This window comes from Sander lucioperca, chromosome 18 (genome assembly GCF_008315115.2).
Source record: "Sander lucioperca isolate FBNREF2018 chromosome 18, SLUC_FBN_1.2, whole genome shotgun sequence".
NCBI classification, from domain to species: domain Eukaryota; kingdom Metazoa; phylum Chordata; class Actinopteri; order Perciformes; family Percidae; genus Sander; species Sander lucioperca.
In genome coordinates, this window is record NC_050190.1 from 24,204,557 (window position 1) to 24,326,452 (window position 121,896).

At 39.5% G+C, this 121,896-nt stretch overlaps 10 protein-coding genes, 1 long non-coding RNA gene and 1 other non-coding gene across 25 annotated transcripts in view; 5 read left to right on the plus strand and 7 right to left on the minus strand.

The window, feature by feature from the left end:
- Positions 1 to 6,285, minus strand: part of LOC116057473 — a 6,469-nt gene extending 184 nt beyond the window's left edge. The window contains exons 1-2 of the long non-coding RNA XR_004895710.1: positions 6,124 to 6,285; positions 2,653 to 2,815 (exon numbers count right to left, since the gene is read on the minus strand). This is a non-coding gene — a long non-coding RNA (uncharacterized LOC116057473). The remainder of the gene's footprint in view (positions 1 to 2,652; positions 2,816 to 6,123) is intronic.
- Positions 1 to 11,191, plus strand: part of LOC116057472 (DNA (cytosine-5)-methyltransferase 3A-like) — a 47,765-nt gene extending 36,574 nt beyond the window's left edge. For 3 of the 5 annotated variants that reach the window (XM_031309943.2, XM_031309945.2, XM_031309948.2), the window contains 6 exons: positions 1,755 to 1,845; positions 2,007 to 2,155; positions 2,698 to 2,798; positions 7,092 to 7,161; positions 7,688 to 7,806; positions 7,966 to 11,191. In XM_031309943.2, the coding sequence (XP_031165803.1) occupies positions 1,755 to 1,845; positions 2,007 to 2,155; positions 2,698 to 2,798; positions 7,092 to 7,161; positions 7,688 to 7,806; positions 7,966 to 8,107 (672 nt within the window). In that variant the 3' untranslated portion in view covers positions 8,108 to 11,191. The remainder of the gene's footprint in view (positions 1 to 1,754; positions 1,846 to 2,006; positions 2,156 to 2,697; positions 2,799 to 7,091; positions 7,162 to 7,687; positions 7,807 to 7,965) is intronic. The other 2 variants (XM_031309944.2, XM_031309947.2) reach the window with 1 other exon arrangement.
- A 1,869-nt stretch (positions 11,192 to 13,060) lies between these two features.
- dpysl5a (dihydropyrimidinase like 5a) lies at positions 13,061 to 26,939 on the plus strand. 2 transcript variants are annotated; one of them, XM_035994816.1, is made up of 13 exons: positions 13,061 to 13,249; positions 15,691 to 15,961; positions 18,239 to 18,397; positions 19,032 to 19,211; positions 19,355 to 19,423; positions 19,599 to 19,643; positions 19,750 to 19,825; positions 21,889 to 22,045; positions 22,162 to 22,303; positions 22,552 to 22,694; positions 22,828 to 23,035; positions 23,877 to 24,045; positions 25,209 to 26,939. In XM_035994816.1, exons 2-13 carry the CDS (start codon positions 15,701 to 15,703, stop codon positions 25,292 to 25,294), a joined length of 1,695 nt encoding a protein of 564 aa, XP_035850709.1. In that variant the 5' UTR covers positions 13,061 to 13,249; positions 15,691 to 15,700; the 3' UTR covers positions 25,295 to 26,939. The 2 variants fall into 2 exon arrangements, with proteins under 2 accessions (XP_035850709.1, XP_031165964.1); XM_031310104.2 differs by lacking the exon at positions 13,061 to 13,249 and adding an exon at positions 15,352 to 15,504.
- On the minus strand, positions 23,544 to 23,615 carry trnaw-cca. Its single transcript has one exon. It is a non-coding gene; the product is annotated as a tRNA-Trp (tRNA).
- A 1,053-nt stretch (positions 26,940 to 27,992) lies between the features above and the next one.
- mapre3a (microtubule-associated protein, RP/EB family, member 3a) lies at positions 27,993 to 35,142 on the plus strand. Of its 2 annotated transcripts, none has more exons than XM_031310137.2 (7): positions 27,993 to 28,148; positions 29,972 to 30,099; positions 30,191 to 30,336; positions 30,452 to 30,644; positions 32,080 to 32,222; positions 32,513 to 32,665; positions 33,696 to 35,142. In XM_031310137.2, the coding sequence occupies exons 2-7, from the start codon at positions 29,979 to 29,981 to the stop codon at positions 33,762 to 33,764; spliced, it is 825 nt and encodes a 274-aa protein (XP_031165997.1). In that variant the 5' UTR covers positions 27,993 to 28,148; positions 29,972 to 29,978; the 3' UTR covers positions 33,765 to 35,142. The 2 variants fall into 2 exon arrangements, with proteins under 2 accessions (XP_031165997.1, XP_031165998.1); XM_031310138.2 differs by having other exon boundaries at positions 30,452 to 30,608.
- Positions 35,143 to 40,800: 5,658 nt separating this feature from the next.
- Positions 40,801 to 66,335, minus strand: LOC116057532 (otoferlin-like). Of its 2 annotated transcripts, none has more exons than XM_035994747.1 (45): positions 66,032 to 66,335; positions 65,052 to 65,228; positions 64,671 to 64,767; positions 63,114 to 63,168; positions 61,886 to 61,956; positions 61,279 to 61,405; positions 61,102 to 61,156; positions 60,364 to 60,495; positions 60,180 to 60,242; positions 59,983 to 60,067; positions 59,737 to 59,896; positions 59,437 to 59,623; positions 59,122 to 59,308; positions 58,570 to 58,793; positions 55,663 to 55,771; positions 55,225 to 55,408; positions 54,817 to 54,937; positions 54,587 to 54,687; positions 54,402 to 54,492; positions 54,188 to 54,304; positions 53,937 to 54,089; positions 53,633 to 53,822; positions 53,274 to 53,398; positions 53,056 to 53,187; positions 51,948 to 52,109; positions 51,711 to 51,830; positions 51,466 to 51,627; positions 51,123 to 51,285; positions 50,850 to 50,923; positions 50,714 to 50,737; positions 50,473 to 50,604; positions 50,158 to 50,230; positions 49,102 to 49,220; positions 48,792 to 48,929; positions 48,431 to 48,562; positions 48,077 to 48,204; positions 46,755 to 46,925; positions 45,714 to 45,874; positions 45,400 to 45,542; positions 45,174 to 45,262; positions 44,867 to 44,965; positions 44,423 to 44,664; positions 43,977 to 44,155; positions 43,756 to 43,856; positions 40,801 to 41,390 (listed from the first exon to the last, which is right to left on the minus strand). In XM_035994747.1, exons 5-45 carry the CDS (start codon positions 61,929 to 61,931, stop codon positions 41,210 to 41,212), a joined length of 5,382 nt encoding a protein of 1,793 aa, XP_035850640.1. In that variant the 5' UTR covers positions 61,932 to 61,956; positions 63,114 to 63,168; positions 64,671 to 64,767; positions 65,052 to 65,228; positions 66,032 to 66,335; the 3' UTR covers positions 40,801 to 41,209. The 2 variants fall into 2 exon arrangements, with proteins under 2 accessions (XP_035850640.1, XP_035850639.1); XM_035994746.1 differs by having other exon boundaries at positions 53,053 to 53,187; positions 66,032 to 66,334.
- Positions 66,336 to 66,376: 41 nt separating this feature from the next.
- map7a (microtubule-associated protein 7a) lies at positions 66,377 to 73,961 on the plus strand. Of its 3 annotated transcripts, none has more exons than XM_035994749.1 (16): positions 66,377 to 66,667; positions 67,563 to 68,127; positions 68,850 to 68,954; positions 69,160 to 69,234; positions 69,331 to 69,494; positions 69,607 to 69,706; positions 69,885 to 70,001; positions 70,243 to 70,379; positions 70,648 to 70,769; positions 70,873 to 71,114; positions 71,200 to 71,377; positions 71,503 to 71,671; positions 71,818 to 71,922; positions 72,162 to 72,212; positions 72,351 to 72,573; positions 73,073 to 73,961. In XM_035994749.1, exons 2-16 carry the CDS (start codon positions 68,025 to 68,027, stop codon positions 73,081 to 73,083), a joined length of 1,902 nt encoding a protein of 633 aa, XP_035850642.1. In that variant the 5' UTR covers positions 66,377 to 66,667; positions 67,563 to 68,024; the 3' UTR covers positions 73,084 to 73,961. The 3 variants fall into 3 exon arrangements, with proteins under 3 accessions (XP_035850642.1, XP_035850641.1, XP_035850643.1); XM_035994748.1 differs by having other exon boundaries at positions 66,378 to 66,667; positions 67,852 to 68,128; positions 68,848 to 68,954; positions 70,219 to 70,379; XM_035994750.1 differs by lacking the exon at positions 69,885 to 70,001 and having other exon boundaries at positions 66,378 to 66,667; positions 67,563 to 68,128; positions 68,848 to 68,954.
- Positions 73,795 to 78,341, minus strand: ankar (ankyrin and armadillo repeat containing). 2 transcript variants are annotated; one of them, XR_004895732.1, is made up of 14 exons: positions 78,076 to 78,341; positions 77,641 to 77,757; positions 76,776 to 76,895; positions 76,482 to 76,601; positions 76,203 to 76,322; positions 75,848 to 76,056; positions 75,721 to 75,766; positions 75,500 to 75,633; positions 75,245 to 75,382; positions 75,014 to 75,128; positions 74,701 to 74,835; positions 74,468 to 74,593; positions 74,074 to 74,313; positions 73,795 to 74,023 (listed from the first exon to the last, which is right to left on the minus strand). XR_004895732.1 is itself a non-coding variant. In XM_031310043.2 (13 exons), exons 1-13 carry the CDS (start codon positions 78,275 to 78,277, stop codon positions 74,180 to 74,182), a joined length of 1,716 nt encoding a protein of 571 aa, XP_031165903.1. In that variant the 5' UTR covers positions 78,278 to 78,341; the 3' UTR covers positions 73,795 to 74,179. The 2 variants fall into 2 exon arrangements, 1 of the variants encoding a protein (XP_031165903.1); XM_031310043.2 differs by having other exon boundaries at positions 73,795 to 74,313.
- Positions 78,342 to 78,795: 454 nt separating this feature from the next.
- Positions 78,796 to 92,756, plus strand: ahi1 (Abelson helper integration site 1). The gene is made up of 27 exons (XM_031310120.2): positions 78,796 to 78,895; positions 79,312 to 79,382; positions 79,984 to 80,102; positions 80,232 to 80,812; positions 80,929 to 81,017; positions 81,140 to 81,326; positions 81,686 to 81,878; positions 81,961 to 82,056; positions 82,146 to 82,331; positions 82,555 to 82,707; positions 83,973 to 84,105; positions 84,327 to 84,450; positions 85,431 to 85,660; positions 86,297 to 86,403; positions 86,520 to 86,638; positions 87,005 to 87,135; positions 87,246 to 87,386; positions 87,564 to 87,760; positions 87,857 to 87,902; positions 88,053 to 88,105; positions 88,572 to 88,689; positions 89,010 to 89,068; positions 89,909 to 89,974; positions 90,063 to 90,225; positions 90,320 to 90,405; positions 91,829 to 91,917; positions 92,078 to 92,756. Exons 2-27 carry the CDS (start codon positions 79,373 to 79,375, stop codon positions 92,256 to 92,258), a joined length of 3,657 nt encoding a protein of 1,218 aa, XP_031165980.1. The 5' UTR covers positions 78,796 to 78,895; positions 79,312 to 79,372; the 3' UTR covers positions 92,259 to 92,756.
- A 380-nt stretch (positions 92,757 to 93,136) lies between these two features.
- Positions 93,137 to 101,870, minus strand: slc18b1 (solute carrier family 18 member B1). Of its 4 annotated transcripts, none has more exons than XR_004106870.2 (14): positions 101,677 to 101,870; positions 101,377 to 101,519; positions 98,215 to 98,310; positions 98,049 to 98,122; positions 97,032 to 97,179; positions 96,659 to 96,815; positions 96,417 to 96,553; positions 96,204 to 96,305; positions 96,032 to 96,123; positions 95,142 to 95,237; positions 94,970 to 95,044; positions 94,724 to 94,817; positions 93,986 to 94,072; positions 93,137 to 93,828 (listed from the first exon to the last, which is right to left on the minus strand). XR_004106870.2 is itself a non-coding variant. In XM_031310274.2 (14 exons), exons 1-14 carry the CDS (start codon positions 101,705 to 101,707, stop codon positions 93,774 to 93,776), a joined length of 1,347 nt encoding a protein of 448 aa, XP_031166134.1. In that variant the 5' UTR covers positions 101,708 to 101,870; the 3' UTR covers positions 93,137 to 93,773. The 4 variants fall into 4 exon arrangements, 2 of the variants coding, with proteins under 2 accessions (XP_031166134.1, XP_031166133.1); XM_031310274.2 differs by having other exon boundaries at positions 93,986 to 94,035; positions 101,377 to 101,516; XM_031310273.2 differs by having other exon boundaries at positions 93,986 to 94,035.
- A 695-nt stretch (positions 101,871 to 102,565) lies between these two features.
- tulp4b (TUB like protein 4b) lies at positions 102,566 to 117,575 on the minus strand. The gene is made up of 16 exons (XM_031310091.2): positions 117,386 to 117,575; positions 116,468 to 116,725; positions 114,125 to 114,394; positions 113,227 to 113,355; positions 112,865 to 113,026; positions 112,431 to 112,611; positions 112,223 to 112,330; positions 111,956 to 112,110; positions 111,468 to 111,692; positions 111,085 to 111,319; positions 109,692 to 109,815; positions 109,324 to 109,468; positions 108,934 to 109,027; positions 108,703 to 108,846; positions 104,812 to 108,224; positions 102,566 to 104,484 (listed from the first exon to the last, which is right to left on the minus strand). The coding sequence occupies exons 2-16, from the start codon at positions 116,483 to 116,485 to the stop codon at positions 104,368 to 104,370; spliced, it is 5,520 nt and encodes a 1,839-aa protein (XP_031165951.1). The 5' UTR covers positions 116,486 to 116,725; positions 117,386 to 117,575; the 3' UTR covers positions 102,566 to 104,367.
- A 373-nt stretch (positions 117,576 to 117,948) lies between these two features.
- On the minus strand, positions 117,949 to 120,122 carry myct1b (myc target 1b). Its single transcript, XM_031310308.2, has 2 exons — positions 119,944 to 120,122; positions 117,949 to 119,029 (listed from the first exon to the last, which is right to left on the minus strand). Exons 1-2 carry the CDS (start codon positions 119,996 to 119,998, stop codon positions 118,533 to 118,535), a joined length of 552 nt encoding a protein of 183 aa, XP_031166168.1. The 5' UTR covers positions 119,999 to 120,122; the 3' UTR covers positions 117,949 to 118,532.
- Between the last annotated feature and the right edge of the window lie 1,774 nt (positions 120,123 to 121,896).

The window sequence follows — 121,896 nt, forward strand, 5'->3', positions numbered from 1 at the left end:
ACCCGGAGAAATCCTGCAAGAATTTGAAATTCTTGCATGTTCCTGTACCAAAACAAAAACACACATTCATCGAAAAGAGAGAAAAAAAAGGCTATATATGGCTATGGTGGATGGTAACATGAAGGCAACATGGACTGTAAACTCTAAGTGAGATACAGGCGAAGTGATTACGACTCCATGAAACATGTTCAAAATAATCATAATGAGAGTGATGGGCAAACTATTACAATTTCTTAACACCCCACACTATCATTTCGTTCAAAATGGCACAACGACTACTATTAGGTACATTTTTGTGAATTAAACTTGCCTACAAACAGGTAGCCTGATATGGTAGTTTTCAGGGTAGAAATTATGCTAATGAACAAACCTCACTAATGAACAAATGGCCCACCTCCTCATGAAGAGGTGGTCCTCATCAGGCTGAAACGAGCGATTTACGAAAGGTTTGTGCAGTTCGGTGTTTGGCAAACACTCGTAGGAGAAAACTTCACCGAAAAATTGAAAAGAAGTTAAGGATAAGAATACAAAAATGTTCTTGCATGAGACCTAAATGTCTACTAAACAACAGCGGGTCTCCATTTCTAATACTGGTAAACCACAAAGAGCTGGACCCTAGCACTCCCAAACATCAAATATGTAGTCTCTTTTATGCCTGACCAACATGGTTCCTTAAAGTGCCCATATTATGAAAAAAACACTTTTTCTGGGATTTGGGGTGTTATGTTGTGTCTCTGGTACATCCACACACATACAAACTTTGAAAAAAATCCATCCATGCTGTTTAGAGTGAGATACAGTTTCTGAATGTGTCCTGCCTTCAGTCTCTGGGTGAGCTGTTCAAAATCGGCACGGCTTGTGACGTCACAAGCCGTGCCGATTTTGAAACGAGCAGCTCGTAGCGTTAGCTCGTAGCGTTAGCTCGTAGCGTTAGCTCGTAGCGTTAGCGTGCTAACGCTAGCATGCTACCTCGTTCTCAGTAGCAAAGCACTGCTACAACACCACACAAGTTCACCATAATCTACAAAAGAACTTCTTACATGTGCGCCCTCATTTAGAAGTCTCCCAGCTACTCCTGCCTTGTAACTGACCAAAGTTGTACAAACAGCCTTTCTTTTACTGTCTATGGAGCTAGCTAGCTGACATGATCTACATCTGAGCTACTGGGCATGTGCAGTGCAATCAAAGATGGTACAGAAGAAGAAGAATAAAAGAGGTCTCACTCTGTAGCTAAAACAGAGACCAGGTGAAAAGAGGATCTGCAGCAGTGAGAGAGAGCACTGCAGTAAAACAAAAATATGGTGTTTTTTGAAAATTAAACCATGTAAACCTATTCTGGTGCAACATTAAAATACAATTATGAACCTGAAAATGAGCATAATATGGCTGCTTTAACATGCCATACGTACAGTTTACTGACATCATGTTATGTGATTCCATGGCCACTGACATTCAATATTCTTTTAAGAGAAAAACAAAAAGCTTAGCTACCTTGCCTCATTACCAACTGCATTAACCGGGAACACAATAAAGACCATTTTAAAGCATCCACTAGACTCTACAAGTCAAACAGAATTGGTTATGTTGGTTATTTTTATATTAAAAATAGTATTTTTACAGAGTATCTTTTGCACAATATACCTGAAAGCTGGAGGAGTTTATTGCTGGATCACTCTGTCTTACAACATATTATTATCTATACTGTCTCTGTCTTTATGTCTGTGTTTCTGACTCTGTATCTTATCTATGTACAGATACAGGAGTGGGGTCCTTTTGACCTAGTTATTGGTGGAAGCCCATGCAATGACCTCTCTATAGTCAATCCTGCAAGGAAAGGTCTTTATGGTACGTTTACTGTTCATGGTTAGGACTTTCTTTGTCATGTTGTTTTGGATCCTGTCAAATACCAACAAGGTTGATCATCTTAATAGCAAATCACTAAAGTATCATCAGTATGTGCCTCTTACTTACTTTAACACTGTTCAATGACTGTTTCTGTCCCACAGAGGGCACCGGCCGCCTGTTCTTTGAGTTTTACAGGCTGCTCCATGAGGCTCGACCGAAGAACGGGGAAAATCGGCCTTTCTTCTGGCTCTTTGAAAATGTGGTTGCCATGGGTGTCAGCGATAAGAGGGACATATCTCGGTTTTTAGAGGTCAGTTTCTCTCTGACCGTTGAACTTGTTAGCTAATCCTTCAGTTCATAACTTCTACCTACTAGTTAAAACTTAGATTGTAATGTAGACACAGTTCTAAAAAGGATTGATGGCTTATGAATGCCCCCTTGTGGCACTAATGAATTATCTTTAGACACAGATCATGAGAACGGAGCACTCTCTTAATATTGATGTAATAATTTGAATGTGCCATGTTTAATGTACGACAGTGTCTTTTCTCCATATTGCATTTTGTCATGTAAAGACCAGGTCAGCTATAGGTTTACAAATGTTCTCCACTTTGTGTTTGGCTTTTGAAACCCTTTTTTAAATGGTGGGATACCGTAAAAAAAAAATGCATTGAAGCTGACCTTTTTTCTAATTGATTTTAGTCAATCTAAACTATACAAGGATTTTCTCACCAATAATACTGTGCTATTAAATGGTAACTGCACTTCGCCTTAATGTAATACACTCTGTTGAAAACAGCATCTTACCTTGGTTCCTGGTGTCTTTTCTTCTCTGCTTTACTTGGATTTCAGTGCAACCCAGTGATGATCGATGCCAAGGAAGTGTCTGCTGCCCACCGCGCCCGCTACTTCTGGGGTAACCTTCCTGGCATGAACAGGTTGGTGTCTGAATGGTGAGGGAAGCAGCAACCTGTGACGTACACAATGAAAAAAGTAATCCCTTTATACACGGGACATTTACAGAGTTGCAGTGTAACATAGCACAGCTTTTAACAGTTACCCTAGTTAAAGGGTAACTACCGTTTTTTCAACCTGGACCCGATTTTCCTATGTTTTTGTGTCTAAGTGACTGATGGGAACAACAATCTTTGACATTGGTCCAGTATTAAGCAAGATCGCTGCCATCGGCAGTGGCAAAACAAGCTACAATGTAGGCTAATGTAATAGGGCAGTCCAGCTTGTATTTACCTTCACAGAAGTGCTTGTTTTGCCACTGACAGGCTCAGATTAATATTCTTAGTGTCTGACAACATTATGGAAAGGATCCCTTCAGAGATAGACCTTTAAAACCTCTTTGAGACCCTTCTGTTTAACCAGAAACAGCTCTGAAGTCGTTAGCGCTAAACCCACCACACTCCATTTAAAAAAGCAATACTTTTAGCGTGTATAGAGCCAACGTATTTTCACATGTAAATCGGTAAACTATGTGTTTATTTCAACCAAAACTAGAGTTGTGATGGTTGGAATTAACTCACATTGTAGCTTGTTTCACCACTGCCGACTGCAGCGATCTTGCTTAAAGTGCTCATATTATGCTCATTCAGGTTCATAATTGTATTTAGAGGTTATATCAGAATAGGTTTACATGGTTTAATTTTCAAAAAACACCATATTTTTATTGTTCTGCACATTGCTGCAGCTCCTCTTTTCACCCTGTGTGTTGAGCTCTCTGTTTTAGCAACAGAGTGAGACATCTCACTTCTGTTCCATCTTTGTTGGGAGTCGCACATGCACAGTAGCTAGGTAAGGACTACTAGCCAGTCAGAAGCAGAGTATGAGGGCGTGTCACGCTAGCAGCTAGGCGAGCATTATAACGTGTGTTCCAAAGTGACCACGTTTGTCTCTGAAGTAAAGGCTGGACTACAATAGAGCTGTTTGGAGCAGTTTGTGAACAGTGTTTTCTGTTGGAGATGGTAAGTCCCTTTGGGGTGGACTTTGGGCTTTTTCACTTTGTCCACCTATAACATGCACATGCAGAATCAGAATCAGAATTCTGATTCTGAATAGATCAGTAGATATATGACACAATAAAGGAAAGGGAAAAAGCCAAAAAGCATAATATGAGCACTTTAATACTGGACCAATTTCAAAGTTTGTTTAAATTACAAAAATTTACATGACATGCCACCTATCCTGAACCTCGTTTAAGATATTGAAACTAGTTGTTGTGTATACAAAATGAAGCATGATTCTGAAACTGATTTTAGTGGTAGTTTCGGAGAAATTTGACATGGGCCCAAACTCCCCAAAACAGCCTTCTTCCACTTCCGTAACATTGCCCGACTCTGATCATCACTGTCACTTACTGCTGCAGAAACCTTCCGTAACATTGCCTGACTCGGACCATCACTGTCACTTACTGCTGCAGAAACACGCTTTTGTCATGCTTTTGTAACATCCAGGCTTGCAACTGCAACAGTATCCTCTACGTCTACGGTACCACAACAAAGTCCTCAATAAACTTCAGTACAGAACTCTTCTGCCTGCCTACTTACCAGCACCCACTCACGTGACCACATCACCCCAGTCCTCCATGACCTCTACTGGCTCCTGGTTAAACACAGGATAAACTTAAAGATTCTGCTCCATACCTACAAAGCCCTCAACAACCTGGCTCCCCCCTACCTCTCTGACCTCATCCACCGGCACACATCCTTATCTTTATTATAGCAACATAAGAGTAGATAGAAACACAGACTATGGAAAAATGTTGAAAAACCCTTATTAGCGTAACATTAACTTCACTTTGTGAATGGAGGACAAACTCACACATCAGGTGTCCAGCTCGATGGTGTTTTTTTCCCCCAACGTCTCCTTCCAGGCAGCGCTGCGACCGTTGACTTCAAGGCACCTAACCTTAACCCTAACCATAACCATTACCTAATCCTAGTGCCTTCCAGGCAGCGCTGCCTTGAAGGAGACGTTGGGGGCTTAAAACACAGATAAACAGGTGCCCCCACATCTACAGGACTAAGCCATCATTTGATTTTGTTGTACTGCCAAATGTAGGAATAGCAAGTTAAAGTTAAATGCATTACCTTCTCATAGCCTGCCTCACCCACATTTCAGTATTGGGAGGCACAGTAGTGAGGGTGCTGGCTGCAGCCCTAACTGGGGTGCTCTCTGCTCTGCTCATTTCAAGCAATGCGGTTGGGGACAGGGACAGCTGCCTAGCCAACGACTACACAAAAGCCTGTGCTGCTGCCTCGGCGTGAGACGAAAGCCCCTATCAAACATGTCAAACAGTCATATTTTCACTAACGTTAACTTTATCCAGAGGTGGTGAAATGTATCTAAGTACATGTACTTAAGCACAAATTAGAGGTACTTGAATATTTCCATTTTTTATACTTCTACACCACTACATCTAAGAGGCAAATATTGTACTTTTTACTCCACTACGTTTATCTGACAGCTTTAGTTACTTTTCAGATTACATTTTTTTAACCCTTTCCTGTTTAGTGACAACCATGTATCTCCAGATTTGGTGATTTTTTGAATGTGGATATTTCTGATAAACTGAAGGATGAAGTATTCCTTTATGGGCTGAGAAAATTCTCCTACTTCTTAAGCCAAATAAACTATGTTATAGCCCTCTTGGATCAGCTGAAAAAAAACCATCGTCACAAAGCTGAAAACAGAGCTGTTTTCTGACACCACGAAAAGTTGACTTTTTAGAGATACATGGTTCTCTCAGGACAGCGACGCTACAAACATATGATGACCTTATATAACATGATGCATTGCTGTACATTAAACTACCCAACAGTATATAAAGGAGTTACACATACACGTTAATGCAGCGGTAATACAAACCCAGAAACAGTATATATAGCTAGGTAAACACACACATACACGTTAATGCAGCGGTAATACAAACCCAGAAACAGTATATATAGCTAGGTAAACCCCTGACAGGGAACAACTTACTGCAATGAGTACTTTAACATTTTGCTGCTAATACAAACTTTTGCTACGGTTTTGAATGTAGGGCTTTTACTTGTAGTGGAGTATTTTCACAGTATAAATAATGTTACTTCTTCCTATTACTTGGCTAAGCAGAATGCTCATTAGCATGCGGAGCTTACTGTATGTAACGTCAGCTAGCTAACGTTAAACGACAGTTAAACCGACCTAACAGGTTTAACTCTCTAACTAACTGAGCTGAGCTAGCGCCACAACTTATCATTCATAATTCAAGAACATGTCATCACTTACGAAAAGCTAAACATGTTATGTTTTCACTCGGGGGTTGACCTCCAGCAGGGAAGCCGTTTGGTTCTAACTCATAATTGCAGAGTGACTAGTAGGACTGCGCAGATGTAACGCTACGTGAGAAATCATCCCCTCGAAACTACGCTTACGTGATTGGCTGAAACGGAACGAGACATCTTATAGGCTACAGATAAAAGTTCACACATGACATAACAAGCAGTTTGTGGGGCTCACCCATGGATGACAGTAGAGTGTGCGCCCCATGTAGGCTGAGTCTTTGACAGTGGCTCAGGTTCGAATCCGAGCCGCGGCCCTTTGCTGCGTGTCGTCCATCCTCTTAAAACTAGGTGTCGTCCCTCCTCTCTCTCCCCTGTCCTGTCGATAAAAGCCCAAACAATTATCTAAAACAAAACAAAAACAAGCAGTTTGTAAATGCTGGTTTTGTGTATAAATATAACATCCAAATATGTTTTAATGAAAACATATTTAATACATATATTTGTGGATTTCTATTACATTTATTTAAAACTTATAATATGTGTGTGTGCATCAGTAATACAATTGTGGGCCTTCTTTTTTTAGATGTGGATTTAATATTTTTTACTTTTATGTACAACGATAAATATTTTGTGTGCATTGAAAAATATTTTTGTGGACATAATAACACATTTGTGAATCCTTCTGTGTGCATTCGTTATTCCGAAAGCCATCTCATCCCATAAAAATGCAGCCTAGCAAGTTGTGTGTAAATCTAATTAGGTGTATGTAAATTTTAATATGAGAATTGTCTATTTTAACGGACACTTCAAAAGACAACCAACTCAATCTAATTAATACATCGCCCTCCCAGACTACAATCAGCAAAGCAAAAAAATGTGCAGTTTTAGTGCAAGCTTTAGATTTGTTAAATTAAGTCCAAAGTTATAGGGTAAGTCTTAATATGTTTGGCTCCTGTTCTTTCTCTTTTTCAGGCCTTTGAGTGCTATGTACAATGACAGGGTGGACCTCCAGGACTGTTTAGAACACGGCAGAACAGCTAAGGTACTTACTTAATAATACTTTGTAATACTTTAATGGAACAAATATATTACAACAGAAGTGCATGCATCTTAACATTCCTTACATTTATTTGGTAGAGGCTTTTGTCCAAAGCGACCTACAATATCTGCATTAAAAAAAAAATCTGATGGCAGCAAGATAAATTATGTTTTCAATTTCATCTCATGCTTTCAAAACCAAGGAAACCAGTTTGTGACAGTCAGAAATGCAATTTTAGTTTAAAAAAAAAACTACAGCAAAAAAAGACGAGAAAAAACACAATGACATAAGTTTAACTGTTCAAAGCAGGAGTAAGGGACTTTGCACACGGGCGGCTCCCAGTGGCAGCAAGAGGTAACAGTTTGAAAGTCCATCAGTCAGTACTGAGAACTTAACCACACACTCATGTTTATCAATTGATCTGATCCATAATGCAGTAATAAAAGAGGTAAAACCTCAGGTTTAAAAAACAAACAAAGGTAGAGCTAGTTAGACTCAATATTTCTCTTGTTCCTTTTTTTCCTGTCAGTTTGACAAGGTGAGGACCATCACCACCAGGTCTAATTCCATCAAGCAGGGCAAGGACCAGCACTTCCCTGTCTACATGAACGAGAAGGAAGACATACTCTGGTGCACTGAGATGGAGAGGTATGTGAACATAAAGAGCATCCTTCAAACTACCTTTCACAGCTCTTTCAGCGATCAAAATCTCAAAATGATCTCCCTGTGTCTTCCCCTATTCTGCTCTCTGCCTGCCTGTCTGTCTGTCGTCCTGGTTGTTTTGTGTCTGGCTGGTTTCCCTGTCAGGATCTTTGGCTTCCCAGTCCACTATACGGACGTGTCCAACATGAGCCGACTGGCAAGGCAAAGGCTCCTGGGAAGATCATGGAGCGTCCCGGTTATCCGCCACCTGTTTGCACCACTCAAAGATTACTTTGCCTGTGTTTGAGCAGCAAGAAAACTCGCTCGGAACCATTTAGGAACTACAACTCTATATGTTGTGACTAGAAATAAGAGCCTTGATCCTCAGATTATACTCTTGTATGATCTGCGAGCGAAACGTTGACGTAGATTTCACATTATTTCTTGTGTTTGAATTGTAATTCTTATTCTATTTAATTTTGATATGTCATTTTACCTTTTAGCAGTGTTATCAAGTATTGTTGATTTGTTTGTGCAAGCTATACTTGAGACTATGCTTTCTTCTCAAGACACTGAGACAGAAAAGTGCTAAACCTGTATTTTTAAAAGAGACGGCAATGCGATGGGAAAGACCTGAAAGATAGGAAATGGTTTTGAGATATGTGAAATGTTTCTGCTGTGTGAGCGTACTGTATGTCGGAGCTGCGAGAGTCCCACGTGCAGTGCGGCCATGCTTCCAGCTACTGAGCCTCACAGAGATGTGAAGAGAAAGGCGGTTTTTCTTTAGTGTCAGGAGAGCCGTCTCTAAAAAAAAAATCCAAAACACCAGATCACATATACCTCTTTGTTTACAGTTTCTATACACAACTGAAGGTAATAAAGGTACTACTGTAAAATGGTTACAATACCATGGTGCTCCAAGATGATGAAAAACATCACAGCCCATGTGGCACTACAAGTTTAGACAATACGGAGCTCTTTAACCTGTTGCTGGAAAAAAAAAAACTTGTGTTTGATGTTGAGAAAAAAAACAACCCAATTCTGTTCTGTGACGTTTTGTTCACTTCAAAGGAAAGTGACAGACAGTAGACTGCAAAATGGAGTATCGGCTCTTTTCTGCATTTTACAGCTTTTATACAGTTTGTACTGGTGCTCATTTACTCTCTCAGCCTTGCCACACTCAGGCTTACTGCCTGGATCTGCACAAACAGAAAGTGAAGCTAGCCACATGGGCAATGGTGTTTTCTGTCATTAAAAAATACAACAACAACTTACGTCTGTGAAACTAGTTTTTTCTAGTTTCATCCTGACCAATGACATTACTGTACAACTGTTAGTAAGTGTGGAGAGGGAGGGTGACCAGGCCGGGTAACTCTCCTCATCAGCTTCCACCTCTCTAAACTGAAAAACTGTCAGGTGCAAATCCTCAAACAATATGGTGCGGCTTCACAAAGTTCTTCTACCTTTTTATAGCAATTTTGTGCTGTTTTATCAACATTATAAAGCACTTTTATATGTATACTTTCTTTTTTTTTTTCTTGATATTTTAAAAAGAAATATTGGTTCTTGTGAATTGTTTTTTGTTGTTTTGTTTTATGATGTGAACTGATCTACCCTCGTGTAATACTTTTTGTATACAGTAGGGCTGTGCCAACAGAAGTGAAAGAATGGATTTTGATATGTGAAACCCGTGTTATTTGACTCAGTCTACAGTAGATGGATTGACATTTGTTACCCCCTTCCTCCATCATCCATATTGTTCCCTGTTTTAAAGCAGCGATACAGTATGTTACTACCCAGATTCAAAGAATGTTTATTTCTATTAAGATTGTAAAATGTAACACAGAGTTGGGGAACTACGTCATGCGCTTTGTATAATATTTTGTCCCTTGTGAAGGACAGTTCACCCTTTGCCATTTCCCTGATTAATCGTAGTCGTCATGTTGACAAATTTAAGTGCTGATCCAAATTTGGATTACATTCACACACTAAATTCTCTTGATTGTAACCTCTAAGATAAATATGGAGGATTTAGGCTGCAGTTTGTCAAAACGAAAAACTGACACAGTGTTTGACGAAGATTTCTGCACTCAAAGACTAAAGAGGGTAATAAAAAACAGATGTTATCGCTTATCTATATCATATTTAAGATTCTAAATTTGAAATTTCATTTCTTATTGTAATTAATTTCTTAAGTGACCTTATTGCCATCATGTTTGTCCATGCACACTAGGCTCAATGTGAGCTATCGTGCTTTGTGATATTTTAACCAGATGTTATTTCCCCCCTCCTCCTATAATACTTAACATCCCCTCACGTTTGTACATTTTGTACATAGTTGTTTTCCGGTTGCTGATTTCAATTTGTTTTTATCTTTTGTTTTTTTTTATTACGTATGAGATGTACAAATATAATTCTTTGCTAATATATATCATCAAATTAGGAAAACAAATCTTAGGTTAAAAATTACAAATCAAGTGACAAATTTGATTCAAAACTTGTTTTGAGCATTAGATGTAGGGAGACTCAAAGTCGACTACTTTATCGTACTGATTTATTTGTGTCAAGTGAATCCAGATTGAAAGTAATGGGATTTTAAAAGGGCCTATGGACAGCTTTAAGATGAAGAACGGTCTCAACTTCACTGCACAGCCCTACCTGGTGTTGTTTTTTTGCTTCTGTTTCCTTTTGTAAGACTTTACAAAGAGGGATTGTTGGTGTTTTCTGATGGTGCTAAACATTTTATCTAAACAAGAAAAATATATTTGATTGGAAAAGGAATAATGTCTTGACAATGACTGTTTTTAAGTTCCTTGTAGTAACGGAAAAGAACTATTATTTCACTCATATAAATATATTAACAAAGGCATTTTAACTTTGTACTTGAAAAAATAAGGATAACAAATAATGAAAGGTTTCCTATATTGTTTTAGACTAGAGATTGCTGTAGTTGGTGCTTATCTGTGGGAAAATTGTGTGAGAAAAAAAAAAAAAAAACGGTAATAACTTTTACTGTAGCATAATGTATGCTTAATACACATTGCTTCTTAATCCTACATTCCATGCCGTAATATTCTCCATGTCTGTTTTCAAAATGTTGTTTTGAATTAAGGTTTGTTTTTTTATCGGAAAACAAGATTTGAGTTTTACTGTTCAAGGCAGGTCAATAATTCTATATTCGGTGATACTGTTGACACTGTGTGACTTTCTTTCTGTCATAACTGTTAATGGCCTATACGCTTTTCCTCAAGACCAGTTCGTACAGCAAATGTAGCAGTCATTCTCCACTTCGACCGCCCCTTCCCCATACTTAAGTTTAGTGTCCAGAGAGAAGATAGAGTATGTACTTGTGCTGGAGAACACTTGAATAAATGTATTGTTTTTGTGCAAACATCTGCCACCATATGTCATTTTTTTTTTTTAACCATATTTAATAAAATGCACCTGACCCTTTGAATTAAAGCCCCTGAAAATGTGGTTTCCAATCTCAAAACATTTCTCTGTAATCAAATATTCATTATTAAATCAGTCCCACAATCAAAGTTAAAGTTTTTGGGGGGGATAAAAAAATAACCAAGAAATGTCATCAGATTTGGATTCAGATGTTGCTAAATTCTGATTGGTGTACAGAAATATGTGACATCACTTTTTTCAACGTCAAGCCAGTGAGAAGAGCACAGGAAAAATAAAATAATAAAATATTTTGTAAAAAAAAAAAAAAAAAAACTGTTCAGAAATTTAGCAGATAATTGTGGGTCATTTAGGACCCTGTCGCTCATAAAGAAGCCGAGAAAAAAAGGTTTTCAGGGTCTTTAATTGTACAATTAGTCAATTAACGGTAAAACGGTGTGCCGGTGTACCGGTGTACTGTGTATTACAGTCACAGGTGCTTTGAATTAATTATCACATGTTTAAGATAAACTAATAGTCATTATGCCATGTTAGTAGTAAAATCACAGGTGTGAATAATACATTTAATCTGCATATGGGAAGCATTAAGGCACTGGAAGGGATGTCTTCAAAAACTAAACACCACAAGAACTGAAGAGCTAGTTAACCCAAAATAATGATTTGTTTGATTTTATATAACATGTTTCTATTGTTCCAGAGAAAAATGTATGTAGGCATATAAATAACGTTGCAACTGTAATGTTGCAGTAACGTCTTTACAACGTCACAGATGAAACTCACAATCACGACGTTGCAGGGACATAGGCCTACTGTATTTGATGATACCATAAATGTACAATTATCTATTGTACAGCTTCACTCTGCTGTTATCTTTATGTCACCCTTATTATAATACAGTCTATGGGCACCCCTTTCTTCTGATAGTGGTACAGCCTCTCACAGTGGATACGCCTTACGCCCAAAGTAATTGGTTGCTAAGGTGACCAAGCCTTCACTCGGCGCTGCTGATTGGAGCGTCGCACCGTCTCACGGCCGATGCTGCAAGCTGCATCAAATTAACCACACAAAGATAGAATGGTACCGGAAGACAAGCGATTAGCCTACAAAATAAAAGCAGAAAAAAAATGTGTCCAAAGTGAGTCCCAGTACTTGTAGTAACACTTGTAAGACTACACTAATGTACAGTATATGTTGATTAGTGTTGCCAATGTAATGCTCTCATTCTTTAACAAAAAAATAAAGAAGACAGGTAAGCCACTGTAATATTAGTTTCAGACAATATGCAATTTAAACTAAATGATTTAGATTAATTTCTTGTAATTGCTGGAAATGCATATTTGTGTACGAGAGTACATTTGCATACATTTTAACTGAGTGCTACAAATACATATAATTGTAGGAGTCTATTATTGCTAACAATATATCTTAAGAATCGTATAATTTATGACTTTAGTATCATGTAAGAATATACAGTATGAGGCAGTAGCAAAACGTTTTCCCAATCCAATATTTGCAGCCTACTGGACCAATGTAGGGTATTTTCTTGCCTGGTGCATGATGGGGAGGTATTTGCATATGGTGCTGGTAGTAAAAGCTGTAAAAATTGCATATGGGGGGAAATTAATTTTTATTTCATGCAGATTGCTTCTTGAATGCCGTTCAGTCAAAGTCTGGTTGAAGACCTCTGAATTGCCATTCACATTAAAAGAGAGTGAATGAATAAAAATTAAAAAAAATAATAATAAAAAGTCTTTTAATCTGATTATCATGCACGTTTTATCACAGTTATACTTTGCAAAGGTAACAATCTGGGTTTTATTTTGAAAGCAAAACCGGATGTCTTACTTGTATCTCCTTCGCTGACTTGACGTTAATGATGCTGCGGTCTGCTGGTCCCGGACCGGCCAGGAAGGCATCCATCTGGTGTGTGTATCTCCCTGGGAAGTGCCATCCACGACTGTGTTGCATTCTGTTCCTGTAAGAAAGTAAGCAGAGAGCCGAGTGGAGCAGCAGCAGCAGCAGCAGGCCCATAGAGGAGGTATGTGCTCCACACCAGCATTATTCTGACTAGTTGGCTGCAATGGGTATATCTTCTCTCCTCCTGGAGCCTGGGGACTTATTTTTCCCATGCCCCCTGGCTTACACGTCTTGGTGTCTGCCCTGTCTGCTTTCCTGCCACCCTCCCAGAATCTATACACACCCTGAAGTACAACTACACCTAACAGTAGGACTGTGTTATTATAGTGTGAAGTCACTTTGCGCCGTTAGATAGCAAGCTTGTCTTCATTGTGGAGGAGGGAGAGGAGGGTCTAGTGCGGACTGGGAGTTGGGAAGGCGGTTTCTAGCTCGCTAATGAACGCTGTGCAGCCGATCATGCCGGATGGAGACCGGTTTCTTTGTGTCAAGTCGCACAAGTGGAAGTGTCATCATTCCACTGCGATCACACATTTGCAGTAAAATTACATTATTTGCCTAGATAATTATTCCGTGTGATACTAATTGACATATACAGCTATTGCGTTTGATTTGTAGCAGGGATTTAATAGATTTAATGGACAAATCAAATAAATATAGACATTTGAGCAAATACCAGGGCCTATCGTTTTATAATTATAGCCTACTATAAAGTGAACATTTATACTAGCCTATAGTTGCATATTTAATCTGTAATCGATTTATGTCTTTATACAGGTAACATAAGCTCACCTGTTTATTATTGACATATTGGCGTCAACTTACAGTATAGGCCCTGCAAAATAATAACTTTACTATAGCCTGTAGCTGCTTCTAGGCTTTGGGGAACACAGGAAATAATGCATGAGTGCTTCACCTTCTAAATGGTAGCCTGGTAGTATTAATGCCTATCCTAACCCATCCACCCCATTATCACATCAGATCTGTATATGTGAAGGAGTCCATGCCATGCAGTAAAGTAGCCGCACCCTCATACGCATCCTGCACGCACGCAAGCACGCAGGATGGAGACACACACACACACACACACACACACACACACACACACACACCATTATTATTACAGTGGTGTAAAAGGAAAGGGAGGAGATCTTGGAGATTGTGTCTTTTGTGTCTTTGTTATTGATGAATAGATTATCATCACTGGCAATGATCACACCCAGTTTATTATAACTAATAATTAGGAAATTAATTTTGTATGATTGTTCCTGTAATTGTTTTGTGTTGTTTGGAATGAAGTAGAGAGTAGAGCAACTATTGTGGTTGTGACAGAGTTGTAGCCAAAATTGTAGAAATACTAAGATCATGAGACCCCCAACGCACCCTCACTAAATTTGGACCTAGATATACATATATATATTCTGCAAATGCAAATGTAATTTAGCAACATAAAGGTGTAAGTGCTGTTTCAACTCTCCATGCTGCCAGGAATAAAATTCCAGATGATGAATCCATTATTCCTTTCCTTTTGTGGTCCAAAAGTCATCCAATTTAAATCTACTGAGTCAAAAAATACTGGAATCAGTCTATAACATACCCACCATGTGAACGTTATTAATTGTAAAATGTAAACCAAGTAACCAAAAACCAAAAACCCAAATTCCCAGAAACAATATTAAGGACATGACTTCATAGTTTGTAGTGGTAGCTACAGCCGTGGTTGTGACCCCTTAGTACAAAGCCAAATCTACTTGTGACCCCCCCCCCCCCCCCCAATCACACGTTCTTCAATCCAAACAGTGATTTTACCTTTAACGTTCTTTCATTAGAAGTAGATGCGGAAGAGGTAACAGTAGTATTTTGCAAGAAAAGAGGAGAGAAAAGTCCCAAACAATAAACCAAATGCTGTGTAGTAGAAATCATCTGACAAGCCCTTAGATTCACCTCGTGATGCCTTTTGGGGGTACTGATCCCCAGGTTGGGAAGCACTGGGTTAGAGTAGAGCTATTTGGCATGGATGTAGCGGAAGTGAACGCACCTCAACCTTCGTAGCTCATAATTTTCAGCCACTATGATTCTTTCTGTATAGCTTCTCAGTGAGGGAACATCATTGTAAGTGGCTTTATGCTGCTCTAGTTCTTTCAAAAGAATGACTTTATTGACCCTTGTCTGCCTTATTGTGATCCACAACTGGACTCAGCATCTTTCTATTCACCAGTGCATCAGTGTAAACTGGGACGTCAGGTCACAGGCGGTGACTGACACAGCCTACTCAGTCTTGTAGCTGATGTAAGTCACAGCCTGACGGACTGGTCACAGGACAGCATCACTGATTATTGTCTCTGCTAGTCTTACTACACTGTCTCAGCTCAGGATGAGGTACTGTAAAAAGTTCTCTTTCTCAAGTTTCTTGTAGAAACACTTGCTGTCGCTGTAACTTCTCTTCTGCTTTTTGTGGTTTAGTGGTTTTAGATTTAGTCAGTTTATCACAGTTTTAGCAGCTGCTCACAATAAAAAAATAACAGGATTAAAAAACATCTTTTTTTCCCTTTCTCTTCCTTACAGAGCCATAGCCATGTCTTCCAGCTCAGCAATGGTGCGGATCCTGATAAAGGGCGGCAAGGTGGTGAACGACGACTGCACCCAGGAGGCCGACGTCTACATTGAGAATGGCATCATCCAGCAGGTGGGGAAGGAGCTGATGATCCCAGGTGGAGCCAAAGTGATCGACGCCTCGGGAAAACTAGTCCTCCCCGGGGGTATTGACACCAGCGTCCACCTGGAGGAGAGCTTCATGAATGCCACCACGGCAGATGACTTCTACAGCGGTACCAAGGTAACGTCGGGCTGGAAAAACAGAAGCGAGAAGGGCTTAGATTGGAAGTAGGGCAACTGGCATTGTCCTAATTGTACAGTAGAACAGAGCAAAAGCAACACTTAATGTCACAGCATGTTTTACAGTCAAAGCATGAAATAAGAACCGTGTTTCTGCAGATTTAGATTCTGAAACTTGGTTTTCTAGTTCTAGTTCTTTTTTTTGGGCTAAATTTAACTCGACTCTCTTGGATATCCCTCTAATTTTGATAATGCTTGTGATCACAAATGTGTTGTTCTCTCTTTTAGATAGAGATCGATGAAAGCTTTCCACTGATGCTAATTTTAGCCGAGATGTCAGAGATGCTTCTTTAGTTTGTTTTTGATGAGATGAGGCAGCTTTCTTAATATTACTCTTGCTGTCAAAGTAAAAATGATACAGTTAGAACATAATGTAAACACTGCAATAGTAAAATAATATTAAATATAAAGCATGAAGATGGAATGCAAACAGCATGTTAAAAGTTATTTAAACTAGGAAGATGATGGTGACAGTTTGAACACTAAGAAAGCTGTATTGCTTGGCGGTATGGTCAGTTTTATAGTAGTTACATACTTACAGGCATCAATCTTGGAGGTAGAGCCCCAACCATTAGTTGATTAATCAATGAGTATATGGACAGAAAGTGAATCATAGAAGAAGTTAATCATACAGTATCTTGATAATGGATCAGTTGTTTAAGTCATTTTTAAGCAAACATAGTAAGACATTCTCTGGTTGTCAGCTTCTCAAATGTGAAGATTTTCTGGCTTTCCTACTTTTCTATGAATGTACACTAAATATCTTTGAGTTTTGGACTGTTGGTTGGACAAAACAAGACATTTGAAGACATCACCTTGGACTCAGATCTGTAGGTTGTTGAATGCTCCTCAGAGAGCCAGATGTCACACATTAGAAGTAGTAATCATAAACCAGATAAACAGCTGACAGAAGCAGGATAATCGCTTAAAAACATGCATAGAAAATAGTAAAGAAGCATTTAAATACAGTATAACAACAAGCTGGAAGCTAAAACAACACGTGTAAACCAGATGTGACTTCTGATAGACATCTTTCGCAAATTTCCGACATTATACAGACTAAATGATTGATCAGTTAGTCAAGAAAATAATCAGCAGATTTAAAGATTTAAAACTGGAAATCTGGAAGTGTCCCAAGGTTGCAGAGTTTCACCAACATTACACGAAGATGATTTGGCACTTTGCTGTTGGCGAGGGATAGCCTATTCTGCTTCAGGGCACCATGATGACTCATCAGTCTGGAGTGCTTTGAGATGATGGAGTATGAGAGATGACGGAGGCTGGGTTTAAGTTCTTTTAGAAACTGGACAGACAGACCGCGGCTGCCGGTAGACGCTGGTGACAGACACTGTTCTCCACTGTTCTCTCCTCATTCCTCTCTCCTCGCCCCTCCCTGCCTGCTCCGCTGCCGCCGTGCTCCAAAAAAGTCCAGAGACAAATGCATATCAGTATCTGTTTCCATGGATACCGGGGGGCTGCTGCAAAGACTGCTGCAAAGCCTTTTCAGTCACGCCATTGTGCTTGGAGACAATGGTTCTCAGACCCACGCCCCCCTGGTCCTCTCCCACTACACACCGATCCACTCTAGGGTCACTCAGCTGACAGATGCTCATTGACGCATGCACTTATACACAAAACACACTCTGTCTTCACTGGTTGGGGTTATTAGGATTTACTGTAGTGTGGGTTAAAAAAACCATCTAAATCTAAAAAATAAAAATAAACATCTAAATCTGTTTTTGGAGGATAATAAGTCAGAAGTGCTGATGTCGTGAAGAAATTATATTATTATTAGATTATACTGTGAGGGGCAGTTCATTGTGTGCTTTAACAACTGAAGGATTTATATTGTCCTCAGCAGTCAACTGCAAATAACCATAAAAATATGCATTAATGGCAACTGAGGCTTCTACTTTTATGCTTAGAGCAGGAGCTGCGTTGATCAGTAGATTACAGTCCCTTCAGTATTTATGGGTTTAACAAATCAATATCTTTTGCTTCAACGTCTCTTAATGCCTTGGTTTAATGATCATTTCGTTTAATTTAAGGTCCGCTCATTTCAGTTGAACTAAGTTCATTTTAGTCTTTAATGGTAATTGATTAAAAAAAAACACATTGACACACTAAAAGAAGTGTAAACAATACAACACAATAAAAATCGCAGAATTACATCCTACAATTGTAGTGACTTGAAAGCAGTTGTTTGCATTTCTTCTAGGCTGCTCTAGCTGGCGGTACAACCATGGTGATCGCACACATTCTGCCAGAGAAGAATGAGTCTTTGCTGGAAGCCTACGAGACGTGCCGCAGCTCGGCGGACTCCAAAGCCTGCTGTGACTACGCTCTGCACGTGGGAGTTACTTGGTGGGGACCCAAGGTACTCACAACACTGTTCCTCCCTCTCCACATGATCTTTTTCTTTCCAGAATAATTTGTTTTTATGGCAAAAAAACAACAACATTTAGTCTTAAACTGTTAGCTATGAGCAGCCTATAATGTTTCTTACTTCTGTTGTCTGTTAGTGACTTCCTACAATTTCCAGAATGCTTTTCGACAGCCTCCACAGACTAGTCTCTTACATGTTTCTTTCAGCTCCTTATGTGTAGGTGAAGACATGGAGATGAGTGAGAACAATACCTAAACCAGAGTGTTTTTTTATGCCAGGACAAAGTAAAAGTTTTGTCATACTTGCTACTGTGTTGCATTCTGGTTAATTGAGGCTAGTAGAGACGCTGATGATGAATTTCTGACTGTATCGTTTTTAAACACTGGTTCAAAATGGTGACATAAGAAAGAAGCTCTTGCTGTTTGGTTAAAAGAAAAACTGGTGTTTGCAATATATATTTTAATCTCTACTTATCCACAAGAATAAACTGAATTTACCACCAAATGACAACAAGGACACAAAGTAAAAGTACACCAATGGCTGAGAACTGGATTCTTCTCTGTACAAGAAAACTTGGTTCAGGTTGAGAGATGCTAGAGCTCATTTACACTTTCCCTTCCTGCAGGTGCGAGCTGAGATGGAGAAGCTGGTGAGGGAGCACGGAGTGAATTCCTTTCAGATGTTCATGGCCTATAAGGACATGTTCATGCTGAGGGACAGCGAGCTCTTCCAGGCTCTGCAGCACTGTAAGGACATTGGAGCTATAGCACGAGTCCATGCTGAAAATGGGGAACTGGTGGCAGAGGTGAGGGGGAATCATTTCAATACATTCTCATTCTGTCCATTCGCTCTATTGTAGTATACACACATTAAATGGACATAAATGCTTGTGTTAATGTACCTATTTGTTGTTTACATTATTCATGACTTCCTCTTGCATCTTCCCAGGGTGCAAAAGAAGCATTGGACCTGGGCATTAGTGGCCCAGAGGGGATTGAAATCAGCAGGCCTGAAGAGGTATTACAGTCAGGATTATCCCGGTTTCCCCTCAATTACTGTCACTCAAGCTAAAATAAACTTTTATTATATTCAGACCCTTGTCAAGAATATTTATATTTTTACGGTAATGAAATGAATAAAGTCTCTACCTTTGTATCTCCCCGTGATTCCTCACAGTCTTGTTTCTTTACAGTTGGAAGCAGAGGCGACTCACAGGGCAATCACCATCGCCAACAGGGTGAGTGAGATCTCTCCCACACAAAAAGAGAAATACATATTGGTGAAAAGAAAAGATCAGTTTTTCTATAGAACATTCTGTACTTTGTTTTTTTTTCTTCTGTTAGGCCCACTGCCCGATCTATCTCGTCAATGTGTCCAGTATGCCTGCAGGAGATGTAGTGGCTGCAGCCAAGATGCAGGGTAAGGGTTCATTTCTGATACAATTATCATGATCACGTTTGGAATTTTTCCAAAGCAAGCACTGTGCCTACATACAGAAAATATGGTTACACTTTACTTGAAGGTATCTACATAAGAGTGACATGACACTGTCATGAATGGGTCATAAACATTATAAACAAGTCATAAACATTTATGACATAACGCTTCTTTTAGTAAGTAAGTCATCCGGTTTTTGTCATGACAAGTTCTGGTTGGGGTTAGGGTTCATGTGTCATGACTGTGTCATGTGTTCATGACAGTGTCATGTCACTCTTCTGTAGATACCCTCAAGTAAAGTGTTACAGAAAATATTTACTACTGGAGATTTACTTTTGAAATTGTAATTTTCTAAATTATACAATCTGAATTAAATGTAATCACCGGGAGAGGTTTATGGTCAGTGTAACTCTTATCAGTTCAATTTTCTAAGCACAAACAGACATTTGGAAAAACAGAAAAATGGGTTCCAATATCCAATTTTTTATTTTTTTCCACCTTGACAAATTAAAAAATTGGATCTTTAAACTGTTTTTCCAATTTTCTGTTTTTATTCAGAGGATCAGAAATTTAGAAAATAACAAAATTGCGTCTGGGCTCCAATTATTCAATACTGCAATGGTATTCTCTCCCTCGTTCCGCCTAGCTATGCCCCCCCCCCCAATAATTGGAGCCCAGATACAATTTTGTAATTTTCTCAATTTCTGATCCTCTGAATAAAAAACAGAAAATTGGAAAAACAGGTTAATGATCCAATTTTTTAATTTGTCAAGGTGTAAAAAAAATGAAAAATTGGATATTTGAACCCATTTTTCTGTTTTTCCAAATGTCCGTTTATTGAACTGATAAGCGTTACACTGACCGTTTATGATGGTAATTCTGATTTGGTTCTTTATAACCCATGAAATCTAAATGAACTGGGACCCAGTACTCTTGCTGTGGGGAGTGTGGAGCAGCACTGGTGGAACACATATTTTGGAATTGCAAAAATAAGCAGCCTTTTGGGGAGATTATTTTTTACTATCAATATTGAATTTCTCTCTCTGTATTTTGGTGATACGTCTAAAGGTTTGCGTAAAGGTTAGATCTATCTCCTGGCGATCTGCAAGTAAAACCACTGTCACCATATGCTAGCTTTAGAGAAACCTCCTTAGCATGGACCTTTTCATAGACACCGTCAAATACTGTGGAAGAAAAGTTCCCTCAGGTCCAATTCAGTGGCTGGTTAAGAGGAGTTTCGCACAGTGGAAACAGAAGTTCACAAAAAGCTGTAGAATTCTCTCTGACCAGAAGGGCTTTCTGGCCAGGGTTTTATATAAGGTTACAGGAAACAACAGAATAAACAAAAAGATAAGAAGACATTCAACTCACAAGTCTGTCTGGGTAGATTTGCATAGACTCAATACTGTCTGCTTCAACTAATCTAATCTTTGTTGGAGCCGACCTGGCCTCTAAACAAAAGGTCTCAGTAATCATAAATGCTTCCTCTTAACACTAAGCTCGAAAAGGCAGATAGACGTGATTAAATTCAGGATACCTTAAAGGTTGTTGATTAGGTAAAATAGTTTCAGCACAGTCAAAATGTCATACAGAACAGTCGCAACTTGATCAATGAACAGATAAGAGAATATTAGGATAAGATTAGACCAAAACTCTTATTCCTTTTCTTCTACACTACTCACTGACACTGAGTATTTGCTGAGTATCCCACACACAATCTTTTTTACATTCCTCTTTATTTCTCCTTTTTGTGTTCAATATTAAAGGACAATGGTTCCTAAAATCCTGTGTAATGAACTCCCATCCCATCAACTTTCATAATGGTCCTCTTATTTTTAATGTTAAAAGCCAAATGTTATAAAAAGTCAACTTTTGAAATAGTAATCTGGACAAAAAAGATTTTTTTTAAAGTCACTAGTTTGTTTAAGAGTGAAACAAGTCATGGTTTACTTGCTTAATCTTTTAATCTCTTGCTTGCTTAATCTCTGCCGCTTTTCACTATCATTGGATCCAGTGTGCATTTATACTGTACTGTGTAACCATAGGTAAGGTGGTCCACGGTGAAACAACCACAGCCCACGCTGTGCTGAACGGTATGCAGTACTATCACCAGGACTGGGCCCATGCTGCTGCCCACGTTACCGTGCCTCCTCTCCGCCTGGACCCCAATACTCCCAGTTTCCTAATGAGCCTGCTGGGAAAGTGAGGAAAACACTATAAAATCTCACATTTAATGTAATATGATGTCAGGGTTTCCGGTTTCTTCCACCGCTGCAGTAATAAATGTGACTTCCATCTCTCTCTCTGTTTGGCTGCAGTGACACTCTGAATGTTGTGGGGTCCGACCACCGTCCATTCACCATCAAACAGAGAGCCATGGGCAAGGATGATTTCACAAAGATCCCCCACGGGCTTCCTGGTATTCAGGATCGCATGAGCGTCATCTGGGAGAAAGGAGTGGTATGTGTAGCTCTTTTGTTCCTGTCTGGCTGCCATAAGACTTAACACAGATAGGTCGTCTGTTTTGTTTTGGTGGTTATCGATTCAAACTTTAAAAACAACATCAAACACAGCGAGTAAAGGCACAAAAAACATCTGCTTCGGCTTTTGGTGCAACAGTTGATCCAGTCCAGATGTCGTGTGTGATTTTAAGTTCATTCTTAAGGTTACAAACGTATTTTGAGGCACGTCTTTGTTATCATTCACAGATTGGGGGAAAGATGGATGAGAATCGCTTTGTTGCAGTCACGAGCTCAAACGCGGCCAAGATCTACAACCTCTACCCGAGGAAAGGAAGGATCATCCCAGGAGCAGATGCTGATGTGGTGGTTTGGGACCCCGAGGGATCAAAGTATGAAACTCAATCCATCCATTCATCGACCACCTTGCCTCGCTGCAGCTTTTATCTTGAATCCCTCAAGCTGATTAGCTGTTTGTCTGATTTAACTGGGTCATCTTTTTTTCTTTTCCATCTCTGTCTGCAGGACCATTTCTGTGGATAACCAGGTCCAGGGAGGAGATGTAAACCTGTATGAAGGTCTCCGCTGTCATGGTGTACCCCTGGTCACCATCAGCCGTGGCCGTCTGGTCTATGAAAATGGCATATTCACGTGTGCTGAGGGCTCTGGGAAGTTTTGCCCCCTGAGGACCTTCCCAGATTACCTCTACAAGAAGATGGTTCAGAGGGAAAAGGTACCAGACAGAACTTTCTTTCCTTCCTTCCTTCACCCCTTCCTTATTTCTTTCTTTCATTTTTCCCTTCTTCTTTGCTTTCTTTCTTTCCTTATTTCCTTCTTGTGATTCCTTCTTAAGTGTCCCTCTTTTGTTTCCTTGTTTCATTCTCTTGTTTCCTTCCTTTTATTCCCTTCTTTTGTTTCCTTGGTTCCTTCTTTGTTTTTTTTCCATTCCTTTCTTACTTCATTCCCCTCTGGCCTTCTCTCTTTCCTTCCTTCTTTTCTTACTTCCTTCTTTTGATTCCTTCTCAATTGTCAGTAGAATAATTTAACTTTGATGAGCCTGATCTGCGAAAGATCAGGAAAGAATTACGCAATGCACACTAAAGGACAATAAGGATGCGTGTGGGTCCACATGTGCTAGACAAGCAAACTGGTTGCTTGTTTTGTATGGTATTGCCCATTCTTATGAAGTGGTCGAACATGTGGTATTCTTTTTTTAACTTGCAACAGCAAACAAATTGTTTTGACCCTGACGTGATTTGAACACGCAACCTTCTGATCTGGAGTCAGACGCGCTACCGTTGCACCACAGAGTCAGTCCTATGTAATGGGAATAATATTAGCATGAAGTAACAGTATCTCTATTTGAGAAGGATATTCTGGTCTCACCCCTGCAGTTACTAATGCTATTCCTACTGCTACTCGTTTACTCCAAGAAATAGTTTTCTTCTAACGTTTACAAGTTGTTATACCACTATTTCAAAAGGTTTTTTTGCGTTCACGTGTTCATTAACCTGATTGTATTTATTTGTATGTGTAATATATATGTGTATGTGTGTTGACATGTGACCTACCAGTGCCAGGCTGTGAAAGCTGTTGAGCGCGAGCCCTACACAGGGGATGTTGTTCCGGTGCTCAACTCAGGAAAGAGGGACTTTGGGGTTTCAGATCTGGACACTCCGACACGTCCCTGCACCCGGCACGGGGGCGTGAGGGACCTCCAAGAGTCCAGCTTCAGCCTGTCTGGTGAGAATCAACAGATCTATTCAGATATTAGCGAACATCTCTTTCATATGATGATGAGTGTAAGTGGATGTATGTTTTAGGCTGTATTCTTTTATACACTGGAGTATATTTGGTACATTGAGAGATGCTGTATTTTGTTACTGATTTTCAAACCTTTAAAAAATATACTACTTGGCCTGATGAGGGTGCCGTAATTAAAGAAATTAAGAGGGACAGTGGTTTTTTTATAGCACTTTTCAAAAGAAAGTTACAAATTGTTTTGCCAAACCAAGGTATATAGAAGGCTTACGCATCCTTTATTTCAGTTATATTCTTCACATTTGTATATATTCAGACCTAGAAGTTGCCTAATACACTTTTAAAAGTATTTTAAAGATTTGACAGTAGAGAGCTAACAGGAAATATGGGGAGAGATAAAGATTGACATGCAACAAAGGTCTGTGGTCGGACTCAAACTATTTATTAGGGGTGTGCAAAAAAATCGATTCACATTCGAATCGCGATTCAAGCTCTACCGATTCAAAATCGATTCATAGAATTCCAAAAATCGATTCATATTTTTTAATCTCTTTTTAATCTTTTTTTTCTACTGCAATCACGGGAAAAGTAACTACATTTACATACTGTGAATCGTTTTTTGAATCGAGAAACGTTTTTGAATCGAAAATCAATTTTGAATCGAATCTTGAGCCTGAAAATCGATATTGAATCGAATTGTGACATTTTCTGAATCGTGCACCCCTACTATTTATGTTCAGTATCCTAACCCCTAGGCCACCAGGGCAGCCCTCTAACAAACATGTAGGCATATGAGGAATAGTTACTGTACAATATGTTAGTGCCTGGGAATTCATTTTGTCTTGGAAGTTGACCGTTTTCTGTGTTTGAGTATAACCATTGTTCAGGCAACAGAAGGCCAGATTCGGTGCCATAAATGTATACTGGAGCAGCATTTTAAATGGAATAAACAGAATTTATCTTTCAAAGTATACTGCGTTGCTTGAATCCACCTAGACCTGAACATTAAGGTCACATTACATTAACTGTTTAGAGAACCCTAGAAAAAATATGATTGAGCTGCACATAAACACTACGAGGAAATAGTAGTTCCTTGTGTTTCACTGCTGACCCTATGCACATGATCACATTCCCTGCTGCTCCAGGTGCCCAGATCGATGACAAGATTCCAAAGAGATCCTCGGCCAGGATCCTCGCTCCTCCTGGAGGGAGATCCAGCGGGATCTGGTAACCAATCAGACGGCCATTACGTGAAGCGGAAGAATGACACCGGAGGGAAACATGTGGCCAAGCAAGATGACTTGTTTTTCTTTCTGGAAGCTTAGAATATGTGTGGGCTAATGGAGTCTTGTTTTCTATTATGTTGAACTCAGCACAGTTACATAGGACTGTAAAACATTAAACTGTATGACATTTGCCGTAATAAAATTGGAATATGGATCAAGGAAAACGATTGCTAAGTGGTTATAGCTATCAAATTTCTGTAATATGTTAACCAAACATAAGCAGCAAAAAAAAGACGAGATGCCAATAATTACTTTGGCTGTTGGATCATGTTAGGGGAAATATCTTACTAATAGTTTTAGCGATATCAAGGTGAGTCATGGTTTTTATGATGCGATTGTGTTACCTCACTGTAAAATACGATTTTGCACTTGTATCATGTACTATTTAGATGCCTTTTTACATGATTTAATGTCACAAATATCACAAATGTCTTTTTACTGCGAGCCATGGTGAATGAAATGTAATAGATTATTACAAGGGTGTTCGGCATGACATGAATATGTCAGTTATGAAAAATGTAGTTGACCAATTGATGAAAAATATCATAATGCAAGCTAACCTTTTATATGCGTTTATTTATTTTTTTATATTGCATTATTTGTGCTATCTTCCGTCGATGCTACTGTGTTAGAATTATTTCCTAAGTAAGAATGAGGACTTTGTTCAGTAGTTCATCATTGTCAGATTAGCATTTCAGATCATGTTTACAGCCTTATAGCAGAATAAACTTCTGTTCCACCCCCACCAAATGTGAATGAACCTATGCGGTGTGTACTGTGCATGGTAGCATAGTTAGAACTACTGTAATAAGCACTAATATTGCTCATGTTACGCAGCATTCCTTGTGATCGTATCCATTTTCCACAGAGAGCAAAAAGTCTCACCCAAACTGCCTTTTTCTCACCTGAGAACACTGACACCCACACCGCCCGGCACAGATCATAAAACTTTGATCGCTGTCGTTTCTTTTAGAAGTCTGCACTTTTTACTGGTCTGAAAGGGCACGTTCCTCTGACTGACACTTCCGATGTAACACAGCACTGTGAAGCATATAGAGAAGGAGAAGTGATCCTCTTCAGCATTCACAGAGTTGAAGTTTAACAGCAGATATGTTAGTCCATTAATGCCATTCCTTCAGGGGATCAAATGCCTTCACACTGTACGCCACTGAAAGCTCAGCATCATAACTGGAAGGCATGGTTGTTTAGCAACTACAGAAAAGCACTGACACTACTACTGTATTTCTATTGTTTGCTTTTAGTTTGACAGAGTTGTTCTTGTGAATAATTGTCTTAGTAATTGATTTTGTTGTGTTTTTGTTGAAACTGCAGTGTAAGCAGGGGTGCACACAAGATTTTTTGTTCAAAAGATCCTCACACTACAGTAAAAGTCCTACATCATTGTTTGTTTTTTTTGTTACAGATTTCACTTTTAGAAGCTCCAGTGAATCTTGTTGTGTCTTCCCGCTCCCAAACGTACACTGGTGCTGAACAATGTGACGTCACGTTGAATTCCTTTTATCTCTTATTTCTTCTTGCAGCTCTTTATCACATGATTTGAGTGCAAATAAACCACAATGAAATCTCCAACTGAATCCTGTGTCTTTTTGCTGACCCGTGGTAAAGAGTATTACTCAAATACTGCACTTGTACTGTGCTTTACTTTAAAACTTCAATTTTAATGCTACTTTATACTTCTATTTCACTACATTTCAGAGAGAAATACTGTACTTTTTACTCCACTACATCTATTTGACAGCTATAACACGTTGCTTTAAAACCTGTGGTTTCCAATCATTTTTGGCTTTTGACCTCTGACAAAAAAGCAGTGTCTAGTTTGGGTCTTACTTCCTCCGATGTAAGTTGTATGTAAATAACTGTGTAAGGGCCACAGAGTTAAATCTGTTAGATATATCACCAAAAAAAAGAAAATGTACACAACTTTGTGTAGCAGACAGTGCCTTCTTTTTCCTTTTTTCCCATTTAATCATCTCACACTCACAATCTTATAACCCTTAGGAGGGGGGCCCGGAATATAAGCTATCGATATATCACTCACAGGAGACTTTATTTTGCAGAACAAGCATTTTTACTTTAATACTTTAAGTCCATTTTACTAATAATACTTCTGTTAACTATTTTACCCCCCATTCTCAGTTCAGCTTGTCCAATATGACGATTTCGTGCTTTCCTCTGTTTTATATAATTATAAAATGAATATCGTTGGGTTTTGGACGATTGGTTGGACAAAACAAGACATTTGAAAACATCCGTTTAGGCTTTAAGAAACTGTGATGGATGGATGGATTTTCACAATTTTGTAACACTTTACATCAAACTATTAATGAATTGATTAATCAAGTAAACAATCAATAACAAATAGCTAGTTTTAGCCCTAACTGTTGTATTAGCACTTTTACTTAAGTAAAGGATCTGAACACTTCTTCCACCACTGTTGCTGACTTTTTTTTTTTTTTTATCCAGCAGCAGATAAAACATTAACATAAGGCATGTTTGTGTTGCCTGCCCTCAGTAAAACCTCGGTGACCAGCAGGCCTTAAATCCAACCAGACACATCATGTGTCTCTTAGCTGTAACAGGCCAAAGTCCTATTTATAATAAACCTTTAACAGCATGGAGTCAGGCGCATGCGCGGTTGGAGCTGGATTGTTGCAACCCCAGACAGGGCGGCCCGTTACCAGGCACTGCACCGCGTAGGGTCTGACAACGACTACGGCAACGGGCATTGACATAAGGAATACTGCCAGCGTGATAACAACACAGACACTCCTGAATACAGTGAGTATCAACGCGCGAAATAATCCTTTCACCCACTCTCGCATTCTTGTTTCTTTTTTTTTGTGCGTGGTGTTTGCGGGGGAGCGTGTGTTTTATTCCCATGCAGAGAGGAGGATATATTCCCCGTGCACTGTCAGTCCTGAGCTATTCGGGGAGGCCTGTAGAGGGGGCCGCTAGGAGAGCAGCACCAGCGTTGCGGGTTTTTTAACCGAAAGGCACCCAGCAAACGGGCACATTTATTGTTCTCAGCTCGGGCTTGAAATGTCAGACCCCCGCCCATTTGTTCTTGTTAGACTTCGGGGTTTTGCACCCACGATTTTGCTGCAGTCATTTACGGAGCTTTCTAGAAGGCCCAGCAGGTTTTTAGAGAATAGACTTCCCTTTCGTGTGATAGGCTATACAATAATCCATATTAAATAGATATGACACCTACTTCAAGGTATGCGCTCGTAAATGTAGCTGAGGCTGCATGGTTTTGTCCTATAACCGCTTTTATTGTTGGTTATATGGTTGTAGTTTATATTATCATGTAATTGTAAGCTAGCCCCATGGGAGACTGCAGCACGCTGCTGAAGGTGCAATAACAATATTATTAGTGTTACCTCCAGAAATCACTGCTTACACTGCCGGTATTAAGCGTGATACCGTTGTTTTTAAGTGTGGAATTTGGTGACATACTGTAATTTCTCTTTCAGGCTGTCACCTGCAGACACAGTGTGACCTTATACCCATCATTTTACAGTTCATGACTTGCTAGTGTTAATGTGCATTTTTACTGCAGGGTATGTCAAGGTGTCACAGGCCCATTTTGACACGACACAACTGGAAGGTATTAGCAGGCGAGCAAAGTGAGCACAGAGAAGGCTGGAGCTGCCAGATGTATAAAGCTGCTCACAAACATCAGGGTATTTCTGTTTAATCTAGGGAGGATTATGCTCACAACACATCTGTAGATTAAAACTGAAACTAAAGATGCTTCTCAGGCACTGTGTTTACAGTTAAAAATCAAGTGTATTTCCCAAAGGGGCAAAATCTCCAGTGTCAGTGGGTTTAACCGGCCCACAACTGCCACAACTAGCCCTTAACACCTTGGGACATAAGGAAAGTAAATTTCCTTATGTCTCCTCCCCACTGAACAGTTTATACAGCTTACAGTCGGGTCTAATACTACAGTATAACGTCCTACATCAGTAATCCAGGACAAATACATTAAAATAAGTCCAGTAAAGTAGGTCCATGAATAAGAGCTGAAACAATTAATTTAATCAGCAACTATTCTGATAATCGATTAATTATTTAGGTCATTTGTAGAAGTAAAAATACCAAGCATCACTTGTATCGGCTTCTCTGTGTGAGGATCTGCTGTTTTTCTGTCTTACATGATAGTACATTGAGAAACAATTCTATGAAGACATTTAGGAAACTTAAGGGAATTGTAACAGCCATTTTTCAGTATGTTCTGACATGTTATAGACAAAATGATTAATGAAGAAAGTAATCGGCAGAATAATCAATAATGAAAATAATCCGCAGTTGCAACCTAAATACGTATATCAGTTCTGCATCCTTCTAAGTCCAAGATGTCTGGTAGGTTGAGTAAAGGCAAGGGGAGGATCAGATGTGGTGTGGACGTGGTGGGCAGCGGGGTTCAGTAAAGGGTGGGTTATCTTGGAAGATGGATATAAGACGAGCAATCTGTGTACATGTAGAGGCCAATCAAAGACAGAAGATGAAATAATCTGTTTTATTAACTAACTTTCAGCCAAACAAAAAGACATTCCAACTGACTGACCATTTCTCTCTTCTTATGTTGTTTGTTTCAGGTAGGGGATGGCAGTTAATGTGTACGCCACATCTGTGTCCATTGACAACCTCAGCCGACATGACATGCTGGCATGGGTCAACGATTCTCTGCACCTCACCTACACCAAGATCGAACAGCTCTGTTCAGGTAGGGCTAAAGTTCCAATCAAATACTGCTAAAAAAAAAAAAATCAGAACAAGACAACAAAAACAAATCTTTGTGTCTTTGTATTTTACAGGAGCGGCATATTGCCAGTTCATGGACATGTTGTTCCCAGGTTGTATCCTTCTGAAGAAGGTCAAATTTCAAGCCAAGCTGGAACATGAATCTATACACAACTTCAAAGTGCTTCAGGCAGCTTTTAAAAGGATGAGTGTTGACAAAGTCAGAATACTTTTATCATATTATCAAGATGATTTGTTTTCACATATAACAGCAGCATAACATGCATGTTATGTCCCATGGAGCTATTCAAGCGTTCCCTGTTTTCATCCTCCAGATAATTCCTGTGGAAAAGCTTGTAAAAGGGAAGTTCCAGGACAACTTTGAATTCGTGCAGTGGTTCAAGAAGTTCTTTGACGCCAACTACGACGGGAAGGAGTATGACCCTTTACTATCCAGACAGGGGCAGGACGTGGCCCCTGCCCCCAACCCAGGTGATCACTTTATCCACAAACCAAAGAGAACCCCAGGTAAACCAAACAGTTTTGGCTTTGCTGCACGGTCTTGCTGAGCTTTGGATGGCTCAAAAGCGCTCCCTGCAAGCAAGTGGTGTGAGCAGCACGATTCACAGACTGGCCGCTGTCTTCTTAGATCCATCTCACTTGCCCAGCATTCACGAGCAACATGACACCGTGTAGTAGGGTTGGGCATCGTTTGGATTTTAACAATTCTGATTCCAATTCCGATTCTTCCTTTCGATTCCGGTTCTTATCGATTCTCGATTCCGATTCTTTGAGGGGTGGAGTTGAAACGGGTCACATGCCTATTTTCACAGATAAGAGGAAAGTTTTATTTTGATTCAATGGTGGTTTGCAGTTTTACCGGGCTTTTTCAATGTAAAATAAAGCCACACTAGAGCGCTGCTAACTGTGCTCCAAGGCCGCAACACAACAAGCGCCTGGCCGCTTCGGAAACCAAAACTTGCGCATGTTAAATTGGGAAGCGATGATCGGATTTGAAACCAAATCCTCCAAACGATTCCAAACGATTCCAATAAAGAAATGATTCTACTGGAATTGTAATTTTTGAAACGATTCCAAGTAGGAATCAGTTCTCGATGCCCAATCCTACCGCGTAGGTATGGCAGAGTCACTGGTGGCATTGTAGTAATCACCCCAGTGATTGGTGGGACGCAGCATTAGTGGGGATGAAAATCCACAACATGCAACTGCCAATTGTAACTCGCTTTCCCAATTCTAATTGATCATGATCAGTGATGCCAGAAGACCCACAAAAATATCAAATTTTCTCCAGTGTCCTGCATCAAGCAGCAGATGCAACTCAATCTCTGATAAAACTGATAAACGCAAGTTTGTCTCATTTTACTAACAACAGTAACATCGGCCTGACCAGCCTTGCTATGTCTCTGTGAAAGCTTTTTGCTTGAAAATAATGGTGAACAATCTAACTTGATTTGTAGTGTGTCGTAGGCCTGCTTTGTGGCTTTGTCACTGGTAAGAAGCAGTGTGGTTGTAAACGGGCAGAATGACCATTTATTTTTAAAACTTTGATAATGCGTGTTGCCATGTTTTGACTTTGAGTTTAACACCTCTCCTGAAGCACTTATAGAGGTTTGGCAGGACGCAGGGGTTTTCTGTTTTATCGATTTTGTCTCAAATAAATGTGACATTCTACCATTTTAAATGATTTAGTACGATTATATTTATAATTTGGCTTTTTAAAATCTGGCTATCCAAATTTTATATCAGTTCTGTTGTAAAACAATTTGAAATCATTTCACAAAAATGGCATATCAAAGGCACAACATTATGCTATAAGATGATGACATCAGCTCTCTATAATGTGCTATATCCATTGCCACAACTGCTACAAAGCCAACATCAACGCAGTCAATTCATTTGAATTCAAATGATAAACATCTCTGACCATCTCTGACCACTCCAGGACCACAGAGGATATCTCCAACAGTTCCCAAAAACATGCCAACGCCACAGCGCGTCCAACACAACACTCCAGCTCTGAGGAAGAATCCATCTTTGTCTAGAAACGGGGGCAGTGATGCTGAGATCATGGAGCTAAATCAACAGGTAGACAACAGTACTCTTAAACCGTGTCATCTATCTACCCTATCTATATACCCCTTCTCAGTCTCATGTCTACGTCTACTTAAATCAATTGATTTATTGCATTAATGGCAATAACTTTTTCACAGAAGACATTTTGCGCTGTCACAGTAGGAAAAGCACAGGTTATGTTATGTTAGTAACACCTGTGCTTTTCATTAATGACAGTCACAATGTCGGCTATGAAAAAAAGCATGTAGTAAAATAGTGCCACTTAAACAGGTTTATTTTTTAATTTTCCTTTCCTTTCTAAGTGTATGGAGTTGAAGTTGACTGTAGACGGACTAGAGAAGGAGAGAGACTTCTACTTCAGCAAACTACGAGACATTGAGCTGATCTGCCAGGAACACGAGAGTGAAAACAACCCCATCCTCAGCAGGATAATCGACATTCTTTACGCAACAGAGGTATCTATCCTTTATCAGCAACAAATCCAGGCTGCACTGCACCATTTCCATCTGCGTGCTCTTTACTCACTGAGTTACTATAGAGAGCCAGAGGGAAACCTTCAGAGTTCTATTCCAGAAATAAGTACACCTCACCTAAAACCCTATTGACATTTGTAATAAAGTAAACATAACCATACTCAACAGTATGTCATGTGGCTCACTCCATATATTCAATTAATATTGGTCATTTAAAAAAAACTACGGTAATAGCGTGTCTGCTAATACCGATAATCTAATACTGTTATTTATTCAATATTTTTGTTTTTAGACACCTTAAACACTAACTAACTAACTCACTAACTGACTAACTAACTAACTAACTAACTCACTCACTCACTAACTGACTAACTAACTAACTAACTAACTAAGTTCAGACATCTAGTCTGTAATAACAGCACGACCATGGAGGTATTAAAGAGAACAGGGCCCATTCAATCCAATGAAAGTTGATCAATGGCTGCATGCAAATGGCTTCACAGCCCAGCTCCGCTCCTTGGGGGCGAGAGCTGGACAGAAATGATCGAACAGTGTAGAAGGTTTTAGACAGCATCGATTATATTAGAAAAAAATGACTTAGAACAGAGTGTTGGTGGGTATCATAGATATGGACGAAACCAAGTTATGATGACAGAAGTACCCATTGGTACATACATTTTTATGGCAACTGTACTTTTTTTTAAATGTGCAAACAATGTTGTTTTAAAGGTTTCCACTTTAAACAGAGTTATTGGATGACAATTGTCCTAAGTATATGGACAGTAAACTCCGGGAACAAGTTTATTTTTTCAGATAGACAGATAAAACAAATGCTCAATGGGAGTATATAATGAGTTACAGAAGCTAGCCCGGACGTGACGTCAGAAATTGGGCTGTGTAGAGGCCATTGTTTATCTGTTTGTAGTCTTTGATCAGGAACATTTTTTATAGTAACAGAAAAGAAAAGAAAGCAGAAACCCGTGAATGATAACTTTTTCTCCCTGTTTCTTAGGATGGCTTTGCACCTCCGGAGGATGAGGACCTCGATGAACAAGCTCACCTGGACCAGGATGAATACTGAGCCCTTCATTTCCCTCCCCCCTAACATCCCCATCTTCCCTTTCCTTTTCCTTTTGCCCTCATTTGTTTTCTAGTCTCTCTGCACGCTCTCTTTAAATACTCACCATTATCCTTACTCTCTGTCTTTCTTTTCTTTCTCATATGTATATCTGTTCTTAACCTCCCCCCCCCCTCTACCCTCTGGCCATCTACACAGTATACACAACTACTCTGCATCAACATCTGCTGCCCCTCCCTGCCTCCACTTACACAGTAACAATAGCAGTAATGTATGGCATATTCCAGTTATTTCAGCATGAGTAACACAGAAAATCGAGCCGAGCTTGGCATGGAGGTTGTTATGGCAAACAGTGAATTTTAAGTCTGTAAATATTGCCGACCTTGTGATTTCTGAGAGAACAATGTCTTTGCTCTTTATGGAGTTATTTATTTGCCTTTGGTGCGCTGTGATACTTATTAGAGCACAGAACAATACTGCTCCAATGTGCCACCAGGACACTCCCAGGGCCACTAAAACTGTAACAAAAGTGACTTTTTAATAACAATTTCTTATTTATTTAACTTGTATTTAATTTAGAAGAACTTTCTGTAGCAAAATTGGTGCAAACCCTTCTGCACATGAATTGAAAGCTGAGGCCATGCGTGTTATGTGTTGTTCAGTTATGGTTTGTGCTTGAGTCAGCATCAAGCCTTTAGTTTCTGTTATGGTGTGTTCATGGCATGTAGAAACGCTGAAGGAAATCCTTTGGTGTAATGACTCAAGGCGTATGATCAGTGCTCTGCAATTATGTATTATTGATCAGCAACATATCTGAGCATGAGAATGTTACACATTGACTGTGAATGAGTATGAATATTTTGTATATGTATTTTGTGTGGAGATTTTGTCTGATGTCGCACGATCCTGGTTAATTACCGTTGTATCTTTTAGGCCGACATGCAGAAGCCTATGAGTTTGAAATTTTGAGGTGGAAAGCCACCTGCAGACTGACAACATGGTTATAGATTGTAGCAGTGCTAATGTTTTATTCTAAAATATAAGGGAGCCTGACACTGGAATAATACAGAAGATTTTTACATGTCAGGTTTTGTCATGTTTATCCTGCTAATCATACTGTGTACACTTTTCATTTGCTGTTAAGTGTTGCCTAGGGTATATGAGTTATAGTTTGGAAGAAAGTCAGTATTAAAAAAATCTGTGACCAGTTGACTGGTCATCATAAGCATCCAGTTGAACCAAGGAAGTCTCCTTGTCCCTTCCCAGCTTTTTTTATTTGCAAACTGGCTGTCCTCTGCTCTGAAACTTGCATTCATTGACCATGTAAACATCTACAGAACACTCATCTTTTGAGTTTTGAATAAATAAAAAGTTGTGAAATAAATGGTGGTGGTTTATTTTGAGTGAGAATAGATTTGTATTGAGAGCTCACATGGGCCACATGTTCACAATAAACCCTACAAGTAAAGGGTTAACGTTAGTTTAATTGTATATGAGATTATATGTGGTCCACAGTAAGCCTGTGTAAATCTATGACAAACACGTAACATTGGTGAGAGATTATGACCCTGGCACCTCTTGGTCAAGCTGCCTGGTGTGCAAGTCAGAGTTTTAATGTGCATGTTAACGCTGCGAAGTAGAGGGTTCACGTCACATCTTTTCATTATTTAAATTCGATACAGTCAAATATTTAACCTAAATTGAACCTTAGTTAGATGATAACAGCTTCTTCCAGTTTTTTGTAACTTTCACTGTAACCTGAAGTTCATCGAGTCACCCGCCGTGAGCTAGATTCGAACCTATGATCTGCCGGACAAGGTAAGCGTTCTAAATTTAAATCCCCAAGCTATGAAGCCCTATCCTGGATGCCAGCCGAACTTAGCCCCGCCCACAACATTCGAGGTCTGGAAGCTCTGACTAGAATCTGATGCTGCGTTCCAGGCAACCCGTAACCGTGTTTTCAGAACCTTCTTCCCGTGAAAGTGCCCTGGAACGGCAGTCAAACCCGTAACTTACTACTCGTGAACTCGTACCAGATCGTTGTACTTCCAGTTACAATTTTGACGTCACACACATAAACAACAATGTCGACCCTTTTGATGCTGTACAGATGCCGGTGATTAACTGTGAGAAATTACGGAGCCCCCCTGGTCACACTTTGTCAAAAAAAATTAATTATAACTATCTCGTGGCCTCAAGATAGTAAGTCGTGGCCTCAAGATAGTAAGTCGTGGCCTCAAGATAGTAACTCGTGGCCTCAAGATAGTAAGTCGTGGCCTCAAGATAGCTATCTCGTGGCCTCAAGATAGTATCTCGTGGCCTCAAGATAGTAACTCGTGGCCTCAAGATAAGTGTATATAAAAGGAGAATGCACAATGGAGCAGCTTTTCTCCCCAAAGCGGAGAGTGCATCAAGACATGTAAAGGAATATAAATAATAATAGAAGTTGGTAAATAAACAAGTATATACATGTAAAAAGTATAAATATAGGCTATAAAATATGAAGAAGAATTATAAAGGACTATGGATATGCAGTCTCACGGCAGTTCGTGTAAATGTCACGTTATTTTCTCGGGGAAAGGACGCCGGGAGTCGGCAAGAAGGGAGCCGATCTTTCCGCCCCCCTCACCCCCCAGCTCCCAAGTGAAAAAATACGGGAAAATGTAGAATAATGAAATAACAGATATATTTTTGCCTGCAACAGTATTGAAGTGATATCCCTGTGCGTTATGGACGATTTCGAGTTATATGTTTATCGAGTCACCCGCCGTGAGCTGGATTCGAACCTGCGATCTGCCGGACAAGTAAAGCGTCCCCAAATCCCCAATGCGAGAGGTAGCGGAATCGATGCCCGCATCCTCCAGAACGTTTTTTTTTTTTTTTTTTTTTTATCCCCTGCTCGACAACGGACTTATCATTTAACATTACACTTCAAACCTTTGTCGTTCCGCCGGGGTAACAATGAAGGTACCTTGAGAAAACTATCCTTCTGCGTTAACGACCTAACGTTACTTTTTATCCAGTAGAAACTAGTCGTTTGTCATGCTAGCTCTTTCAAAGTTTGTAGTTCTGACCAATGTTACTGACAAGTAAAACATGTTTATTAAGGAGATTCTTCGACCAAAATAAAATTTCTACGGTGCATGCAACTGAGTTTATACAAAAACACCAAGCGTATCAATCAGTACTATAACGTCTTGCTCCAGTTGTCCCACGCTACCTATAAATGTCAAAAGCTTAACTCCTTTTGCATTGGTTTTTACCTGCAGTCAATATTCCAACGGGAGCGTCACCGTCCTTGAAAATGCAGAATACCGATGATAGTGCATGCAAAAAAAATGTGGTTGAGCTGGTTAAATATGAGAATGAACCAGTAGTCTGTTGGTTCTATTGCTGACCAGCAGATGGCAGCACAGCAGCATAAGTTATGGAAGTCAAGTCAGTCTAGGAAGTCATTCGAACGCTGCGCTTTGAGGAAGGTCTGTTACGTAAAATAGCACAAATCCCCAAAAGACATGTATATCAAACAATATTTGATATATCACGCACAGTGTAATTTTTTTAAAATAATTGCTATAGCCCACGTTATATTTCAAAATTTGGCATCTTACCTGTAGCTTCATTGCCGTCCATTTCTGCCAAATGAAGGACCCTGAAAATGTTATCCCGCCGCCGCACTTTTTTACCCAAGCTAGCGGTGTTTCCAATGATAGCGTTTTACCATGTTAAACATTTAATTCCAGAGAATAAACTAAACTGTAAACCAGTGAAACTAACTTTACCCTGCGTCCTGTTCTTAATATTATGTAGCAGGTCATAGACTTGGCTTAGCTACATGATGAGTTCGAGTTGACAGCTTGTTTTCGACCAAGCCATCGCTAGGAGGCGTCCTTTTATTATGACGAATCATTGGGGGCATTCGATTTCACGTCATCAATTTTCACATTGGATATATATAGTCATATCGCAAGCAAAATTGATTAAAAAAAAAAAAAAAAAAGTATATTATCCAATCTCCGACACCGTTCATAACCCGCTTGCCAGGTACTACGTTTTATTTCCATTATTATTATGTTTGCCATGCTTTCTCATAATTTTTAACAGAAATATTTCCCCTCCCATCTCCTCTTACAGCATATTGAATGTCATATATGAATCTCACACTACCAATTTTTCTACATTTCTTTAAAATAAATACCCACAAAAATTATATTGTTTGGTCACTTAAGAAGATTGACATTTTTTTTTTAAATTCCCAATAACTTGGAAGGAAACTTGTGTTCAAGCCCCTAAGACATGAAAGCTGCTGCCACTGAACAACACTGGAGAGCTTTAACAGCCATGTATGTGATCAGATGACTGGACAGATTATGTAAGATTAGAAACTTTTGTAGTTGTTACTTTATTCACAAATTCAAAAGTCAGACAAATACTGCACACTGTTGACAAACTGTTAAGTTCACAATAAATCAGCACAAAGGTGACAGTCTTACCCTGCAACAGCAGCAACCACAACAACCAAAAGAACAACATCAAAAATAATAATAATGATGATATTTTAAGCAAGATAAAACTAACTGTCATTGTGAAATAATAACAAATTTGCACCACTACATTGCAGTAATGGATTTTAGCAATTACATGTCAATATAAGAATAGGCTTGCTTTATTGCGTACTGTAGGCATTCTAATGCTTGTAATCTACAACTTGATGGTGTCTTTGGTCAAATGGCAAAAAAAAACGTTTTCAAAAACACAAGGGCAACATACATGTGAAATAATTTCTTTGTGTGTGTGAAATAGTCAAAGCCAGCAGATATCTCAAGCTCCCAACATTTTCTTCACCATGTAACCAGGCATGTTGTAGAGGAAAAGAGCCACGATGGCCAGCAGCAGGAGAGCACTGACAATCTTGATGGTCAGCCACCTGTACTGGTCACATATCAGGTGTTTCGCAGCCTTGAAAGGAATGAGGAACCAGAGAAGGGCGATATCTGGACGGCTGGTGGAGCAGAGACAAACAGTGTGTTAGAAATTTGACAATCTATATTCAAAAATCCATTGGTTCCAAATACACTGTATTTATCATAAGTGGTGCAGTAATAGTACTGATACAACCCAGGGCTGATACAAACCAGTAATGGTAGCCAGGTTGTTGCCATCAGTGGCAACCACTTTTTAACATATAAAAAAAATAAGGACAGCAAACAGCAGAACGTGCTCCTCAAAATTAATATTTTTTTTAAAAATATTTGTTGCATTTGTTATATTTATTTATTGCTTGCTGTTACAGTCAGAACGCTGCATGTGATAATGCTGCACGTGTTGGTGCGTTTACGCATGTGCACACAGACATAGAGACAATGGTGAAGCAAATTAAGTTGTTTGACTGTAGGGTGAAAAGTTTGACTAACCCGTCAACATCACAAATACATATGCAAATTGATTCAACTGACCAAGAACCAGATGAACCTGAACGGAAAACAAAAATGAAATTTGTGAAGTCTTGGGAGACGAAGTAGCCTGTCCGGCATCTTTGAGCTGGGCGCAAAATTATACTGCAAAGCATGTACAGCATACACCTCGGTGAGTGACACATCAAGTTGACTAGTTCAAGGTATCACATCCTACAGAACCACAGGGGTAGACACACTGGAGCTCGAAACAACACAAGCAGGCAGCTCAACGATATAATGAGGTGATGGCTGCAAGAGCTGGCACACCCAATGACGGGCTGATGAACACTGCCATTCATAAGATTAATGTCGCCAACCGGGAGACACTACAAAAGAAGAATAATTTGGTTTTATATAACTACATAGTATCTTAAATATTCAAAATATAAGGTGACTTAAAATGGCAACCATATTTTCAGTTTCGGCAACCAAAAGCTGATGCCTCTTTTTAAAGTTACTGTTGAGCCCTTAACCTGACATTATAATCACTTCCTGAAACCAGATTTAAAGAAAAAATTTCAAAAATTTAAAGACAACTTTCCTTATTGCAGTCAAGTAGTTTTTAACGAATTTGAAGTTTTTTTAAAAACATCTAACAGTAATTTAGCTTACATTACTTTATTGATGAAATAATGTACTCCGCTAAAGTTGGAAAAGTAACCAGAGCCATAGTCTGGCATTGCCAGACCTTCCTCCACAACGCTGCAGGGAGGGTCTGGCTAGTCTACACAGCATTCCGGGATAGGAAAAAAAGAAAAAAGCTCTGGTTTATTGGAATTTCTTTTAACCAATCACAGTCGCACAATCACAGTCCGCTAAGCGCCGGACGGAGCCACGGTGCCACTGCAAAATATCCTCGGGAAGGAACTTGTTTTGGTGGAACATGTGTACGTTCAAAAGTTGTTTTAGTCGTGCGACAGAAAACTCAGATTGGACAGATAGTCTAGCTAGCTGTCTGGATTTACCCTGCAGAGATCTGAGGAGCAGTTAACCATAGTCCTCATAAATCCACCGCAGTTTAATATTCCAACACAAAGAAAGCGGAAGGTAACGGGCATCTGGCCGAAAATAGGGACATCCGGGATTGCTCCGGTGCCGCCAGAAATTTCGCCGGATGTCCCTCTTGGAACGTCGTGGATATCGACTACCAGGGCCATAATAGACTGTTGTAATGGTGTTGTGACTAAATGAAAACAATTTTTAGCACTTTACCTTAGGATTCTAAAAGAGGGTCATCACTTTCAAGAGCACCACAAGCAAGGAATTGGTTGGGTGTGTTCATACTGAAATTGTTGCAATCATTTGACTTTGACAGTGTAACTAAGTAACTTAAGAGTTTTAGCTGTTTAGTACTTTTATTTTGGAAGTTTAAACAATTATATAAAGCTTGCTTCGACTTGATTCTATGAGCTGAAATGCATAGACCGAGTCATGTGTTTTAAGCTTAAATTTACTGTAATTATCTTAATTAACTTATAATAACGGATGATGCAATAATAAGGCCCCCACTGTCCTTTCAGTTTCCGAATACATATACCACACAAACAAGGACGCATGTACAAATGAGAGGACTACCAGAGTGATTGAGTGAGTTGTTCAGAGGTCATTTATGGACAAATTTGAAATATCATAAATAGTGCACAAACAGGACATGGCAAGACATTGTTTAAAGGAAGAAAATCTAAACTCTAACACAAGCCAACTCAAAGGTGAGCAATGGACATTGAATGAATTTATTGGGAATAAAGAAACCCCATTTTAAGAAACAAGAAAAACTGCAGTTATCACACCAACAGTAGCAATATGTTGAGATTTGTACACATTACACTACATTAATAACCAATGATGGATGCACTCAAGATTTATTATTCGTACTGCTATCGTAATAGTGCTATTATTTTGTCAAATGGTAAATTGCAAAACGTTCACAAACAATTCAAAATATTACTGAATGCACACCCTTTGAAACAGTTATCATGTGCTGGTTTGAACTTAGACCCCCATCATTTTCTTCACCATGTAACCAGGCATGCTGTAGAGGAAAAGAGCCAGCATGGCCAGCAGCAGGAGAGCACTGACAATCTTGAGGGTCAGCCCCAGGTACTGGTCACATATCAGGTTTTTCACAGCTTTGAAAGGGATGAGGAACCAGAGGAGGGCGATATCTGGACGGCTGGTGGAGCAAAAAAACACAAACAGAATTACAGAATGCAAAAGGTAGTCAACAATCTAAAATAAAAACACAGAAGAAAGTTACTACAAAGCACTGATATAACCTGAGGGAAGACCTACTTACCTCCACACAAGGGATGATATACCTTTTGGTGTGGAAGTTAGATAAGGAGAGAACATTTGACAGCAGTGACCTGTGTTTGAGCCCTGTTATTACAGACTGTATGTAAAGCTCCTCATTCCTCATGTCCATACTGGTTATTAAGTCCACTAAAGTAATCACTACATTATGACTCTAGAGGACAAAATCCAGTCCTCATATCATTCAAAAATGCATTCTAATGTTCAGCTGAAGGGAATATGAGGCCATAGTTAAGACAAATCAAGTGGGTATCTACCAAAGTCCCAGTGTTTTTAGAACCTGAACCTACTCCAACATTTAAGATCAGTTAGATCTTTCTCAGATCTTTTATTCTCATTTTCACACACTACTTGGAGGTAAGAAAATGTTTAGTTTTTTTGCAACTTAATTCACAAATTCTGTCAAATTGTGCATAGTGCTGACCATGAAATGTGCAATCCTAACCAGGACAGTAGTAAGAACTGCTCAAAGAAACTCAACTCAAAAGTAAGAAATCCAACTCACCACAATAAAAAATGATGTTTAATTTCATATGCAGTGAACATTACTATGGCATTGGTTAAATTGATCATTTTCATGATGTTCTTACCTTCATTATCTCTTGATCAAGTGAAATTCACTCTGAAATAACCAGGTTTAATTATCTTAGATAAAGTTCTAACCCCCCCCCAGTATTTGTTTGTCTTCAATGCAAAAATCCTTTTAAGAAGCATGTACAGATATTTCTTTTCATTCTCGTATGATGTAAATATTATAGCTTGAAATATAAATTCTACTTCAAATCTTTTACTTTAAATAAGCACCTTTAACTATAGAAAATTAAATATGTTGATCAACTAAGCCGCATCAAATCTTTACTACTACTTTACACTGAACTGAACTGGTGCATTGAAAGCTTCATATGCATATAAATATGTGATAAAATCACAAACAAGTGGCAAGGGACATTTAGAGGTTTTTTTTCTTGTCACATTTTATGTGGATACACCAACGCTGACACTCAGCTCACTGATTTTCAGGTGACAAAAAATGTTAACAAGTGGTCTATGCACATTGAGTATCTTAAATAATCTACTTTTTGTCACCTGATAGCTGAGAGTCAATATATGAATATCCAAATCAATAGAATACATCTTAATATTAAGGAGAAAATGCGTTTCTAAAAGCATTCTCAAAACATGTTGTTTTGCTATTGTTTTTTTTTATCTTGGCTCATAAAATGACACGCGGTCTACTTAAATCATTGGTTGCATTCAGTTTTTAAAATGCTATGACTGAAGGGAAACTGTAGATAGAAAGTAGGAAAAGAGAGCCATCCGCTTAGTGAAATTGCTGGAACCTTCTGCAGAGGTGTCTGAGCAACATCTCAAGCTCCCAGCATTTTCTTCACCATGTAACCAGGCATGTTGTAGAGGAAAAGAGCCAGCATGGCCAACAGCAGGAGAGCACTGACAATCTTGATGGTTAGCCATTTGTACTGGTTGCAGACCAAGTTTTGTATGGCCTTGAGTGGAGTGAGGAACCACAGAAGGCTGGTGTCTGGGCGGCTGGAAGGACAAAAACACTGATGTTCAGAAAATACAGACTTTAAGCATTATGGACCATTATTGTTGCTCTCTTTCTAAGACAAATTTAAATGTTAATATTGCTGACATTACTGAAAATAGGACAGAGAAACAATTTACAATATTACAAAAGATTATTCTAGGTAAAATACACAAAAGATATGACGAAACAGCAACTTACCATGTAAAGAAAGAAGATCCTAGGTATAAGTCCAGAACTTGGTTGAAGTAAATTCGGAAAAATGTCTTTCCTTATTTCGGGAAATTTCTCTCTAATTTTATTATGTAATTTTACAATTGTTTAAAATTGTGTTTATGCTTGTTTTATGTTTGAGAATTCACATTTTTTCATTTATAACTGATTTATCTTTTTATTTATTCATGTATTTATTATTATTTTATTTTGTATCATAGTATTTATTTAGTTTTATCCGGCCTGTTTTGCATTGGACCACCTTTTGGAGTTTAACTTTTTAAAGTTGAGCTGGACTTGCAGCAGCTGAACAAAAAGTATTCTTGCATTTGTGTGTCTGGGTGTTTATAGCAAGCGTGAAATATAACCAAGCCATAGAATAAAGTCAACAATGTAACTGAGAAAATTGTTTTAAAAGAGTAGTCAGTAATACAAATGTGGACAGTGGGGTGATAACAGAACATACTTGGGTTTCTCCAGTGGGTCTGGTTCGTTGCGTCCTTCACCAACTGGGCTTCTCTCTGCTTCCTCTCCTGTCAGGAGGTGCAGCTCTGCTTCCACTTTTCCCTAAAAAGACAACACAATCACTCACAATCACAATGGTGGTTTTAAGCTATTGTCCAAATCATTCAGCCATTTTTTTATTTTTAGGTTTAACATTTTGGGTTACTTTTTACTTTGACCTACCGTGAGTTCAAACTCGTCATCTTCATTTCTGGCAACAAATGGCCACCAGCCTTTGATCCTCTTCTGTTTGAAGATGGAGACCGTGGGCATCTCGGCTTCATTTGTCACCATCTCAATGGTGCACTGCTTGGCAGTCTTCGCCCCCCGTGGAAAACGGTTCAGGTCAATTTCAATTGCACCTAAAAAAGAGACATTATTCAACTTGGTTAAATGCCAGAAAGCTTAATTGGCATGGTGGAATAAACAAGGAGTAGTTAACGGACAGATCTATGTCTCATGTCCAATTTGTTGGGAAAAAATGATCCAGTCTTCGAAAGTGTTATTTGGTCAACAAAGCTGTCAAGTTACCCTGTAAGCATGCATTTTTTTTAAATTGTGAGTTTAATTCTGAGTATTAACAGTGATTGATGAAGCCAAAGGTTATCATAAATGGTTGTCCACTGCACCTAAGAAGTCATCTGCAGAGAAATGGTCAGCGTCCCACACTTGCAGATTAAGACGAGCTGGGATCTTGTATTCAGTCTCATCCCAGGCAAACATGGACTCTTTTTTTGAGATGACGATCTTCTCTTCGGCCATGAGGTAGTCAAAGGGGTAGACGAAGCGCCAGTTGAAGTTGCCCTCCCCAGTGATGGAGTGGTAGTGGACATCTGTGTCCTGCTTGTCCTCCTGTTGTCCTTTCAACCAGCTGTTACAGGAAAAGGTGTAGGAGAAATTCACAATCTTGAACATTGTTTTTAAAAATTGGTTATTTTTTCAGTCTAAATCAGAAGCAAATTATTTTGTGCTCCAATGTATTGTGCTAGGTGTACTCTAAAGTGTAAAGACAGAGGAAAATTAGCAAGAGACGAAAAAATAAAACACCAAAAACAAATAGAGCTTATAATTACCCTCGCACAAATATGTCACTCGATTTCTCGCCAGTGAAGATATCATCATCCTCTAGAACAACCTCATCTGTGTTCCAGATGATTACCCTAAGTTCAAACCTGGACACAAGCAAACATTACAAGATATATGACGAAACACTGATCAGTATTGATTATTAAAAGTGTTCCTTGATTATACCTTATCCAAAAAAAAAAAGCTCAAGGAGCACTCCTCTGGCTGTTGGATGTTATCAGCAGCGTTTAGCTAAAAACATATATATAGTGGATGTAAAAGCTGTAGAGTGACATGTTTGACTAAAGTACATACTTCTTTGGTTTCCTTGGTGAAATATCAAGGGCAGGGGCAGGTGCAGTCATGTCCTTAGGGAATATATCCACCCACATCTCAATTCTCCCCTGAAAGAATTGTAACAATTGAACACAAGGAAATAAGGTCGTAAAGTAGGCAAACAAAACATTATAGTATAAATTGATTTGATTAAAATGTGAAGTTGACTGGAGTAGAGCCAGCATGAGTACACTGAATGACATACTTGTTCAATCCCTGGTTTATCAGGGTGGTGCAGTGGTCTGGTTTCCACATGTTCTGGGACAAGTTTGCAGCCGACCCGTGGGATTTCCTCCCAGTGCTTCAACACGGTCAGAGCCAGATGTTCATCTGTCTGCTTCTTCAAACCTGACAAACATCATCAAATGGTGGTTTAATATTAATTTAAAATCACACTTTTTAATTTGCTTTACATTGAGGCAATTAGCTGCTGCTCCTGTGCAATTTAGAGCAAGTACAGAAGTAAAATGATGAAAGGTAAGTATCATGATAAAGTGTATGAGTGAAATTTTCATATACCGTTTTCATCCTCTATCTCAGTCGGTGCCATGAAGACACGGTTCTCCACCTTCACTCGTCCTGCAGGGCCGTAGTGAGGCCCATCCAGTTTGCCGTCTTTACACAGCTTAGCCAGGATTTGTGTGGGTTTCATTGGGTCCCGCCACACATTGTAACCATGGCTACGGAAAAGAGCAAAAGCAGTTACAGTTACATGATAAACGATGGATTATGTAAACTTATGGTAACACTACAATATGTAGATCAGATCCTGAGAAATATCTCAAATTTCCTGACTTTAAATAGTCTTATAATAATCTTAGTGTCTGTAATAAAGTAAAATATTTTGGACATTTTATTACAGAACAAAATGTGTTAATGACAGATGGTGAAGATATTCCAAGGCAATGCTGCATGATGTATGCACAAGCAAACACTCTCTTACGCAAGTTGAATGTATGTACAGATGGAGAGAAGATGTCTCTGTTCAGAGCATATTGTACACCATCTATACTGGAAACTTGTGGTAGGCAATTCTTCTGAATATCGAGTACAGCCGTTTGAAAAGACCAAGATGGTGAAGAGCAAGTGTTTTTTGCTGCAGGAGTCAATACTTTACAAACTTGTCTAAGAAATCTCATGTTTACATTTAGTTGCCGGCTTAATGAAAATGAAATCATTTTGGGCTTATCAAACATAAGGTTTAGTACTACACACTACCAATTCCAGCTGTGGAGACATTGGTAATTTCGTCTATGTAATGTCTAGTCTTTTATCTGGATCCTGTACCATGTCATAAAATCATACCTTGCTTATGAAATAGTTTAGGAAACTACATTCAAGTAAAAACATATGTGTGTTAACCATGTAGAACACATACAACTATGAAAATATTTGAAAGTCAATTGCATGTACTATTCTGTGACTGACTAATGCATATTGATGATATCACTGACTAATGCCACCTGAGTCATCATGATTCTTTTCCTATCGTGTATTAAATAATAAACCACTATTTTTTCCACAATCCACCACACACTGCTGCAGGGAGTTGATTCTTACATGGCGTAGTTACATGCAACACCACATGTGGCTCTGTGTTTGCTGTAGAAACGGTTCTCAAGGTCAATTTTGGTTTCTCCAATCAGATCATCTGTTCCCACCAGGTCCCAGTCATAAATTGACACTGTGAGTGTGGAATCCATTGGGAATGTGGCCTCCACGTCAAAGGATCTGATAGGGTGACAAATATTTGTCAGGTTTTCAGGCATATTTAAACATTAGAGCTGTCAGCATTAACGCGTTAATCGCGATGCGATTAAGGGCCGAGCATAACGCGTTCATTTTTTTTAATCGCATGCCACCATTTATTAATTTATTTTCACTTCACTCGGCTTCGCTTCGTGCCTAACAGGCTACTATTTTACTTTGCCGCACTTTGCCATACTTCCTCGTAACACATCCTGCTGCTGCAGGCTGCAGGCATGATGGAGAAAGACAGCAGCAACACAATTCTGAATGGTGCTTTTTATTTTCCAAAACTCAGGTCGAAAGCCATATGCGCATTGTGTAAAGCCGAATTAAAATATCACCGAAGCACGTCAAGCTTGAGCTACCACCTACGAGCTAAGCATAGTAGTACAGTTAACGTGACTCAGGTTGATGCTAGCAGGCTCAGGCAAAGCATTATTTTGGAGAGTGCTACTTGCTGATCTGTGGATGAAACCAAATCCAAAAAAATTACTACCGCTCTTGCAAAATGGGTGGCAACTAACTGCAGACCTGTCAGCATCGTAGAAGACTCGGGTCTAAAAGACTACGGTTGGCATGTTCTGACCCGTCTTATACATTGCCGTCGAGGGGGACAGTAGTTTCACGCATACACAGCCTGTACGACACGGAGAAAGCAGCCCAACTGGAACAGCTGCAAAGTGCAACTGTGTCTCATTAACCGGCGATCACTGGATGTCAGTGAGTAATCAAAATTATTTAGGAGTTACTGCACTGACTCTAGATTCAAATGTGTGACTAGATTCACACATTTTCTTTTGTTTACAGTAAATAAATAAATAATAAACAAATACAAATCTTAAAGTAAACTTCATAAAGTAACTTTCTTTGCATTCATTTGATTCCCAATCAAGATACACTGGTAAGAATTGCTTTCCATTGTTAATATGTACTTAAAAACAGTTCTGAAATGCAAAATAATAGAATTTGAATCATGTGATAAAACATGCGATTAATCGCGATTAACTATAGAAATTCAGCGATTAAAAAAAAAAAAAGTTTGACAGCCCTATTAAACATACATAATATAGTCCAAACTTCGTAAGATCATAAACGTAATGATACTTTTATCAGAATTAAAGCATTTTACTTACTTGCCAAACAAAGGGTTCAGCTGTTTTGAGATGTAGTTCTCTTTGTCTTTGATCTCTGTCTTTCCCAGTCTGATTGCGATGTATGGATCAGCTTTCCCATTAATGTCAGCTGGATGCAGATCAGTTGCCTACCAGACAAATTGGATAATTTAAGAGTGAAATGGATAATCTAAGCATCTCCTGAGATAGCTACAGTGGTATCCTGCTACTGCAAATCCACTATAACCAAAAAGCAACCATTTCTATTAGCACTATCATTTAAAACACTACAGCTATATTTTATTGTGCAATCCTGTATTGTATAATGACAACAATAAATCCTTGAATCTTCAAAGTGTAGAACACATAGCCTACCCTAATAACGTAGATGCGGACGAGAATATTAATGGGATCGTTGTGAGGAATGTTCTGAAACATTCCCATGTTGGAGTCAAAGCTCATGTCTCTGGGCATGTCATCCGACACTTTGTACATGCACAGTGAGCCCTAAAGGGACACAGTCAAACAAATGAATTGTTATATTGCAAAATATATTGGCAAAAACATGTTACCTATAACTTGTTCCATAACAATTAATGCATTCCGTCCTGTCTGCAACTGTCTTATGTCAGCTAAACAAAATAGAAATCTATGACAAGCTCTGTTTATACAGACAATTGATGTAACTAAATTGTAAATTATTAAATGTTTTGTTCTCTAAACATTTTCTTCTTACTTTGAATTTTCCAACAATTCTGTCCTCATCCATCATGTTTTGGTCTTCATCATCGCCACCTTTGCCCCTGTACAGGTTAAAGCTGTGGAGCCAGTCTTCAAAGTTGTCAAATTCACTCTCCAGTTCCTTAGGGTACACCTTGTTTGAGAACACAAATTTATCAAAATTTCGGTTTTGAATTATCTTTTTCTACGAATGTGGCACTTTTTCTGGATTATACTGATCCCACCATGTCATGTACAACCAACAAGTATACTGTATATACACACAACTCAGCTCTCAGCTGTAGTGTAGGTTCTGAGTCAAATACCTTTAGTTCATCCAGCTTCGGCTTTTTCTTCTCGAATGGATCGATTCCCAGCTTCTCCTTTTTCTTCTTTCCTTTTCCTTTCTTGGTGCCTTTCACAGGAGAGTCATCAAGTTTGATATCTGAGTACAGGTTAGCAGTGAGGACAGAGTGACGAGGGGGAGCGGGGTGGTGGTTGGAAGAGCAGAGCACTCGAGACATGAATTCCACATGAATGTTGCCAAAACCAGCTGTGACTGTATACAACAAACATGCCATTGGAACTACTATTGGAGGTACACAGTTCAGAAGGGATACTTGGTGGTGTAACAGGATCTTCCAGGCAGGCAGCTGTATGGTCTCTGTAAAGCTCATTAAAGAGAAGCTTGACTCGTTCTCGTCATTATTATCCACAGTCAAGCCATGTCAGTAATATGCACCATGGAATGCAGTGTATACTACTATATTAGCATGCATACTATATTTTGTCATACTATAAATAGTTGACTGTGTGCCGCCTGGTGGGCAGAGCACAGAATCAAATATGTTTCAAATGTAGCACTAAAATAAATTCTCATCATGTCATCAAATTGCACCGTCGGTGTTTCTTTTTTTGATTCACTGTAATTTTTCATTGACAACTTTCATGTCAAGCATATGGCTAATATGCATATATGGGAGAAAAAAAAGCGGCTGTCCCACGTGTGGAAATTTGGATTCATGTCAGCATCTACATGAAGGCAATCTTAGGCTACAAGGTTTACTACTGCACTGTGGAAGAAAATAATCAGTTAGTGATCTTATAAAAGCTGAATATGCATGAACACAATTTGAATGGTCAAAGTGTAATACGTGCTTGTTGGGGGTGCATTCTGCCAGAAGGTTTAGAATCTTTAGATAATCTATTTTTTTGTAGCTTTTGTCTCTGTTTTATGACCTTACTCAAAACATCACATATTTGCTACTCCACCCCATTAACCTTGTTCAAAGAGGTACGAAAGCATGCTGGATAATATAAAACTTTGAAATTGATGAGATAAACAAAACACTGGTCTTGTTTGCCGTTTTATCTGGTTTTACCTCCGCCATCTGCAATGTCCATGTCATCTTTGTCCTCTGAATCTGAAAGAGCAGCTTCTTGAACCTTGAGAACCTGTAGAACAAGAAGATCAATTCTCAACTGGATTTATCAAGACGCAAACAAGATCCAGTTTCCCCAAGATACTTAAGTTAGGATCTGAGTTGATCAAGTTTAAAATAAATAAATAAATAAATAAATAGTAAGAGCATTTAATTTCAGCTGCTATCATACTTTGTAGCTCAACCTTATCCAGGTCTGCAGTCAGTAAAGCAAAAGAAGACTCAAAATGGCTGTGCTGTTTTCCTGTTTCTCACCTCTGTCAAAGTTTCAATGGAGGCAAAATATTTGGACCACCAGTCCAACATGCTCTCGTCAAGTTCGTCCTCTTCAATCTCATCACCCTTCTTTCTCTTCTTCTTTCTCCCCTTTCCATCCTTGTCATCATCCTTTTCATACAAGGTGCATTAAACAAGCTGTCAGTAAAGCTCTAGGGTTTCTTGCAGCAACATAAAATCTTTCAATTTTAATTCATTAAGTGTAAAGCACTTTTCTTACCTCAACTTTGACCACAGTGTCACACTAGGTAGAAAGCCAGATTGCATAAAGTCAAATAATGTGACTTTTGTTAGCTTTCTAGTGTGAAATGCTTTCTGTTTTAACCATGTCCTAAAATTTAAAAAATGAAACTTACAGAGTCTAGTTTGACCACAGTGTCCATCTTCTTAAAACCAGGCTCAGGTTCCATGTTGACGACAATTATTTCCTCTGAAAGATAAACGGAGAACGTGAATGGGTTTCTTTATGTATATACTGTATATTTCTATGTGTATCTATATAATTGGAAACTGTTGTGTATTGCACTAGCAAACACATACTGTACTTTATCTTTTACATTTTAATGACTGTATGTTGTTGAAAAAAAAAAAAGCACTATGGTTTAATGTCTCCAGGTTTTAGTTTATACCTGTAGTGGACCAGTTGTTTGCCTGCTTGTCTTTTGCCCTGTAGATGAACTTCCGCAGGGTGGTGACGGCATTGGAGCCAACCAGAGTGTAGCGGCCAAAAGCCCTGCAGTCCACCACCCGGATGTTCAGTGGCGGGTGAAGCAACTCATTCTCAGGCAAATCCTGACACACAAATTACAGAATTATTTGATTGACAAGAATAGTCTTACAGGAATTCGTTTTTGAATTCTTCTCAATGATTCTTTTCTAATTTGCATGGCATGTAAAAATGACTTTAATTTAATAAAAGGGGGTAAAAAAAAAAAAGCAAATATTAATAGAGTAATTTAAATGATAAAGTACCACTTCAAACCACTTGACAAGGGTGCTGAAGTTGGGGTTTTTCTTGTAGTTTGGGATGAGGGCTGACTGTACTCCCTTTCCGGCACATTCAATGTCCACACGAGGCCGATCCACCTGGGCCAGATTGACCCTCTTCAAGTCCCTCAAGCCCCAGAACAAAACCTGAGGGACAGGGTGGTTCAGTGATTATGTTGCTGTTTTACTTTACTTTTCTGTTAATAAAAAAAAAAAAAAAAAGTCTTCACCTCAATCCTGTATTTGCTGAGCACTGGTCTGATCCCCAGCGGTACAGGCAGGATTGGGCCACGTTCCATATCTGTGGGACCGTCTATGGGAGGCAGGTCAGCTTTCCCATTGGGGCCAATCTAACAGACGACACAATTAAAGTATTATAAATCATTTCTTTTCAATATGATCTGACAACTTTAGTTTTGTAAACAGTACCCTCACAACTAGATGGTTTGTGTATCTGGCAGCCTTACCTGCAGCAGTTCAAAGGCTGCCAGCATTTCTCCAGCGGTGCAGTTCCCACGGTAGATCTGATAGTACTCCAGTTGAGGAGGAAAGCGTGGGGGACCATAATGCTCGTCCGCCATCTTTACCACAGGTTTGGCAAATGTTCTGCCCATGAATTCAGCTTTACCCTGGAAGCATAATGGTAAATTAATCTTACAAGGTTAAAACAAGAATTCTAGTTTGAATATTTGAAAGAATGGTCTTTTTAGCCTACCATAGCCTAGCGTATAGCATAGCGATATCTGTCAGTGTTCATATTACAAAGGCTTTATTTAAAAAAAAAAAATGCTTATGGTGTAATTATTAATTATTTGTACTATCAGCAGGAAGAAACATGGCTTGAGATGCTCATGTTTCCAGGCAGACTATATAAAAAACCATTGAAGATAAAAGAAGAAATGAACAAAAGCAACATACCTAAAATAACCAGTGAACTGCAAAACAGACATTATATATTCATGTAATGTTAAAAAGAAATCATTGAATGATTACGTTTCAAAAAATAAAATATAAAATCTCTCTTGCAGTTAGTGGTTATGAAGAGTCCAAATTATCTGTTGGTCACATACAAAAAGCACAAAATGTCACTTAAAGGAATGCAACAGGTATAAGTTAATCTATCCTTATGGACATATCTTATTCCTCTTGCATGCCTTTTAATACAATCTTCTCTGCACACATTACAGTGCTTCTACAGTACATCAAGCCATAAGAATCCACACTCTACTTATCCAATGGGTCATCCAAAACAATGGTGTAATTGTCAGGAGTAAATATAAAATTGTCAGTCAACAAACACATTCTTTCAAATATATTTCATATCAGGCTGCTATTGACAAACACATCTATTGAGGGCATATCACACACAGGTTTAAACTCATTAAGTGGCATGTCAAGTCTTACATTTCAAGTAAAAGACAGGCAGACTCTTAAATTATTAGAATGATAAGGATGGAGCAGAATGGTAAGACTGTTGTTATCTGGTAACTTAAGCTGTGCAAAGGTATACTGTTTGCTCACATTAATACAAATGGAAAAAGAGAGGCGTCACTATTTCAGAAGAACCCTTACCACTGTGTCTTGATCATAGAGTTCAATGACGATAATAGGAGGGTCGTCTCTCAGTTCGATGGCCTCTCCAAACAACTCCACATTCTCAAAGACCAGCAGCTGGTCCCATGTCGGGCACAGAGTCTCAGGCAGAATCTGGAAAGAAAATAAAACATTTGATAAAGATGCAAGATCTGCTATTCAATAAATCATATCGTAGGCTGACCGCTGAGTGTGCTCACCTCAGTGACCTGGCTTTGTGTGGAGAAGAAAATTCTTGCAAAGGGATCAGACAGACCTGTGCTATCAGCAGCAAACAGGCTGCGAGCTTGGTACATGTGGACCCGCAGCTGGAAGATCTGTTTCACTGTAGACAGATTTAGATGCTCATAATTGAATCAATAAGTCCATAAATTACACTTGATATGTGCCGTGCATTTACAGACATTTGTAAAAAAGTATATTAGAATTATCATAATTCTATATGTTTAAAACATGGTGGGTACGGTATTTAAAATATTATGTTGTAAAAGAAGCTGTCAGCCTTTATTTCAGTGTAAAGTTAACATAGAAGAAATATTGAATTTGTCGATGATCTTACTCATGTAGGTGAGGCTGATGGGAGGTGAGCACGGCATGCCAGGTCCTTTGGACAACTTATTTTCCTCAAATCCATTGGGCAGGCCCTTCAGGTAGTCTTTGCGCTGTCTAGTCAGACCCAGCCACAGATAAATCTCTATCTTGGACTGGACTGTCCAGCCAGCAGGCCCAAAACCTTTCTTACCAGGGATCTTTAGTATATGAGCAAAAGGTGAAAGGGAATTTAATGCAACATTCAAAATACAAAACCGATTAGATTAACTGCCTTTTGATTGATTATCTTACTATATTTAGCGTAAACTCACCCTCAGAAAGATTGTCTTGACTTTGCCACAGTCCTTTCCTGTCTCCTCCTCTATACTGGAATAAAGGATGTCTTTGGAGGGAACACGTGCATAAGCAATGCGCTTTCCATTACTTATCATCCATATGAAAACATCAGGAACGCTGTGTTGCGGCTGCAGTAAGAATGCTCACATTAAACATGAAATGACCACAATGACTCAAGCATGTTCAACAAGCAAAATCATTCGTAACATAATATTGTGGATCTCACTTCATCAGCCAAGAAGCGCAGCTTTGTGAGGAAGTTCTGAGCCAGCTTGATTTTATCTCTCACTGTGCTTTTCTTCACCTGTGACCTCATGGCTTTAGCTTGCTGGCCGATGCTCTCCTAAACCCAGAAACAGCCCAGCATTTAGCAAGACAGTGGAAATGTAAACAATGAACAAGTAAAAGAAAAAAACTAAGCTTCTTTTTAGTTGACATACCACTTCTGACATGCACAGCTTCAGTCTCTCCCTGTCAAGTTTGGTTCTGCCAGATGAATTTTGGTCCTTGTTTGCCAGCGAAAGAAACTGACTGAAAGAAGTAGAGCTCAGTCAGTGTCAAAGTCTATACTAATCAATTGGACTTAACCTTCAAAACTGCTAGTTTTAAGTTTGTTTTGACAGACCTACAACCCTGGCTGAGTTCCTCAAGGACGCCTCTTAGTCTGCGCTCAGGATAGGTCTTCTCTGTCTTGATGATCTCTTGCACATCATTCAGTCCATCCTCCTGTAGTAGCAATATATGTTTAGATTCAAAATCAGAAACTGTGTTCAACTGCCAAAACACAAGTAGATACTAAGTTCTAACTTTTGTAATACTACGTTCATCTACTAATTGGTAGAGTGCATGACTTGCCAGTTTATCTGCAATGTTGTCGATAATGTTGGCATTGTACAGCCTCCTTCTCTGGTCCTGCCACCAACTCTTAATGTAGATACACGGCTTCCTCTCAAAATACGGCAGGTGGAAGTAGTTTCTAAGGATACAAATGATACATTTCTTTAAAATAGAAATAATAAACCACCTGGTTGGTTAAACTGGGATGTTGATTGATGTGCATCTAACAGAGTGAAAAGACTCTAATATGCAAAGGTCTACATTTCAAAAGGCAATTACTAAATGTTCTGTAAGATAAGTACTATTTAGGACTATTTCAATTACTTTAAAATCACAATACAAGAAACAGCTTAGGCATCAGTTTTTTGTTGTTTGTTTGTTGTTAGTTGCACTGTCACTCTATGATGGTGACAATTTTGCTCTGACCGGTCAGTGATGACAGGTTTCATGGGAGGGGTAGTCGCCACTGAAGTCAGGTCCCCGTCATCATCCATCTCCTCCTCACTGGAGTTGTGGATCAGCTCAGTTTCCTCTTCATCACCATCTCCTCCCCCCTTCTTCCCCTTCGTGTTTGGCCTGGCAGCTCCATCAATCTCGTTTCCATAGTAACCTGGCACACAGCAGCTATGTTAGTAGTCACACCCTTAAATGTTGCTGCACCTTCAAATCCTGATGATAACTTGGTCTCTAAAACTGCTTGCTTTCATATGAGATACAGCAACAACACTATAATGTTCATAATTTAAGGTCATTTCTAAAACTGCCTTATTCAACTTTCTGCTACCTGCTCAAAAATTACAGTGAAAATGGGCTTAAGTTTCCAAAGATTCAATTTAAGACAAAAGAACAGGAAATTGAAAATACCTATGGTGACCTCAAAGTTGATGGGCTTATCACCAATCTTTCTGTCAATCATTGTGGCCTCCAGGAAAGACCCAAAGAGGAAAAATTCCTCAACCTTCCCGGTAGCTGTCTGTGAAATAGACAAACAAGTGTGAGAAAGTGTTGGTAAACTCTGTCACTTCTTCAAATGTTCTTAATTAAATTAAAGTTAGAAACTGAACATTAACACTTAAACACACTTAAATTCACCAAATTTTTAAAGCTGTTGCTATTTGATGACATAAAAAGAAACATAGTGGTCAACTTCCGGTTGAGCGGCCATGAGGTTAGCAGCATAACTTCGGAGCTCCCAGACCCTGGCAATATAACGCCGTCTTTCAGAGGCTTAAAACATTCAAAGAAATATGTGATATTACCATGGAGGCATTTTCTACTAAACCAGTTTCCATTGAAGGCTGTAGTGCATTCTTCTACTTTATCCTCCACTTCTCCGTACAGTAAGAATGTGCTTGTGAGAACTTCTCTTAGAATTTGGGCTCAGTTCAAACGCTGTTTTGGTTTACAATCTTTCTCCATCCAAGCTCCAATAGCCACTAATCATACTTTCCCTCCATCTTTTGTAGACAATGCTTTTTCAATTTGGTCCAATCAAGGCATAGTATCATTTCAGGATTTATACATTAGCAACACCTTTGCGTCCTTCCAACAGCTCTTAGAGAAATTCTCACTCCCTAAATATCCCTTTTTTAGATACCTAGAAGTTCGTAGTTTTGCTCGCACAACCTTCCCCAATTTGCCCAACGAGTCACCTCTTGATACGTTTTTCAAACTTGATAAGTTTTCAATTTCAGATATTTATAATCAAATTCTCTCTCTTCATCCAGATCCACTGGATCCCATAAGAGCCTTGTGGCAAGAGGATTTGGGGGAGGAGTTATCTGAGGTTTTGTGGGACGAAATTCTTAGTCATGTGCATAACTCTTCAATATGTGCGCGCCATGGCCTTATTCAGTGCAAAATTCTGCACCGTACGTATTACACTAAAGAGAGGCTGGCTAGGATCTACAAAGATATATCTCCAGAATGTGATAGATGTAAGCAAACCCCAGCCAATCTAATTCATATGTTATGGCTCTGCCCATCTCTGCGCAACTACTGGATGGATATTTTTAAAACTATTTCAGACAAAGTTGAAGAGAGGATCGAGCCGAATGCTCTCACCGCATTGTTTTGTGTCTCCTCCTTTGTACCTTCCCTATCAAAATCTAGAGAGATGTTATTGCCTTTGTCACCTTATTAGCGAGAAGACTAATTTTAACTAAATGGAAATTAAGAACCCCCCCCCTTGTCATGCATGCTGGTTGGCAGATGTCCTTTATTTTCTTCAATTAGAACAAATTAGACTTTCTACAAGGAGTTCTTCTCAAAAATGTTGGAAGGTATAGGGCCCATTTTTTCTATATTTTGAGAATACTAGTTTCTCACATAGTTCTGACTAAGACTAGATTGGCCTAAACCTGGCAATATGTCCTATTTTGTATTCTGTTAGGGTGACTACCTATTGTAATGTTTTGCTGAATTTGGATGCTGTATATGTGTCTGTATTTTTGTATTGAATCCTCATTACTGACTGTGGGGGGTTGTTGTGTTTTGGTTTGCTTTGATTTGTTGTTTATTTTATTTTGTGTATGTAAGAAAAAAAGGAAACCTGTTTTTATACATATATTTTTCAACTGCTTTTGTATTGCTGTTTTGAAATTAATAAACAAACCTGGGAAAAAAAGAAGAAAAAAATGATTAGGCGTTGATGTCATGAAAGGGAGACGGAATACTGCCGTTCAGGTGAAAAAACTGGCTAAATTGGGATTCTGATGTGATGAAGTACCTGGGAGTAAATCTTCCAAAACATTTTGCCAAAATTATATCTGTAGTCTCAAGTTTGAGACTCTGTACCTGGGTTGGAGATCAGAAACTGATAAGGGATTTGTAAACAAGTATATGTTTAATATTATGTTGATAGCCAGTAAGAAAGCCCTTACAAAGAAGTGGTTGACAACAGATGTACCCAAGGTTGAAGATTGGTTTTGAGATTATCCACGACATTTATGTAATGGAGAAGCTCACTTTTACTGAAAGACTTAACGAGATAAATTTAAAAACTGTTGGGCATCCTGGGATGAATCGATATCCTCACTTAGATCAGACTTTACTTCATTTACGATGATCTTATTTTTATGTCTCCTCCCCCTAATTTTTTGTTTAAGCTACTCAAATGTTCGGCCACTTAAATGTTCCTCCAGGAGTACATATTTTCAGCTTGTCTTTCTTTCATACTAACTGTATTATTATTATTTAATTATTTTCAATATTTTAATTATTGTGTCCACTTGTATAGCAAAGTTCTTTTTTTCTTTCTTTTTATTTTTTCTTTTTCTTTTTTTTTAGAATTTTTCTTTTTCTTTTCACTCATTTATTTTCTCGGGATTTTCAATTATGTTTAGGTATGTCATTCCATTTTTTTTCTATGTATACCGGTATATTATTTATTTATTTTATTTGTTCTTTGAATTAGAAAAATATGCATATTTGTTGTGCTGTATTATGTACACCAATGTGTTCCTAATAAAAATTTGAATTAAAAAAAATATATATAGATACATAGTGGTCCTGACAACCCTGTAATACAAGCTGTGGAAAAGAGAGAACTGAATCCCTGAGGACTTGGGGGGATTACAATCCCACTGTGCTCAATTGAATCTGCTGTGTAACATTGTCCACCAACAAAAAAAAAGCCACATTAATGCAACAGCATGTTAATAATGCACCAGGTGGGCCAAAAAAAGACAATTAATAATTCAACAACAACCGCAGCACAATGAGTAACAATTGGCTTCCACTGCATGGCTGCCCATCCAAGCAGGGACCCACCTCTGCGATGTTGGATACACCCTCCAACTGCACATCTGTGGAGCTTGTAATGTCAGGCGAGGAGGGGTCCAGGATCTCCACACCCAGGTTGATGAGCAGACGGGCCCTGAAGGACACTCCCTCTCCGAGTCCTTCGTTTAACTCCTGGTACTCGTCCATCAGTGTGTAGGTACGAGTGGAGCCGTACATGTTAACCCAGGCAGGTCCCAGCGTGGGAAGGAAGCCTGAGAGATAAAGGATAAATATAATTTGTATCTGATAATTACAAACTATAGATAGAATAGCACTACTTGACAGATGCACTGAGTATATTTGATTGCAAGGTCAACAGACATGCTTATTGTTTACAACAGTGTACAAGTTGCTCAAACAGAACCCAGATTCAAACCAAATCTTCTGCAGTTAAATGAGATAACAATCAACCTGGAGGATGCTTCCTTGTATCGTAAAAGGCACCGCCCACTAGTTTCTATCCAGGTCAAAACAATATTTCAAAAAATTAGGAAGGTAAACTTTTAGGAAATGCGTTTAAAAGATCAAACGGTACATTACCTTTGTCCCCATCATTGGAAATATTCCGCAGGTCCAGGAAGTGTGTTCCAATGGCAACATCATTCACTTTATCTGAGTCACGGAGTTGGATCTTCATGCGCTTGCATAGTGGTGGAAACATCTCGGTGAAAACAATTTGCTCGTTCCAGATAGGCTCATAGCAGCTCTTTTGAACTGATGTTTTCCCCTGTAATCACACATTACATTGTATATATGAATTAACTCAGGAGTTGCACTGGCATTTATATTTTGACCCGGCTGAGAGAAAGCTACCAAAAACAGAGGGCAATGTATAGGATCCATACTATTACTCACTTTCTGCCCGGCAAACTGTACTAGGACATAAGGGTCAACCAGGTCCTTATTTTCTCCGATGAAGGCCTTTTTGACGTTAGCCATGATGCTGGTGTTCATTCTAGGGAGTCCCTCGGCCTTGTAGATCTTCAGGTAATAACGAGCCCACTGTCGCTCTGCAGGCACCCCCTCTGGTATTAAGAGATTGCTGAAACAGAAATGGGACTCGATGAAATAAGAAAACAATCAAGACGCTAACATCTTCGCTTGACAATTTATATTTTTAGAATAAAGAATCATGCACAATCAAAATCTAGTAACCCCTCTATGTCATCTTCTTCTGATTCATTGGCCTTGTGTGGAGTCTTTATGGTGTCTCCTTTGGCCACAACTGCAATATCACACTTAATGTAGCCTTTGCAGCCCCCTGAGATGTCCTCAGGGTCAATCAGCAAAGCCCACTTGTGGTAAAACTGATGTTCTGCAAGACAAAAGAAAGGACAAATTAATTAAAATATCCGTACCATTAATTCATAATAACAAAGCTGATTTTCATTGATTCTTTACCAGGCTGGCTGTAGATTGTGCCAACATCCAGTTTAAAAGTTCCAACCAGTGTTCCACTACGCAGAAGGTTTTTGGAGTGAATCACCTAAGGGTTGGTTCAGGGAAATTACATTACATAACATTAAATACACTTGTCTTGTAGCAAACAAATTCATGAATCTGTTTCATTTTACATTGTTATGAATCAAACAACTTACAGACAACTTCAGGATTTTGTCAAACATAACATCTGGAGGGACGTGGAAGTCGAACACAAAATACTGGAAAGAGAAAAGAGTTAGCGACGATACTGTTAGTATCAACCCTGTATTTAGATATATAGTAAGCTTTTGTCTAAACTGAAATGAATATAGATACAATGTGTTGTAATGGCTGACTCACTTCGTTGTAGTATGGGCAGTTGGTCGATTCCTTCATTGAGGTGTACTTTTTATCTTCTCCAATCTCCACACAGACCATTGGATCCATGTTTAGTCCAACCAGCTGCCTGGCTTCAATCACTGTCACACTGATCTGAAATTAAATGTCAATGTCAATTTTATTTGTATAGCACCTTTCATTACAAGTAAACTGAAAGTGCTTACATTAAAAACATCATACACATACAAAGCATGAATAGAAATAAGAATGCAATAAACACAATAGTACATTCAACATAAACAAACACAGTTTCACCATACAAATTCACAAACACGCATGCACGCATGAATGCGGTAAGTTTTGATATACTTTTTGAGTGATAAAATGCTGTTTTGGTGACATTTGTGATGTGATTTTCAAAGGTGAGATCAGTATCAAAAACAATGCCAAGGTTTCTGACTTGCTCACTGTATTTCAGAGACAGTGAATCCAGGTGTGAATAAAACTTTTGTCTATGATTTTTAGGACCAACCATGAGAATCTCAGTCTTGTCATACCATGACAATTGAGTGAGTGACTGATTTTTTTTGAGTCAGTGATTATGTACCAATTGTGTCAGACAAAAAAAAAAAAAAGATTAGTCATGCCTGTGCAAGTAAAATAACATTAATATATTCCACCACGACTAGTCAGTAATTCCTCAACACGTACTAGAAAAAAAAACGTGGCCAATAAAATGATGGGTAAGATTTCTCTTACTTGGTAATCTACTGGTCTTCCAGAGCTAGGCTCCATCTTTATGTCTGGCTTTGATCTGTAAGACAATGAGATGGTAGACATTATTGAGAATCTTCAGACAGATTCACATGATTAACACTAGCAATCTCATATATTTTTTTTTAAATGCAGCCGAATACACAACAGAACCATGCTTGCCTCTTATTTGATACATTGGTGGTGACGGCTGTGACTGAGGCCAGTGAGATGGTGTCGGGATCTGGGCCTCCTCCCATGAACATTCCCTGACGATCCAGGTCCTCTGTCTCCAGAATAGCTGGCTCATCTGGAGATCATATGAAAGACACACAATGTTGACAAATGTTCTAAAATTAAAGTACTTAAAAATGGTGACAGAAAAATCTTAGTAAATTCTTGCACCATGGAACACCCTGCTAAAAAATTGTGTTTTATTGTATATATTATTCTGTAATCCACTGGGAGTTTTTTTTTATGAAAGTCAGAGACAAGTGATATGACATTTAAAAGCAGAAAGAATGTATAATACATGCAGCAATGTTGAATGCATATTAGTCTACTGCAAGGTTGGTTTATAAAGCAACTGAGGCATTCACAGCTGTAACTGGTGAAGTAACTGCTGCATTCATATTTTTAACGATGAGAATAAATGTAGAGAAAAGCATTGGTTCTTTGGTTTGACAAAATGTTTCTATTGAGCTGAAGTGGGCTGCAAGGGTCTGTAAGCCAACAGGATTTCCGATTTAATTTGACCTAATCTCCTGTCATCCATCCGAGTTACTGATACCTCCGTTTCTGTCCTCCTTGTGTCCACGGTGCTTACTGCGCTTCATGGTTGAAAACAATTCTTTGTGTGCTCTGTGAAAGAAATATAGTGATTCAATGGGTTTTCACATTTATAAAGAAAACATTGGTGTATATTTTGTTGATGCAATTACTTAAACATCTGTATTATCAACTACTTTCAATTAATTAAAAAAATAAAGTGTTAATTGTTTTATACATGTTAATCTTATTTGCTATGCATGTTCTGCAAACCAGAATTCTTCAGTCTGAACAGACACAACAGACTAAACCATGACACTCTACTCCAATGACTTGTAGAGAGAAGGCCAACAATTTGTTGATTGGAAAATGCCTTAATTATAAAGAGCATGTAAAAACATTGAATGCGCATTCATTCAAACCTAAAACATATGAATTGAGAAACATATTTCAGTGTCATGACAGAACTAAAGTACAGCATGTATGCTATCATTTTAACAGGGCTGTCTTTGTGCTACCACACCCTGGATTAGCCTTCAAAAGAGGCTTTCAATTATTCAAATCAACTGACCTTAATACATCAATTAAAGAGGATACATTTCACACACATTGCGAAAAATAGTACACTTAAAATGATTAATCTTCTGCTGTAATTAATCAGCAAAGTGCCCTTTCCACAAGTGAACGGTTTTAATCTAAAAAGTTCATATTCATAATCAATGTTGAATGTGATCTAGTGAGTTAATTATTTCCAAGATTGGCATTTTCAGAAGCATACACAAATTATCTGGGCTGACACTTTTTCCCTAAAAGTTTGTTTACATTTTTTTTTATATTTTCTTTACATTTTCAGAGTTGTGTGTAATAGTCGAACAGCGGAACACATCAAAACTATGCACCATACATTTTAAACATGTGCCAATGCTTGAAACTTAGTCAAAATCCAAGACCTCAGCAAAATAATGTAACACCCTTATGAGCTGCATGTTGCAGATGTTTAGAATAACCAAAATGCATGCAATCAAATACTGCAAACTGCAAGAAACCTAGACAGCAAAGTTCTGAATATTTCTGTTATCCAAATGAAAGATATCTTAACAGAACAAATATTAGTCATCAGAAAGGCCCTCTACAAAGAAAGTCTTTTAAATATGCTGCAAAACATTGAGGCCTAAATGCCAAAGATTTGCTTGTTCTAGCTGATCTTTGCCTAACATGATGTTGCTGATAAAATATGTTAAAATACATACCATACAAGAATATAATGCTCTTGTCTCCTTCCTCTGAGTAGCTCCAAAAGGTTTCCTGCAAGGAAACAGCAACTTCTTTTTACCTGTGAGATAGAAGCAACACTACATAAACATTTTAGACATTTACACAGTAGTAAAAATAAGGCTACAAAGTAAAGTTGTACAGAAAAGAATTTGGTTTGTCCAAGTCTGAAGTTAGGCAGGAGTGATGTGATACCCCAATGAATAGTGCATGAGTGTTCAACCTGAGACTGGTAACTATAACTAGGGACTGCTGAGAGACGTCACTGTGAGCAGAGTCCACCAATCCACATAGACTGTGCCCAAAACAAAAGAAAAAAGTAAATGATTTTTTTCTTAAATCCTAAATCCTCCTCTAAAATGGTCGCTGAAAAGCCAACCAGCAACTTTTACATACAGGGCAAAAGGCCATTGAAATAATCCAACTGATAAATTGTATAGTGATGTGTGTCTGTGTGTGTGTGTGTGTGTGTGTGTGATATATACTGTAGTCTATCATAATGAAAAAGCTTCAAAATGTGTGAGGTTGAGGTGATCTATATATTGCTATGTCACTAGTAATAGAATTTCATGGAAGTAAAGAAAATGTCGGGCCAGCCTAGTTGGAAGAATGCTCCGCTTTAATCTTTAATAGAGTGCTGTTCCAAACTGGGTCTTGGTGCAGACACAGTCTTTTGTCATGGAATCACCAAATGGTGGCAAGCCCTATTTGCAAAGCCTGGTGTTTCAAATTCATTCAGATTTGAGTTTTGAATGATACAGAGGGTGTTAATCCATTTTGCATATGTCTATTTACTTGAAAGATCAAATAAGGATAACAATAGTATGATGTGTTTCCCCACAAATAAAGCAGTTTTAAATGCACTGATTATGTTGCATTATTTTTCTAAATTGAGGCATGCTTTAGCAACTTCTATTAAATGCAACTTCTATTCAATGCTAATTTACAACTCATCATCTCATAAATTACACATACAGCCAGTCTGTAAGCCATACGTCAAAGTCTAGAGTTGCTGGTATCCGATGAAACAAGGTTTTAAATTATTTAAGCACTCCAGTCAGGGTTGCATGTGGCATCCTCATTATGTGGAGGTATCACTGTTCACAACAAAAGATATAGCTTTAGTTAGAGGGAATAACAGAAACATGTTATCATTATTATTAAATTGGGCAAACATCTTTATGTTTTACCCACTTAATTAAATTTAATTAAAGCAGTCCATGTTTAAGGACACATAAATAAACCAATATTTAGGAGATGTGTATCAAACAAAACATCTTGCTTAACTTTATGCAACTTCTTTCCTTGTATTTACCTAGAACTGTAAAGGATGCATCCTCCCCAGCCCACTGAGCTAAAGTGTGTGATACTCTCAGTGACATTAACCTGACCATTTCGTTGAGGGATTCTGCCCTTAATTACATGATTCAATATCAGCAACAAGGGGTTGGGGAGAGCCTAGTTCCTCCAGGATGGTCGGTAACCATGTCAGCAATCGTGCAAAGTTACTGGTTGCCCCTGTAGTTTATACTAACCTCATTCTCTGATGGGTGTAGTCATCAAATGCCACTTTAAACACTTTGAAGTTGACATCAGCCACCAAACCAATTAGCCACAGTGGACTTTTCTGGTCTGATAAAGAACAAAAACTATTTTACTTGACTAAAAAACAATTATGTGCAAAACTACTTTACATCAGATAATCTGTCAGTAGATATGAGCTGTCTCAGGTACAAGATATCAGCTTAAAAACAAAAACATCTCATATCTATGCAATAAAAACAGAGTTATTATTTGTATTTTGGATAAATATTCGGGTAAAACTAATGAATATGCATGAGCAAGCAACAGAGCCTTTAAATTGACACCTTTGACAATGTCGTCTTGGGTGAACCACAGAATGACTTGATACCAACCATGCAATCTTATCCCATGTAGGTCCAGTGTCCAGAGCCCTTTTGGCTGTTGGTAGTAGAGCGGTTATCACCATCTTATTTGTGCTCCAGTGACTCTGTGGGCACACCACCTGACAGTGGTGTAGTGTATCCTTATGACACATTTCTGTCGAACTCTCGGATGGGGAGTTTGGAAAGCTTAATCAGGGAAACACAGCCAGAGGACATTGTTATTGATGGTGTCAGGGGGGGCATTGTACTAGGAAGCAAGCACAAAGGGCCTGACCTCAAGTGACCCCAGGGACTTTCTTAAAATTACTCAAAATCCAAATGACTGGTTTGTTAATTCTATGATTTTAAAACTCATCTATACCAACAAACCCTTGCATCCTACTGTATGTTACTTAAATGAGCAAAATGATATTTATTCAGTAACCTACATCTACTCTTGACTGTCTTTCATTTAATACCATCCCAATGAACATAGTTAGGTCTGCCTCTAGCAACAGTACAGTCTTCTTTTTTTTTTAAAGGTTATTTTTTGGGGCTTTTCCCTTTATTCGAAAGTGGATAGACATGAACGGGGGAGAGAGATGGGGGATGACACGCAGCAAAGGGCAGCAGGTCGGATTCGAACCCTGAGCCGCTGCAGGACTGAGCCAACATGGGGCGAAGGCTGTATAAAACTAGATGATATAGCTAGGCTACCATACTTACTCTGTATAACGTTACATCCGGTTGTGAGCACAGTAATGAATGGAAGCACCACCTGGTGGCCAAACAGGTCATGTTCCTTTCAATGGTAGCTGGAAGGCAGTTTAAGTAAAGGTATTTCACCTGTTAAACTCAAACTGGACTCGTTTTTATGCAAATGTACTTATAAACTCTTAGCTAAGATAGCTAGCTAGCTAGCTCTACAGCGGGCTGAAATGTTAGCTATGACTGCCACTAATGCTAAAGCAACTTCTTAAGTTAACGCTACATATTTATAATGCCCCAACCTGTACAGAAGCTGCTTATTTTTACCGATAGTCTTTGAAAACGACTTATGCTAAATCTGGTGCCAACGTTGCTAATGTTTACCAAGATAAACCTTACTTAGCTTACAACCTTGGCAGTTAGTTTAATTAGCTAGCTGTTTGCCTGTTTAATCTGACGCGCGCTGAGGTCTCCAGCAGTCCCCATGCGCATTCATTACCATAGCAAGTCATCATGAGCATGCTGATTTTTAACCAGTGCCTTGATGAAAAGATAAAACAAGATCGTGCAATGTTCAGTTTAATTAGAAAGCATGAATCCTTTAAAACAGCATGTGAGTGTTCAAGCAATTTTCATTCTTGTTCTCCAGCAGCAACCCCATTGTTTGTCAGCAGCTGGCCCAGGCACAGCTCTCTGCAGCCACCTCTGCAACCCAAGGCCACACAGAACCTGCACACAACAAAGATTTTGGGAAGGGGTGACGAATCGGCTGGCAGTACAACCCCTATTCATAGGAAAGCAACAGGCCCCTCTGGGGAGATGGGTAGCAGCAACACAGACCAGCATTATGTACCACTCTGCTGGCACAGAAAGTAAACTCTCCAACTCTAATCTCTCTTAAGGATGTGAAGCCCATGAGACCATGGACCCACCCGCAGGTAGTGAAACCTCCCTCGCACAGCATTTCACTGACACAGACTCAAACCTAGACTCTCAAGGGGAACATATCACCAGCACTGCAGACTCACATCATTCACAACAGGCTGAATGTTACATTGTAGGGCCCCTTTAAACATAAGCTTACTATACTTAAAAGATGCACTCTAAAATTTGAACAGAAGACGAAGTAGAAAACGTGAATAGTGACTGTATTCAATATCCTGAATGATGACCTGTGTCATCAAAGATGAAACTGTGTTTTCTGAACTCGTTTTGAATACTGACTAAACTGTCCTGGCCTTTAATGGTTATACAATAGACAGCTTACATTTTATAAACCTTAAAGGTCCATCTACTAGATGTTGATGTATTTCACTGGATAAGCTAAAAAAAAAAATTTAAAAGATTATTTTTGGGCATTTTAGGCCTTTATTTCCACAGGACAGATGAAGACATGAAAGGGGAGAGAGAGAGGGAATGACATGCAGCAAAGGGCCGCTAATTTCAGTTGTGAAGAAAATGGGTTTAGCTATTCAGTACATAATAAGAGTTTTTCGTTTTTGAATTTGATCGGCCTTTGGTCATTTGGCCCTTAAAAAAACATTGACTTATGTGATTGTAGCTGAAGCCATTTAAAGGCAAGGCTGACTTCAGCTTGTTCTCCAGAAAGAAATATCTCCATCTGGTGGTCATACTATTTAATTCATCACGGAGGAATCATGGGTAAAAAAAAAAAAACTCAAATATTTGCCTCATCTATTGAGAACACTGACTCCATCAGAGCGAGTTAATGTCCAAGCAATGTATGTCACTGAATATTATACCACAGTTGTCATGGTAATTATTCATGAAGACAGGCTCTCAGCTTTGCTTCCATTTTTTTTCTTTCTCCAGTAAACGCTGCATCCCTTTGGCCACATCCATCTAGCAAGCAGGCAGTGTGGTGGGGGAATTAAAGTGACACAGCTTTATTCTGTGAAAGTAAAGCAGAGCAGCTCACAAGGGTGAGATCTTTAAAGGGGGAGTAGCCTTTTTATAGACAAGCCTCACTGAGTATCCTCTTCAGAGTTCTATAGCCTTAAAGAAGACAGGAGTTAATTTGTGGATAACCTTTAATTTATCTCTAACCCTTTGGACAGGGGGATGCTTTGTTTATATGCTTTTCTCTCTATTGGTTTATAAGGCACAGATGAACAAGCGTCTGATGCAGAGGGCACTTCTCTGCACAGCGCACTTGGAAAGCGACCCGAAGGCATCTTGAAATAGAAATTCAAAAGGAGGAGGAAGAGGAGGAGGAGGAGAGAAAGGAGGGGGCTTTAGAGTGAGAGCATTGGTATTCCAGGCTCAAAACCTAGCATGGCTGTGCAGAAGAAACACTGTGACATCCCTCCATCACAGGGACCACTTTCTACACGTACCATCGAGAGCCAGAAGAAGAGGAATGGATTTGAAAGAACAGGTTAGTCGCTGTTATCTTTGCTTTTGTTTAAGGATGTGTATGGTATCTGATCAAAACAAGCCTTTCCTTGAAGCAAAGCCAGAACGACTGTAGATCACAAACCAAGGATCATCTGCTCAAATTGATGACGCAGGAATAGAATATATACAGTACATTCCCTGTGAGAAATAATTTAGCATTCTGTAATTGAGCATGGATACCATGAACATCAGGAACTCAGGGGCATCTGTGGACAAAATACACATTAAATCAGCCTCCTGATATTATTGAACCCTAAAGTAAATACATCCATGTGATTTTTCCCCCCCTTGTGCATTTATATAAATTACTTATCAATCTTGTGTGGTGCCTTTATGTCTTGACCTTTTTCGTTGCTTGTTTTAGTCATCTCCATGAGGACTGATCAGCTGCTAGCCTGTTCTCCAAGCCTTTTATACGCAGGCAGTTTATAATGGCCGTTTCATTTGCAGCTGACCCTAAGGCCATTCCACTTCATTTGGGACATATTCTTCAAGCTTATTCATTTTTGGTTTATATGTAACAGCCCCTTCACATCATCTGTTGTACTAAAAGATGCATTTACAGATAGTAGAAAATCCCAAATAGCAAAGGAATATTGTGTCAGATTATGAAAAATAAAACATGGAAGAGGTCAAAGGTATCGCTCTTTTCTTTTTTTTTTTTACTGAATAACATGCTGTCCCCCCCCCCCCCACTTCTAGACAATGGTGGTTATATCAAACCAAATTCACAGGCAAAGAAAACCGCCTGTTCTGTCAACAAGGCTGCCGAAATCTGTAACACAGCCACTCCACGGGCCACTGCAGGTTTGATACAACTCTCACATTCACTTTTTTAAATCAGGCAGCTGTCGTCTTATTAGAATATTGGATAATGACTTTTAGCATTTTCCTTTCCTTGTCTAGATTTTGCTTGATTTTGATTTTGTGAATGTTTAATATAACTAATAGTATGTTTATGCGATTTATGGCATCTAACCAGTGACAACAAAGTATCATTTTGCCTATGTAGTGGCTAATGGACCAAATGTTGATGAGAGACTGAAAGCAGCACGGGAAAGAAGACAGGAGCACCAGAAGTTACTTGGTATGTGACACTGTTAATGCATTGTCCTCAATTTCTAATAAGATGAACATACATAACCAAGTTATCTACTTATACTGGTTCACTTTTTTTCCTCAGCGTTTCGGGAACAGGGCAGGCTGGAGCGGGAGCAGCGGGCCAGGCGATACTATGAACAACAACTGCAGGAGCGCAAGAAGAAACTCCAGGACCAGAGGCTCAGAGAGGAGCGGAAGCGTGCTGCTGTGGAAGAGAAGCGCAAGCAGAGGCTGAAGGAGGAGAAAGTGAGTTTTGATGGTGGAAATGAAAAACTTTTATTTTTTGGTAAAGGCTGATGCTTTCACAGCTCTGGTGTTGAGTAACATCACCACAAAAAGCCTATTTTCCTGAATTAAGGAGCGATATGAGTCTGCAGTGCGTAGGACAGTGGAGAAGAGCCAAAAGGTCCAACAGAGCCTCAGTCAATACTCGAGAGGAAGGAAGCTCACCAAGAATAGTAAGTAGAGATAAATGTGCTTTCTTTTTTTCCTCTCTTTTAACATAATCTTTCTAAACTCATAACACCATACTTAACAGTATCTGTTCTCTGTATCTTAACACAACAGCTCCTGCAGTGCCTTATCTTTTTTATCTTTTTTGCTGCCCTTAAAACTTTATACTGATCAATATGGTAGTTCCACGTCGCCTGCCACTGACAACCTGGGAGAAGAACTTGGTCAATCGCCTGCTTACCCCTACATACTCTTATCTGGCCAGGAGCAAGAGTGCTGGTTGTCAGTCAGGAGACCAAGGTACTCTTCCCCCATGATAACAGAACGCACCCTGCTTTAATATTATAGCAACGCAATGCTAATTGTTTGTAGTGCATTTGTAAGATACTACTACAACTAACCAACTGCTCATTTTCCTCTCTGTTTTACGCACTGCTTCACAATTCCATCACCGTTTCCGTCATTTGTGCATATCTCCTCCAATTTCCCATAATTATGGCACAAATCACTGCCTCAGTTGTCCATGTTTGTCGCCGTGCAGTTTCATTCCACTCCATGAATTCCACCACTACCACCACCCCTCACAAACTCCAGCACCACTCTGGTTCAGCCCGCCACTGGCCATCTGCCTCCCCCAGTCCCAACAACAGCCAGCACAGAAGCATCAATCTGGCACAGGTAATTCTAGCTGTTCCTTTGGGCTCACATATTTTTAGGATCACCCAGCTGTCTCTTTTTTCAGTCAGATTTTTGGACTCAAAGATGAGAAAAATGATGTAAAAAAAAAAAAATTATATATATATATATACACACACACACACACACACACACACATACACACACACACATACACACACACACACACACACACACACACACACACATAATATATAATATATATATATATATTTCTGATAACCTTTTCTTTTTCTTCTTTGTGGTTTAGATCACAACAGCAAGACAGCAAGATACTAATAAGAACTTAAATACCAGATCTCCTGCCGTCAACACCAGTTTGAAACCAGCCAAAGTTACACAGAGCAGAACAACCTCTCCCTCACCTAAACGGTAGGTGAAATGTTTCACCAAAAACATCCGCTGTACATTCATGACATAGTAACAGTAATCTGAACAAAGTGGGACATCTGCTCTCTTCTACTGGATCTTAAAGGACCCTCCGAAGATCGGTCAGCAGACATTCAACCCCGCTGCAGCTTGAGCTCCCGCCGGTCCCTGAGGAAGATGGTGCTCTTTGTAGTTCTGCCCTCTCTCCTGGTAACTCAAGGCCTGTCAGGACATCCCATGAAGGTCAGCGGGAGAAAATGAGGGATGAAAATCCACCAGAGGCTCCATGTTCGAACCTGCCAGACAAAAAGTCAGCAGCTACAACCAGAACCGCTGCAGGATATAGAAGTAAGCTAGGGAAAGGCCTAAAACAAAAATGCAGTATTTAAAGTGACATTTAACGTGTATTGAAGTTGATATTATTTCTTTTCAGGTCCTCCCCAAACGCCTCCTCATCCAGCTCCACAGCCTCCTGAAGTCACGTACAGGCCTTCGGCTGGGACTTCAGACCCAGAGGAGGCCTCACGTCTCCTGGCTGAAAAGAGGAGAGAGGCCCGACTACAACGGGAGAGAGAGGAGCAGGAGCGCCTGCAAAGAGAGGAGGCCGAAAGGTAACAAGCATGTCCACCTACGAGGCTGAAAGACTGCAGTAGCAGGCCATTAAGACTGTTGTAGTACAATTTGATTATTTGATATGATTTAATTATTGGACATACATTTATGAATTTATGTCCAGGCGGAGTCGTGAAGAACTGGAACGCAAGAGGGCAGACGAGCGAGCACGACAGCAGGCCGAGGCTCAGCGTCTCATAGAGGAGAAGATGAGAAGGGAGGAAGAGGAGCAGAGAAAAGCTGAGGAAGAAAGAGCTCAGGCTATGATGGAAGCCACCCTTCTGCAGAAACAGGTGGGAACTGCAAACATTCCTCAGTGCATGAGGGAATTTGCAGAAGAAACCACATCTGCACCCACAGGTGTCCTTGTGGATGCTTTTTGTGTCTTTTAACTCCTTTTATGTTTAACGGACAATCACTGTTTTCTCTGTTTATATAGAGAGAGGAGGAACAAGCCAGAGAAAAGGAAAAAGCAGAGCAGATGAAACAAGAGCGAGAAATACTCGCACAGAAAGAGGAGGTGGCGCGCCAAGCAAGAAAAAAGGTGACATTTTTGACAATGTTTGATACTGAACTGAATGAACTATGCATTATCTGTGTTCATAAAAATAAATGAAATCAAAAGTAACTTGATATAAAACAACCTGCCCGCTAGATGGTTTGTTACCCCATGTGATGTGATCCTGCGATTATGTTGCATGACCTTGTGATATCGCGAGAATCCATCTGCCATGCAAGGTAACATTGTGACAGCAATTTAATAAAAGCTGTTTTCTTTTCCAGCGACTTGAGGAGATCATGCGGAGAACCAGAAGGACAGATTCTCCTGATACGGTGAAATTTACTGTTAAGTTTTTGTAAAAGTACATTGCCCTTGGGCGCTTATGACGCACATCCAGTATTCACTAATACATAACTAGCTTCTAAAAGCTTGTCCTTGACCAAATTGGTTATTCCTTTTTTTAAACACAGAAATCTGTACCAGTGATTTTGCCAAATGAAGCCCAACCAAAGGAAAACACAGAGCCTGTGCACAATGGCACCATAGATGTTGTCAAGCTGCCAGTGGGGACGAAAACCTCACACCTGGGGCTGAACAACGAGGAGGACATGGTACCTGTTGTGGCCTTCAAAGAACGCAGGTCCCTCAGGACTCTCACAGGCCTGGAGGAAATCCAGACCCACCAACGAGCAGGTGAGACACAAGCAGCAGATCACTTAAGAACGCTTATCCTCAGGGTGGGAAACTAACACCAACCACCCGCCAGATTCTGATAACTTTTGGCTTTGTCTAGTGCCTTTTTAATTAGAAGTCAGGCACCTTACGGACCTAGACACTTACTGACATGCCACATCATCTGTCATGTTTGTTACCAATTTCGGTTACAGACTACACAAATAGGAAGTTGGTGAGGTTGGTGGATAAGAAAGTTTCCTACCATGGTGGTCTCTATAGACAGTATTCAAATCAAAGAGGAATAGTGTGCACCTCCAACATAGGTACAGGTGCAGGGCAAAACACAGCAGCAAAGGAAAAGGAGCACTGAAAAAAAAGCTCTTCATCAATGTGCAACCGCCTCTCCTTTTTCTGTATATAGTATCCCTGATCATAAATGTTCTACTTATCTCTTAAGCTGCTCTGACACATTTGATTTAATATCTTTTTGTTTGTCTCCCTACTGTGCATTCTTCAGAGGTCATCTGAGCACCTGCGAAGTGGGCAGACGTTTAAGGACTTTGTTGGAGAGCTGTGATTTCTCTGTGAAACACAGGAGTTACTGCAGTACAGCCATTTTGCTGCCCTTCGGCACCTTTAAAGAGCATGTAAGATTACAGCCTTGCCTCTCACCGAGGACGTCAGCATTTGGTCACTTTTCTGTGTGTAACCAGTGGCACAAATATTGTTAAGTTATTTATTACTTTCTTCAGTACAGCAGGTTTCTGAACTAATAATGACTATCCAAAAACCAGTAGATGTAGACAGTGGTAATAATAGTTTGCTGGCGAGTGTTGCCTCCGTACAGATACTAGGAATAGCCATTCCAACAATCACAACATATGTTAGCCATTTCGCTTTTTGCTTATTCCTGATATTTCTTGCAATCTAAGCACTTTTTCCCTCCTCAGTTTTGTCACTGTGGAATTAGAATAGCTCGAGTGGCAGTTTGCGCTAAGAACACAAGATTTTAGGTTGTTGGTGAAAGTTCCTTTCATGAATTAATTCCTAATTTAACCTTTATTTTGTGAAGTATAGCAATCACGAATTTCAACGCTGCTAAGGAAATTAGTTTCCAAAGACTTTGCTTTAGTTTTGTGAGTGTTGTTTTAGAGAATACAATGCACAAAGCCTTTATTGCACTTGACAGTCGCTTTGTTTGATATTGCGCAACCACTTTACAAAGGAAAGTTTGAGGCGTAGAGGTTAAGTAAGTTTATTATAATAAAAGTATATAAAAACAAATGTACTGTATCTGATCATCAATATTTGATCTCATAGTTGAAGTACTGCTTATGGCTATCACTTGTTAACCTGTTAAAGTTTAAATATATGCCATATTTCATTAAAGTCGAAACTATGCTGCATCTCTGCCTTGTTTTTGACTTAATTTGTTGACTCTGAACATAAAAACTCTGAAATAAAAAAACTTACTAACTTACTAACTATAAAAAACAACTATAAAACACTATAATGAACTATAAACTATAAAACAATATAAAAATGCTGCTTGTCTATACAGTGCATGAATGTAAAAACTGCTTACAGTCCACACTTTGCACATCTCTCAGTATTTGTGCTTGAGTCAAGGGTTCACAGAAGATGGAGAAAGGGGCTGAATCATTTGCAGCAGCCGTCTGGTTTCCTCCGTCTGCGCACGCACCTTCCAGAGCTGAGCCTCCAACTCACTGTTAGCCAACAGAGACGAAAAGTCTCCATCTGCAGAGGACGACAGCACAAAATAGGCTAAGAACCACTGAACTGCAAAGCCTGATTATTCTAAATTTGCTCAGGGATAATAGAATGATAAGAGAATTCAAATGGCTGCAATACCCTCAGTTGCTTAATAAGTAGGTGTACAACAAATACTAACCTTTCTTGAGGTTGAATATTGTAGCTATGCCAAGCTGCTGAAACTTGACATCTTTATTTTGGAGAAACACCAACAGGTACTCCACCATGGTAGTGTAGTGAGGTCTCAGCAACTGGACCATCTCTCCTAGGTGAATAGTAGAAGACACAGAATATAACTTAATGTAATAATATAAAACCAAACTGATTTGTTCAGGTTCTTTATCAGCAATTAATACTTGCACATAACAGTACCAGTCATTTCTAGTTTGCTGATGATGGCCGCACTGTTGTATGACAACCGAGGATTTTGTATTTGTCCCGACAACTTCACAAGTCTTGAAACTTGCTCTGATGTTATGGTCAGCGACATGTTAGACTTAGGTGGATCTGAAATAGTGACAAATGGTGAAAGATTATAAAAAAATATTTATATAAAATAGGGATCTTATTATGTCATTTGCGTTATATTTCACGGCAAAAAATTCAAATGGAACAGACCAACACTAACTGATGTCCAGGTGACACAGCACTGTGGAACTAGGTCTGGCAATGCTAGACAACTCACCCCAAGTGGTGAGGTGATGTAAGCATGATGTCACATGCAGCACAGTGTCATCTGATAGGGACTGAGACAGAAGAGCCCTGAGGAGTCCTGATAAACACAGACTTTCCATCACAGCCTAGATAACGATGGGATTAAATACAGCTTTATGAGTGTATCAATCTGGGGCACCATGCACAGACAAATCCTGTTTTTACAACAGACATGAAATCCTGAATTGTAGCCTTGGTGTACCTGTTGTCCCATGCTGGAGCTACACAGGTCAGTGATTATCTTGCAGCTGTGTGCGATAATGACAGAGCTGGATGTGTGATGATGTAGCAGCTGGCCGATTTCATCCAACAGTCCTTCATTTACCAGGACGTCCTGGAACTAAGTGTGCAAAAAGAACATCAAATTATTTTCGACCACTTCACAGCTGTAACACATTGCAAATAGTTACCAACTTCATCATTATTATGATCCTGCTGACCGTATAGGAAATCGTACATTGTTTGGTGGGTGTGCCGACAGTGCAGACAGTAGTGTTATGGCTGACTCTGTCCACACAGGAGAAGAGGTTTTCAGCAGCGCCTTTAGAGGTAACACACAGTCGAGCTCCATCAGCTGCTCCTGAATCAGAACTACACTAAAAAAAAAAAAAAAAAAAAAGACAAACAGCATCTGCTTTGGGTATGGTATCAATATCTGGCTTCATTGTTTATAATTACCATTCTTTGAAAGGGTTTTTAGGCATCTGCATGCTTGGGTTGAATTCTGAAAAATAAATAAAAAAAACATTTATTTAACATAGTTGCTGATTTACTTTCAATCTCAGTCACTAAAGTTCACAATTACCTTTTGCACAGATGACGACATGAGTGTCAGTAGAGACTTTAACAAAAAATGACCCCCAATGCTGAGCAACTTTGGGTGATGCTTCTGGACAGCAGCGATGTTGCACAGAGCGGTGCAGCTGTAAAACTGAACCTCTGAATCGGAGGACTGCAGCAGAAGTATCAGGACAGGAATGGCCCCTGCTTGACATAAGATCCTTGTCGACCAATCTTTAAAAAAAAAAGAAAAAAAAAGAGAATGTTCTGGTTTCCATGTTATGTTCAAGCAAAATAACACTGGAAAGAACATAAACACAGCAGCTTTGGGTTTAATACAAAATATGTGAAGATTGAGATTTAAAAGGACATTATCCCACCTGACTGTGTGAGATGTAACAGAGCCCAGGTGGCGTTCTGTTGCACCTGTGGGTCGTAGGATTTTGCTAAAGCCAACAGTGGCATGATTCCATCCACAGTGACAGCTTCTCTGTTTGATTCTGTATGAAAGGAAGAAGAAAAAAACTGCACACAGCTAATCTAGACAGAAATACAATGGAATGTTGTGTCTCTGCAGTCAAACACATTGTAGGCGAGCCAGGGTGAACTATTAAACAATTTAAAGACTTGAAGACAGAGTCCTTCCTGTCTATACAAACCTGAGGAGGACAACATGGTGATGCAGGCACATAGGTGAGACTGAGCGGTGGCATCACCAGACTGGAACATTTCCAGTATGGGCACCAGCATCCCCATTTCAATCACTAACTCTTTGCACACTGAAATCAGATTTAATGGACAGTGATTACAAACATCTGATCCACATAAACTACGTAACTTCAGCTGTGATGCATTGTTTTTTTTTAACAATTAAAAAACTTCAATAAAGAGGACAGGGTAAGGATTATAAATCAAAGAGACAATAACTTAAATACCTGATTCTTGTCTCTTACCATTATTCTTTACTAACAGATTGACCAAGGAGAGAGAGATAGTCTTTTGCACATCTAGGTCAGTTGATAAAAGTAAGGCCATGACTGGCTCCATGAAGGCATCTGGTAAGGGTGATTTCACTGGAACACACAAAGCAAAAAAGAATAAAATGATGAAAAGACACAAATCATTGCGGTTGAAGAAGCAGAATTTCACAAGTGAGTTAAATTTCTTGACGCCCAAAGAATGATCAACAAGTTAAACACAATCTTAATTAGCTGTCAGTCTCACTAGCGAAACCGAAATTTTAGTTTTAAACATGAAATATATGACTGGTTGGTTGATTTAAAATTCAAGTCCTAAAAGAGATATCTGACCTGTGTTCTATCAACAACCAAGTAAACTAGGAATCTGTCAACTGACACATGTATGCAAAATATAATATGTGGTCACACATTTGCATACTGCTGGATATAACGTGTACTTACCTATAAATACAATGATCTGACAAAAGAAAAAACTGGACTACAAGTATCAGGGTACTTTATATGAGTCATTGCTTCTGTAGTTACCAATTTATCATAGTAAAGGATATCATAATGTGGGATTTCAAAGTTAAATCTATTTATTATAGCTTCATAATTACACTAAAGCCCACGCATGCTGGAAATTATTTGCCAAGGGCCAACCCTGGAAAAAAAAAAATACAGTTGAAAATTTGCATGATACCAGTCATACCCGTTAGAGAGCTTATCTCGACAGTGAGAGATATGACAAACCTGAAGTGCTAACAATAGTGCCATTCTATGCATCACTGATCTGCAAGCCATTGCTATAATGAAGATAGTCAAGCAACATAAAAATCTGTTTGAGTTCTTAACTCACAATGATGACTGAGATGTAAATAATACATGGCTGCAGTCATTTGTAGATCAGTGTTTTCTGAGGTCGCAAGTCTGCTCAGTGCTTGTAGACTCCCCGGATTAAGTAGAGTTTCATTATCTAAGAGAAGAAACAGATTAACAATAATTAATCTCCCAAAACTTGAGTTGATCAATGATTGATTTTGTACATGTGTATTTGTGTAAATACCAAGCACAAGGGTTTCTATAAACTACTTTTTTTTCCTTTTTCTAAAGTAACAAATACACTGGTGATGTAAAATACACTGGTGATGTAACTGTCTGCTCTTCTCAATTTAAATTGCAGATCTATATCAACTGGGTAGACTTTGTCTCACAAAAAAAAAAAGACAGATAAGGTCTGCACAACAATGCTAATGTCTACAACAAAGAAAATGAACGGCTGCAATGTTCCTACCATACAGCAGGTGTAAAGAGGGCAACTCTTGCGTCCTCTTCCTCAGTAAACTCTGGTCAGGTGTACTCCTAAAGCAGGTGCACTGAGAAAGTTCCCTGAAAACGTCCATCATTTTTTGCTCAAAGTCTCTGCAAACCTTCCTTAAATGAACAGTAAATTCTTTAAGCAGTCGGGAGCAATCCTCACAAAAGCCAGAAGCCATGGCCACATCTTCAATAGAAAGGCCTGGCACCTGCAGGTTTCACACAATCTGCACATAGACACGCCTACTGATCTAGAACATCACGTGACTGTAAGGTAAATTACAGTTTTTTGTTACAATACATTTCATTGGGTCATAGCCTCCTCTATATTATATATATATATGATGTATATTTCTTATTCTTGGGTAGTTGTGTGTTCTAATTGTAAAAAGAAAAAAATCAATAAAATAGTTTTTTACAGAGGAGGCTGTAACCCAATGAAATGTATTGTGTATTGTGTATGTGTATATATATATATATATATATATATATATATATATATATATATATATATATATATATATATATATATATATATTTGCAGCTGCGCCACGTAAATAATATGCATTTTAATAGTGGAAAGTAAACGTTTAAAGTTATGTTTTATTTTATTTTATGTTATTGCCATGGTTAGGCATGAGAGATTGCTTAAATCTCATTGGTGAATTTGTTGTTGTTGTCTGTACGTCACAAACATGGTCGCCACGCTCCGCCCTCATGTTCACCCCTGTTGTGGTTGACTTGGAAACCGTCGCAGCGTCGTTGGTGAAGTCGGAGGACAGCACAATCACTGCAGGGTAGATACACGTAGTTGCCCTTAGTGAACTCATATCAAGCTATTGAATGCATATGTGTGGAATATGGTTTGTTTTGAAGCTCAAACGGTTTGTTGAAGAAGCTAAATTGTACTGTACGAAACGTAGCTACTAAGTTAACAATGCCACTTATGCTAGCTAACGTTAGCACATAGCAAGCTAACGTTACCTAGCGATTAGCGTTAGCTAACTAACTGTTGGCGTCTCACAAATGTTGCTTTTCCTAAGATTGTTTTAGCCTCAGCCAAGCAGATAAAACCAAAAACACGATATGGGCTTGTTCCATTTTTTTTCATCCAAATTGCTAAACTAATTGTGAACTTTACAAACCAGCATATGATGATCCAGCAGAGATTTTGTGTGCAAGCGGTAACGTTATCCCTGTTTTGTGTTTACAGGATGAACTACTGGATTACTCTTACTTTGCACTCAGCATGAGAGACATAACGGTGCCTGAGGATGCCAGCAGGTGAGCTTCCTGCTGTCCCCTAACGTTAAACACACCAGTGGTAGAAGAAATAATCAAATCGTAGTAATACCACAGTGTGAAAATGCCCCGCCCTGCAATACAAATTGTAACGTCACAGAAGTAAACTTGAAGTATCAAAAGTGAAGGTTCTTATCATGCAGAGTATCTCCCTTTAAACTCTCATATTATTATATATATCATATTAGTGGATTATTCTTATTATGTATGCAGTGGAAGCAAGTAAGCATTTTAATGTTGTAGGCCTAGTTGATCGAGGTGGGGGCTAATTTAAACTATTTTACACACTGTTGGGTAGTTTAATCTTTGTTGAAATTATTTTGTATGTATGTAAATAAATGTAGTGAAGAAAAAAAACATCTGAAATGTGGTGGAGTAGAAGTAAAATGGAAATACTTAAGCACAAGTACCTCAAGATTGTACTTAAGTACAGTATTAAATAGTAGTAGTAGTAGTAGTAGTAGTAAATGCTCCCTTCACCACAGCAACACACACTTCTTTAATCACATAGATTTAGCTGATCGTCCACAGCCACTTTGCCCATTAATTATAGTGTAGTAATGACAGTGTAACCTTTTCACAGGTGAGAGTGAAGCCCGGGCAAAGACCCGGGAAAGATTCAATGAAGTCTTCAAGAAATACTCTGATTCAGAGAAGAAAAAGTTGAAGAAGAAAAACACGGAAAGTCAGGAGACTATTGTGGTATGTGTTCTAAAAGTTTCAAATCACACCTGGATCTTTAGTTAATCTCCTTCATCAGCACTGCAAAGTTATGCAAAAACAATGGCAGACTGAAATTACTTTGCTTTCCCTTCCCCCTGTTTCTGTTAGCTTCAGAATCTAAAAAAGAATCTCAACCTTGAGAAGGACATAGAAGAGGATGAGACCATCCTCCAGAACACATATCACCCCGAACAGGGCAGCCCTCGCTACACTAAGAATAAACGAAGAGAGAAGGAAACAGTGGAAAAGGTTAATATCAACAACAGTACAGACCAAGAAGAGACTCAAACATCAAAAAGCAAGAGGAAAAGTAAGAGGGAGCTTCCCTCCCCCCCTGTACCTGACGATACCACAGGTTACTTCCAGCAGGATGCGGATGCTTCCAATTCTGAGATTGCTTTAGAGCCAGATGATGTAGATGGTGGAAAGGAACCAAAGAGAAAAAGTAACAAGGGGAAAAGCAAAGGAAATACAGAGACCAAGGCAGAGAGTCAGGTGGAGGATGCAGGGGAAACGCTGCTGCATCAATACCAGCAGCAGATTGCACAGGAGGAGCAGAGCACTTTAAAGAAGACAAGCGCCAAGACTGAGGATGACAGCGTTGTCTCCCAAAATGTTTCGCTAAATAATGATGTTGGAAAGAAGAAAAAGAAAAAGCTGAAATCTCTCATGACACAGTCGGAAGTAGGGTGTGTATATCTACTAGTGTGATATAGATGTTTTTTTTTACATTTAGTAATAACGCTACAGGCTACAATTTATAGCAGCATATTGAAGTAAGATACAATACTTTTTGGTCCACTAGGGATGAAGATGAAAATGCTGACCAGGATGCTGATGTGGACAACGAAACTGAATCCAAGGGAAAGAAAAAGAAGAAGAAGAAAAAACATGGTAACTGGATGTTAATTGTCAGGCACATTCATTGTCATGAAATCATTTAAAAATCCATTAAAAAGTCTGTACAATGTTGATGAATTTCATGTTTTGTTTTTTTTTAATTTCCAATTTTTCAGTTGTCAGGGAAGAGAGTGAAACTGAGGCAGAAGTACCACAGAAACCAACATTTGATGACAGCCTTGTGCTGGGAGTGTACATACACAGAACAGATCGCCTCAAGACCGACCTACTGATCTCACACCCCATGGTGAAGATACATGTTGTCGATGAAAGCACTGGACAGTATGTGAAGAAAGAAGACTGGTGAGAAGGGACACTCTGAGACACATACATTACTGTAGTTTAGATCAGTGTTTAATTCAGTGTTAAATTGTGTTTTTACATCAGTATTGATTTGGTAACAATTGTGTTTCCATTGTCAGGTACATTCTTTCTTTGTAACTGTAACTTGTAACATTTGGACCATAGTTATTTGTGTGTGTAGGCATGCTCTACAGTCATGCTAACATGTCATTTCAAAGGGAGTAGAGGGTGGTAAAAACCTTTTTTTTTTTTGAATGAACATAATTTACTGCAAACTCCCTAACTGTATGGCTTCAGTTGTATGTATGTGTTGTATGTATTTGCTTGAAAATTAAATGTGTTTGTCTTGTTTTTCATAGCCATCGGCCAGTCTCCTCATTTTATGAGCAAGAGAGCGTTGACCACATTCTCCCCATCATGACTCAACCTTTTGACTTCAAGAAGAACAAATCCATCATCCCTGAGTGGCAGGAACAGATCATCTTCAATGAACGCTTCGGTTACTTTGTTCAACAAAATGATGAAAGCCCCAGAGTTATACTCCTCTTTGAAGTAAGAGACACTTTATTTCTACATAGTTGGCCAGTTTCAATGTAGCTGTAAATAATTGTTCATATTTAAATGTTTCGTAAAGATCCTGGACTTCATAACCATGGAAGAAGCAAGAGCTAACGCTGATGTTGACAAGCAAACACGAGGATTCAGAAAGATTGCATGGGCATTCCTCAAGGTGCTATATTTAACTCTGGTCATTTAGAATGAGTGTTTTTGAACTGTTGTTTTTAATACTCGTTTCACAATTTTACCTGTATCCTTTAGCTTGTCGGCACAAATGGTGTGCTAAATATCGACAGTAAACTTCGCCTCCAGCTCTTCTTCCCTCCACCTCGGGCGAAGAGACAAGCAAAAACAATTGAGGTGGTCGAGTGGTGGAGGAAGTACACCCGAATCAAATACGCATCCACCCTTTATGTTACGGTGAAAGGCATTAAACTCCCTGAGCATGTAAGTTAGTTGTTGCTTTATAGCTGCTATTATTGTATTTTTTTTTTGTCTTCATAATTAATCCTTTTGTCTTACATTTCTACTGTAGGTATGGAGATATTCAAATAGTTGACGTGTTACATATTAATAGTGATACTGTAGATAATGTTGTTTTAGATATTCTGGTGTAAAGTCAAGCCACACGTGGATTCAGTAATGTGTTGGGATGGTTTTTGTTCTGCAGGTAGACCCCAGTATGCGGTCCATGATGGCACTGCAGGAGGAGAGGGGTAGCACCTCCTACAGTGACCTGCAGAATGAGGTCACCAAGAGAAGCCTGACACAGCATCTGGACAGCAAGCTGCCAGCATTGAGATGGAGCAGGCTGCCCGGACAGGTTGGTGGAATCAGGAATTATTATTTGATGTCAAAATAATATCTTTATCATTGCAAAATATAACTTGTAACAGTCTTAGCTACTCGTTCTAATAAGCTGGTACATTTGTGTATAATATTCTCTGTTCAGCGGAATTATTACAAATCATTCTTGTGGATTGTTTAAATGCAATACATCATGATGTATAGGGGTGGGAGGGTTCATTGTATCAACAACACAGTTCAGTTCAGTTCAGTTTCTGTGGTACTTCTGCCTCAGTTTTATTCACAAAAGTTAAAAGACAAGTACAATCATAAGACATAATGCAGATATGTAAAATGGGATACCCTAGTAAACTCTTTGAAGCTTGTGTATAGGGGCCCAGACACTAACAAATAATACACATTATAAATACTATCATATTGTTTGGATAAAAAAGGAACACGTATTATACAATAACGTTACAACCTACAAAAACAACCCTAACCCTACGTAAGTGGTCCCAAGACATTTATTCCATCAGTCTAAGCATTGGTTAAATAGATAAGATGCAATAAACATAAACATATAACAAGCGAGAATAGCAGTAGAAATAAAATAAAGATTTCACAGTCACTAGTTTAGAAGTCCCCAGCCGTTAAGAGTATTCAAGCTTTAACATATTTTAGTAGTAACTGTTGTCTTAGTCTCTTTTTGAAAGCAGACACAGACAAATACATTTTTATAGTGTTCTCATCCTCATTCCAGACCTGTGGCCCTCGGCAGACCACACTAAAGCTTGTGCATTTCAGTTTCCCATTTTTTACCCTTAATAAGATGCATTTTCCTTGTCTTATATGTACGCGAGGGAGAGTAGATTGGAATGAGGTCACAAAGTATGTCTTTAAAACATATTTACAACATTATACAGGCATTGTGAAAGATATTACATTCAGCTAGCTTTAGAAGGCATTTAGACTTCAGAAGACACTCACATGCTTGTGTTTACATTAAAGCTGTTTCTGGTCACTGTGATCATTCCTCCTGTCCACAGTGGCTGTGCAGTGATCCCTTCTTAATGTAATGTCAGTATACAAGACGGGAGACCAAATCCACCAGTCCTTGTTGGATGTAACATGACTATGATGTAAAGTTCAGCAGGCGCTAACATGAGGCTTTAGCACTATATATATATATATATATATATGGGCATGTCAGTGTTGTTTTAACACAGACTTGAGCAAATGTGAACCTATCCTTGAAACATGGTTGACTGCACAAGCCTTACCAGTGTTCCTCTGTTAAAGGTCTGTCGGATTCCTAACAAGTCCATGCTGACACTCCGTGGCGGTCATATTGGATGCTTCACAGTGCTCTTCTCTCATACCGGGACGTTACTGGCCACTGCTTGTGCTGACAGAGATGCTTTTCCTGTAGTAGGTAAGCAACACTCATAGGCAACACCTTGTCTGTGTAAAAGTCCTCCTGGTGAGGCTCCTCTTCACTCCTCAGCAGAAAGCTCCAGCTTATTAACTTGCTGTTTATACATAGTAGTCATAACCAGCTCTGGGGATGAACTCAGGATTCTACAACTTCCAAGCATATACAAAAAAAGAATAAATGCACTGTTAAAAAATGAACCCATTCATTTACTGTTTCAGTGTATGAGATTCCCTCTGGCAAGGTTTTGGCTGACTTCAGTGGCCATCTCAAAATAGTCTATGATCTGTGCTGGTCCAGAGACGATCGGAGCCTTTTGTCTGCCTCCTCTGATGGAACTGTCAAGTAAGTTTCTGTTTGTTAGATGAATAAAATAACTAAAACTGATCAGGGGTGAATGAAAGAGTTGGTGTCACAGTGAGGTGTCACTGCTGTTGACTGAATTGCTTTAGCCTTGCACTGCCAGACCTACCTTCACAGTGCTGTGTAGTAAGGTCTGGCTACACCATACATACATACATTCTAGGATAGGAGAAAAAAACCCGCTCTGGGTTGTTTGTATTTCTTTAAACCAATCACAATCGTCTTGGGCGGCGCTAAGCTCCGGACACAGCGACGGTGGCTCTGCAAAATGATCTTGGGTTGAACATTTGCACCCTGCAAAAGAAAACGACACGTACAATATTAAATGAAGTTAACTGTTCACAGAATACCGTAACATGAGCTATTTAATTCGGCAGGATGCGTTGTTAAATGTAATTTGCTCTTACCAGTGTATCGCCGTGTGTATTTTGTCCATAGCAAATCCTCTCCAATTGGTCCCAAAACGTCCGAGTTAGAGAGTAAATGCAGTAAACTTATTCTTTGTAAATCTTAACAATAATTCACCTAAAGAACCAAGCAGGCCTGCTTTATTGCACAGCCCAAATTTTCTTCAAAACTTGCCTTTTTCAGCACCCAGCTTGCTAGCTCGAACTTCGAAGGTTGTTGTTGTTTCCCGAAGCGAAGGGATTTTGAGAACGTCAACACGCAGAGAGCAGAAGCGGAGGGGCAAAGCCTGACATCCGGAGCGTGGCAGACTTTATCCTAGAAATGTACTTCTGTTGATCCAGACTAGAATTGCTGTAATAACTGTTGTAACTGCCATAGCACCTCTAGGGGGAGTAAGTACCCTTCTTAGTAGCTCACTATGTCTTTATGTTACTAGTGAAACAGCATGTTTTGGGCTGTTGTGATTGTCTGACTGAGTATTATTTAAAGAACAGACTTTATTTGCACAAACGAGTTGTTTGCATTATTTAATTTTTCTTGCGCTCCTCCCTCAGAGAGTGGAACGTGGAGAGGCTTCAGGGAACGGCCCAGAAGGTGCTCCCTCATCCATCCTTTGTGTACTGTGCTCAGTACCACCCCACCGCCCAGAACCTGGTGGTAACCGGGGGCTATGACTCTCTGGTACGAGTGTGGAGGCTTGATGTCGGTGATGTGAATGGCCAGCTGCTGCAGGAGTTTGAGGGTCACAACAGTTTCATCAACTCAGTTTGTTTTGACTCTGAAGGTATTGTGTTTTCATAAATTGGCGACCTGTCCATGTTATGTGCCACCCAGTGCATGCAGGGATTGGCCCACATGCACAAGTTAAGAATGAATGTGAAGAATTATTCCCCTGAAGTGAATGATAGTGTTTATGAATAATGTTATATAAAATAGCGCTGTGATGAGCCTTGATTAAAGCCTTTACGCATGAAACTTACATATGGCTTGCCTTAGCTGTTGAATTATTTTCTTTGTTATGTCAATTGACCACCAAGATGGATTTTAATATACAATTCATAGTCATAAACCAAAGTCCACATGCAGAGGAAGGGGAAACTGCACTCAGTAACTTCTGAGGCCCTGAGAGATCCTCCAGTACTAAGCTCATGTAAAAGATAAACACACACACATACAGACATCCCTTGAAACCACTGGAACTGGAACACTGTGTATGTGAGCATGCCTGTGTGCATTTCAGTACATTTCTGAGGAACATTATATTAAGTATTTATACTATTACTGTCTATTGTAAAGCAAATTGTGGCGCTCTCTGTGTTTATGAAATGTGACGGTTGGCTTCTTTTGTAAGGAAATGAAGAACGTTCTACTTGTGCCTTCTCATAACTGATGTTCCTTTCATTGTATTTGTTGTAATTAGGAAGGAGAATGTTCTCTGCAGACAATACAGGCCTAATCCTTGTGTGGAAAACTGCAGTAAATGACAGCAAGCGGCATCCGCCATGTCATCGCTGGTGTATAGAGAAGGTACAGGAGATGATATTGTACATACAGTATACTTTAGATTTGTCTGCTTGTGCAGTAGAAACATAATTACATAAATTGTCAAGAAATGTGAATGTCTGCTCTTTTTGTCTTGGCAGAAATTAGATGAGAGTGACCTCAGAGGTGTCCCCATCAACATGCTGCAGCTCCATCCAAATGGGCGGTGCCTGCTCATCCATGCCAAAGACAGTGTCTTGAGGATGATGGACTTGAGAATGTAAATAAGGAGACATAACCTAAAAAGAACCATCTGTGATTACAGGAAACAGTGACCTCTGTTCTGATTTTTGAGTGTCGCTGCAGGTTTGGGGGTTTGCTGTATAGCCACTTCAGTTACCCAGTGCTAAAATGCAGACAAAATAAGCTGATGTCTTAAGTCTCGCTTCAAACCATAGTCACTGTTTCTCAAAATTACAGATAGGACTTTTTCATTTCAGGGGAATGTATCATCAAAACAAATGTATGAAACCCATTGCGTTGCCCAGAAAATAATTCTTGTTACAGTCCAAAAACATACATATTCTTTGTTTAAACTTAAAATATCCATGATCCATCTTTTCAACAATGTATCTGCCCCTTTCAGCCTGGCTGTGAAGAAGTACACCGGAACCACAAACTACAGAGAGAGGATCTATAGCACTTTCACGCCATGTGGGAACTTAATCTTCTCTGGTAGCGAAGATGGGATGGCATATGTCTGGAATACTGACACAGGTGAGAATCATTTATTTCCTTCATTTATTTTGTTTTATCGTTTATCTTTCTGTCAGTTTTAAAAGTATTCTGCGCAGTGGCTCCATCTGTCAGTTGTTGTGTCTTCTCAGGTGACCAAGTTGCAGTCTACTCTGAGCTTGGTTACCCCACTGCCCTCCACGGCGTGTCATTCCACCCTCACGAAAACATGGTTGCTTTCAGCGCCTTCGGTCAGAGCCAGCCTGTCCACGTGTACCTCTACGATCGCAGAGGTTTGTTTGCTTTTTTTTTGTGTGTGTGTGGATGCAGCCCCTGAATCGCTAATTAACTGTGCTCACTTTGTTTTCAGATCTGGATGTTATTTCAGTCAGCTGAGCTATTTGATTCTGTTGATACATACAGGCGTTCAAATACAAACTGAGCTTAGACTATCATGCTGTATCACACAGTTTCCCAACTGGAGGTTCACAATATAAAAGCTGCGAGCAGATCCATATCTACAGACACCAGAACCATCAGAAACACACCTGACCCAGCAGCGTTACAGGACAGGATGTCTGCTGCTTCAGCCATGGATCAGTTTGCACAAGCAACAAGACTTGCATTGAAAATGCAGTGTGTTAAGGAGCAACTGGATTCAGTGCTTGTAAATATATCCATCTTCTATTACTCTGAAATAAGTATATAGAGAAATACAGAAATCCAATATACACCAAAACTCACTTTCTCAAATCATTTTTAGGAACCACATCTGAGGTCTTCAACTTCTGGATACATGTATGAGCAAGGTACTGTGTGTGTTTCAGATTTGAACTGTTGTGGAGTTTTATATAATGGACATGGTGTGTTGCATTTCATCTTGATTGACATGTTTTTGCAACACTGTTGTCCCTTTATTTACATGAAAAATATTCTGCTTTTGTGTGCTTGGTTTGCAGACAAAATGGGCCGTTCTCACACAGGGAGGAGCTTCACAATAGATTCTGGCACAGTGAGTTTATGATTAGTACTCCTTTGTAAAGGTGATGTAACCTGTCAAGCCTTTTACGCCAACATTGATTTTGTCCTCTGTGATCTCTTTCTAAACCTCTTTATATACAGCCTATGGTCTAAACCAGCTTGTTCTTGGGTTTTTGTCTCAAGTGCTGAGAAAGGAACACACCACAGAAACAAGTCTAGAAAGTTATACACTGTGTATTTTTTTAATGATTAACTCAAATCTTGATTAGCACAGCATTACAGAAGTGCATTGAATTTCCCATGGGCCGTTTGTTTACCCAGGTAATTCCGCTGGCTGCAATAATGTATTGTGTATTATCTTTAAAGTTGTATTTAATCTTGGCCTTAAATTGCATTAGGAGACCTGAGTAGGTCTACCTGAAATAGTTATTAAATTACTGCTATTTTGAAATGAAATAAATTGCTAGACAACTCATGTCAAGCTTTTTTCTTTTCAGACGGGATTAAATGCTTCGTTACCACCTCCGTCTCTCCTGTCGCCGCACTCCAAGCTGCAGCTCTCTGGTTCTCTAGCGGAGCAGTTTATTCCTCAGGCAGCTCTGAGCACCCATAACCGTGAGTGGCTTGTTACACTTAATCACACTGTTATTAGTCTTTAACCAATGAATGGCTTTACTGCCACTCTGTGAGGTCAAATATTTTTCCAAGATTATAGCTGCACAAAGAATAGCATGTGGTGACCAAGACCAAATGCGTCCAGCATTGTGGTCTAGAGTCTCCTGAAGCATGTACACCATACACAGAGACAAAGATGGACTGCTTGTGATTTTTACTTGTGTATGTAAGTGATTTCTGTAAACACAAATCACTGGATTGTGTTACGGTCCAAGGTTAAATATTTATCTTTAATTCTGCCTTTTTTCTTGTAATTTCAGGTGGGTTCAGTCCAGTCGGTCAGCGTCTAAAAGGAGCGTCATCTTTCAGGCTACAGACGGTAAGGCTGTTAACAGTGTATCTCTTCATGTAATACTTTTAGTGACGTGTCTTTTTGTTTTTTTCTTTGTCAACCAAATCTTAACCACACATTACTGCACGATTATTCAACCGCTAATGGGGTCCGCCAAATATCATATGTCCACTAGTCTGGGTCAACGGAAGTACATTTCCAGGATAATTGCCTAAAAGGGTGTCCCTCACCTTCCACTCTCTGTGTGTTGCCGTCTCAAACTCTGTTTGCTTCGGGAAACGACAAACTTCGAGTTAGCAAGCTACACGCTGTAAATGGCAAGTTTTAAAGAAAATGTGGATCGTGCAATAGGGCATGCCTGCTTGGTTCCTGTGGGGAATGATTGTAAAGATTTACAAAGAATATGTGTATGCCATTTACTCTCTAACTGGGACCGATTGGTGGGGATTGCTGTGCACAAAGTACACACAGCGAATACACTGTAATAGCACACTACGTTTAACCGTGTATCCTGCTAATTTAAATAGCTCACGTTTCTGTATTGTGTGAACAGTTAACTTCATTTAATATTGTATGTGGCGTTTTCTTTTGCGGGGTGCAAATGTTCCACCAAAACAAGTTCCTTTCCCGAGACTATTTTGCAGAGCCACCGCCGCTGCGTCCTGAGCTTAGTGCCACCCAAGACGATTGTGATTGGTTTATAGAAATGCAAACAACCCACATTGTTTTTCTCTTCTATCCTAGAATGTTTGTGTGGTGTAGCCAGACCTTACTCCACAGCGCTGTGGAGATAGGTCTGGCAATGCGAGACTACATGTCCACTAAAGTTGCTACTACAGGACTAGAAATGTTCTTTTTCTCCATTAGAGCCTTCCTGACCACATTTCTTCAGGCATCAGTGTGGAAACAGATTCTGTCCCCGTTCAACAAGTAGTAAGTATCCACTCCAACTGCAAGATCAGGCGCATGCAACCTTTCCCCTCTCACATTCAACCCCTCCACCTCTGTGTTCCTCTTCCAGGTGGTCTCTCTCTATGACTACAGAGCTAATCGGTCTGATGAACTGACCATATGGCGCGGTGATGTCATCCAAGTGCTGTATAAAGACAATGACAACTGGTGGTTTGGGCGTCTGGCCAATGGGCAGCAGGGATATTTTCTAGCTTCTTATGTAGCAGATCAGGGTAAGTGAATTGAATGTCTTGTGATACACCTAGTGGATAATGTATATGAAACGTCCAAATGTGGTGCAAGATGCTGAGTTATTTTATATTGTAGGAGATTTCAATGAAGAGGTGACTCAGTCTGTAGAGGCACACGCAGCCTTGTCTGAGGGGACTGTTGAGAGGTCAACACCAACCAGGGTAAGGAGACAGAATAATACAGTGGCATCTGTCCTGGATTTTTTTTTACCAGTAATGAATATTGGCTAAAAGGTGAAACGGTGTGGCATTTCTTGCACTCTATGCATGTCTTCTCTCTCTTGTGTCTATGGTGCCTATTTTTCTGTTTGTTAAAATGATACTCCTTAATCTTTATTTTGACCATCAAACATCCTTGTTCACAATTCACCGTTAAAGCACCGCTGTGCCAAAGTACAGCCTCACAGAGCTTTGCATGGCTGCATGGCTGTAGACTCTTGTGTCTTTTTCTCCAGTTCCTCCAGAAAACGTGATTATGCGATCACATAATTCAATGCATAATCAGCCAAAGTCCGCATATTTATGCGGGGGCCGCATTTTTTCAAATACGCCGCACTTTCGCCGCATAAATTGCCGATTTCCGCGCAAAATATGCGGGGCTTGCAAGATTTCATAATGCCCGCATTTTCGTTGCAAAAAAGTCACATAATCTTAGCAGAAAGTTGAAAAATGTTGCGTTTAATTCACACAAGACCAGCCATTTTCCCCTGTTGCCATGGGAACGTTATGAAGTGACGTAATTACACGAGGTGAACATCATCAAAAAGCTGCAAACCCCGCGACGAAGCCATGATGAAACCGCAGTTTTTGCAAGTTCCCGCAATTTCATCGCATAAAATTGCATAAATATCCCGCATATTCCATCGCATTTTTTACGAAAACGTGCCGCATAATCAAGGAATTTTGCCCGCAACAATCACAAAAAAACTCCGCATTTTCCTGGAAGGACTTCCTCCCTTTATGTTTGGATTTTCGTGTTTATTATTGTCACCCAACACCTGCAAAAACTTTAAGGATGTGCATGTGCCTCCTCCTGATGATTGCCTGAGCTACAGTGGAATTCTGATTCTGACAAGTTTTCACGACAAAAGTCAATTCTCGCACACACGTATCACCTCGGCATTGAATTATTTAAAAGGAGTTGATGTTTCTGTCACAAGGACTTCTTCTCAAGGCCTTGAGAATTGACTTTTTCTTTGCAATTGAATCTTCAGGGGAATTGATTCCCTGCACCATGGAGACAAAGCAAGTGGTGTCTGTGTTGTCTTCAACTCAATGTGTCTTACCATCCATAAAGACATGTCAATGGTCATTATCAATCAATCCATTTTTTTTTTAATTCTGTGACAAATACAACGTTCATCACGCTCAGCTTGAAACAGTCTTATTTTGTCGAAACTATGTCAAATCATCAGCCACTCATCAGCCTACAGTGGCTGAGTGAAATACTTGGGGAATTTGGGAAAAGTATCACTTAAATGTGTACTTTTTAGTGCATAAAAGAGTGCATTATGATTGGGGTCTAAATTTAAGATGGATTTTTTTTTATTTTATTTGATCTCTTCTCCTTCCTTACTTTTCCAAGGTATCTGCTGCAATTAGCTCTTCTGGGGAACTGAGGTTTCTTTCTGAGCCGAACCTTTCTGACACAGAACCTGAGTTGACTGATGCCAGGTGAGAAGCTCGCTGTGCTTAAATCCTCCTGACTACATTCACAGGGTCATGGTTACTGCGGTAACACTGCATGAGGCTCCAAGTGTTGGTAATAACTGACATGTCATATTACGGTTTCGAAAATACAGAATACTGATTGTGAATGATGGTTTTCCCGCAGAGCTAGAAGGAAAAAGAAGGTGAAAATGCCAGGAGTCCCTGCATCTTCATCTCGAGCCACATTTTCAGACGCAGATGCTTCCGAGTCGCTGAGCACCAGGAGGAGAGGCAGATCCACAGACAGACCTCTCCCCACGAGACCGACGGGCCGGGCTAATGGTGCCTTCGAGCCTGATACATAAACTTAGGACACATTGATTGTTTTCAACTAGAGTGCTTTCAACTTTATTTTTTTTTTTTCATACAAATACATTTTTGTAATGGCAGTAAACTCTACAGGTATTTTTTTTTATATTTGAACAGTCAATATGTCCTGTATTGTATTTAATACAAATTGATCAATGAAATGTAAAGATTTGTCCAGGAAAAAAATTGTCTTTGCATAAAGAATTGTGCAGTTTTAGGGATATTTATTGGCGTAAGCATGAATTGACTTGTGTATCTGTACATTTTTACTGATGGTATACCTTGAAAACTAAATTTCTATAATATTGTATTTTATTTTCTTAGCCTGTAAGAGATAAACAAAGTTTGTATATGCCACTTCTTCACAACTATATAAAAATACAGATTATTAATTTCCAAATGTTTTGTTAATCTCTTTCTATAAATCATATGTAAAGTCAAACTTTTGATATCTGAAATGTTTAAATAAATATGCTTAAGGGCTATTTTGATTACGAATGGTATCCGTTTCATTTTTGGAACGGACCTGAAACGATGCAAGTAGGATACTAAGTATTCTGCTTGTTGCTATAATTTTAGAGAAGTATTTGAGTTATCTATAAATTAATGTTAATGTGTATTTTCATTTCAAAATTCTAACATCAAGATGATAGATTTTTTTTTTTGCGTGACACTTGGAAATTATATTAGAAAACACCTAATGTTTCAACAAGTGGACAACTGGGTAACCTTATGACATTCTGTCTGTCAAATAACATACAGTAAGCAGGCTATGCAGTGCATGATGTCAGCTCAGGTTAACTTAGAACATCATGCCACTTTACTAACTGTACACAGACATAGGGTGGATAGAGTGAGTGAACACACAGGTGGGTGTTTTTCCTTCATATATTTACGGTTTTTATTTAGTGCAAAATAAATCGGTGCAAACATCTTCAAATTGTTCAGTCGGAAAAGAAGGCACAACATACAAAATCACTAACTGGAGTGAAATATGACACAATGCTCCCTGTTACAATAAATTATACTGAATGTTATGAGGCTTACTATGACGGTGCTTATTCCCTTCATGTTACCATGAACGTGGTCAGCAGCTCTTAACTTGTGTAACTTCAACATGAAAGTCGGTTCATGTGATGTAGAAAACTAAGATCATTAATACAGCAGAGCTTTAGAACAAAAGACACATTGAGCTTGTCTGGACTTTCCAGTGGTTGACTATATTCATTCATAATAATTTACAATGTGAAATAATCTATTTAAATTGTACAATCTTAAAGTTCGTACCGCTTTGTTTTTAGGCTTTTAGGCCAATATTTCCATGATCTAAGTAGAAAGCATCACAGTCCCTGCCACACCAAAAATGTGTAACTTTAAAATATATCAAAAAGCTATTGTTAATAATAACAATGGAACCATGTGTATAACTTGGAGGCTGATGCCCAGAGCAGCTGAGACATTAAGATCATGTTTTGTACGGTATGGCGTCCTTCCACATGTTGCTGAGGGCATCATTCAGTCAGGAGAGGAGTGTTTTCATCTGTTCGTAGACTATCTTCTCGAACGCTTCAATTTAAACATAAAAAGGGAGTATTACGCCCAGCATGTTCTTGAAAACTGCACACATTAAGTCTAAATAGCCTTCCACGTAGTATGCAGTATACATGAGGCATCTTAATATATGACATAAATCTGATTATCTTCATTTGAGGTTAATGATTACCTTTGATGTTGCGGGGGATGACACAGATAATACACAGCGAGGAGAAGGGCCTGAGAACAGTGTGGTCATTGAGTTTCATGTGAGTAACTGCCAAAAAAAAGGGAATCACACGCTTCTTTCTCTATCCATCCTCGTGGTGTGTTTAACCCCTGAATGATTACCGGTCTTGGAATAACATTTTTCTACATCCTTAAATAAATGCCACGCAAGTTAAACGGCAACTTTCACAGTCTCATCCTGTCTCTGTCACACTGACATTTTACAGGCTTTTAAATCAGTTGTGTAAACTGGGATCTTTCAAAACAAAAGAACACAACAACAATGCTAATAGGGCTGGGCAATATGGCCGGAATCTTCTATCAGGATATTTGTCATTCTACGATATACATCACAATATAGCATGTTTTCTGGTAATTCAATAAATAAATAGTCTATATGAAATAACATGGTAAAGCTTATTTTTGTATACTCCTGTTTTAAATACTTGCCAAATGAAAAGCACTGAGTGCAAAATGAACATAATGTGCAAGTGTAATAACATAAAGCTTTGTCCAAATGACATCAATTTTGCCGTAACAGAGTTCAGCTGCTGGTTTTTCAACATTGGGATGAAAACAATAGATACCATAGCATTTTGACAATATTGTCATATTGCCCGGACCTTAATGCTAATATGCCAGCAAATGAGAGCTTCATGTGTCCTTTTCTCATGTGAACACTGCACAAACTGATACTTACACCCAAAAGCGCCAAGCCTCCTTGGACCGCAGCTGCCGACTCAAAGCTCAGATGTTGCGTGATAAGGCCACCCACTATTGGGCCATAAAACATCCTTAAAAAAAAAAAATAATAATTACATTTTAAAATCATAATCAAAACAGTCAAAATCAAAGGGCAGGAAATAAGTACCAACCAGTGAGACAATGGATTTCATATCTATGCCATTTAGATGGCTACTGAAAAACACATGGCTTTGGGATTTACCCCATGGACCAAACTGCCCCAAACAGTCCAGACACCATTCCAAGACTGCTTAATCCTTCTTCATATCCTTGTTCCCTACAAAGAAAAAAAAATAATGTTTCACCTTGCATTGTGTGTGTATATATATATATATATATATAAAAAATTTAGTAGCACATGTGAAGCCACTCACTTTGCACATGTGATGATCTCAGGGAACGTGGGGATTGCAGTCATGCCCAGAGAAAACCCAATTACACCAAGCATGATGATCAGCAACCACAGATTACTGCACATACAAACACACACACACACACACACACACACACACACACACACACACACACACACACACACACACACACACACACACACACACACACACACACACACACACACACACACAAAAAAACAGAAAAACATACAAGTTAGTACCGTTAACCTATGGGAATCGGTTTTGAGGCAGCAACACAATACTTAACTGAGTACTAAAGTAACAAAAAAATAGCCGGTGCAACACCGAGGTCTTCTTACTTGATAGTTTTATTACTTTACTGTACGATTAAATAATGCCAAAACACAAAATATTATCTGCTGGTCAAAGCGACTAGAGAAAATCAGTGTTTTATTATAAATATTTGTGGTTACAACCATGTTTTTCCATTTCGGATTGAATGTAGTTTGTGTGCTTGTTTACTCAGACTATTATACATACTATGCATACAAATCATACATGTAGATAATATACTATATGCAAATTCTTTGTTTACTAAAGTATATTGTACGACTGTGTGTGTGTGTGTGTGTGTGTGTGTGTGTGTGTGTGTGTTTGCTTCTTCTTTATGTTGAAGATGGGTTGGGGTGAAGTGGGTTGGCTGGAGGGAAACAAGGGAAATGGGGGGGGGGGATCTGTGGTATTACACTTTGCCTTATGTTACTTTTATGACTTTATGGTGTTTCCCATCCCTTATACAAACAAAAAGCAAATAATTGATCAATAGAATATGCATATTTCCAAAAATGTGGGACTTTTCTTTTAAAGTAGAGAGTCTTTGTTACTTTCCATCTTTACCACATGCTCACCTCGGGATGTGAAGGAAAGGTACGGGACCGAGCATTGAGAAGCCAATGGCTGTGGTGACACCTCCTATCACCATGAACCAAGACCTGGTGGACTGATAAAACACAGGGGATTTACTTCATATGACAAACTTACAATTATGAAAGAATAATCCACATTTGCTTTCATACTCACAGGATATTTATCAGTAAAATACCCAATCAGCGGTGATGCCAGACAGTATGGTAACGACAAACCGAGCATTATGAGTCCCACGTAGCCAGATGAGAGAGTAAACTACATCCAAAAAAGACGGGGGAAAAAAAAAAAAAAAACTCATTCTCACCGCAAAGCTTGATAAACCTTCTTTCCGCAGTAAGTTGACTTTATCAAAAGACAGGACATTACCCTCTCCATAGCAAACAGGGACAAAGAGGCATCCAATAAGCCCAGTCCTGCACTCTGAGTGAATATCACATAGCAGATCAGGACGATTTTCGCTTTGGTGAGAAGTCGAAAGAATGAATCCTTCGAGGGGGCTGAATCTGAGCGGACAGAAGCACAAATTACAGCTCACGGTTCCAATCCGAAAAAAAAATTATTACTTTATTGAAATGACTGAAATATAGCAAATATGTTGAAACCATTACCTATCTTTGGCAAGATGTATATGTTGACTGGAACCATAATCAACAGGAAACATCCAAGAAGCATAAAAGGGACTTCATATCCAAAAGACTGGTAGAACCACCCTCCGACCGGTGGCCCCAGAATAAGACCAAGTCCTGTGAAAATCTCTAAACTACCCTAAAGAAAGAGAATTGCAGCACACTGAAATATGTAAGCAGAATCTAAACATTTCCTCAGCATAACAGCTATTGCTACACATGCCAAGGTAGATATGTATTATTTTCCATGACACTGGGAGAAATGGGAGATACAAAACAACCCTTTTTTGTTTTTCTCGTGATTCTAATGTCTCCTAAACAACATGCCAGTCGCACAAGGGTTGTCTACACTCACCAAAACAGTTGCCACATTGTTTGGGAATATTTTTGCTGTCATGGCAAAAGAGGAGGTCATCGCAGCAGCAAAGCCTAAAGCGTCTATGGACCTCACTACGAAGCACAGGGTTATGAAAACGGGTCCTGCAGGTACCCGATTGAGTAACCTGCGAGAAAAGAAAGTAAAAAATAACAAATAATGTGAAACAAAATAGAAACATTGAAACAAAATGACAAAACGGGCTGTTAGTTTGTTATTAAATAGTCCAACTAAAGACATTACAACTAGTTTTTACACTAAATGAAATCACAAACCCACATTGATCCACATTCAAATAAAGTGGGGAATAACAATACATTCACAAAGACCCATGTATATACTGCCAATACAATACTGTGCTATATGGCAGCTTCTGTCATTTTCTGACCTCGCACTTAAAATTTACCTAATTATGTATATATTTTTTTTTTTACATCTATCTTTAAGGTGAGGCTGGCATTATTCTACATGTTTCTTACTGTCAACAAATCCCATGAAAAGGGGCCCACGATGTCTGTGTTAGTCTGTCTCTCTATACTTTCCCACTTTCCAACCCTGTCTCTGGCTCTCAGCGCTCCCAACTGCCTCCCAACTCTATTCATTCCTACTGTAAGATGTAAATCTGCGTCAAACATGTATTGTTTCACCAAAAAAGGGCCAAATCATTTTATAAAACAGCTTTGTTGGAACATTTTTAATCTGCAGATTCATACACATCTGGTGCTCTACATTATTTATAGCAGCAGGACGGTGTATGTGAATTTGACTCTAAAAAAACGTCAGCTCATTATATTATATTGAAGGGACATGGTGCAACAGTGTGGCTCATTGATGTTTTAAATAGATTTTAAACAATGGAGTTCTTTAGTACAGATATATAACCTGTTTTAAGACTTTACAGACTTCACTGATATGCAGCCAAACACCTCCTAGTTACAAAACTGTGCTTAATGTGTTTCTGTGGCTATCATTATTATCGACAGGACCAACACTTACCCAAACAGAATGGTGCAGCCTGATGAAACAAAAAGCCCCATCACAAGCATAAACTTTGCACCAATTTGGACAATCTGATACAACGACAAACAGAGCGTAAATTACTGTAGATCTGGGCAGTACATCACACTTCATATACTGATAAGAAATAGAGCCATATACTTACATATTTCCCCATTATCAACGAGCCAATGAAATTGCAGGCAGCGTAGCAGCCAAATATGAGACCAATGACAGTTTGACTGGCTCCCTTCTTGACTGCCTGTGTAGAAATATGCATGTAAGGCATTTATTGGTTGATTATTACACACCATCTTAGTAAAAGTAAAGCAACGAATAAGGACATGTAATGTAAAGTGAATAACACAAATAGTCAATAAATGTAAAATATATTGAGATAACAGATGAAAAATGCAGTTATCAGAAAACTGTGTGCTATGAATTAATGCCTCAAATGGTTGATCAGTACTATCATATTTATTACTCCACTCACTGTGGCCTAACCTTTGCTCAGCAGTTATTACACATGGCCTCAGCTGACGTTACATGAGACCAATGAGAATGAGTCAGTCATTCGTTGGCCTTCAGGGAGGCTTTCTGATGTCTAGCACATGATTGCTCATTCATTCCACCCAGAAGACACGACTACTGAGATGTTGAAGGTAACTGGTGATGGCTGCCTGATGTATGAGCTTTACAATGACATGCACCAATGAGCATTACAAATGAATATGGACTCTATCTCCTGAAGGTGACTCATGGCCCTGATTTTACACGCTGACATGTCTTCAGTCCTAGAAAAAAGCAGCTGTAAATATACACAAAAACAATCCATCCTAAAATGGTTTTCATGCTCTTTCTAGTTTGCCTCAAAAGTACAAATATTACTGCATCTTATCTTGAGTAATCTTTGCATATATATATACATATACATATACACACACACATATATATATATATATATATATATATATATATATATATATATATATATATATATATATATATATACACACACACACACACACACACACACACACACATATCCCGGGGAGTAAACTCCCCTAGCTCTGGGGAGTTTACTCCCCGGAGTCCTTATGTTTCTTCTTCGCCCAGAACATCGCCTCGGATTAGGGTGACACCAAGACATGGGTCTTGGGTGCAGCTGTGGCTGTGGACCTGCTACACCCTGCTACGCTCTGCGATTCCCTGCAATGCCCGGCTACGTACTGCTGCGTCCACCGCGTCCACCCATGCTCTGCTGTGCCACGCTACATCCTGTACTGTCATAACCCCAACCGTCAGACACCGCCCACCAAGAGTCTGGGTCTGCCGAGGTTTCTTCCTAAAAGGGAGTTTTTCCTCGCCACTGTCGCAATAGCCACTGCTAATGCTTGCTCTTGGGGGAACTATTGGAATTGTTGGGGCTTTATAGAGTGTGGTCTAGACCTACTCTATCTGTAAAGTGTCTCGAGATAACTCTTGTTATGATTTGATACTATAAATAAAATTGAATATATATATATATATATATATATATATATATATATATATAAAATGATGTGTACTCTTTTATTTAGGGAAAGCATATTAAATGTATTACTGTTGTTTTTCAAGACACATTGCCTTGCTGGTGTACGTTGTCTTGACTTTGCAGTGTTCCTGTTTGATTTTGTCTTGTTTTGACTATTTGACGTTACACATCACTTGTGTGATTTGCATTAGCTAACAGCTTCTAGCAACGGAAACAGAAACAGAAACTGCTAATGCCAGTTACAAATCAATGCTGTAAAATGGAGTTTCATTTTGTAATATGGCTCCCTTTAGAAGAGGTTGAAAATAGTTTTATGTATTAACCATTAAAGCTAACCTATGTAACTTTGCTGAACAGCAGCTACTGTAATGCTATAAAATCAGTGTGGTTTATTTGGTTTATTTGTCAGGGACTGTGCTTTTCTCTTAAATGTTAATGAGCTGGAGTTAGCTTAGAACTAACTTTAACTGTAGCCTGATGGTAAAAAGACACCTCAAAAATGGAATATAACGACAAAATGGTAAAACATGGTGTTAAAACATAGTGTTACAGTGTTAGAGTCAGTACTGTGTGTTTGAAAACTGACTCAGTAGTGTCAGTTACTGAGAAATATTTAGTTTATAATATAAAGTTTCCATTAGCCACCAGACCAAGTAATGCTGTAGCAGCAAAGTCCCTGAGTTTGTTGAATTAAATAAGGATGTTTTATTGCTTATTATTTTAACTTTTCATTCAAAAGAGCAATAATGTATTATTTCTTCTTTTTAAAAGCTACATGGTCTTGCTTCTTTTTTTTTATGATTTACCAGGTCCATACATTACAGTCAATGATAGGTGATAATGACACAAAAATCCATTTTAGACAAATGATGGTCGTATTGGTGTGACATACATTATCTACTATGGGATTATTTTTGTGTCTTTAATTCCAAGCAAAACTTGGTATCAAGTATCAAACAAAAAACACTAACTCAAGCAAAAAAAGTGTCACCTCAAAAGGTAAAACTTCAAACTTGCAAACAAAACATTTGTGTAGTTGTAAACTATTTGTCTTATATTTGTTTGATATTATGTCCTTTTGTTTCCAGTTCCCTCTGCTTCTTTCTCAATGATCAGTCTTTTGCTCTCTCCATCACGTTTGCAGTTCTGCTCCCAGCTTTCTCGTTTGCGCTTCCAGAGTCTTTGTTTGCAATTCTGACACAAAACTCTCGCGTGGGCGGGTCTTACAGGGGTGCGTCCCCATTGGCTAATGAGTGTTAAGGGAAAGTTTGAGTGACAGCTCTGCCTCAGTGCAGGTAAATTAACATTAAGAGACTCAGAGTCTGGTCTGGAGGACACACAAGCCACTCCACGGCGGATTCCTACAAGATTAATAAAGTGTAAGTATTGATTATATATATATATATATATATATATATATATATATATATATATATATATATATATATATATATATATATATATATAGTTAAATAATAAATATAAAGACTCAAATTTAAATTGAATGTCCATCTGAAAAAAGCTTTGCAAAACTTTATAAACCTCCCGCCAAAATGGAATCAAAGATACACAGGACCAGAATATGTGAAAATGATTTGCTTCGAGGCACCCACACTTTCGCCAGCATGCCGAAGAATTTGTGTAGTGCCCCTTTTGGGCTGGAGTACATGGTCTTGCTTTAATAAAAAGCCAGTATTTAAAACTGTATACCCTCTATTAAAGTGTACCCAAATCCTTAAACTATTGTCCCCTTAACATGTCATTTGAACCCTATGTGGGCTTATTTTGTCTTACCTCATTGGGGAAAAAGGGGCCTAATATTGAGTAACAGATCATTGAACTGAAGTTGACAGATGCCATTGATATTAGGGTGAGAGTCTGCTGTCTGGTCATCCTCGGGGGATGATCTGTTGATTCAGCCGAAGTGCAGTTATCTGCTGTGAAAAAAACGGAAATGAGTAAAAGTTAAGGAACAGAAAAAGGGGCATAATAAGATTTGACATCGCTGACTGTAAAGGGCATATCATTCATGATGGAATTAATCGCATTAATTCAGCTGATTTAAAACAGTTTATCTGTAAGGAAGTCACCAACCTGTTTGCTGAAGCTCAACTTGCGAATCCATTTTCAACCCGTATCCAATTATTCAGGACAGAACTTGAGATAGAGATATGGCATAACGACACACATGAAAACCCCAACAGCAGGAACCAGCGCCCGCCTCTGTTCAGCTACTATAAACCACTGTAGTAGAGACAGCTAATAAGTACGTTAGTTAAATGGCTAACGTCAAATGACGCGGAAAACATACTTTCTTTCAAAATAAAAGCCCCTGTACGCAGCTTCCGGTGGCACAAGCGATTCAGTCTTCTACCGGTGCCACCAATATTTGTCATAAAAAGTTAGACTTAATCATAGACCCTAAATATTAGGACTTAATCTTAAAATGATCACCATTGCCTTCTTTATATCTTTTTAATTAAGTAATGTTTTTTATCATTATTACTGGCACAGGACTTTTTATGTACAATAATCAAGACTCTAGACTACCACTAGAAAGTAATTACAATATATATGTAAATTAAAGAAAATAATATAATCAAATTAGCTAGCCTATAAATATGTATAATGTTGTATTAGTATGACTAAATTAGTATTTAATTGTATATATTTACATTAAATGCTAATTTAGTATAATTTAGCAAAGTACATTTTACACAAAACAATTAAAGTACTATGCATATTTTATGTTTTAGGGATATTTTCTACAATTTATGCATGACGATTCCTAAATGATGTTATACTTAGTAAATAATAAATCATAATGAATCTGCCACCTTTTTTTGCATACAGATTCAGTTGATCCCTTCATAGATGGAAAACAAAGGGACTGAAGCAGGAAGCCTGTGGTGTGGGCTCCTGGGATCAATAACTTTACATCAGAGTGAAAGAGCCAAACTGTAAATGAAACACAAAAAAAACATTTGGAACAATGTTTTTTTATTACATTTTGGCCAGCCTATAGGTCCATGTAAACCTATGGTCACATCATATTTGTTTCCTTCACAAAATAAGAGAGAGAAAAAAAATCAGGCAACCAACTATTCATTAGGCAGTATTGCTGATAACTGACACACACACACTGTCGCTGAAATCTCTGAAGCTGCATTAAATGAAAAGCTCTGAAATGAAAATTGTCTGTAGCCTCCCTCAAAATACTTTCTTCATATACTTCAAAACAACCTTCTTTTACCAAATGGCACATGTCCAGACATTTCTACCTTTGTTTCTTTATACATTAGCACCAAATCTACATTAATCTCACTCCTACTTACAGGTAATCTTAACAATTTTTGAATATGTTGTATCTAATACCCTTTTTTTCTACGAGTGTAACATCAAAAAACTCTCTGTACCATGTTAAAGCAAAGGTGAATTACAAAATTACTGAAATGAGCAACATATAGGCACACTTTTCTAAGCATATAATGATAAGTCATTTACTAAAATACACATTGCAAGCAGCTTTGCATTTTCCTTTGCAAGTACAACATCAGTTCTATGTAGGTAGCATTATTGCACACAAGCTCTATCTATCGATCTATCTATCGATCTATCTATCTAAAGCAGCACTGATTTCCAACGAGGCAAACTACTGATGTAGTAGCATCATAAACACCCAAAGAAAACAACAGAGCCAACCAAGTCTGAGATTCTCTGAGAGGCCATTTTGTACAATCTTCCCCACTAACTTACTTTCAGCCAAATGCATTTGACTATTTGGCACACATAAAGTTATAAAGTTATTAGCTCACAATTGTAGAGGGGAGTTTTGGAAAGGTAAAGGGACATGTACATTTATTTACACATGAAAAAATGAAAAATACATTGTCAGATCATAACGGCTCTGACTGAATGATTTGCAGTATAGTGGCCAAAATAATATGATTTGCTATGTTCATTGCACCACTTCACGGAAGTATCATGAATAAAAAATACACAAACTATGATATAAACTGTGGTCAACTCTTAATGTTGCAGTTGCAGAATCATTATATTCTTCGATTGCATGTTAAGCAATTTGAACATAATGTAGAGGACATTTAGCAAACATAAAAATCTAATCATTGCCTCAAACAAACGGGATTGGAATTAAGAATAAATATACAAATAAAGGTATCGGAAACACGCATTAACAATCAGTTTGATATACATAATAGAACCTTATACATTTTTAAGTACTTGACTTAAATGAATGCAGTGTTTTTATCATATATGGTATGGCTTTGTGAAAATGCATTTGTAATTTTGAATGCAATCCTTCCTAACAATGTAGGTATTTGCTGTGTATATTTTTATTAACATCAATTTTTTTTTTTTTTTATTAATTTGAAATACATTGAATAAGCAGTCCTTTGGAAAATGGCACCATGGCACCAAACCTTCACAATGCTTTTAAAATCCATTCCAACATGTACTCAGTTAACCCTTTGTTTATCAAGGGAAGGTTGACATTTTTTACATTGAATACTAAGTAAAATTAGCTTAAGTACATTCAACATATGAACTAGAAATGATGAAGTAACTGGTGTAGTCTCCATGACCACTGACCAAGACTGACATTGCCTTCAACAGACTGATTGTAAATTGTCTGCATGTGCAACACCACCTTGTATGTTAAAAAGAAGCGCCACAACACTGACATTCCCAGCTTTAGCCCCACACATCGGGGTGCTAGATCATTGTGCTTTCTTTTGAATTGGTCTACAACAGCACAAAACCTTTTCACTTCAGCCTTTGAGTCACGTTGGCCAAGGCAACAGCAAATGCCTGCACTGCTGAGAACGGATACTGGAAATCCAAGATATAGCCATTCCCATCAATTCGCCCAAACTGCATCACCTAAGAAAAGACAGAAAGAGAAAGACTGATTATTGGCATTACTGATTAAACTGACGATGATTTTCTTGTTTTTTTTATAGATTCAGAGCCCAAGGTGAGATATTTAAATGCTTGTTTTGTCCAACCGACAGTCAAAAACTCAAAGATATTCTACTTTCAAACAAGAAAAAGAAAAGCAGCAGGTCTTCCCATTTGAAAAACTGAAACCAATGAATAGTTTAATATGTATTTTTGCTTAAAAAGTGAGCATTAGAACAGTTGCAGCTACGTTTTCTGTCAATCAACTAAAAGAGAAAGTGACTAATCATTTCAGCTCTCTCACATTACCTGTCTACCGTCCAGCTCAATTTGAAAATTCTTTGCAGACTCCTGTGTGACTCGTCCTCCAAAATCAAGCTGGTAGACCTGGGTGGCTTCATTCCACAATGGCTGTTTATTGGCCATAACATAAACAAACCCTTGGCTTCCCAAACTACGGTCCTCTCTTTCATTTGCCTTGCGGCACTTTATCTCCTCCAGCTCACTCGCCATACGCAGGCTTCGCTTGTTCTTCCAGCTCTTCTTACTACTCTGGTTCTGGTTCATGAGCTCATCGCCGCTAATAAACAGCTCCGGCTCGCTCTCTGAGCTATCCTGGAACTCATTTGTGGTCCTGCTCATTTTCTTGGTTTTATTGAGTTGCTCTCTCTGCCCCTTGGGCTTCTTCTTCTCTCTGCTGCCGAGCCTTGGGCTGGAAATGAGAGTGTTGAAGTCAGAGAGAGCACGCCCTTCCTTTCTAGATTTGCCCTCGGAGACAGTGGGCATGTTGGCTTCCTCGGCCCTGCTGTCCAGTCTTTTGCGGCTCTTCTTGTTGAAGCGCTCGGACTCCTGCGGCACAGGGCTTTCATTCAGGGATGATGGCTCCAGAAAGTTGTTGGCAGACTCCGCTAGATCTTCTGCGGCACTTTTGGATGGTGGTAGCTCAGTAGGTGGAGGAGGAGGGGGGAGAGGGGGTGGTGGGGGTGGCCCAGTAGGAGGGGGCGGGGAGAGAATGGGCTTCTCTAAGATCTGATGAGTTTTGGTAGGGAGGGGAGGTGCTGGAGGGTCCTGCATGGGAGGCGGGCAGGGGTAAGGGTTCCAGGGGTGAAGGCTGACGGGGTGCAGCTGAAGTCCAGCACATGAGCTGGCGCCTGGATACATCGGAGGGAGAGGGCAGCAGGCCAAGTTAGCAAGACTTGGAGCATAGCCTGGTGGCAAGACCAAGTTGGATTCCTGCTGAGCAAAAGGGACCGAACCAACCGCTTCATTTGGAGAGCACTGAGGTGAAGGGTTCTGCAAGGTCTGAAGTGGAGAACCGCTGTGGCCCACGCTCGGAGGAAAAGGCGAGAGAGATATCTGGTAACCTGACGGGAAAGTCAGAGTGCTCGTGGTCTGACTGGTTGGAGGTTTAGTCGTGAGGACAAACGGCAGCCGAGTCATGTCCAAGTGCTGAGCTTGACTGATGATGAGTGGAGGCGGTTTGTGAGGTCCTGGTGGAGGGCCTAGCATTGTTTGTTCCGGAGTGAGCCAGAACTCCTCGGTGGTGGAGGTGTCCCACTGGTAAGGCGGAGGGCGTTTAACTGTCAAACTGACATCACCGAGAGTCAGCTGACGCACAGATTTCTCAAGGTGACACTGCTGATTTAAAGTCTCATCTTCCGTGAAGGCAGAGTTAACGTACACTGTTCTGTCCCTGCTGTTGTCGACAGCACTCAGCAGACTGTAAGACGACTGGGAGGACATGGGCGAGGTACTTTTGGAGTGCACGATAATGGTACTGTGATGTGCTCCTTTCCCTGGTGGGAAGTCCTGCCTCACCACCGTGCCACCTGCAATGCCACTACTTGTGGTCCCGCCGCCACTAACGCTGACACTGGTGCTGCTGCTGTTACTGCTGCACTGTGTGCATGTGTACAATGCAGTGGGCACCCTCTGCTGGTAGGTAAGTGCTAGTGCACTGTTCATTTTAGCCTTGGTGGGCAGGGTTCTTGAGCTCTCCATCATCTGTGGCACTTTAAGTCCCACGTCCCTGCGGTCACGACGTAGCGTGGCATGAATCAGACTGCTATCAATTCTCTGGGGAGGAGGAAGTGTAGCAGTTACTTGATTAGCCGGATCAGGGTAAGGAGGAGGGTCTCCGCTAGGTATCGAGTAGCGAGGGACAGAGAGACGACTCAGTGTTGCTGAGCTGTAGGGAAGCTGAATTTTTTTATTCTCAGAGGAAGTGACTTTGAGCGTGGCCGAGCCGTGAACAGCGTACGCATTTTGGTTGCGAACGAGGCGCCTGCGGGGCCGACAAACCTCCTCCACGTTGCCACTGCTGTCAAAGGTTGTGATCCTTTCATACCCCAGAGGAGTCGGGTACTGTAAAGTGACAGGGTGAAGCAAAAACTCATCCTTCTTCAGGCAGAGCTCCGGCGACAGGACGCTCGGGCTGTCACAGTTTGTGACGAGAGTTTGAGGCGTGGCGACGGCTGTAGCGGTCGCCGCGGACACCACGGTGCCCGGGTATGGAGGAGGAGGATTCACCTTCCTCATGTGAATCTCAACAGATCCATCCATATCACTGAAGGGGGGTAAAGTCCGCGGCAGACTCGGCTTAAGGGTGTGTCCGTGCTCCCCCCTGGCGAACCCCGGCTCCGTGGTCGGAGGAGGAGGCAGGAGATGAATCTGGTGTAGCGAAATAGTTGGATAGCCAGACGGAGGAGGCGGTAGCGTCATCTGCATCTTCAGCTGCTGCTGCATCTGCTGGTGCTGCCTCTGCATCTGTTGGTGCTGCTGCTGGATCTGTTGGTGCTGCTGCTGGAGCTGCTGCTGCTGCTGCCTCATCTCCTGGATCTGCTGGCGGATCTGCTGCTGCTGCTGCTGCATCTGCTGCTGCTGCTGCTGCATCTGCTCGTGCTGCAGCTGCATCTGCTGCTGCTGCTGCTGGATCTGCTGTTGGTGGTGCAGCTGTTGGTGCGTGGGGTTCTGTTGGATTTGTTGTTGCTGCTGGACCTGGTGCTGCTGATGTTGCTGCTGCTGCTGCTGATGGAGCGTCTGCAGTTGCTGGAGCTGTTGCTGTTGCAGCTGGAGCTGTTGATGTTGCTGCTGGAGCTGCTGCTGCTGTAATTGCTGCTGCTGTTGCTGTAATTGCTGCTGCTGCTGCTGCTGCTGTTGCTGCTGCTGCTGTGATTGGGACTGATGATGGTGTTGTTGTTGTTGTTGTTGTTGTTGTTGTTGTTGTTGTTGTTGTTGTTGTTGCTGCTGCTGTTGATGGTGATGCATTTTCTGCGGCTGTGTCTGCATTTGTTGGGACTGTTTGGACGGCAGTTGACGAGGCTGCTGCGAATGAGAGCGCGGCGGGTGAGGCTGCGGTGGGAGATGGTGAGGTGGAGGTGGGGGAGGAAGAGTGCCAGGGAGAAGAGGACCCATCTCCAGCCCATTGAAGATGGCTTGACCAGGGTTCGGGTATGTAGTTGGCATGGGATACGGCGTTGGAACCGCGTCCTGCCCGTGATCAGTAACAGGGACAGAAGCTGCTGCCGCCGCAGCTGCAGCTGCTGCCGTGGCTGTAGGGTTGGTCAGGACATCAAGCTGAATGTTCTGGTTGGCCAGAAGAGACTGAACCAGGCCGATACTCTGAGTTGGAGACATTGCCTGAGCCGGGCTGTGGATGGGAGCAATGGGAATGTTGACTGTACAGGGAGGATTTTCTCCTGCCACTCCAGATGGCCCCATCACTTTATAGAAAACACAAAGGAGGACTGTGTAAGTGACTTATAGCACATGTAAAAAATAAAAGTCAGGTGTATTGGAAGTAGGGCTGCACGATATGAGGAAAATATGCGATAAAGTTGACGCGATAACGATATTACTTGCGATAAACGAACTTCTATATTAAAGTCTACTCAGTTCTGCATTCCTGCTGCTTTAAGTATTCTGCTAAAATACAACAAATTGCATGTTGAATTGAATATAAAAGGCACCGCAAAAAAAAAAAAAAAGAGTTACATTTTAAAGTGCAGTTTTCTACTGATGTTTTTACCATCACAACACAAAAATCAAGTGTCTTTCGCGATATGTCGCAGCCTTTCGCGGTGTGTTTATTGTGCCACTTGATATCGCGATGATGATAAAAAAAAGAATATTGTGCAGCCCTAATTGAAAATAAACACATTCACACTCATTTCTTATGTGGTGCTCAATATTCATTCACACCTGGTAAGTCATCCTCATCCTCACTGAACACATTGTGGTTGAACACAGGCAGGCTCATAAAGTCATGAGAAATCTTGCGCACTTCTGGAAGGTAGATTGTCATCTGTCTCGGTTGTAGATGTAGCAGACTTGTCTTATAGATGACTGAAACATAGAAGAAAGTCATGGTGATTGTTAAATTCATCTGAATGGTCAATGTGATGTGTACAGTATGTGTGGCTTTACATTTACCTGCACCAAGATTGGCAGGAAGAAAAGAAGCAAGTCCAACAATTTTGAATTTTGTCCCCCAAATGTTGGATGTGACTTGAGCTAGGTAGTTGTGCTTTGAAGCAGAAGAAATGGAAGACATCAAAAAAAGGATTATGGCGGATATATCAGGTAGTAAGAGAGAGAACATGGTTCTAACATTTTAACATTAACGAAATATTAAAAGGAGGAACATTTTAGGTGAGAGAACAATTTGAGCACATGTTGCTTTTCTTCCAGATTCACCATTTACCGGAAAGCCTTTTGTGACATTACAGGTAATTATTAGCACTTCTACATTATGATTTCATTGTGAAACATTTGACTAATTCAGGTACTACAGCATCATTAGCGGATGATGCAGATTCATACCTCTGTGATCCCATCCATAGAAAACTCTCGACGTGTCAGACTGGGAGAGCGAACTGGAGGCTTCTTTGTTGGTAACCGTGGCGACCGTTGGCCTTCCTGATTGGTGCGCGAAAGTTTGGGAGATTTTCTAGATTCCATGTTCATCCTTTGAAACAAAGAGGTACAGTTTTCAACCATCCTTTCATCCTTTCTTTGACAATATGACATGTTCCATTCATGTTACAGTAATAAACTCTACTATCAACAGTAGTGAAACAAATGCTATTAAAACATCTGCAAGCGCTCTGTGGTTCAGGCCTGTGTAATGTGTAAAAAAAAAAAAAAAAAAAAGTATTTATATAATTTTGGACTTGTAGAGTGTGGGTGACCTGTTTCCTCGGGAAAACTTTGGTGACCTCTTCCCGACCCACTCATCACTCAACTCAATGTCACTGGAGTCAGAGCAGTTACAGCTGTCAGTGTATGAGATCATGGGATTCACACACACCTCCTCTGGAAGAATAAAAACACAAACCGAAGAGGTGAGTTTGATCTGAGTCCTCATACATACTAACATTAAACTACCTCTGCGTTAGAACATTAATAACAGTAAGTAACTGTTTGGTGGGACCACAGGCTAAATGCAACCCTAGTGCAGCCAGGTCACAGTACAGGCTATTCCTGTATCAAGCCTCAGACCATGTAACAGCAGAGAAGAGCAGTCATCACCACAGTCTGTATTTGTTCTTACTCAAGGTGAATGATGGGTACACCGCATATGTGCAGTTATTTTAAAATACAGCACAGGTTTAGAGAGATGAACAAGGCGCAGATTTAATTTCAAGTAGACAAGGAACAAGATTTCTGACCTTTGGGCACCATTAGTGTCTCGCATTTACTGGTTTTCTTATTTTCTCAAGTACTTTTGCTTCATTCATCAGTATTTCAAAAGCTCATAATCCATTTCACCTCTTTTAAAGAACATTTGGGAAATATGCTTAATCGCTTTCTTGCCAAGATCGATACCTTCAATCGATCTTCTGATCTACCTTCTCATCTAGCTCTCGGTAAGAGAGCAAATAAGCATTTTTTTTCAAAACATCAAATTATTTCAGTCAGTTTACCCAAAACAATATTTTCTCGCCCACTCCTATTGCTATCTAGTCACGCAGATAGTTTTAACTTTAGGAGCTGTTGTCTTGAGATACAAGCCTCTGAAACTTCTGCATGCAAGATACTAAGTGAAAGAATGGTTAATGTAAATGGACTGCATTTATATAACGCTTTTCTAGTCTTAGCAACCACACATTCATACACTGGTGGCAGAGGCTACCATTCAAGGTGCCACCAGATCATCTGATAAACATTCACGCACATTCACACACCATGGCACATCAGGAGCAATTCAGTAAGGACACTTTTGACACGTAGACTGCAGTGGATAGAACCACCGACCTTCCAATTGGTGGACAACCGCTCTACCTCCTGAGCCACAGAAACCCAGCCGGAAAGAGGCAACCTCGACCAGAGGGGGAGGATCAAGCCAAGGTATACAGAGAGAGAACAGCTTCTCATCTGTTTGCATAATACTAACTAAGCAATTGTCTTGTGTAACAATGCTGTAAGAGAATTTAGTCTTGTTCCTCATTGTCAGAGTGGGATTACAAAATGTCCACGGCAATAACCCACACACCTCACTGTTGACACTTTTCACTGGAACTACTTTCTACTAAAGAAATAGTCCGAATGAAAAGTATAGGACCCTGTAAGGTCTAAGCTTACCTGCTTTGCTGTCCATTTTTGGATCCATAATGACAAACTCAGGCCGGAGTTTACTAATGCGCCTTCCTTTGAGAATGGGCACCAGTCCTCCTAAATATTCTAGGTAGAGAGTGTAGCAGGGTCCGCCGGTCTCAGGGCTGTCCTCTGCTCGCTTCATGGTGCAGTGGAGCCTCTCATTCCCAGCTGTGGGATAGCTGACAAAGTCACGGATGTTGTTGGGGTCAGGGATTGGGGGCTAGAACAAAGAGAGGAAAAGGGCTGTAGGATTTCTGGACACTCAAATGAAAACATTTCCCAGTCAGCAGTTTTGCACTATCAATAAAGTTGGTAAGAAGCTGTCTAATACTGTCACTGCACAGCAGTTAATCAGGGGATCAATGCACCTTGATTGTGGGTATAAAAGCAGTGGTGACATAAGAGCAGAGCAGCGAGGGCATGTTCAGTTTCCCCACATCTTTCTCCTCGCGCAGGGCGCTGGCGATGCCCTGCTGGCATAAAAGTTGGAGGCTGGCCACCCTGTGCTCCACACGCACCACATACAGTGCTGGTCCACATGCAAGGAACAAACGAGAGTCTCTGTGACCCCAACAGATGGTGGTGATGGGTCTCTGAAAAACAATTTCCACAATAAAAGAATTTCTACATTAATCTGTTTACATTTATTGCACATATTCATGACATCTCTTATGCTACAGATTTGTCTACTGTTATTTCTTTCCAACCCTGTCTGTTTTTCTTTTGCTCTTTAGACTCTCAAAATAACAATATATATATATATATATATATATATATATATATATATACACTGTAGCATATGTACTTGACTTGCCTAGACATCTACTATATATCCCTCAATTGAAAAAGTACTAACCTGTGCCGGTGTTTCCAAAGTGTAGATGTGCTCCCCTTGGACATTATAGAACTTAACAAGGGCGTTTCTCATAATAGAGTCGACAGGAAGCCCATGTCTCTCCATGCCGGCCACAGCAAGGAGGTCTCCCTGGGAGCACCACTGGGCCTCAACATCTGTGGGGTGAAGTAGTACAAAAACCTTATGCGTTATGGGACATATGATCAACACAATGTATGAGCATGCTTGTAAATGTCACAGTGAAACGTTGATTTTTTTTTTTCATACCTTTCAGCCCTGAGCGAATCACGGCAGGAGAGAGGTCGTCATAGTTGTTCATTAAACTGATATCTCCTGATAGGAAGGTGACTGTCAACAATGGCTTGACTCTTCGCACTTGGAAGAACAAAGCAAAGTAAGTATATTAGCTTTCCACAGCCAACACAAAGTGACAAGCTGTCATATGAGCGGGGGGGGGGGGGGGGTGTGTTTGTACCAAAAGGCAGAATATTGTCATCAGAGTCCGTGTCGCTCTCTGTGCTGTCCTCGACCAGGAAATCGGGGCAGTTCCACGACATGCTCACGATCCCATCAGACTCGTGTAACAGAACATGGGCAAGCATTCGTCCGTGACAGTCCATCACTATCACCTGGCCATCTGCTGTACCAAACAAGACCTGAGGGGGCATTGTACATTAAACATTAATAGATGGACATGATAAAAATGCTCTGGAGCATCAAATACTTGGCCGAAAAGTGCTGCAACATAAGCCCATTATATAAGTCGTTTCATCTTGTGTTTGAGGCATTCCATGACCTCACCCCACATGTAATTTTTCTTATTAAAGATAACTTCTTATGTTTTACGAATGAAAATAGGTTAAATAATACAAAAAGCCATTCATATAAGTTCAACCAGGCAATGTGTACCTGTTGATCATCAGGTGTCCAGATGCCACAGGTGATTTGACTCTCCAGGTTAATCTCAGAGGACCAGTGTCTTTGTCCGCTGACCGAGCCGACTAACACAAAGCCATCACGGTACGCGATGAGGGCTTGAGTGCCATCATGCGACCACGTGAAGTCACTCACCTGGAGGGAAGAAATATTCCCCTTCAAGATATTTGTGTACGTATACAGGACACTGTCATCAAAATACCATAAGTCTGAGTCCTTTCTGAGGTAGTTTTTTCTGTCTTCACGTGCATTACAGATGCCCTATATAAAGTTGTAGTATATGTACCAGGATAATACATCATATGTGAATGTGAAAGCAGAAAAAAAGTGCCTACCTGGGCTCCTCGGTCGTTCACTAACTCTACCGACCATCTTCCTTCATACTGGATCCACACAAAAATACCTCCTTCCATATCGCAGGTGGCCAGCTTCTGAAAGGGTTCATTCCAACGCACCAAGACAACCTGCAAAAGCCCAAAAACACTGTTACTTTTTTTCTGCAAATGCAGGTGGCTTTCTGCACAGAGGAACATTCATAATTCATAATATAGAGTGCGAGCACAATGTTAAAAAAAAAGCTTTTTAGGCTGAATGTGATCTCAAAGTGCACTGCAGTTGAAAGAAAAGTCAGGATACAGAGCAAATACAGACATAATGTTATCTAGATCTGTAAATTTGATGTATTTGATGAGCTAAAAAAATGCATTTTACAAAGCATGCCGAGCATAACTTATTACATCTACATGTGCTCTGAATTTGTTTTTTTAAATATCTTATTTTTTCTCATCTGATTTATATTGCATCCAACCGACCTCAATAAACTTCTGTACTTTTGTCTCAGTATTTTCACGTGCTATTTAGTTCCAGACTATTACATACCTTATATTATAACTTTTTCTTTCTTTCTTTACTATATACATTTAAATAGTAATGGTTGGCTGCATATCTATTTTACCTCTATTTGCTTTATGGTCATTGATATGCAAATGTCTTAATTTATCCTAGCTCACCTGCTGCTGCAACAATTAAATTTCCCCATGGAGATCATTAAAGCTTTATCTCATTTTGTCCTATTGTCAAGGACAGTAAACATTGATGATCAGAATGGAAGATTCTGTAATGGTGGGTTAGATATAAATACATGTCAGTTTTGTTCAAAAGGGTTTCAAAAGTGTTCAAAATATATTGAAAAAAAAAAAAAAAAAGACAGTGAAGACAGTGATTATTCCACACCTCGCTGTTGTGTCCTCGCAGGTTAAAATTGATTCTCTGAGGTGTGCTTCTGTCCCTCCTGCAGTGACTCGATGTAAACGTCACCCCAACAACTCCTCTTCCGTTCCCCGTGGCGAGCCAGCCCTCCTCATAGTACCGCCTCCGGCACACTGGCTTGTCCTTTTCACTCTTGGGGACCCTGCCTTTCCACGAGAGGCAGAGGATGTTGGAGTCGCTGCAAAGGATGGGACCATGTTCCACAGCAGCCAACATCCCTACTGAGTGACCAGGCTGGTAAAATAGAGGAAGAGGCAAGTTAAAATAGCAATATAAAACTTTTTTTAACCTTATTATTAAACAAGATTAAATTCAAGTTATTAGTATGTGTCGGCCTGTGACCCAAAATTCACTTAAAACTGGCTTCTGATAATGTTCACGACATTTTAGGATGTACACTGTTGGTCGACAGGAGGCTGTCACTGTCCCGCCTCTCCAGCCACATTGCCTAATCCCCAGGACCCTAGGAGGATAGAGTATCGAAAAAAGCCTCTTCATTCAATACCAAATTTCAATACCTAAGGAGTAAATCTCATCAGCGCCAGTGAGCCAATAAGCATGCAGCATGCTTCTACCAAGATCTCATAATGTTTGTTATTGGCTGTCTAACGTTATACGTCGTAGAGGCATGCAGGAAAAACTCTATATTACGCACAGAGACTGGGCTCACGTAGTAGGAGCTGAACAATAAATAAAGGATTTGTGCCTTAATGTTGTAATTTCTTTTTGTTAAAATGGATTTTATAAAATTGGGATCGCTTCAACAATAAACCACTGAAATCATCCTGCTACCTCAACTGTCTGCTTTTGGGTCCTTTCCCTGCCACTCTCCCTCGCCCTCATAACTAATTGAGTTGTGAGTACTTCATTAGCAACAACAAGAATGGAGAAAAGCTTTACGATAAGGAGTACAGTAAAACGAACCATTAAATGGAAGTTAATTCTTGACCTTGGAATCAGTTGATGACAAAACAGTCTTACTTCTTTGGACGTGGTGACTCCATCTGCTGAGGAAGACTGATACGATCAAAAGCCACAACTACTAAATGGGCCATGTGGGAGGATTATTCTGTCAATTACCGTCTCCAAGCTCAAGAATGAACTTTCAATCTAATTTTTTTTCAGCTAATATGGATGAGAAGGCCTTAACGTGCTCAGAAAAATGGAAATTGCAACATGTAAAATTCCATGTCAACTGGGCAAACTGTGATATGATCGAAAAGTCCAGAACAGCCACTAAATGGACCTTGTGGTGAGCTTTTTCTGATTACCAAGACAAGAGCAGGAGGGTGGTTCTAACATGCAAATAATGCCCTATATGTTAAAGGTTGCATCCACCAATAACTTATCATGTATAGGCAATACCTACAGTACGTATAATCAGATACTTATGGGCACCACCTTACTGAGCTAGTTCTAATGTGACTGAAACAGGAGGCTGTTGTGCTCTGTTTGAGATAATACATCATGCGCTCTGTTTGAGATATCATTTGAGTGAACAGAGCTTGCAACAGTGAATCACTAAATGTGCCCTTATACGAGTCAAATCACCATGGCTGCTGCTCAAAGTGTTCTAGCTGTTGTTCTATTATTCACTTTCTGTGGAGCAGCTCCAGATTTGTCTCTAGATGACATCATCAGTACTGTCTGTCCTTTATTTGTACAGATTCACCAACTAAAAGCATCATATAAATCTACTGTATTGTGAAAATTCTGTTTTAAGGCAGACTTAGTTCTCATTATCAAAACGTTTGCTGTTGAAATACTGTTTCACTCAATACTGTCTTTGTACATTTAGGTTAGTTGAAGCTCAGACTAAATGCATTAATTTCCATCCTTGTCCAATCTGACACTGGACTGAAAATGTCCTAAAGGGCTTAACGTACAGCTGTGCCATTTTATTTCTTGTTAAACTCGTCTTATTACAGTGTCTGAGAGTTTTGCATCTCTATCTTCTAGTTTCCTCTTCATTAAAGCTACATTATACACCAAGCACAATAGTCAAACCCAAGACTCCATGTTTTTGGCTGTACAATTCCAGAAAATATATTCTTCACGTCTTGTGCATCACGTGTAACACATTTCACAAAAATGAGTCTGACTTACTTGGTATCTTAGGAAACTTTAGGATCTACTCTACAATATAAAATCAAGTCATGTGAATCTTAATAATGTTTGGCTGCACAGAATGTCTTTATACTGACTGGCCCATTTGCAAGTAGATTGCATAATATGTAATAATATCTTGTTAAATTGCAGGGAAATTACTGTAAGATTAGTTTCTGATATGAAAGCAATTCAACATACCTCATAGTTCCTGGACATGTTGAGTTAAATTCCCTCCATTGATGGTGTCCATATTTCTATTCAAGTGATGCACTGAAGGGTAATGGCTGCTCTGCTCTTGGTGCTTAGAATAAAATCTTTGGAGAAGTAAAATGCATCATTCAGACAGATGTTGTCCAGCTCTACATTCATTTACATCAAACTGCTCTGTACTTCAGGCTTCTCTGATGTCAGTGGCCCACCCCATGTCTTGATGTGGCTCTTGAGAGTTGTGTAATCCTGTTTCAATGAAAGATAAAAAAGACTAAATAAAAACACCGTTATTCAACAAGTAAGGTAATTTAAGATAGAAGTAGAGAGGAGGCTCTTGCTTAAAATAGCCGCGTTGTCATCCGGTGCATCAACCTTGAAATTCACAGTTTTTCCTGTCTCTATGCAACAGCAACACTGCATTGAAGATCAGGCCACTTGCAGTCTCCATGGGTACTGATACCATTCGCTCTTGCTATTTTACGTCAAACACCGGAGCAGCCAGACAAGGATGTGAACTCCTATATTCTAATTTCTACATGGAAAATACTATTAACGTATTTTAATGCAAATAATAATATACAATAGCAACATTTCAATTAAACAACGGTTAAAAACAATAATTTGCCTCTTCTTTTGAAAAATGTAGATTCACAGCATCCAGTAAAAGTCGAAGTAAAAGACCCACCGTCTCCTCTCTAAAGGTCTCTCACTACATTAGCCTACACATTACATTACACATAGGCTACAATTGAATGTCTCATTCAAAGGCGTCTTGAAACCTATGTGGCCGCATGCAGCAGTCTGCATGAGCCACAATGCTGATGAGACCGTTTAGCTGCAGTAGAAAATAAAGTAGTGCTTTCATCAAAGAGGCTATATGGAAACACATAATGCAGCTGTACATACCTGACACCGCTGTAAAACGACGTTAATCCAGAGGCAGTCAGCGCACAGTGCGGTGGTGTTGCCAGGCACTATTCCGCTGGCGCACTTTGGGGTTGTGGCTTTAAAATGGGTTGCCATGAGACAGGTAGCACGGAAAATAGACACCGAACTTCAAATCCAGTTACAACGAAATCACCAACACACCTAATAAGCCTGTTAAGAATCACTGAAGGTAAGTATGTACAGTTTTTAAAAAATGTGAATACATTTTGATATGGAGCCTGGTCCACAGGCTACTATAATGAATACTACATTTATTAAACCACCTCAAAAGGGGGTTTCTTTCATAATGGCAACCTCACAAGGCGCACCCCATCTTTGTAAGTGGCATTCTTGACACAAGACCTTGATGTGATGAATGTGCAAGTAACTGAATGTCCTACCTTCCTGCCACAGTGTTAAGTAATATTAAATAAATAGCTGATAACGTTCCTCCAGTTATATAAGTAGCCTATTATAACACAAGATTCACTCATTTTAAATAAACTGATTTATATTGTTTCATTTATGCACAAAAAGCACAGTCACTGAAATCAAATCATCATTTATCTTTATTGTGATATTAGATAATACAACTATCTATAGCACACAGTGTTTCCCTCATCTTCATGTGTGTGTGTGTGTGTGTGTGTGTGTGTACAATGTACCCTCAGACTCTCTTCACATGGGTCATGAGATGTTCTGCAGTGATTAGGTGCAAACAACTATATTAGAACAGCAATGATTAGTCATATCATTGATTAATCATTTGAGTCATTTTCAAGCAAAACAACTGCTTGTTACATCTTCTCCAGTGTTAGGAGTGGCTGCTTGTCTCTCTTTTTATATCATTGTTCAATGAAATATTTTAGAGAAATCAACTAACCGATTAATCGAGAAATTAACATGCAAATAAAACGATTATGAAAATTATCGTTAGTTGCACCCCTAAATATATCTCATGATATAATACTGGGCTGAGACTTGATGTCTGTGGCTCTTATTCAGTTAAGGACACACTGCTTTACACTGAAAAGTGTCAGAAATGGTCTGATAAGGAGCAGAGCACAATCAGAAAGTCCTGTGTAATCCCAGAATGTTCTCCTTTTTCAGTTTATCTTGGACAGATTCAAGTGCAAGTCTCCTCAAAGGCATGGATGACACTGTCGTATGCAGGAGGGGGAGTCTGTGATGGTAGGAAGCCTTTAAGCCCATTGTTGCCCAACCAGAAGGAATGTCTCTTGTTTGGCACGAGGGATGCTGAATCCGATGAGTTTGATGCTGGTGTGTCCTCAGGCATGACGACCAGAGTGTCCTCTCCCATCTCCAGACCAGCCCTGCTTCTCTTGGGCACTGGGCGGAATGTTGAGGTCTCTATGCCGGGCTTACTCCCCAGAGGGCCCACTGGCTCCAGAGAGGGCTGTCTGTATACGCTCAGAAAAGTGCTTCTGTAAAGGCCCAGCTGGTTGCTCATGGGTGTATTTGAAGTGCCGGATCTCTTTTTGGAGCGCCTGGTGATCTTGGCGGTGGCCTGGCGCCTGGATGCCCAGGTCAACAGAACGTACACCAGAGCACCCAGCAGCAGGCCCACAAGCACGGATAAACAAAAGGCTAAAATCATATCGCCTGGAAAGGAAAAGAAATCAATGCAGTGTCAGAAAAAGGGGAAATACTGGAGGAAATGTTTAGTTGACTGTGAGGCAGGATGCATTGTGTTGTTCTAAAAATTGGAAAGATTATTTTCCCAGATGGCTGTTTCATTCGCATTTCAAGTTAAAAATAATTTTGTTTTAGCATAGACAAGGAGCAGTTGCATCAGCTGAATAAAGTACATCTCATATGTGCCAGATTTGTTTCAGGAAATGTTCTTTTTTTATTGATTTGCTATTGTTGGACTGCTATACTGGGCACAACTGTTATATAAAATCTTACATCATACCTGCGTGTGGGTTCACTGTCTATGTAATATCATTGTGTTAAAGCACAAACTGAAAAAATAACTCTGACTTCTCACAAAAAGTTGTTCAAAGCAAGTTTATATGCACCTTTCCACAAAGAGGTAATTCAAAGTACTTTATGTAAGACATGAACAGGCATTAACGTAAGACATAAAATATATAAATAGGATTGTAATGGTTCTAAATTAAATAGAAGATTAAAAATCAGCTAAATGGAATAAAACGGAAAGAATTAAAAAGAAGTAAAGGTTACAGTGCAAAGACATAATTATAAATAGCCCCAAATTTAACTTCATAAAAGGCAGTGGCAAGGTTTTAAGCTTTGATTTAAAAAAAACAGAGTTGTTTTCTGGAAATCTGTTAGAAATATGTGGTGCATAGGCTACTAACAGTTTTGACTCTGTGTTTATAGCCAGAAAGTCAGTTTGGGAGATGACACTGATTTTTATGTAAAAATATAACTTATTCTTGTATCAATTGAAGAACTATCACATCTGCATTTTACAATACAACATGTTAATCTTACATAGCAGCTTTGGAAAAAAAAGTCCCTTGATCTTAACAAGAAACAAATACACTCACCAAGATTAAATGACTTTAGTATCTCCAAAAGGGGATGTGTTTCATTATGTGCCATAATGCCACCATAAGCTGGTGTTAGATTCCACACTGACTCCGAGCAGACTGACGAACACCAAGCTTTTTCCAAGACAGGCTTTTTGCTTTTACCCCTCTGTGTTTGGTATGGCGGAAACTTTGCTGTCATGCTTCCTTCCCTTTCTGGCTTTAAAATTAGCAAGTGCATTGCTTATCTGTGTGGGACATAACACTGGGAAACAGGGTTGTTTCCTTTTGCATCATTTCCTTGGGATCAATACTTTTCAACAATGGCTTTAGTGGCCTAAGACACAGTTCTTGTGTTGTCATTTTTGCTATAAACATATTCTGGATAGGACTGTTATTAAATAAAAATAAATCCGAACCATTAAAAAATACAACCTTACTTCTGTTGTAAAAAGTCTTGTTTCCAAGTGTTTTGTCAAGGTTCTGGATAAGCTAAACCATGAACATCTGACCATCCACTAGAGTCTGCAGGCTATCAAGCTCTCAGTCTCTATGGGGATTTCCTTCTATTGTTGCACTCTTCCCACCTCACTCTACCATCAGAGTCTTCAGGTTAACATTACCACAAACCAGCCTTCTGCAGCTCAACAGCTGATACAATAATCAGGTACAACTATTCCTTTTCTATAAATTGACAGATGTATATATTTTTTCAAAACAGAGCATTAAAGTAGATCCTTTATTAAGTATAAGCACTTTTAAGCACTTTTCTAGGATTGAACTTTCTACAAATTCCTCAAAGAATTTTATTAAGGAAGAGGCCGAGAAGGTTTTATATGAGGGAAGTTCTCAGGAAATTTACATTCCTATCACAAAAAAAGTCCAGCAGGTGGTGCTGAAGTACTTACAATGATGATTCGTTTGGAAAATTGCAGCTTTGTGTACTTAACAGTCACTATGATATGAATTATAAAGAATAGAGGTTCCGCAAAAATATCATAAAAGAAATACGCTGCAGGTTTACATGGGTTGCATCTGAGTTTTCTAACAGGTTACTGTTTTATAACTTAATTCAAAGTGTGAAATTTTAAACAGTGTCACAATTTGCTTCTCTGTCCCTTTCTCCAGCCACATTTTCTTACTTCTCTAAACTTTCCTACCTGCCCAAATGTCCTTTGACTTGTCTACCTGCACCACCCATATCGAACTCAGCCACTCCCTCTTGCCCTGCAATAACCCTTTCCCCTTCGCCCACCTCCAGCCAGTTGCCTGACCTTCCCCGCCCATCTGCTTCCCATTTTCCCTAATCAGCCCATGTATATATACCAGTTAATTTGCTATTGGACTCTGTCAGTTCATCAAAGTTGCCATGCTGCATAGACCTTTTTTTATGGTAGACATGTTGACATGTCATTGTAGAAAAAGCACAGGTGTATTCAAAACCATTAATGATGGCTGCATTCCACTTAGGAGAGGCCCTGGTATTGTACATGCTGACTCACTGAAATAGCTTACTGGGACACTTGATGGAATTGAGCCATCGTTAAGGTTATCAATTTCAGCTGTGCTTTTGCTACTATGACAAGTCAAATTGTCTGCTGTGAAAAAGGTCCATTTCATGCCTTTGTTTTCTGTATACCTGTATGCCTGCCTACCACTACCTGTCTGTAAGCTGATTTCTTCAATAAATCACTGAAAATCTTTATTTTTGCGTGGGCTATCTGCATATGGGTTCTTGCCTTGCACACACCAGTGTGACAAACTGAAAGTCTCGTTTGAAATAAGTAGGCATGTCAAGGAAGTTTTCAGTAAGCCTTCTTAGTTTTATAAAACTTATTTAGTACTGTGTCCTTTATGTCTGTGTGTGTGTGTTTTTTTTAAATTAATTACACAATATTGACTATGAGGTGAGAGCCACCACCTTGTTGCATACAAACCTACTAGTCAACTCTGCAGTCACCTGCCAACTTC

Excerpts from the sequence above, each read along its gene's own strand:
- myct1b (XM_031310308.2), bottom strand. The coding sequence starts at position 119,998 with ATGGCACATAATGAAACACATCCCCTTTTGGAGATACTAAAGTCATTT. Across the intron at positions 119,030-119,943 it reads ACTAAAGTCATTTAATCTTG|GCGATATGATTTTAGCCTTT; the intron begins GTGAGTGTATTT and ends TTTCCTTTCCAG.
- ankar (XM_031310043.2), bottom strand. The coding sequence starts at position 78,277 with ATGGCTTCTGGCTTTTGTGAGGATTGCTCCCGACTGCTTAAAGAATTT. Across the intron at positions 76,057-76,202 it reads GTTACATCTCACACAGTCAG|ATTGGTCGACAAGGATCTTA; the intron begins GTGGGATAATGT and ends TTTTTTTTAAAG. Across the intron at positions 74,594-74,700 it reads CAGCAAACTAGAAATGACTG|GAGAGATGGTCCAGTTGCTG; the intron begins GTACTGTTATGT and ends CTATTCACCTAG.
- LOC116057532 (XM_035994746.1), bottom strand. The coding sequence starts at position 61,931 with ATGAAGCGCAGTAAGCACCGTGGACACAAGGAGGACAGAAACGGAG. Across the intron at positions 52,110-53,052 it reads TCTATGATCAAGACACAGTG|GGTAAAGCTGAATTCATGGG; the intron begins GTAAGGGTTCTT and ends TTATGCTTCCAG. Across the intron at positions 48,563-48,791 it reads GAATTGTTGGAAAATTCAAA|GGCTCACTGTGCATGTACAA; the intron begins GTAAGAAGAAAA and ends GTGTCCCTTTAG.
- slc18b1 (XM_031310273.2), bottom strand. The coding sequence starts at position 101,707 with ATGGATTCGCAAGTTGAGCTTCAGCAAACAG. Across the intron at positions 97,180-98,048 it reads GGCTGCACCATTCTGTTTGG|GTTACTCAATCGGGTACCTG; the intron begins GTAAGTGTTGGT and ends CTTTTCTCGCAG. Across the intron at positions 96,124-96,203 it reads ATTTTACTGATAAATATCCT|TCCACCAGGTCTTGGTTCAT; the intron begins GTGAGTATGAAA and ends GTGTTTTATCAG.
- map7a (XM_035994748.1), top strand. The coding sequence starts at position 68,025 with ATGGCTGTGCAGAAGAAACACTGTGACATCCCTCCATCACAGGGACCA. Across the intron at positions 68,129-68,847 it reads AATGGATTTGAAAGAACAGG|AGACAATGGTGGTTATATCA; the intron begins TTAGTCGCTGTT and ends CCCCCCACTTCT. Across the intron at positions 71,115-71,199 it reads AACCGCTGCAGGATATAGAA|GTCCTCCCCAAACGCCTCCT; the intron begins GTAAGCTAGGGA and ends ATTTCTTTTCAG.
- tulp4b (XM_031310091.2), bottom strand. Across the intron at positions 111,693-111,955 it reads CTTTGGAAACACCGGCACAG|AGACCCATCACCACCATCTG; the intron begins GTTAGTACTTTT and ends ATTGTTTTTCAG. Across the intron at positions 108,847-108,933 it reads TCCTGCCAATCTTGGTGCAG|TCATCTATAAGACAAGTCTG; the intron begins GTAAATGTAAAG and ends TCTATGTTTCAG.
- mapre3a (XM_031310137.2), top strand. The coding sequence starts at position 29,979 with ATGGCAGTTAATGTGTACGCCACATCTGTGTCCATTGACAACCTCAGC. Across the intron at positions 30,100-30,190 it reads GATCGAACAGCTCTGTTCAG|GAGCGGCATATTGCCAGTTC; the intron begins GTAGGGCTAAAG and ends TGTATTTTACAG. Across the intron at positions 32,223-32,512 it reads TCATGGAGCTAAATCAACAG|TGTATGGAGTTGAAGTTGAC; the intron begins GTAGACAACAGT and ends TTCCTTTCTAAG.
- dpysl5a (XM_031310104.2), top strand. Across the intron at positions 19,424-19,598 it reads AAATCAGCAGGCCTGAAGAG|TTGGAAGCAGAGGCGACTCA; the intron begins GTATTACAGTCA and ends GTTTCTTTACAG. Across the intron at positions 22,304-22,551 it reads TCATCTGGGAGAAAGGAGTG|ATTGGGGGAAAGATGGATGA; the intron begins GTATGTGTAGCT and ends TATCATTCACAG.
- ahi1 (XM_031310120.2), top strand. Across the intron at positions 80,813-80,928 it reads ATGACACAGTCGGAAGTAGG|GGATGAAGATGAAAATGCTG; the intron begins GTGTGTATATCT and ends TTGGTCCACTAG. Across the intron at positions 86,639-87,004 it reads AGGATGATGGACTTGAGAAT|CCTGGCTGTGAAGAAGTACA; the intron begins GTAAATAAGGAG and ends TGCCCCTTTCAG.